The sequence below is a fragment of the Prionailurus bengalensis genome, chromosome B2, assembly GCF_016509475.1.
Source record: "Prionailurus bengalensis isolate Pbe53 chromosome B2, Fcat_Pben_1.1_paternal_pri, whole genome shotgun sequence".
Lineage (NCBI taxonomy): Eukaryota > Metazoa > Chordata > Mammalia > Carnivora > Felidae > Prionailurus > Prionailurus bengalensis.
In genome coordinates, this window is record NC_057349.1 from 117,724,726 (window position 1) to 117,868,904 (window position 144,179).

The following is a 144,179-nucleotide window of genomic DNA, read 5'->3' on the forward strand; positions in this document are numbered from 1 at the left end:
AGCAGGGGAGGAGCAGAGAGAGAGGGAGACCCAGAATCTGAAGCAGATTCCAGGCTCTCAGTTGTCAGCCCAGGACCCGATTCGGGGCTCAAACTCACAAGCTGTGAGGTCTTGACCTGAGCCAAAGTTGGAAGCTTAACCAACTGAGCCACCCAGGCACCCTGGTGTTAGTCTTTTTTTTGGGATGAGGAGCTATAGTTTTTTTGTTTTGTTTTGTTTTTTACCAGATTCTCAAATGACCTGTGTCTAATAAATAACAACAAAGAAAATAAAATGGCTATGGACCAGAGATTTAGAGTCTTATTTTTCCCCACCAAGATGTTGCTTACAAACCGCAGAAAAAAATGTTTTGGGTTCATAATGAGCTGTTTTTTGGCTACCACGAATAAGCTGAGCAGTAGCTTTGGAAAATTAGTGTGAAAACATAAAAATGTAATTGCTAAACAACCTGTGCATTAAGCATCAGTTTCAATTAATTTTAGCTAAGAATTGGGCTATTAATTTTGATATCTTACAATCACATTTATAATTAAAGTTAATAGCTTTAAAACTCACTTCAGAGGCTCTGCAAACCATAGTGTGTTCTTGTTTATTCAAGGATTTCTCTTTTTTTTTTTTTTAAATATGAAACACCATATTGTCTTGATGGACTTCCAGAATATTGGAAATGTACACATTTTTTTTTCTTTAACGATAGCATAAAAAGTGAGATTCTATTGTTAAAAGAAACAAAGGAAAATTATTTAACCCAATATTCCATTGTATAGTAAGTTTCATATAGAACTCAATATTCTAATTGGTTTTTGACTGCTTTGGACCTACAGTAAGAAGCTAAATAGCTTTCTTGAAAAGTAGCAGTAACAAATATCATTAAAATTTTATAAAATTATCAGAGGCTTTATCTATAATGTATAAAAGAAAATGTTGACTGTGTTTTGGTAAGCACATAGCTGGCGAATCTAGAAAATCCAGACCATATTGGGTGGCCTTGGTTCAAAATTACTAGGAACAAAACGTGACTCTTCTAGAATGGAGTCAAATCAGTAATTTTAAGAAACTTCTAGAAAACGACTTAACTTTGTGGAGATGATGATAGAATTTAATTACTTCTGTGATTATTTTCATTGATTTTTTAATGTACTTTTGGGTTTTTGGCATAATTTTATATTGGATCTGGTATAGAATGCAATTTCAGGGATGCATTATCTTAGAATCGTTTTCAAACAGCCTTTTAACTTACAAAAGATTTCATTTCACTGAAAGCTCAGACCTTCTCCCTGAGGTCCCTCAGGTCAGCCCCAAATCTCCACAACTCAGGATCTTAAGTGAACTACCCATATTGTAAGTCATCGCCAAGAGAACGGAGAGGATGTTTTCCAGTCACACGGGACTTTTGTCTGAAACTACTGGTCAGCATAAAAATAACACACGGATGTATGGGTGAAGAAATGATTAAATAATAAAAGGCATGCCTGTAATTCTGTAGCAAAGCTAAATGTATCGTACAGCCCCAGTTCTCCAGGATTGCCCAGATTCTTACACTGCTCCCATCTTCTCTCCTTGGGGTTAGACTATGAGTGCTTAGTCCCAAGGGCAAAGGATAGGGTGCACGGTGTGAGCTGGGTGGGCTAGAGGCTACAAATACTGACAAGTGGCTGTGAACAAGAAATGACAGAACAGAGGTGCCACTGGAGGAGAAATCACTGACACAGAGACAAGGGCACCTTTTTTACCCCAATAAGTCCCCTGAAAGAGGTTCCTGCTAGACCCCCCCCCCCCCACCAAGGTAGCAGGCAACCCTCAGCATGGAAAATATTTCTGGGTTTTGTTTCTTACTAACAATTTATTTTACATTGTTAGTACAGTACAGAGTAACAAATGTTCACTGTACAAACCTTGGTAATACACAGGAAACAAGATTCCCCCCCCCCCCCCAACCACTCCAACCAGTAAGGACAATGGCTAACATTTGGTTATTTTCTTCCCAGCACCTTTCCTACACATATATCTCTATCCACCTGTCTCTTTGCACACCGCCCAAACCCTGGAACCTAATTATTTTTTTGTTATTTTTTACGTTTATTTACCTATTTATTTTTGAGAGAGAAAGAGAGAGAGAGAAAAAGCAAGTGTGAGCAGGGGAGGGGCAGAGAGAAAGGGAGAGAGAGAATCCCAAGCCTGTGCTGTCAGCACAGAGCCCAATGCGGGGCTTGAACCCATGAACCATGAGATCATGCCCTGAGTCGAGATCAAGAGTCAGATGCTTAACCAGTTGAGCCACCCAGGCACCCCTGGAATCTAATTTGTAATCTAACTTTATTCTCTTAATGTTTTATGCTTAAACATTTTTTCCAGAGACACTGGCTTCTAACTTCCCCTGGGCCTGATGGGCAATCTGTTCCTCCTGATGTCATCCCTTCCCCATTATACATATTCTTCAAAGAATGAATGAAGGAAGGAGGGAAGGAAGGAAGGAAGGAAGGGAAGAAAGAAAGATTTACTTTGGCCTGGGACATTTTCCTCTGCTATTTCAGGACACTGCCCCTCACTGTGCCTAACTCACCCCTTCTATCTCCCCTATCAAAATTTCAACACAACTTGTTTATACTTGAAGCACAGAATTGTATAAAAATGGAGGAAGAAAGGATGTTTCATTGATCTAAATCTGGGATGTGAATAGTTTTCCATACAATTAATCAATTTGCCCTAAACGTCTTAAGGTGGGGCAATGATCGAGTGGCCCAATAGTTATTAAGTACTTAATAAAAAAATGCTGAATTGAATTGGATTTTGTTGTGTGTGTGTGGGGGGGGGGGGTGGGATTTGAAAGAAGCCTGAAGAGAACAGGGAGGCAATTAGCTGCCTGCATGGAGGTGGAGGCAGCGTGCCAGAGGGCTCCCCTCAAGGGAGAGAAGTGTTAGGAGAAGGGGCCTAGGCATGAAAAAGGAAGTATCAAAACCTTGTAATCTCTTTTTGTGTTCAACCAAGCAGATGCTTCCATCCAGCGAGGCATTTCCTGTCAGAGAGCTGTGGAAACAACTCCTCAGCTTCTCCTGTCCAGGAAGGTGTTCCTCATGCTGAGCTGAATGGTTTGGATAAAACAGGAAGAGTTGGGTGAGTCCAGATAGAACTGTATTGTGTTGGCAAATAAGAATTCCTTAGGCTAGGGCAGCCTTAGGCAAAACTATGGATGAGATTGGTCTGGGGGAGGTGGGGATAGAGAGAGCATCCACATCTCCTGAAGCCCCCTCAGAGACAGGGGCATTCAGAATGCTTGCGAGTCCTTCGTGCCTGGCACGCGGCAGGCCCGTGGCACATGTTTACTGAAGGGGGAAACATAGAAACGGACCTTCGAAGCCCCTCCTCACAGTGAGGAAGTGAAAATATGTCAGCTGTCCCCAAGTGGTACAAAAGAAGTCAGGCTGCCTGGTTTCATATATGAACATAGGGAGCTCAAGAAGGAAAACCAGGAAAACAGGTTCTCCTGTTTGGAACTAGAAAACTCTCAACGTCTATCAAGGGTCAAGGATTTTGTCCTACTCCCAGTTGAATGTTAGGACATCCAGATAAAGCAGTTTCTATTCGTGCCACGAGAGGGGTTATAGATAAGTCTAGAGAGGTCAGAAACAAACCAGGCTGTTAAGACAAGCTGAATAGTTTGCATTTATCTTGTTGTGATGGGCAGCCCCTGAAGTTTTTAGGCAAGAAAATTCCTTCATTAAAAATTAATATGGTGGTTTTATGAAAGAAAGAGGGGGTCAATTCAAGTCAAGGAGCTATTTTTTTTTAAGGAGCTATGTTAATGAATAAAGATATTAAGGCTTGATGAGTAAAAAGCCCATTAAAATGATTTCGGCTGACGGTTTTACTTATCATATCTTAAAACTCAAGGGTGACTCACAATTTAAATGGTTTTGAATTGAAACCTCTTCACTTTATGACTTTTCTTACTATAAATAAAACTTCACCTCTGCCACTAGGAACCACCAGTTCTCATATTTAGGATTGCAAATTACCTCCAATCAAAAGGGCTCTCAACACCAGTGCTAATGCCAACTCAAGAAAAGGACAATCTAGCTACAGTTAGAGTGACAGTCGTTGCAGACTGAAATTTTGGGGGCATCTGGCTGGCTCCGTCAGTTAAGTACCCAACTTTGGCTCAGGTCATGATCTCGAGGTCCTTGAGTTCGGGCCCCGCATGGGGCTCTGTGCTGACAGCTCAGAGCCTGAAGCCTGTTTCTAATTCTGTCTCCCTCTCTCTCTGCCCCTCCCTGCTCACACTCTGTCTCTCTGTCTCTCAAAAATAAATAAATGTTAAAAAAATTTTTTTTGAAGACTATGAAATTTTCTCTTTTTCAGAACTTATCATTCTGGTGTGTCTGAGGTCTTCATGCTTACTGAGCTAGAAATTAAACATTTTGAGGAGTTGATCTTTATTTTGAATGAAATTCACGGTTTCTGTAAGCAGTAGAGAAAGCATATGCTACTCTAGGGAGACTCACCTGGAACAGACGTGTCTTTGTTCTGAAAGTCGTAGAGCCTTTTTTTTTTTTTTTTTTAAATTAAGGAGCCTCAGCAAAAAGGATTATTATGATAAAGCTTAACTATTTTTAGTTTATAATTGTTTAAAAACTATAATGTTAGAGGAAGTCAAAACATCTTTCATTTTTCCCGTGTTTCTTTTCTGTTTGCTTTTTTTGAGGTATAACTGAATAATATAACATTGTATTAGTTTCAGGTGGACAACATAATGATTCAAATTGGTATCTCAGAATGATCACCACCGTAAATCTAAACACTCACCACCACACATAGTTACGAGCTTTTCTTCTTGTGGTGAGAATTTTTAGGTTCTACTTTTAGTAACTTTCAAATATGTGATACGGTATTATTAACTACAGTCCCATGACTTATTTTCTCCATAACTGGGAGTTTGTACCTTTTGACCCCCTGTACCCATTTGTCCCAAACCCCATCCCCTGCTTCCACAACCACCAGTCTGTTCTCTGTATCCATGAGGTTGTTTTTTTGTTTTTCCTAGCTTCCACATGTAAGTGTGATCATGTGTGTTCCCATCTCCTAGCGTTTCTGTGGGCAAAAAGCCAAGAGGAAAGTGTTGGAGTACATACTTCTTGACTCTCTCCCGACTCCCTTTGGGATCTCTGTGTTAAAGAGATCTCTGGATCTCTGGTCTACATCCCTTTATCTTTGAAATGTTTGACTCCTTCTCAGTTAAAAAGGCCAGTGCTGTGCTCTAGCTCAGCTACCTGACACAGAGGGCCCAGTGATGAAGAGAGAGGGAGCAGAATGACTCAGCCTATAGCAGTGTTTCCAATTCACCTTTCATTAGACAGCTCTTCATTTGGGAATTTGCTTAATGTATTTGCATAGCCATTGTAAAGCTGATACTGGGCTCCCTGCTTGGCTACCAGTTTTTTCTGTGTAGGTGCAATTGCTCAAACTGAGCAGAGCAGAGAACAAGGACCCTCTAGAACCTAAGCACCTGCACGTATGTTTTTGTTTTATTTATTTGGGTTATTAATTTTGGCATTTTAAAAGTTTGAAATGGGTGTCCAGAAATATATATATATATATATATATATATATATATATTTATTTATTTATTTTTAGTAGGCTCCACACCCAACATGGGACTTGAACTCATGACCCTGAGATCAAGAGTCACATGCTCCACTGATTGAGCCAGTCAAGAGCCCCTCAAGTCACAATTTCTATCATTGTGCTTGTTATAGGAGATAAGGGTACAACTTTAAATGGTGTGATTTGCAGCTGAAGCTTGAGTCCTACAGAGCCCTGGACACTCAGTCCCAGACTCCTCTCCTCTCTCATCTGTCACCATTCACCCTCTCCCTCATCTGCCTGGCCATCCTGGCCTCTGGTTGGTCCCCAAACACACCCAAAATATTCCATCTCAGAATTTTCCTGCATTTGCTGCCCCCTCAACCGGGTCTGCCTCTGCTGCACATATTGTCAAGGCTCTGCCTTATCCCCTTTATATATTCCCCTCAAGTATCTGCTCCCAGAGAGGACTTCACTGACACCTCTACATAAAGCCACGGTCCTCCGCTGGATCACTCCCAGCCTCCTCCCCTGTTTTATGTTCTTTACAGCACTTACCATTTCCTGTTGCTATTCTTTGTCTACAGTGACTTTCTGCCCCCTGTGGGATCCAAATCATTAATGGTGCAGACGGTTGGCCCAGAACAAAGCCTGGCTCCTAGTAGTAGGAAGTCAGGAGAAATATATTGAATAAAAGAACAAACAGTTGCTATCACAAATTTATGGTTTCTGACCTTCCCATAGATGGTATCAGAGGCCTTCTTGGTTTTCTTCTTTTTTTTCCCTAAGGGTACAATTCATCAGAATGTGCTCGACTGTCAATCCTTTGCCCTTTCTGGATCTAGTAGGTTCCTTTGACTGTGATACTGTAGGGAAGAAATAAGAGGACAACCAGATACCTACTGGTTTTCGGTAATTAATTCATATTTCATATGTTCTCAAACCTGAGTGGCTCCTCTCAATGTTGCTTAGCTTCTGAGAGAGAGAGAGAAAGAGAGAGAGTGCTAGAGGAGAGGGGCAGAGAGAGAATCCCGAGCAGGCTCCACACTGACTGGGCAGAACCTGACATGGAGCCCGATCTCATGAACTGTGAGATCATGACCTGAGCTGAAATCAAAAGTCTGTGGCTTACCCACCTGAGCCACCCAGGAGCCCCTCAATGTTCTTAATTTTGCAAGGGATTCAGAAACAATTTCATCAAAATATTCCTTTTGCTGAGGAAAGTGGGTTTTTACCTTTATATCTACTGTGCCACGAACTGGGGCATGAGTCAAATCATTAGGTGGGAAGTCAGAATTTCTTTGCTATATTGTATTTTGTCTTTAAAGTCCCTGCGATTTTTCACATTTTCCTACAGGCCATCTTTCTTTACATTTCAATAAAGCATCTTTCCTCAATCATCCAGTAACATCGCAGATCCAGTAGGCTGGCCTTCATTAATCTCTTGATTTGCAAAAGTCCCTGGCAAAGCACCTGTATCCTCACTGTAACCATTTACAAGAGACTATTTTTACATAGGAGGGTACTGAGCAACAAGACAGGAGACCTGTCCTTGTCCTAGACCTAATAATATTTGTTGGGTCAGTTTCTGGGCAAGTTAAACTCTTTGAGCTCCAACATTCCAAGTGTATCTTTTCTTTCAAGGCTAAAAAAGTAATTTCAAATCTTCTATTGGGTAACTGGTCAATCTGTGAAGGAAAATCTACTAGTACACTCTACACTTTATAAAACCTTGTAAAAGAGGTTCATGGGTATATTTGGGTAAACATTGTGAAAGCTTTGTTCTCAGATCTTTTGGTTGGTCCATGGCAACCTTTGTTTAAATAATTAATGAAGAAGCCCACAGGAAAACAAAAGAGCTGATTTGACATGCATTTGAGAAATGAGGATTTATTTTGTCAATAGGAAAAGAATGCTGAATTAAGCAGAAGTCCATTTAATAAGGTTAATTTCTCTAATAGCAATAATGTATCACTTTCTATTTTTAAAATCATTTAAGAGTTGTTCAGTGGGGGCCTTGCTTAAGATTCTCTCTCTCTGTCTCTCTTCATCTGCCCTTCTCCCCTACTAGTGCTCACACATGCTCTCTCTCTCTCAAAAAATTGCACATCTCCAGTAAAGATTTGAAAAATTCTGTATTTTAGCTGACAAATTATAAGGTCAAATCTGGTATTTAAATCTAAATTTGCTGTGTGTATATGCCAAGTTTGAAGAAAAGTCTGAAAATATGAACGTGAACTTCCTAAGTCTGTAATTTATCAGTAAGATCCATCTGTTTCTAGGTCCATGGTTACAGAGAAAAGTCTTCAAGATTGTTATTGTTAGTTTTTAAATGTTACTATAAAAATTAATACAATGTCATTATTAAAAAAATAAAGGAATGAAATTGTATAAAATAAAAATGTGTATCCCTTCTTGTCTTACACACACGCGCGCGGACACACACACACACACACACACACACTCACTTTCACAAAGATGGGATCACACTATACAAGATGGTCTACACCTTCTTTTTTCACTTAACAGTATCTCTTTGAAATCTACCCATATCACTGGATATGGATCTTTTCTGTTTAGCCCTGCATGGTATTCCGTTGCGTGAACATATCATAATTTGACTGCTCCTACTGATGAGCCCAGAGGTGCTTTCCAGTTTTTATTGAAAAGCAGCTAACAGTTCTTGAGAGCTCAGATTCTGGCATCAGCTTGCATGGCTCATAAGCCCAGTGGCTCTGCTTACTAACTTGTGTAAATCACTTCACTTCCCTCAGAATGCTTAGAATTATGCCTACTTCATAGTGAGTACTATATGAAGGTTCGCTATGGTATTGTTGCTATGGATAATAATGCAAACCATTGCTTTTATATATACCTGATTTTTTTTAATGTTTATATTTTTTGAGAGAGAGAGAGACAGAATGAGAGAGGGAGACACAGAATCTGAAGTAGGCTCCAGTCTCTGAACTGTCAGCATAGAGCCTGACGTGGGGCTCGAATTCACAAGCCGGGAGATCATGACCTGAGTTGAAGTCAGACACAACTGATGAGCCACCCAAGTGCGCCAATATATACCTGAATTTTAACTCTTTAATGGATCAGATATTTTTGAGGACACAGAATTATACCATGGTGGAAACCGCCGATGAACCCTTAGTCTTCATTTCTTATTTAGCAGGAGAAGAATGAATAGAAAAGTATGCATTGCTCTGCTCATTGAATACCAGTGCTAGAGAGTGTAAATAAAAATATGTGTTTTCTGAATTTTTCCAATTCATCATCACTTCCAATGTCCTAAATCAGCCCATCATCTTCCCTCACCTGGGCTATTACAAAAATCTTCTAACGTTTTTGCCTGTCTGCTTCTGAGTTTCTCACCTCTTACATGTAACCTCTGACACTTCTGTCAAAGGAATATTCTAACGTTCCCTAATTTTTCCAGGATAAAATCTGAACTCCTTAACCTGGAATGCAAGGCCCTCTGTGAGGTGGTCCCTATCTCTCTCTCCAAATTCCTTTCTATAGCTCTGGCTTATTTCCACACTCCTGCCATATTGGCTTTACCTACACTCCTCTGAATGTACCACACTGTTTTCTCCTCTGGAAATTGCACACACAGAAATTCTGTTTCTTTGAATTCTGTTTCCCCTGTCCACACTTTGAAGCTTCTTCCTCTTTTAAGACCAAGATCTGGCCTCCCCATGTCTTTGAAATCTCCTTTGAGCTATAGCTCTCCAAAGGATTTCTGACAACCCTACTTTATATCATTTTGTACCCCTATTAGGGCACTTTTCATATGGCAATTGTATTCTTATGAAAGTTCAAAAACACACCAGACCACAATAAATATGAGGGAAAGGGCTCTGACTCATTCATTTTTATATGGCTTTAAATGAATATAATGTCCAATACATTATGTGAATGCTTTCTGAATTAATGAATGAACAATCTAAAACTGAATTTCTATTCACATTTTATTATAAGCCTGTTTCCTTAGGTGTGGACATGTGGTAAAGCTGGGGAAATGCATTTATTTCCAGGGATATGCTAAAATCTTTCAAACAATCACTTTAAAGCTGACTTAAAGGCAGCCCAACACGAATCATGTTTTATGTGAGTGAATATTGAATAGACTCTGAAGTAGGAATAAAATGACCCAAGTTCTAGTCATGCCCTTACCACTCTCTAGTTATATGATCCTGAGACAGGCACTTAACTTGTGTTCATAAAGTAAAAAATGAGGGAGCCAAAAGGAATGTTATGTCAAGTATTTCAAAGCCTTTTTTTCCAATAAGTTAAAGAAATGAAGATCATGCCTAAAAGAAGATTTGGCCTGCTCAAGTTCATTATAGCTCATTCCCTTATAGAAGAAACACCTTATAGGTGTTTTCAGACCAGCAGTGGCACAATGAGCAGTGATTCCAAGTGTCAAAACTCATTAAATGACTATTGTAACAGAACAGATTATCAGATTTGACATTTCTTTTGAAAAATGAATGTGTCAACATTTTCTCATGTTTTAAAATAAGTGTGTGAAAGGGTATTCCCAGGGATCCTAAATAGCACAATTTAAACTGCATTCCAGGGGCGCCTGGGTGGTTCAGTCAGTTGAGCGACCGACTTTAGCTCAGGTCATGATCTCACGGTTTGTGAGTTCGAGCCTCATGTCAGACTCTGTGCTGACAGCCCAGAGTCTGGAGCCTGCTTTGGATTCTGTGTCTCCCTCTCTCTCTGCCCCTCCCCCACTCATGCTCTGTCTCTCTCTGTCTCAGAAATAAACATTTAAAAAAGATCTTAAACTGCATTCCATTTTTTTTAAACCAACATTGTGGCTTAATTAGAGACTATACATAAGTGTAAATGGTTACTGTTTACAATGTCAGCTGTACACGTGTATGGATTTTTGTTGGTAGTAGAATTAAGGCATCCAGATATTTATAAACATTTTTACAATTCAAAATAACCAGTCATCTTGCTTTACTTAATAAGAACAGTCTCACACAATTGTCAAGAAAGAACATATCCTTCTTTCCTCTAGGTCATAATTATGGGTGGAGACACAGAATACCAAAAGAAGATTTGTTAGGTATTAAAATCGCACTTTATTAACTAATTTAATGTGGTTGTACTGTGATTTGATTGAGCAGAAATTAAAGATTAAATTGTTTTACAATAAATTTTCACCATGTCCAAGAGTGTGATACTGAGAGGGCCCCCCTGTTTGGTAAAGGATGTAACACTCACAAGGTGATTGAGAGACTTGTTGAACATTTGCTACCTGCCAGGCTAAGTGCTTTACAAATACTATTTTATTATCATTGAATTCTTAAAATGGCATTATAAGGACATACTATAATGATTGACACTTCATGAATGAGGACAATGAAGCTCAGAGTGGTCAGTACAAGTTGAGATTTTAACCTAGTTGCTTGATTCCAAAGCTATGATGTCTGTGTAATACCACACTCCCGTCACCAAATAAAACACAGCTTAAAAGGAAGCATTTGGGCTGTGCCTTAGGAAGGGACTGAAATGAGGGGTGATATAAGCAAAGCACCAGGATAGTTACAAGATAATGTGAACTGTGTCCTAGTGCAGCACTTCTCAAATTTTCATAAGCCGATGGATCATTTAAGGATGTTAATTGCAGAGTATGGTTCAGTAGGTTTGGACTGGAGCCCAAGATCCTGCTATTCTAAAATTTTTTTTTTCAACGTTTATTTATTTTGGGACAGAGAGAGACAGAGCATGAACGGGGGAGGGGCAGAGAGAGAGGGAGACACAGAATCGGAAACAGGCTCCAGGCTCTGAGCCATCAGCCCAGAGCCTGACGCGGGGCTCGAACTCACGGACCGCGAGATCGTGACCTGGCTGAAGTCGGACGCTTAACCGACTGCGCCACCCAAGCGCCCCAAGATCCTGCTATTCTAACAACCTCCAGTGATGCCAATGTTTCCCATCCTCAGACCACACTTTGAGTAGCCAGGCACTGAGGCCCAAATGGTTCAGTACCATGGACAGTGGAACAGGTAGGTTACCATTACCATCTTTTCCACTATTTCAGCAAAATCTACCATCTTCTGTGAGAAGATTCTTGTAACAAAACACACAGTCAGAAACTTTTTTGAGAAAGTACCTCCTGGATTGCTAGCAGTCATAAAGTGATCCTTCCCCACATTTGGTACAAATCTGTACAAAGGAAAGAATTGGGACTTTAGAAGAAAGACATTTTGAATCTATATGCTGTTAGTGTTCCTCAGGGAAAAATAATCTAATCAGATTATCATCGGATAAGGGGCTTAATACAGAATTTATAAAATATTTAAGTAATAGTATCTGCTGTAAAGTTATGAAACCTCTATTTGAGAGGAGTTAGTACTCTCACTTGCATGTTTAATGAAATTAGCAGCATCTTTCTCCTGCTAAATATGCTGAACTATCAGCCAATTGCCCATAATGAGAAAGAAAAATTAAAAAAATGTGCTAGAGTGGTATTCAAAACCATGGTGAAATAAAAATGACCTTAAAGATTTATTTGTAAATGTATTTCTGCTACCTTTTTCTTTCCCCTGTATTCCTTCTGCCTAATTCCAAATTTTAAAGATAAAATCAGATAGCTCATTTTCTTTAATTGACTTTGTCCTTTTTTTACCCCTTACTTTGAAACAACAACTATGGCTTCCAGCAGAGATACCTTGGGGGCCTTGAGACTATCAATCTATTTCACAGCTGGAGTGAAATAATTCAGATGAGAATCTAGCAAACAATTGCATTTGTTTTCCATTGAAGATTAAAAAAAGGTTTTTTTTTGATTGAGGACCTCTTCTCAAGTCTGGAGATGCTATGGGCTGCATTTACGGAAAAAGAAAATGGGTATATCACACAAACTTTCCAACACTCCATTTCTTAGCCTTGTTACATGATCTACTTAAAATACTTGCTCTTTTTATTCCAGTGTATATTTTCAAAATGAATTTACTAAAAATTTGTTGCCATCCATTGGGCTTCCATTTATAGTATACCAGCAATGAAAATGTAGATCTTCATATTTCAAAAATTTTCTCAAGTTAATTCTTGATTCCAAAGGAAGAGTCTTCTTTTTTATTATGTTAAATAACATTAAAACAAGTTTGGTGTGTGTGTGTGTGTGTGTGTGTGTGTGTGTGTGTGTGTTTAAACATGTATTGAGAATCTATGTCACAGCTTTGAAGAGTCTTATATGTGTTGTTTCATTCAATTTGCACAAAAACTTTGTTCCTACTTAAGGAATGGGAGAAATGAGGTTCAAAGTTCCTCTGTTAGTAGTGTTTGTAGGTAGTTGAACTTGAATTACAAAGATGAGTGCTCTCTTCCCACTGCACACTCTTTCTTATAAGATGGGCTTATTCTAGTGGAAATTTACAAATCTCATAAGGACAGGGCAAAAATATTATGTGTGAAGTGCAATGCAGCCTGATGGTGAGAAGTCCCATCCATTACTTCAAAGGCAGATATGGAGCTAAATTCAAAATCCATTATCAGCATGTTATACTTACTGGACTTTTTTTTTTTCCCCCAGATGGAGAGACACTGGCCATTAGCAAAGATTAAATAATTTACCTGAGCTTGCCCTGAGCACTCAATGCCAGGAAAGGATTTATAACTATTATCTTGTGAGTTGCTTAGTCTACTGAATTGTAGACAACTCTTTATAAAACATTTAATCTGAGTCTTATCTGAGACAGATAATAATTATTTTTAAAAGAAATGTAAATAATTCTTTTTTGGTGGTCTCATGTAGTCCATCTCTGCTTCTTCTTCTTTTTTGGCTGAATCACTGAAATCTAACTTCAGGAATGAGGGATCATCAATACCTGTGGCCATAAGAATGGGATTATTTTTTCTTTCATAGCCCTTATCACTTCCTCTTTGAGGAAGGAAGGCTCAGGTACCCAATGTGTAAAATGGTTAGATGACCATTTTAAATGTCTCACCACTCGTATTACACACAATGTCATGTTTGATGGTTCTATGGACACTATGAACCTGATATTCATTCTCCAGAAAGCTAGTGAACATGACCAAGAGATGTCTACTCTCAAGAGCTCTGTAGTAAAATGTGGTTTCATAAATATATAGACTACAACTAGAAGAAAGTCCCAGTGAAATCACACTCCTTTGGCGGGTGCCTTGAAAAATGTGTAAGAAAACCAAGAGAATTAAGCAAGGGGCTGTGGGCTAAAGACTACTGGTTGCAGGTGGTGTAAAAATGAAACTACAAGTGGTTTATTGGTGTGGCTTATTTCTTCACCTCTCTGCCTACTCCTTCAGTTTTTGTTTTTGTTTTTGTTTTTTTTAACATGTTGGTTGTGAAATTTTTACTAAAAGTGCCAAATCTCCAAACTCTTTAAGACAGGAAGATTGAACCACAAATCTCCAGTTTCTATAGTCTCTCTCCTCATTGCTATGTCTGAATTCCGAAATGTGGAGTTGTTACATGGAATCCCTCTCCACACTCCCCCTTTCCTCCCATGTCAAATACACAAATATACTTCCTGGGAACCCCATACTTGCTTTCTAGTCCGTCCCCTAAAACATATTCAGGATGCACACAGGCGTACCTCACTCCCAGTGCTGCAGCTGATGTGCTCAGCACATGCCAGTGTCATGGCTGGAATATCTAGTAACCCAGAGTTTTACACGAACCTCTATTTACTGAATTGACCTGCATATAATAAAATCACCACTCTGCCACTGCCAGATTGGAGGTAATTACCATATCGTTTTACTCTATGAATAGGGCAATCTCCACTCACTGGACGTTTGGGAGCAAGGAGGAGTAACCTGTACCCCTCACTGACTTTGATGTTTGCAGTTCAACGTCAGCACCTTTCATCAAAGCTTTCAGCCATCTGGTTCGCCCTTATCAAGTCTTCCTGCCCATGACCCTCACCCCCTAGCCATCTCTCAGAGCCCCTTCGGAGGCCGACCTGCGACTGACCTGTTAGACGCCCTAGGGCGGTGTAGACAGAGGGGGCTTCCGCAGTGTCAGGTGGGAGTAGTTTGGCTCCGCTCGCGCAGCGCCCGAGCAGCCCGCCAGGGGGACCCCGACCCGCCCAGGCGGCGTCTGATAGGAAAGAGTCTGAGGGGCGTGGGGCCGTAGCGCCTGCTCCAGGAAAACCGGGAATCCGCAAGGGCCCCCCTATTGCTCCAGAGGACTGGCGGGGCGCCGACCTCAGCTCTGGGACCCGGGGCTCCACCACAGCAAGAGGCGCGCCCCACGGGTGGGTGTGTCCGTTTCCACCTTCTGGCCTTCCAGCCCAGAGAAGAGCTCCTGAAAGCGGGTATTTTGTTCCCACAGATAGATTTTGTCTGTGGTAATCCCGGCTCCAGAAGTGCAACTTTGCGGCCGGGTCACCCGTTGGGGGACTGGGGACCTGGGAGGGGGAAGAGCGGATCTTGTCTGCATCATCAAGGAGGAGGCGGGCTGCGAAAGCGGGGGCAGCAGAGCGGGGGGAGTTCCCACGGGTGGTGGGCGGCGGCGAGCTTGGCTCGGACCCGGGTCCGGATCGTGCTGTGACGCGCCTGGAAGCCAGCCCCGCCCCCCGCCCCAGCCCCCAGCTCCCAGCCCCCAGCCCCCAGCCCCCACCCCCCAGCCCCCAGCCCGCCTCTTCCGCGCTTGGAGCGTGAGGTTTGGTGGGGATCTGTCTGAAGCCTACCAGAAAACTTTTCCCCTCCCAGCCCCCGGGTCCCTTTTGTCTTTCTTGGAGGCGGCGACGACGCCTGAGCCGCGAGTCGCGCGCCGCACCCGGTGACCTCCGAGGGCTGGAGCGCTCAGGCTCCTGCGCTCGATGGCGGCGGCCGGCGGCCCCGCGACCCGCGGCGGGCACAAGCAGCGGCACGTCCCCCGCCCCGAGGCCGCCGCCGCCCCCCCGGCTCGGGGGTAGGGGAGCCCCCCACCCTCCCCCGCCCGCCCCCTCGCCTGACTCAGCCGCGCTCGGTGGCCGCGCCGCGTCCGCTGCCCGAGCCCCGCCGGGATGGGGAGGGAGCCCGAGGCTGACCGCGGCTGCCGAGATTCCCGCTGACGCCCCCGAGCCCGCCGCCGCCTCCTTCGCTGGTTCCGGAGGCGCCCGACGTCCCAACTGCTCCTGCACTGCAAGTCCCGAGAGGCGACTGGACCCCTGAGGCCCCGCGCTTAGGACAGGTGAGGGGGAAGGGAAGGGTGCTGCCGGGCGGCGGGGAGGTGGGTGGGCAGCCACAGCAGCCTTAGCGGGGCGCTTCTTCGCCCCACGCCCCCTGCTTCAGCCACCAGAGTTAGGGTAAACACCGTCTCCCGAAGTTTGGGAAAGGAACCAAGTCCGCCATCAGTTTCGGACTCCCCGGCGCCCAGAGCGCAAGAGAAGCTTTGCGGGGCAGCAGCCTCCGGTAGCCCAGAGCCTTGGAGCGCCTGGCTAGGTTTCTCCGAGCTACACCCTCCTTTGTCTCCGTTCCAGAGAGTCAGCATTCTCTGTGAAGACGTCCACAGCGGCAATTTATAGTAGTCCTTGGCAGGAGCAAAGTGTAGTCAAGGTTTCCTAAAGCAGTATGTGGTAGTATCTACCTGGGCGAAATGGGGAGGCGAAGCAATTATTTGCCAAATTCAATATTACTTTTCTCCCCATGCAGTCATTTGGTCTGCCCTCGGGAAAAAGACCTTGGGGTTTGCAAGATTTGCTTCAGTAATCATTCTTTTGCTGTAATTAATTGTCCAAGCCAGCCTTTCACTTTGTGTAGGTGCAAGCTCTCTGTGTCTATGTACTGTCCTTAGATTTTGATTCAGAAGTGTATGTGTGTGATAATTGTAAAAAAAAAAAAAAAAAGGATTCATTATTCAGTACCAGGCACTGGTAATGCCAGGAAGTCACATGCTTCACATGTATGTAATTTACTAATTGGAGTCATCCCAGTCCACCTTAGCCTGGTGTATTTCAGAACTAAATGTTGCACTAAAGTGTCTCTTCACCTTGTTCTTTCTTCTGAAGACCTTCAGAAGTACTCGTGGACAACTGTATATAGAGAATACATGTAAGGAATCGACAACTATTCTTATTTGTCAGTAAGAATATTCAACTCTTCTGGATTTGCAGTGAAACCAACTTCTGAGGTACACTTTCTGAGGGGCTTTATACGTAAATATTCCCAGCTCCTGTGAAAGCTACTCACTATGATGGTTTGTCATGACTTGCATTATAGAAATACTTACTATCAAATGACCTTCAGTTTGTTACTTGGCTACTGACTCTAGAATATATTACCATTGTGTGAAAAGTAGGCTCAGTTTTGAAACTTTTTAAACCTTTGTTTTTCTGCTGTTTATATAGAAGCAACTGCTTGTAGTTTCCTGCTTTTCAAACAGCATAAGTGAAGAAGAGGAGTCCTTCTAAACAAAATAATATTTAAGTGGAAACTATAGGGAAGTGTTTTAGCAATTTAATATTATGAGATTTTTTTTTTTTTTACTCTTACAAATGTATAGTGAAGTGTTAGGAATGATTTTCTCTAACCAAGTCCTAGTAGAGAGCTCATAATTACAGGATGATTTAGCTGTAATTTGTAACCCTGGTTATAATTAGCTTTGTATCCTAGGCTGGGAAAGCCTTCAGTGAAGGAGCGAGTTGTTGCCTGGGAAGTCTCTGTGTGTGATTTCCAGGCGGTTGGCACAGAAAGTCTTTACCTGTTGCTCCTGAGTCTGGTCCAGGTAAAGGTATGAGGCATCCCAAGGGCACCCATAATCAGAAGGGATTTTTCAGGAAAGATCACTGTTTGGAAGGATGACTACACTTGTTATTTTAACTTGGAGGAATTTTTAGTGAAGCTTTTGAGTGCTCCAAGGGCTAGATTGCTACAGTCAGACTTGGGTGGTTTCAGCAATAGCTTATTGGCAGAAGAAGAGAACTACTCCTACATGGGGGGGAGTGAGGCTGAACTGATTGTTTAAATCCATTCATTCCCGTAAAGATTCTCAGCATAAGGGAAACAAAAATACATATTTAGTTTAGGAAAATAGATAAGAACAAAGATAAAAGCAGATGTCACCTTTTACATTTCTTGAGCAAAATTAGTAGAAGATAAATTAATAAGTCCTCCTAATAATGCACTTTAGTTACTAAACACAATGTAGAGTCTAAAAGGGAAGTCAGCTTTAAAATAAATTTTGTTGACTGTTAACTCTCCCGTAACAGGAGACAGCACGGAAAGTCTTCCTCAAGCAAAACACATTTGGGAAAAAAAACCAAACATGTAGACACCAAAAAACAATTCTGCAGTGAGATGGACCCCTCATTTTATTAAGGAGTATATGATGTGTAGTTTTGTCAAGTATATCCATTCCATTTCAGGACTTAAGACAGGTTTTGTCTGCTAAGGTCTGTTATGTGCGCAAACACTCAGAGAACATGGAGGGACAGCTGTTGTGTCCTACTAGCCGATGGACTCCTCTGGGAGCCAAAGACGGGTGAGGAGAGGGCTGGAGAGCGTGTCACAGATCCCTGAGCACCTGGGATGGTCCTTGAGCACCGGGGGTCTGGTGCACACTGGGAGCAGTGCGGTGGGTTGCAAAGAACCCTGGATGGGGAGTTGGAAGACCCAAGTTGTCGTCCTGACCAGGCTGCTGAATACGTGGCCATGGATATGTTCCTTGGCCTTTCTGGGTTTCTGTGTGTGCCCTCGTCCCCACATTCCCTTATCCGCAGATCAAGGGCTTTGGACCATGATCTTCTGTCCTCTTTTTAAAATGCTGTATGATGGGTTCCGGTGGAATTGAGAGGGAGAAATCAGAATGTAGTGTGCGAAGGGTGCAGTGAGTAGAGTTTGGGTCAGGGGAGGACAAGCTGGAGACCACGCTGGGCACAGGGAAGGGGTAATAATGATGCTAATACAAGGTAAAGGGGCACCTGGCATCTGGCCCATCATTGATTATCTTTGTTATTTATAATATGTAATAAAATAATAAATACCAACTTTTGCTTAGTTGGCTTAGTTGCTTAGATGGCTTTTCATGAGTTTTTGCAAATAATGGCAATTGATTTTTCACAACATCCCCAGGAGGTAATTAGAGCGTAAAGGTGCCGAGGCCAGGACTAATACTGCAAAGCATGCTTGCACCAGTGCACCTCATTGCTTTTCTGCAGAATTGTAGAGATGGGAGAAGTTAGAACGTGCTTTGGAAACCCTGTGTTAATGGGACAGAGTGATAAGGTTGGTGTCAGATTTTAGTGGAGGTGCAAATTTCTGAATAAAAATTTAGGTTGCCTTCTGGAAGATAAGTCTGCGATTATGGGATCTCGAGACCTCCTGAAATGTCTTGAATCTTATTGTTGATGTTTAGTCTGATTATTTCTGTATGCTTCCTCCCCACCTAACCTTCCCCAGCAGGAATTCTGGGGATTTGATAACAGGGTCATCGATAAGACTCTTCCAAGAGCTTTGAGTGCAGATGGGAAAAGGAAATTCTCATAGAAAGGTGGGGATTTGGGGACCATTGCACTGCTAATAGGATATGTTCTAGTAGCAAGTTGTGCTCTGGAAACTTTGTCACTGGGGGTAAAATTACATAGGAGTCATAAGAATGTGAGCAAGGTGTGAAGATGTGAAGATGTGTGTCTATACGTTCCCTCCTGCTGCACACTCATCTCTGCCCTAAGCATTAAGTGCATCGCCAAGGGTGAGCAAGCTCCCCCCAGCCCCGCCCCATTCTGTGTTCCTGGTGAAGGGAGTTCGTCAGGATTCATCTGATTATTTGTGTGAGGAGCCTATATTTCACTAGCTTAAGCAAAAAAGGATTTATTGGCTCATGTGACTGGAAAGTCCAAAGATGGACCTTGCTTCACTCATGGTGAGAACCCAAAGACTCACGCGGCTTTGTCAGGGTCCTTTCTCTCTCCCCCCATTTCTCAGCTCCACTTGTCTCCGGATCAGCTCCATTCCAAGGCCCCTTTCTATGTACTAGAAAGCTGACTGTCAGTAGTTCCCAGCCTATATTCTTGGGCGTTTGAGACATAGAAAAGAGAGGTCTTATTTCTTAGAGGTCCCATTCATCGAAATTTCCTGGAAGAGCTCTGATTGGCCCTGCTTTGGTGGTCACTGAATCAGTCCACATCCACCAGAGAGTGCAATATGTTAGGTCATGTGCCCCATGCTGTGTATGTGGTGCTGGTGGTGGGGTGGAAGCTGATAAGGGCACCATGATGGACAGTTCCCCCATGATCACATACAGTTGTGCCTCTCTAAAGCTGATGCTGCTGCTAATCAAAAACAACATTATTGAGGAGAATTGCCCTCTCCTTTTGTGGGACAGACCCCCTAAACAGTGATGTGAAGATTACACATGGAGGCAACTCAGAGGTCCAAGACCATGCAAATTCCAGAAATGGGGCCTTCCTCCCAGCCAAGACAAAATCCAGTGATGAGCTAACACTCTCCATGTCTAGACTTTGCTGAAAGGTTGTGGTTGCCAGATGAGGAGCCTACCATTTATCCATTTCTATATACTTTTAGTTAATATCCTTTTGCTTTATTTCCAGCCTGGTGATTTCATTATCAGAGGTCCCAGTCATCTAGAGATCATGGGATTGGAGACCCCCTACTTTGGTCACTATAAATCTAGGAAAAGTTTGAACAGGACAGTGAAGTGATGAACACAGAACTGTTGTTCATGGAAATTCACTGAGGTTGTGGGAGATGGGCCAAGGGGAGGCAGCAGGCATAGAATAGAGTTATCACTTAGGAGGCATAAAATTATATATTGGCATGTGTTAGTGACATTATGAGAGTATGGTAAGGGTGTATGTCAGGATAAAGGAGCATCTGTGTGGACAGAGCATTTGTGGGATGAAATGGATCAAGAGGGACCAGACCAGGATGATCAGCTGGGCCAGCAGGTGAAAAGGCTGTGTATTGTGGGTAGGTTCATGGCAACTGGACGATGTAGAAAAGAGGCCAGTGGTCACTGTGAGTCCGGCGGTCAAAATCTTTACATGTGTAGCACTGACATTTATTGAGGACCTACCTGTATGCCAGATCCTGTGTTATATGCCTTAAAATCATTATATGATTTAAATCTCATAAAATCCCTCCATGGTGAGAAAACTGAAAGTTAGGGACGTAATAACTTGCTCAAGGTTATGTGGTCATTAAGTGGTAGCACTGGATTTTCAAACCTTGGCTGTCCAAAACAAATATCCGTGCTTTAATAAACCGTGTGATGCTACCTCTCAAGCCCATGGTCAGAATCCTGTAGATGAGGTTAAATTGAAGGTCGAGTCTTCTAAGAGGCAACCACAGTGACAGAAGTTCCAGAGGGGATGGAATAGAGGTTATCCAGGCGAAGGTGGAGAACATCCATGCTTAGCAGCAAAATGGACAGGAATCCCAAAGCAAGAGTAGGACATACATGGGTTCTTGGTTTGGGAATTGGGATGTAGCAAGGGAAGTGGATGGGAGTGGTATCAGGAAGTTGAACAGGTGGGCAGATCAATACAACAACCGGGGTTTGAATGTTGATCTGAGAACAGGAGCTCTGCCATCTGTTCTGCTTTAAATACCCTTCCTGATGTAAGGCCGTAAGAACATATATTGGGTGGGTCCTCAGAGGGAAACAGGATTCTATTAGTTGTCAGGGACCATTAGGAAAAAAAAAAAGAGCTAACATTTGTAGAGTATTTGACATGTGTCTTAGATACATAATCTTCATTATAGTCCTTGGCAGGTAAATATTATGGCTTTTTATTTTTTTTTCTTTTGAGCCAGGAGCTAGAGCCTTAGAAAGGTTAAATGATCTGCCTGAGCTCCTGGAGCCACACTGGGGATGAGGTTGCTGTCATGGAAACCCAGTTCTGTCTGAATCTAGACCTGATTCTGGATCTTTAGGGAGTCATCCCCGCCCTGGCAGGCAAGGTCAATGTCAAGTCTGGGTGATAGAAATGGGGAAGTCAGCAAGGCATGTGGTTGTGAAAGGAGATCAGGAGTGAACTTTGAGTCATCAGAATGTGAACGGGGTACAGGTCATCTGAAGGGAGTTGTCCAGCAGGATTATATCCGGCTTTAGCAGAGAATTTAATAATCCAGTAGGTTTGTCCCCTTGGTGCAGGATCTCTATCCTTATGCAGGACAGATACGTCAGCAAGTCAGATGTTTGGAAGGCTTAATTTTAGTCACTGATTTCTGTTGAAGGGAAGGAACCTTTGCCAGCTGCCATGGCCTGAATTTACCTTTATATGTACAGGTACTTTGCCCTGAAATATGATACACACACACACACACACACACACACACACACACACACGCAGAGATGGGGGGGGGGCAGGAGAGAAAGCACTAGCACATACTGAATATAGTAAGTATGTGGAGCACCCACCAGCTATAAAGGTCTCTACTAGAAGATACTCTAAATGGAACTGCTTACTAATAGAATATGAGTGACATCATGTCATTTCCCAACAAATCCAAGATCAAACTTTTAACTGCTTAGACACGTGACTGTAGATCTTAAGTGCAGTGGACTTTGTGTGTGTATCTATCTATCTATCTATCTATCTATCTGTCTATCTATGATAACTGGAAAGGGAATGTGAAGGTATATAAAAACATATGTTTTAGGCCCATATGTGAGAACTGCAGAGCTAAAACAACCATGCATAAAACTTTTAAAGCAACACAATAGAATAATATGATTTTAGAGTTAGAAGGATTTTTTCAGAGAGCAATCAAGACCACAGTGTTAGCTAGTATTTTGACATACAAACTTAATAGTAGCAGTTAAACACGAATGTTATGGAGACTAAAGGGAATGGAACCATCTAAAACCTAGAAGGCCAATCCAGGGAGGCATCTTGGAAGAAGTGAGTTCTGATGACTATGTATGAACAGAGAGATGAGAGGAGAGTGTTGCAGGTAAGATTAAGAATTTATCAGCGCTCTCCAGCCAGAGGCCACCAGGAATTACCTGTGGTTGAACAGGTTGGGTTTGCAGCTCGTTTCAGCAAGGGAGAAGGTATACCGTAGGGAGATACGGGGCGTCTCAGTAAGAGGGTGTTAGAAATTAATTATAAGATTTTAAGGTTTGAGCTTGTGTTATGTGATTTGGGAGAAGGTTTAAAGAAGCAGGGCTTTGCTCTGGATTGAAGCAGGGATAATCCTATGACTTTGTATCTTAATAAATCTTATCTAGAAGGAGACAAGACGAGAGAGGCTAATACTATTATTGGCAAGGAAGTAGCAGTTACTCATTAGCCAGATTAGAGGGATATTGGTCATTTTGGACAATATCCATATTTTTGTTTGTGTTCAGATATGATTACAGAATGGCCTTGTTCCTGTCCTGCACCGTCATGGTCACAGACTGGCCTGTCTGGTGTTGACGTTCTGTGAAATTGTTTCCATCGACAGGAGCACATCGGGGCCTGGTTGTGAGCGCCAGGCCAGCTCCTGGATGTCGGGGGTGGCTCCGCTCTTTCATAAACTGGAAATTGTATCCCAATGTGTTTCTGATTCCATACACCAACCAAGATTTCCCTTACAAGAGGGTCCTGTTAGGGAATGTTTCTCTTGGGGGTTATTGAGTGGATTTTCTTCCTATATTGTAATGGTTTGTTTACAACATTGATTAAATGCCACTGTTTACTAGGAGCTCAGCTAGATTCTGTGGGTGTCAGGATGACAAGGGTCTCAAGAATTTCATAATCTAGTGGAGCCAGAAGTAAATGAGTGATTACAGGACATTGAAATAAAGCTGGCGGAGATACCAGAGTCAGTAAAGAATATTAGAGGCTCCTGCGATGAAGGGAATGCTGAGAAGGAGCAGGCTGTTTTGCAAATAGTAAGCTAATTACAGAGGTGCCGATAGGTTGGCAGCTGCTAAGGAATATTTTCCTTTTTGAGAATCAGCATCTTTGGGCTGAAGTGCAGGGTGAATCCAAGGAATCTCAGTGTTGTCTCTCTGAGATTTAGGCACAGTAGAGGCACAAATTTGGGCTCACTTGGCAAGCCACATATCGGATCCGCTGTGTGAACACACCTGTGCCAGTATTTGTAATACGGTCGAGTTACTTAGCATTTCTTAAGAGATGTTATTATTTCTAATCATAAAAGCAACAGATGCTCCCAATGAAAACTTTGGAAAATGCATTAAGTATAAAAAATCAGGGAGAAAATTTGCCTATGACTCCAAAGCACCCATCATATTTTGGCATTTTCTTCTTCATTTTTAACGAATTGTTTCCATAGTTAATAACATGTTACAACCTGCTCTCTTTGCTTAACCTTATGTCCAAGACATTTGCCGACTTCTAGGCAAGCTTAATTCATGTCTGCATAATATTTGATTGTGTGGACACACCACAATTTATTAACTGCTCTTAAAATTGGACCTTTAGGTGATTTCCAAATATCTGGCATTATAAATGGCATTTTGATGAAATCTTTGTTCACATTTCAGATTACTTCTCTAAGCGAGATCTGTGGAAGAGATTAATTCCTGGGTCAAAAGGTACGAATGTCTTAAGACTCCTGATACTAAATGCAAAACTGATTTTCAGAATAGGTGAGCTTGTGACTGACAGTGGATGGAAATACCACCTGTTCATGCCTGTACTAGGGTTCTATGTATTTATTTTTTAAATAAGAAAAGCTACCATTTCGAAATGAGTAATAGTGTTTTTTTAACTGCAGACTTTGTTTCTTTGTTTTCAAAACCACTCTTGGATCATGTAACCTGTTAAACTATCACGATCAACCATTCAAGTTTTAAAACTTTATTTACCCGTGTTCCTGATTATACAGATTGAGGCACAAGACAGAGAGAAGATTAGCCAGTGAATAATTTTTTAAAATCAGTAATATGCACACCCTACGAGGGTGCTTTTCAGACCACACTGTTGAGAACCTGCAATGCCAGAGCCCCACTTTGCAGAGTGAACCTGGTTGTCCTCTGCCTCCATAGTTCTGTGGCCAGGTCCTGATAGCCAGGGGGTGTTGTAACTATTATGTTCCCGGTCCCTACACTGTTCAGAGGGAGTGTAAGCCAAGTGAGGGCAAGCTTGTGCCTATTTTGTTTATGGCCGTGTTCCCAGCAGGTGACCCTGGACCGGGTTGAGCCAGTACGCAGTATGTGAAGTCCCAGCTAGAATATGAAAACGCTTGAGATGTCCCCCCTGGAGAACATCTGCTCTGTTAAACACCGATTCCTCTCGAATAAGCCAAAGATCTTGAATTCGGAACCTTCTGACTTTGCTCCCTTTTCAAAAACAAAACAAAACAAAAACAAAAACCCAGCCCAATCATTGTATCTAGTTCTCACAGTTGTGAACACTGACTCGTTCCATAAGAAGGAGGAACTTGCATCCTCGTTAGACCTCGGTACGGGGTTTTGTTCAAAAACATTGCCTGAGACTGCAAGAGAACTGTTAAGCTTACTAGAGTAGTCAATTTGAGGTGGGTGTTGAGTATCATTTTCAACCTTTCCACAACTGCTATTTTTCTATGAAAATAATACACAATTAAAATAAAAATAATTTTGGTTTTCTTCTAAAAGTCGAAGGAGAACATTATAGCATTATAACTCCATTTTTTTTTGATGGATCTCAGTCAGTTATTTTGAACATAATTATTTTCATTCATTTACTCACCAAACCATGATTTAGTGAGCTTCATTCAGGAGTTGCTGCTAAATTATACTTATGACCCATTTTGCCAAATGTGAGGCGCATCGTATACAACGATAATGTAAAAAACCACATGGGAAATCATGACCCATACTTTTATTGTTTGGTTCCTGATAAGACATGGATGGATAGGATAGTCAACTCAAGCTCTGTAATAATTAATTAATAATTAATAATTAATTCCATAAATACTTGCTGGCAGCTGGGGATAGGGGAGGGATCAAAACCAAGGTTGTGGTGAGGGTACATTCTAGATGGGGGGAGACAAACAAGGCAGGTTCAGATGTGGGAAGTGCTATGGAGTCTGATGTAACAGAGCGCCTGGGTTTTGCAGATCAGATGATCAGGAAAGACACCTCTGTGTTTGAGGCTTTTGGGCTGACACCCGCAAGATAATAAGAGCCAGCCTTGCATACTGGGGGGAGGGAAGGCTTTATCCTCAGGGTACTTGGAAGCTATTAGAAGGTTTTTCTTTTGGAGCATGATGTTTGAGATCGTTTATTAAAAGTAAGGGGTTGGGAGCAAAAACAATATCCATGTTAGAAACCCAAGATGTACCATACATCATTGCATGGCTGAAGACATTCTGTATATAGTATATCCACCTTCAAAGAGTGTTTAATATAAATAAAATATTAAGTACTAATATAAATATAGCTCTCTCAGTAGAACATAAACACCTTAGTCAGTCCAGTGCATTTTTTTTGTTATGTGAAACTTGTATTTTTTAACTGTGTGTGGCATAGTGACTTATATATTGTGTGCATTCAGGAAATGTTGGCTGAGTTAATTATATTCGCTCTTCTCTGATGTCAGGGAGAAATATCACTGTGAGATATAAAATCACATTGAAGACACAGACTTTTCAGGAAAAGACTAAATCATTCCTTTGGAAATATTTAAAGTGCACAGGGCGCCTGGGTGGCTCAGTCGGATAAGCATCCTCTGTCTCCTCTGTCTGTTCCTCCCCTGCTCATGCTCTCTCTCTCAAAATAAATAGACTTAAAAAGAAAAGAAAATATGTAAAGTGTTAATTTTACTCTGAATATTGATAATATTTAAAAATGATATTCAGTGCTAAAATGCAATATTGAAAATAAAAATATAATACACAGATATAATTATCTTCTTTACATGCTTTCCCCCCTGTGGTGTATATGCAGAAATTTCTGCAAGGTCCACACGGTGGTCTTATCACACCTTACTTGACACGTGGCAATTCCTTATTTATTTTGTGAGTCTTCCAATTCTCAAACTAATTTCTGTCCAGAAGTAACTCAGTCCAATGCCTGCATAGTTGAATAGAAGACAATAATAGCATGTAATTAGTGATGTTTGTTAGTGAGTGTTTAGCTCAGTGTCTTTGGGGAGATCTAGTTCAAAATATACTTACTGAGTCATCTGACGTTTTTTGAGAGCAGGCTAAGTGCCAGTCACCATGGAGCACACGGGCTCTTCTGGAGGAGTTCACAGTCTAGAGGGCGCCAGTAAGGCTGAGTACTAGAGGGCGCGGAACAGCTTTGGAAGATGATATACGGGTCTCCCTGAGTCCAACTTTGCAGGAAAGGGGTGATCATGAGTGAGACTGTGCACTAATTCACAGATGCCTTAAATTCAGAATTTGGTTAAGTGATTTTTAAAAGACAAATTACAAAAAGATGACAAAGATAGCACATGCCATCCATCTCTGGGTAACAAGGCCACCTGCAGGCTAACTCACTTCCACTGGTACTACCCTGGGGATTGCTGTTCTCCTGCCACAGCTGTCAGAAGTTCATTGCTAATTTGGCAGGAGACCTGCTGACTGGCAGCCCCTGGGTCTCACCCCCACCTGCCACCCCATGAACCACGCTTGCTCTTCTTCAGTGGGGGGTGGGTAACAATTTGGGGGGAGTACCTATTGGCTCTCCTGCCTTGGGGTCCAGCAACCTAAGCTCTTTCTCATCACACTGCTCCTTTCTGACCTTTACAGACCCCTGTAGCTGTAGATGGGAGACCTTCAGTCCCGCTGTCCTCTTGATTTCTTGTAGAGCACCGCTCATTCATTCAGTACCTATTTTATTCATTCATTCAGTACCTATTTTCTGAGTGCGTACAATGTACTGTTTTAGGCCCTGGATATCTAACAGGAAACAAAGCTCCTCTCCTTAGGACTCCTACGTTCCAGTTGGAGGAGGCAGACAATAACCTATAATTTATTGTGACAGAGAATAAGAAAAATTAAGCAGGGCCCACAGACAGAGAACAGTTGGGATGGGGACTCGTGTAGCATCGTCACAGAGAAGTCCTCTGGCATTTGAAGCAGACACCTGAATGAAGGGAGGAAAGTAGTCGTTTGAATGTCTGGGGGAGGAGAGCGCCAGGCAGGGGAACAGGAAGCACCAGGCGATGCAGAGGCAGCCTCCCAAGTGGGAGGGGCTTTGGAGTATTTGAATAGCAAGGAGGCCAGCTCCAGGAGAACAAAGCAGAGGATACTGGAGGGCCCTGGGACCACGAGGGAACTTCGGATTTCAATCTGAGAGACTTGGGAAGCATCTGCCAGTCCTAACCTGCAGCGGGGGTTTTGCTGGGCCCAGCCCTCACCATCATTACTAGTCCCCAAAGGAAATATGCAGTGAGTGGAGGCCTAGGTGTCTGCGTTCACCATCTGGAGACCCTGCCTGATGGGTCTGAATTGTAATTCAAGGTCCTCAGAAATCATGGGATCAAAAGAAAGTGAGATTGATAAAGACCTTGAAGCAAGAATAACCAGAGGATTCTAAAGCCCATAGGAGATGTTTTATTTTGGATGTGTACAGAATTTTATTGTGGATTGAAAACACTGTGTATTCACAGATTGAGAGTGTGAGAGCTGTGAGGAGTTTTTTTCATACAACAGTGAGAAATCTGAGGTCTGGAAAAGCAGTTCACTTTTTTATAAGTCTGCCTACTAAGCACAGGTGCAGAGACCAGATTAAAATCCAGATCTGTCTCCTCCTAATCTTGGCCCCTGGGTGACACATGCATGTTAAGGAGCAGAAAATCTGTGAAATTTGGACTGAAATTAGCCATATAATATTTACTAGGGCTGTCAGGGTCGGAGAGTTGGGGCATACCCAGAAAACTTTCTTAAATATCAGCATTGTTTGGTCAACAGATACTCACAGAGCACCTACTATGTTCTAGCCACTGACTATGTCTTGTGTGGGAGAAAATCTGGACAGGGAGCTTATCGTCATCTGGTAGTGGGGCACAAAAAATTACATCCTAAATAATGATGTGCCGGTAAGTGTGAGTAGTGTCACGAAAACATACAGGGAGCTAGGAGGAGAGGGTCATGAGTCAGTGGATTTCCTGGGAAACATTCACCTTGTAAGATGGGACTAGAGACAAGAGGAACTTGTCCAGAGAAGCCTTGCCAGAGAGAGAAACAGTGCATAAAGGTGGAGGAGAGAAAGAATTTGATGTTTTTAAGGAACAGAAAGAAAGCCCTGTTACTGGACCACAGCAGGGGAGAGAAGGTGGAAGGAGAGGTTATAAGCTGGGCAAAAGCCATCATGAAGTGCTGTATGGAAAATGATAAGGGCTGGATACTTGGCTTCCAAAGAGCAGGCTTTGAAAGAAAGAGGAAATGCGTGAACTGCTTTACATTTAGACACCATTTGGGCTGTTTTGTGGTGAAGGGTTGGAGGAGGCAAGAATGTATGGAGGAAGAAACAACAGCCTTAGACTGGGTGGCAGAAGTGATGTTGGAGATTTCTGGACAGAGTGAGGACAGGTTCTGAAGATAGCATCAGCCAACACTGGTAACTGACAGGACGTGGGAAGTTGTGGTCCAGGAAATGTCAGGATTTTAGCATGACTGAGTAGATGGATGGTGGTATCGTTTCATAGGTGAGGAAGACTTTTCCTAACTTTGGTTCATGAGTTCACTTTTGGACTCATTACGGTTGAGACACCCATGAGGCATCCCAGGGAAAAGAGCAAGTGGACGTTTGGACTGATGGGTCTGGAGCTCACATGTGAAATTTAGAATGGAAGCATACATTTGAGAGTTAATGAGCATGTCATTGGTAATAAGTCATGGAGTGAATAGAGTCTGAGCTTCAAAGAAGGTGACTTAGGATCATGCTTTGGGGATTTCTACGTTTAGAGGTGGTTAGAGAACATACCAAGAAGTAGTGGCCCTAGAGGTAGAAGGAAAGCCAGGGCTGGGATATCAGTGATGAAAGGTACATGATATTAGCAGTAAAGCTTTGCTTGCAAATGTCCCTTAGTGAACACTTTCTGAAGATCTGGGTTCAATTTCTTTCTCCAATTTAATCTCCCAGCTGTAGCATAGCCTTCAAACTTTTGGGTGAAATGGGATTAGAAATTACTGAGCGTTTTCCTTTTGAATTTCATGTCATAGTTGTTGGTATTGAATTAGAACAGAATAGATGCACGAGTTAATTTCTTCACAATAAAATAAGGATTGAGTAGCACATCTGAAGGTCAGTTTCATTATTGTGCTGACTACCAATCTATTCTCTTATCAACTCCACTGCTGCCTTCTATTTGACTAGGTCTTTATTCTTTTTAAAGTATTTGCATATACTTCTAAATTAATAAAGCATATATTTTAAAGCCTGTCATATATTAATTTTGCAATAGATGTTTTTGAAACCACAAATAGGAGCTTAAGCTATTTTATGTTCCAGGACACTATAAAAAATTATGTAATTCAAGATAGTTGCTTGAACATCTAGCTGAAGACTCAGGATTATGCTGGCTCTTATTACTAATGCATTTTTAGCTCATTAAAATGGAAGAGAAAAGACACCTTTTATTAGAGGTTACTTTTAGCCTCTCCATTTGGGAGCTTAGTTTAGTCCATTCAGTATCTGGTGGTGGATCCTGAGGGAGCATCACGTCCTTGTTCGTATTTTCCTAAAGGAAAAAACAGTGGAGAGTCACCAGCAGTCTGTGACACTAATGTGCAAAAATCAAAAATCATCTTTGTCAAATTAGAGGTTGATTACGTTTCCTTTACATTTTCTCAAGTCTTCTAATGCAGTCTTCTCATTTTTTATATTTGTCGTTATATTAAAATATTTAAGATTCAGGAATAGTCTTATGTATGAGACAAAGTTATCAGAGCACTTACTAATGCTTATTATGTCTCCAGTACTTAGGTTATGACTGAAAAGTATGAAACAACTCTCTGGACTTTGAGTCCTTTGGAAGCTAGCACCGTGCTGCTCAGCATCTCTGGTGACAGCGAGAGCCTTTAGTATCTCCTTTGGTACTTTTCCACTTCTTATTTGAATCCTTAGAAGGGGGATGTTGGCAATGGTTTTATCCATTCCGGCCTAAGTATCCATCGGTTATGTAAGACCTTCATCAATGGCGCAGTGCCAGGTACCCCTTGCTGTGTTTGCTGATCCATCCATCTTCTTTCTTGCCCCTAACAAAAAAAAAGGAAAAGAAAAGAATGGAAGAAAAAAATCTGCCTTTTAGTGAACGATCTCTGAAGATAACCCTTGAGGAGAGGAGCTGAGCTGGCTCCCGTTTTCGGAGAGGACTTTTATGAGTATTGGTGGAAGTCGACCTGCCCTTGGACCAGTGTGGCTGATCACTAAGGTTGCGTGAAGAACCGCTCTCTGCCCTGGGTTACTGTGCTGGCAGCTCCACTAACTTTTCCCCAAGTACAGTGCTCTCAGGATGTTAGCCGTCTTCCTGTGGTAACTGCTGTCCATTGAGTGGCAGTCACAAAGCTGCCAAACAAACATCATCATGCGATATTACACCTAGATAACAGGAGGTAGCCTTTTCCTTCTGTTGAGGTGCGCACCTGAAAGGCAGCTTGTGGAAAGAGTCAGAGTGTCTTTGTAAAATTTAAGTAGGGGCCAGGAGGGTTTATTTGGTTTTTATTCTTTAGTTTTCTATGGTTTACCTGATAGGATTTGGGGAATTGCTAACTAAAGGTTATCGTTTGAAAGGCTGGCTAACTGACCTGCCTGGAGTTTCTCTGGGTGGGATTCCATCTCTGATCTGTGCTGTCTCTGAACATTCATTCTGGAAACCACTGCCGTCTGGCTCCCTGGCCCAAGTGACTCTCCTTCAGAGATATTTTTAAAATATATAGCCAGCTTTTGATTATCTGAGCTATTTATGATATAAGTGAGATTTGGGGGGGTGGGGAAGAATCCCATTGCTAGGGATAACTTGAAAATCACTGGAAAATTTCAGCTTTACAACCTAAAAGCTATGTGATCTTGGTTAAATCGCTCAACCTTGCCGAGCCCCACATTGCTTATCTGTAGCATGTGACGTGATCTCCTTAGAAGGGTTATTCGGGTTGTAAAAGGTCATGTAAGTTAAAGATCCTGCAGAGTGTGTGACTCTAAGTGGACACTGCCCAGTGCGGTCTTTTCTCTCCTTTGACTTCCACCAGGATGACCTTGCTTTGTACACCTGCTCTGGGTGAGGCAACTGTTAGCTCCTCCTGAATGTGATATTTTTGTAGGGACTGGGGGAGCGAGGAGGGAAGCACTCTTCATTCTTCTAATCCACCTCGAATGCACCTCTTCTGTGGACTCTTTCTGTGCCTCTCTCGGGAGAGTTGGATGCATTTTCCAGAACTTGCAAGGTGCTTTGCACATGCCAGCAGCTCGGGCCAGTGCCCTGAGAATGACTTGTCCCCCTTCTGTCTCTCCAAACCGCAGGGTGTAAGTAGTAAAAATGGACCTAATGTCTCTTTCAGGACAACAGAAAGAATCAAGTGGAGAATGGAAGGGGAATTTTTTTTTTTTTTTCTATTAGTGGTGTTACCACTAGTGATGTCACCAAAAAACAGAGCCTACTTCAGTTGTATTGTTGGAGAGCTGTGCGCTTGCCTTTGGGAGACCAGTGGATTGAAGAAAGGCTGTCTCTGCGCAAGAAGTACCCCCATCCCTGTGCCCAGGCAACGTCCCCCACCACTTGCCTGGGGCAGGGGCAAGGAGTATGCACCAAGCAGGAATGTTTCTGCTATTCAGGTTGCTGAGTTTGCGCTATCATATTTCTACTGTTAAGCTCTTCGTCTGTGGCCAGGCTCCTCAAGGAACTTGACCTCAGACAGGAAGCAGACCCTCTCACCTGATGAATTGTGCGCACCCCATAAGGCCAGGTGTGATGTCCTATTGTGTTTATGACTCCTCTCAGGAGATTGTGGAATTGTCAAATTAAGTTGAATTAGGACAGTAGTTCTGGGAGGGGGGGTGGTTTATTAGGTGCCTGTAGTATAGCTGCTCTTTGATCGGAGGGTCTTATCAAGCCGAAGGTATTAACTAATTCAGAGGAAGAGCCACTGTATACTTAGACATTTTCTTCTTTATGATTGCTAAGAAGTCAGCAGTGCCATGCTGAGGAGAGTGAGACACTGAGGCGGTGAGTCTGGGCATGCTGGCATTCTAAAACATAGCCAGATGGGAATATTGCATGACAATAGATAATCCAGTCTTTTCTTGGCCTTATTCATTTTGATGTTTTGAAACATCCATGAAGCCATCTTAATAAAATTGACAGCTGAACACTTGAACGCCTGGCAGTGGCTAATAATCTGGTCCCCATAGCCATCAGAGCTCATCAGAACTAGACAATGTTTTCCGCGTCTCTCTGAGGATACTGATCGATAAATTCTGAGCTGTCATGCTCGAAACCCACTAAGCGTCCTCAGTTTTATTTTTTAGCGTTTTAGTAAATCACATTTGGTTGGGATAGAGATAAAAATGAATATCAAAAAGTGCTGAGTAATGTCTTTATTATGAGTACAAATGATTATTTTTCCCTTTTTAAATTTTTCTGAATAGTTCTGATAAATAGTAAAACTTTGCAAGAGCCAACGGACGCAAAGTAGTTCGATTTAAATAATCGAAAAAAAGAAGAAATCACTTCTTAAGTACTTTCTGAACATTATTAATTTTTTTTAATCAGTGCTTTATATAAAATAACTTTACCCTTTATGAATGTATTTCTTTTTGTTTATTAACATTTGCCATGTTACTAAAGATTTTGTTAACATACTTTTCAAAAAGCTGCACCATATTGTTACCTATGTTTTTATAGTTTTTAATTAATAAAAAAGGAAATAATAACTCTTGTGACATTTAGGGTTTTCCTTTGCAATTTTCTTGATTTAGGAAAGAAAAGCATGTCTCCCAGATGTATCTTCGGGTATTTTGGCATTTCCTATCAAGCTTAACACTTGAAGTGATGATCAAATCACACTGAAGTGAACTTGCCAGGGTGGGGGTGGGGCAGATAACTCTCCCCTGAAGTTTTCTGACGGAGTCTTTTTTTTTTTTTTTCCTCTTGTTAGAAGCTTTAGTGTATCAGACAGTTCAGGATTATTTTTGCTTTTTCTCACATATCACAAATGCTTGTGTTTGGAGTACATTTACTTATTGTCTTTTTGCAAAGGGATTTTCTATCGCAGCATCTCACCCACCGATGGAAACATGAGAAAACCATTCTGTCATTTTTAATACAATCTTTTGGATATAAATATAGAAGAAGGCAGTCAGAAAAAAAGCAGTCTTTTTTTTTATGGTTTTTAAAAATGTATTTATTTATTTTTGACAAAGGAAGAGCACAAATGGGAAAGAGAGAGGGAAATACAGAATCCGAAGCAGGTTCTAGGCTCTGGGCTGTCAGCACAGAGCCTGATGCGGGGCTCAAACCCACAAAGCGCAAGATCATGACCTGAGCCCAAGTTGGATGCTTAACCAACTGAGCCACCCAGGTGCCCCGCAAAAAGCAATCTTTATCTAGAAAAGGGGTTTTGCATTGTTAACATGGTGTTCCATGCATGTGCTTTGGGGGCATTGTAAGTTACAGAGATCAAAATAATAGAACTTTAATTTCTTGGCTCCTGGAGCCACCCCAAGGACAGAGGAGGGCCAGGGCTCCCTGCTGGGACGCTTTGTCCTGGAGGTGAGTTGAGAAACACACCCATTCCCCCCAAGACCCAGGGAGGACTCAGCAGCTTTTTATGGCCATTTTTATAATCTGTTTATTCTTCCAGTAATCTAACAGAGTTTGTTTACATTCTAAACAGAGTTTATTATTGGGGATTTGGCAGACCATTTCTTCTGTTAACCTTATTACATAAAACAGTTGTGTTATTTTGTCAAATCAAAGCTCCTCCAATAAATAATTGTAATGCAAAATAAAGCTAGGTCTCTACCCTGGCTAAACACTCACCATAAAAGTAAGTTTATGATCATTTTGTAGAGGAGGCTGTTTAATAAGATTGCTTCCGATTCTTCCAGTTCCTTCAGCTCCACCAAAACCCTCCGAAGAAAACGCCCGTAATTAGAAGCTCATTGTCAAAAAAAAAAAAAAAAAAAAAAAAAAGAAGAGAAAAAAAAGTTAATTTCTTTGTACTTCTTTAATTTTAAAGTTATATTATGTTCCCCTTGGAGTAAAAGAAGGCTTACAGCCTTGCAACCAGTGATCATGCATGCCCCTTTCTTTTTTGAAAACCTTTTCTAGGAGTCTAAGCATCAACCAACTCATAGCTATGTAATCTCCCATTATTATAAATAACTTTCAAGAAGGATTTTCAGGCATATTTTTAGGGGCTACCTTTGGCCCTTTGGCCATGCTTTGAAATGCAAAATGCTCGGTTGAGAGAATTATCCTTTAGTTGAGGAAGAAACTCCCCCTTTTTTCTGAAATCTTACTGATATCCTGGAGAAAAGTTGTGTATTTGTGAGGCGTTAGGTCTTAAACTTGTTATCCAGTTATCCTGTGTTCTTTATTTCACTTACATGTATGTGTCTGCGTTTACACAACTGACATGCAGTCGTTGGGTGAGGGGGGTGGGGAAGATCTGAAGTACTAAAAGAGCTTTGTGGTTTCCATTCTGTTGGCTCATCTCAACCCCATCCAGGAAAGGGAAATGGTCTCTAACAAAGTAAAAACAGAGCCCCATTAGGGACCAGTCCTGTGCACTCAAGCTGAGATGGACAGGGGAGAGATGTCCGTGTGGCCCGCATGTGGATGGTATGAAATCTCTGAGGAAAAGACTAGCCGCTCAGTTTGCTTGCAACAGAGCTAAGAGCTGTCCTGGACCGAGCTCCTGTATGTCAGAGAGGCTAGAATTGCCCTAATGGTGCCCCTTGCACAGTTTCCTTTTAGAGTTACTAAAGGAGACAGTGTTATTGTCAGCCATAAAGATTGGCCCTGGGGAATCGATGGGCTTTTCAGACCAGTAGAGAGAATGTGGGGAGGTGATTACAGAAGGCTTCTAAACTCTTCACCTTGTGTGCCCCCCTCTCCCCCCCCCCCCCCCCCCCCCCCCCCCCCGCCACCTGGCCCACAGATGCAGCACTGCCCAATCTCTGTCCCTGCCGAGCACCAGCTTTCTGGTACAGAAAGGAAACCTTGGGTCTTTAAAAGCTACTCTAGGTGATGAGCACTGAAATATTTTTTTCAACAACAATAACCGCCCCCCCCCAAAAGAAAGAAAGAAAGAAAGAAAGAAAGAAAGAAAGAAAGAAAGAAAGAAAGAAAGAGACTGGTAAAAATGTAATCTCAACAGATAATGACCTTAGAATGTTCTCCAATAAAACAGGTTCGCTTTGCATTACAATACCGTTATTTTAGAACTGTGTCCGAAGGCAGTATTCCTTTTCTTCACCTGCAGCATTGGAAAGCCAGGTCCTTTTATGGATAACCCTGCAGTAGCCCAGGCACTCCCTCTTGGAGAACCTATTTCTAAACCTGATCCCTTTGACTGTGATGAGGCAGTCATACAACACAGCTCATTCGTCAGTAATCCTTTAATGCTATTAAAGTGAGTAGGTGGAAGAGGGCCCTTCTTTAATTATCCACTCTAAGAGGATTTGGCCCCTAGGATGCTCTGGAACGCTATCATTTTGTGGCAGTACGCCTTTCTTATACAGAGGTGTTAGGTAAAAGATGCTGGAATGCTTAAAAAGAAAGAATGAGGGATCACCTGTCTGTGACTGTCTCCTAATCCTCTTGTGTTTATAATAAAAGTAATATAGCCATACTAAAGGCCTTTGGGATAACTCCTATAATTCCTTAGTAGCAGAATGAATGTTATTGTTTGGATAGGGTTTTTAAAAGGATGGGAAACCTGTATCTTTTAAGTTTGAGTGCAATCATGTAGACTTGACCACATGGCTTCCCAAAGTTTGTTTGCAGTTGGTTGAGTTAAGGAGACTCAAATCTGTAGAGGGAATTCTAGGTGAAAAATCATGACACAGTTTCCTTACCCATAAGTATCTTCCCCTGAAATTGTCATACATGAGCAACTGGACCTAAGGTTTACACCGACGAGGCTGGTGTAGAGCCCTGTCCCACTTCTGGTGTTGTTGTTTTTTTTCTCTCTGGGAGGTCCTTTTTTATGTCCTTTTGTGATGGTAGGAAAGGACGCAAAAATGGGAGGCGATCCAATATGTTAGAGCATTGAAAATTTGTAGTTAGTTTCTGCTTCCCAGGCAAAAGTTTTCATAATCGATAGTATGGGAGTGGAAGAGAGAAAGGCAAGTTCCACTCAGGAAGGAGGAGAGTACAGTTTTAAAATTCAGTAACTATTATACTCTCCACTAGTGGAGATCCCTGGGGAATATGTCCACTTCAGCAATCTACATATCGGGAGGGAAGTGAAGGAGTTGAAGTTTTAGGTGAGCATTAAGTCTTGATGAAGAAGTTGGAAAATAGGGTTTTCAAATGTGTAAGAATCAGATATCTCCCTCTTTAGGGAAAAACCAATTAAAAAGGAAATGTGCTTAAACTACAACATTAGGAAATTATTTATCTGTAGATGCTTCCAAAGAAAGTTGATAAGCCCCAGAAAGAATTATCAAGAAAGGTATTGTATCTGTCCGTGGAGAAAATGGGACCTGTCCCCTGGGTGAGACGCCTCATTGCTTAGGTTTCTGTTGATGTGATATGTGTATTCTTGCTTAGTGTGTTTTCATTCGTGTATAGTATTTTATAATAAAAATTCACATATCTTTATCTTTTCTATTTCTGATTAAGATGATTGATTCTTTTACTGAGTGGCATAATTAGGTAATCAAATCATGCTTTCTCAATCTTGTCATCAGAAAGGATGACTATTAATTTTTATATCTGTAAGTAGATACTGGATTTTTAAAATAATCATAATACTTAAAAATACACGCATCATTCAGTTATAAACACTAAAATTACCAAGACTGAAAAAAGAAAGCATTTGAATGTCCTTACTGAAAAATATTTATTGCAGTTTATATGAATGACATCAATTGCTGCAGGTACGGGTGCCTTTATAAAACCATTTAACTCGTGACACTCAGTGTATCACTAAATAGCAATCATTTTTTTTAAAAGATTTTATTTTTAAGTAATCTCTACACCCAATGTGGGGCTCAAACCTACAACCGCAAGATCAAGAGTCACATGCTCTACACCCTGAGCCAACCAGGCACCCCTACATGGCAATAATTTTAACACTAATCATTATGTTTAAGGAGAAGACAAGCAGAACTTTCATATAAAAGTAAAATAGATACAATATGAAAATACTAGTATATTCCAGTTCCAATCATTGCCTCTCAACAAATTATAACTTTAGAATAAATTTTAGATTGAAACTATAGATGGTTGGATTTGGGTAGTCCTCTGATTTTACAGATGAGGAAACAAAGATTTAGAATTGGGACTCAATCATGCAGCAAGGCTTGGAGAAGCAGGAACCAGATTGGGGCGGGGGGCAGCTCCTTTTTCTGAGCTCAGGGCTTGTTCCCACTGTTGTGCCCTGTCCAGAATGCCAAGTGTGGATTTTGAGAAGGGCAGTCAAGATACACACTGGGAATAATGACGAGGAGGATAGCTATTTCGGTGTCTGTACCTTTAGGGGAAGACACAGGAATGAGCCTGCAGAAGAGAACTAAGACCAGGAACTGTAGGACACCAAGCCAACTCCCTTGCCTAGGACTCTTGTGAAAGGTAGGCTTTTCCAATGTAAAGGACTGTGTGACATAGGTACTACTTTAGAACTTGAATTTCATCTTTCTGCAAAGGATATGCTTAACATTTGTTAGTGTGTACTCTGTGTACTTTGCTAGGTACTTTGTTCATGCCTTCTCATTTGATTCTCACTGCGCCCTGTAAGGCAACAATTCTCCATCTAAGAAGATTCTAGAAAAAATGAAGGAACTTACCCTTGGTTGCTTTCCAGGTAAGGGGTTTGTCCCTAGAACTTTTGCTCTTTGACACTATGTTACCTCTCTCAGCCCACAACTCTATCATTATATAAGAAAAAAAAAATTTAGGGGCGCTTGAGTGGCTCAGTTGGTTGAGCGTCTGACTCTTGATTTTGGCTCAAGTCATGATCCCAGGGTCGTGGGATCTAGCCCTGCATCCAGCTCTGCACTGAGCATGGAGCCTGTTTGGAATTCTATCTCTCTGTGTCTCTCCCTTCCTCCCTCTCCCCCCTCCCTCACTCACACTCTCTCTCTCAAATAAAAAATAAATTGAGGGAAAAAGTTGTTATAAACTTGAAAGTAATATACAGTGTTAATATGGATCCCAGGGCTCTCCAACCAAAGATTTTTTAACATGATAGGGGAAAACAATGCTATAGTTCTTTAGAGTTGTAAGAAACCATTAATTTTACACATAGAAGCTCAACAAGCCAGATTTTAGTACCATCAGTTGATTCTGATGATTTACTGATTTTCAGATATCAAAAATTTAAAAATTTATTTAAAAAATTTTTTTTAATGTTTACTTATTTTTGAGAGATGGAGAGACAGAGCACAAGGGCGGAGGGACAGAAAGAGAGAGAGAGAGACAGAATCTGAAGCAGGCTCCAGGCTCCGAGTTGTAGCACAGAGCCTGACACAGGGCTCAAACCCACAAACCACGAGATCATGACCTGAGCTGAAGTCGGACGCTTAACTAACTGAGCCACCCAGGCGCCCCCAAAATTTAAAAATTTCTGAGTAAAATTTCCAGGTCAGTTGTATTAAGTAAGGGACAAAAGTTCAATATTCCATTGGCTGGTTTCATTCCATGGGCTTCCATTGTTATAAGGAAGCCACAGGTTCTCCACTCAGTTCTTTGTTAATACCCATAACTTAAGAAGGGTAAAAACTGGTTTATAAAAATGGTTCATATTGACACTTAAGAGTTACTAATAAATAGTATTCTGCTTTCCAGTGCATTAAGCATTTGTCAAGATTGCCAAAAAAAAAAAAAAAAAAAAAAAAAAAGAATGGCCAAAAATAAGTGTTTTGGTTTCTTGGATGTTCTAGTCAACCAAGAATTGCTCTAAATGCTTTATCAATTTTCAAAAAGTAGAACAAATGAAATGTGCAACAAGCCCCCAAACTACTTTTGACTATAAATCTTTCTTTGATGAAAGAAATCTCATGTCTTGGCACACCTGCGTGGTTCAGTCAGTTGAGCATCTGACTTTGGCTCAGGTCATGATCTCATGGCTGGTGAGTTCGAGCCCCACATCTGGCTCTCTCGCTCTCAAAAATAAATAAACATTAAAAAAGTGTTTTTTTAAATCTCATGTCTTGATTGACACGATTATAAATCATACAGTTTTATTTATTTTATCTCAGTTGTTTAGGTCCCGGAGGTTTTATTTTAACTGTCAGTCTTTAATTTTTTTAACTTTATTTTTTCACTTGAGAGAGAGAGAGAGAGAGAGAGAGAGAGAGAGAGAATGTGTGCATGCACATGCCACACAGGAGAGGGGCAGAGAGAGACAGAAAGAATCTCAGGCTGTCTCCGTGTTCAGCAAGGAGCACATGCGGGGATCGATCCTATGACCCTGGGATCATGACCTGAACTAAAATCAAGAGTGGGACCCTCAACTGACTGAGCCACCCAGGAGTCTGTCAGTCATCTAATTTTAACCAAGAAGCATTCTAAAGTTCTTAACGGTAGCTGGAGAGCAAATTTGAATATGTCACGTTTTGGAAATGACCAGCACCATGTACCGTATCATGCAAAGATAGCACACATTATGTAGGGTGCTGTCATGCAGAGGCTAGGGGAGCGTGAGAGAGATATTCAGAACAGCTCTGCCACTTTGTGGTCTGAAGAGTGTCATTTAATCTCAATAAACTGTTCCTGACTTTGCAAAGCAAGATTAGTACTAACTGCTTCATAAGATTGCTACAAGGTTTCAGTAATGAAGTATACGAGAAAGCTTGACAAGAATTAGTATTCTTTATACACTTAAAAGGACAAACTACCTTTCTCATGAATATCTCTTCTCCATAGCGGGAGGGGGATGCATTGCATATGGTAGGTGCTTAATAAATGCTGATAATGGACTAGGACTGTGAAAAGAAAAGACTGCCCAGTAAGAAGCAGATGTCCACTAACACCAGATATTGCATCATTGCTGGTAAATTCCTTCTTCTGGATCAGCTCCCACGTTTGTGGGGTTGTTCTGATCCTCCAAGGCAACCTTGAGTGTTTGGTTTCCTCTGCCCTGATCTTTGTGGGCTCTCCTTCATTACAGCAGGATTCCTCAACCTCCACACTAGTGATAATTAGGACCAGATAATACTTCGCTGTGGGAGACCATCCTATGTGTTTTAAGATGTTTAGCCGCATCTGTAGCCTCTACTTACTAGATGTCAGTAATGTCCCACTCCAAGTTATAACAATAAAAATGTCTCCAGAGGTGCATCGTGTCTCAGTCAGTTGAGCATCTGTCTCTTGATTCCCACTCAGGTCATGATCCCAGGATCATGGGATTGAGTCCAGTGTTGGGTTCCATGCTGAGTGTGGAGCCTGCTTGGGACTTTTTGTCTCTCTCTCCCTGCCCCTCTCCTCTGCTTGCACTCTTTCTCTGTATATAAAACAAAACAAAAAAATGTCTCCAGACATTTCCTCTTGTCCTCTGGGCACGGGTTGCCCCTGGTTGACACTACTGTCGACAGCAGACCTACAGCATTCCATGCTTTGCAATGTGGTAATTGGTTTGTCTGTGCACCTGCCCCCCAGACTGCCAGCTCCAACGGGAAGTGCCATGTCTTTCTCTGAGCCGTGGTTCCCATGCTGGTCGAACAGCAATAAATACAGAAGGGGGGAAAAGAAAAGATGCCTAAAGAAGGAAACAGAGTAATTGGGTTGGCCCCTTCCGTATAGAGGATTTTTGTTTCCTTTTAGACCAAAAGGGCAAGGACTCCCCATCACCTCAGGCCTCTTTTCCTGAAGCCATTAATGTCACCGCCTTCTTTTCAGATCTTCTTCCCCCTTCATGCCTTGATTATTGACAGAATTATGCAGTGTGTCCACTCAAAGTAGATGTTAATCTGGGATTGAATACTTGAGACTTCAGGCTTCCAAGTCCAGGCAGGGATTAAAGGCACCTCTGTCTCTCTCTTAAACTCCTTCTACACCTGGGCTCCAACCATCTGTTCCCTGAAGACCCCCAATATGTGTCTCTAGCTGAGAACCTCCCTATTAATTCCAGAATCATGTTTTCTAACCCCTGGAGATCCCTTCTTGTGTATTTGACAGACTTCAAAACCAGAAACCTGGTGTGAATCATAAGACAGAACTCCACATCTTGCTTCCTTGCTCCTTCTCAACTCCCTTCTGCATTTTTTATCCCAGGGAACAAAGCCATCCCAGCCCTGGTGCAGGGATCTGGAGTCAGAATCTTCCTTTGCTGCTTGATGACTCAGTGACCTTCTGCAGATTATTTCTACTCTTGTTGCCTCATTTTCCTCATCTGTCAAGTGGATATTGATCTCCCAGGGCTGTTGTGAGGATTACAGGAGACAATGTATGCAAATTACTTAAATAATGTGTATAAATCACCTAGGGAAAAAAAAATACCTGTTCTGCTTAATAAATGGCAGATGCTGTTATTGTCTAAAAACATGTTTTAACCAGCTACCTGAAAGCCGTCTCTTACTCTTTTCCTCACCATTTCCCTCTTAGTATCCAAAAAGTCCCTACCTGTTGTTAGTCCTGCCTCCCATTTAAATTCAGGTGGTCCGTTCTTGCCCACTTCTGGTGCAGTGGCTTCACTGATCCTTGGTCCTGTTAACCGGTCTTTCTGTCTCTAGTTTCACCTTCGGCCTGTCTATTGTCTTGTTCCTGGACAGAGAGATTCCTTAGTGTCTGCCATTGCCCTCATAATGAAGGTTAGCCTTGAACATGATGTAGATGGCCCTTTGTGACCTGCCTCCTGCTTCCCGAAGTTCAGTCTTACCATGGATAGTGTCCTGACATGCTTTAGTAACTCTGATCCCATCATGCCAGCCCACTTCCGTGCATTTGTGCTGGCTGTTCCCCCTTCCTTGTTTTCTTCTCTCTTCTCTGTTGAACTAACATCTCTTTAAGACAAAGCACCATCATCTCTTCATCTCAGAAGCAATGCTTGATCACCCTCCACTGAGATGACTTTCCGCCATGTGCTTACTAGCACGCCAACGTTCTGTGCTGGTGTATCTTCTAGCACTTACCATGCGTAACTTACGTTTCTTCATTGTGCCCCTCACGAAATTGTGAAATTTTGATATCATGTTCATTTTGGTTTCCTGTTCATTTTGTTTTTCTGTGATGGGTAGCCCACTTCTTGACACATAGTAGGCGTTTAATGACAATTCATAGTCAAATGAAGCTAGGATTCCATAAGATCGAATCAGGCAATATAGACTTACAAACGTGTAGGAACGATCGAATCAGAATAAGTTGATGGAATTAACCAGCAACAATTAGAAATGAAGAAACCAGGCAGGTATCTTTATTGGGTAGAAGCAGGAGATCATAGATACAGAATCTAAAACAGAATCTTAAAGCTGAGATCAAGTTAGAAGTGCTAGCTGAGTAAGATAAGCTTACTAGTACCAGGTAGTAGAGGGAGAAATACCAAGGGTTCTGGGTATTAAGGTATGCCGCCTTCTTTTATTGCCCCAACTTCAAGGAACTAGATGTCATGAGGGAGAAACAACAGAAGAAAAAAATAAATCAATTCTTATAAGAGAGTGCTATTTAAAAAGGTACGTACCTAGTGTTATCGCAATAGAGACTAAATAATTTTTCAACAGCTGGAGTCATGACATTGCCTGGGGACCAGAAATGACCAGCTAAGATATCAGAGGCAGATGTGTGGTAGGCAGATATCTTACATCAGTTTCAAGCCTCCAGTGTCAATAACAGCTTCATGTAAAGAGCCTGATCAAGGATCATATTGAATCCGCCAGGCTGCCCCCAGATCACACGGTCTCAGCCGCAAAAGGTGCCAGTATTTTGTCATTTTCTGCCTAAGCATTTTTAAGCTGGTGTGCTGCTAAAAGCAACAGTCTCAAGAGCCCTTGTTTTTCAGCAAGATTGTTTCCCAGGCCCATAATGTAAAGCAGGGAAACATGACACCCAGGTTTCTCAGCACGAAGATGACCAAAATCACCTAATAACATCACTAACCATTTTAACCCATGATTTCGTAAAGAACTGTGTTGATCTGATTGGACAAGGAACATGTTTGTACATTGCCCAAATATGTGCCTTCATAAATTAGATTTGAAAAATCTCTATCCGTGTTTTATCTTTTGAAATCTCACCTCACCTTCTGAGAAAGGATTTTGCTTCCATTTTTGATCTGAGTATCACACACTGCTCTTCAATTAGAATAATGAACGCGTTTCCGTTCCCATTATTTGTACAGCGCTTTGTTGTTGAGGTGAAACAGCAATGAATCACATCCCTGGTTGTATTTAATGATTCAATAAACTGTACTTGTGAGTCAGTTGTTCGGGTTTGAAGTCAATATTTGTCCGTTTCTCAAAACTTTATACCAACCCCGGAAGATTTGGCTCTTGACTCTTCTGTGTTGAAGGGAGCCAACCTCCTTCGGCTAAACCCAGCCTAGAATCTGTAAGATCCGAGACCACCTGAAGGGAAATACTGAGCTGATATGCAAGATGGAACCTTTATCGGGGCTTGAGATGATTTTTTGCCATTTCACAACTATCGTATTGAAATTCCCTTCCGTTCCTGCAGAAGGGAATAGTTTCTTCTGCCAGCGGGTTCCTGCCAGGAACTGGAACGAATCCCTGTAAATACTCAGAGTGCAGGGGTGGAGAGCTTTCTTCTCCCCCTACGCTGCTTCTGCTTCTGGCAAAGGTTTGGGTGTTGGCACGGGCGCGCCGCCTCTGCACAGTCTGCTCCAGGAGGTGGGGGATTCCTCTTCCAATTACCAGTTTCTTTACATGTGGGAGGACATTTTTTGGCACAGATTATCCTCATTTCTTCATGTCTGGCTGACAGTGCCCTTGCTAATTTATTTTTTGGCATCCTTTATGCATTTGTTAAGATGTCAAAAGGTATGTGCAAAGTATTGGAGTGAAGGCTGAATTTACATTCTGGAGCTTCCTGTGGATATGAGATATTAGAAATTCTCTCTTTGGAATAGAGGTTACAGGACTGGCCAAATAGAGGATAGTGAGCATGAATTGCTGGCCTTCTTGCAAAAGTCAGAGGACCCTTTCGTGAACATTGAATCACACAACCCTAAACTTGTAAGCAGGTAAGGATTCAGAAATTAGTGTGATCTGTTCCCAGATGAGGAAATTGAGGCAAGGAATACGTAAGTGATTTGCCCAAGCTCACCCAGCTGGCCCGTGCTAGATCCTATACTAGCCTTCTGGTCTCCTCTCTTTGTTCTGAATCATTTTCACTACATTGCAATGTTTTACAAGTAGTAGGCACTCAGTAGATTGTATTAGATATATCTAGTTATTTATCTGCGTAGTTCTTTCTGCATATAGGGTGGAACAAAGTAAGAACCTCTCCTGGTTTCTCCTCCAAACAGTTCTGACTAGCTATGTAGCTATTCTGGATGGATTGGCTATAATTCCTGCAGCTAGATTGAGTTGCCTGGAAAAGGGGTCATTTCAGTAGTTTTCCCCTTTCCCAAGTGGTTGGAACCTTAGTTGAAATGCCAGCCAGCTGAAACATGTCAAAATCAATCTGTAATTTTGGAGACTTGGAAAAGCGGTTCCAATTGCCTGCCCTGGACAGTCTGTTCTATTATACTATCTGAAACATTAATAGCAGATTTGTGAAGGCATACTCAGGAAGAACGGATCTCCCAAATTGTTTCTTCACAGGGAATGATTATATAAACAACTAATCTGAGTAAAAGTAGCTCAGACAGAATATTTCAGCTTCTGGTTGAGAATCTATTAGTTCAATTAAGTGATTTAAAAAAAAAATTTTAACATTTATTTATTGTTGAGATACAGAGAGAGACAAAGCATGAGCAGGGAGGGGCAGGGAGAGAGGGAGACAGAATCAGAAGGAGGCTCCACGCTCCGGGCTGTCAGCACAGAGCCCGTTGCAGGGCTCGAACTGACTGAGAGATCATGACCTGAGCCAAAGTCAGACACTTAACCGACTGAGCCACCCAGGCACCCCTCAATTAAGTGATTTTTAAAAAGCTGTTTATTAAACCTGATATTAGGAAGTGACTTTTTTTGTTTTTTTTTTACATAAAAGGTTAATGAACTACATTTCTATTCATAATTATTGCTTCTAAGTTCTTGGTCAGAAGGAGAAGATTTTGCTGGTAATGATGATAGAACAGGCTTGCCACAAGAACGTAACTCAAGCTGGATCAAAGTTTGAATTTAAAGCAAATGCTGCATGTAATGGCAATTAAAATATAGAGGACATAATGGTGTGATTATTTAAGACAATGACCATTTATTATTTATTTATTTGTTTATTTATTTATTTATTTTTCTGAGAGAGAGAGAGCAGGAGGTAGGGGCAGAGGGAAAGGGAGAGGGAGAGAGAGAATCTGAAGCTGGCTCCACGCCTTAAGCTGGCTCGATCCCATGACCATGAGATTATGACCTGAGCCTAAATCCAGAGTTGGACATTCAAGCGACTGAGCCATCCTGGTGCCCCAAGCATAATCATTTTTTGATGGCTTTTCTAAAAAGGGCAGGGATATCAAGCTTGAAGTGTTTCCCTTATGTTAAGGGCTAGCACTTAGCACTGTAACATCTACATCTTCCTCCCTGGAGTAAATATTTAAATAGTGAGAAGGGACATTTGATGTCAGAATTATTTTCAACGAAAAGTATCAGACATTCTTTAGTCTGAACTTGTGTGCAAAATCGTGATTTTTTTTTTTCTGGCTTAAAAATACCAACTGCAGCTTAAAAAAATTTCTCCACTTTCATACTTTTTATGTATTAATTTAGTCGTTTCTACATTTACGGACACGGGTCCAGCAGTGTCTTCCACATGGTGGGTGCCTTGCAGATAATAGCGGTGGTGATACAGGAGATCAGAAAATTCAAGAAGAATCTTTTGCACCACTTTTTAATTTATGTATTTTTGTTTTCTTATATTTTTTTTAGAATTTTGAGAAATTCTTCAGACTTAGTTTGGATTTTGGATTTTGACCAGTTTTTTTTAAACTAAAATATTCCAAATTGGTGAGATAAAAGTTGTAAGGAATCAGATTCCTCAGGAGGAAATGAGGGAATTGGTTTTTGTGATTGTCGTGGTCGTTGGTTTTATGAAAATAATATTTCTAAAAAACAAATCAGATAAATTAGAAAAACTTAAAGAAGTAAATAAAAGTTAACAGTAAACTCTCTCTAGAGAAATTAGCTATCCATATTTTGGGCATAGCCTTCCTGATTTTAAAAAATTTATAAAAATATATGCACATTCAATATGTGTATACACGTGCACATTAATGCATCGAACAAAAATAGAATCATCATATAACGACTTCTAAATTTGTCAATGTTTTATGTTTAATAGTGAAATACTTCAAATATATAAAAATATACAGAGTAGGAGACACTTTATGTACCCTTCTTCAACTTAATTTATTTTAACAGTTTGCCATTAAAAAAAAAATACTTTTTAAGGAATGCAATGCTTTGGGTACCATTGACAGCTGTCTCCTACCAGATCCTGTGCTCCGCCCTCCCTCCTTGGAAGTAACTGGTACCTCATACAGCTTCCACCTCCCTTTTTTTTTGTACTTCTGTTGTATATGTTTGTACCTGATCTATTTAGAGCATTGTCTTGTGTCTTTTAAAATTTACATAAATGTTTTCCTATCCCATATACCCAACTTTATGAAGGAATAAATGCTTAGAAAGGGAATCATTTCTTTGTGTATTAATAACCTTTTTTAATTTTTTGTAAATTGCCTGTTTATGTCCTATTTTCCCCCCAGTGGGGTGTTATTGTTGTTTTAGCCATTGATTTCTAAGAACTTTTTACATAGTAGGGAGGGTATTCCTTTGCCTGTCATATATGTTGCAACTTTTCTTTGTTTGCAGTTTCTTTTCTAAATTTAACTACAGTGATTTTGCCTTACAATAATTTTAAATTTTATATATTCATAGTTTCTCTTCAAAAAAAACCAAAAACCTTAATGGTTTTTGGCTTTCTTACTATGACTAAATTACTCAAAAGAAGGAATTTGTGAAGCTTTGATCAGAAAAAAAATCTAACTTGCCATAAGTAATTCATATAATAAATAAATGGAACATTATGTAAAAATAACATTTCTCAGAATATATAGGGGGCAAAGTTATATGTATACACTTAAAATAATAAAAATGATGAAACTTTAAAGTGTAACACAAGCAGTTTTCAAGGAATGAAAATTCAGGCACTCTGCATCCGGTAGAGATACTACAATACTGTTCATGGAAAATGGGACACAGTTCAGTAAAAAATGGAAAAAAAAAAAACAAACGTTGAGACTAAATCTAAATGAAAGAAATAGAAAACCCACAGTCAGCCGTTTTGTGTACATATTACTTGGTGATTTATTATTAATTGGATAAGATCTACAAAGGAACTTTTTATTACACTTAGGAGCGTTACTTGGGCATCTGTTCAACTTTCAATAAACTTAATTTTTGCGTTTGTTATTCAGTAAACATGTTTCATTACCTGCTGTGTTCCAGAAAATAATTTGTAACTGATTTTGGCTTATTGATCCCGATGAAATTGCCTGCACCTGACCTGTTTCTTCCTGACGGCCTCAGCAGTGTCGTCTGTTTCAACCTCATACCAGCGCGGCTCATCCAGCTCTTCTCCGGTCTCCTTTCCACTTGACCCCCAGCTGCTAGACGGATCCAAGGCTCATTTAGCCACCTCAGGATTCCATAATTCCTTTTTCTCTTCCAGAAGTTGACTACATTCATTAAGCCTCTCTTTCTATAGTTCCAGCATTTCCCCCTTTCCCTTTGGTTCTTGTCCTCTAACGTATCCCATAACCAAGATTTTTCAAAATGGATATATTTTACTGTGAGATGCACTGCAGGAGCCAAAGAGAAGTCTATGCTGTGTGCAGCTTAAACAACTCACAACAACCTCAAGGAATTTCTATAAATCCTAGGTTTACAATTTATTTCATTTTATAGAGATTTGTTACACAAAGTGTATTAAAAAATACATAAAAACAGAGAGAGGCAAACCACGAGAGGCTCTTAAATACAAAGAACAGGCTGTGGGTCGCTGGAGGGGAGGTGGGTGGAGGGATGGGCTAAATGGGTGATGGGTATTAAGGAGGGCACTTGGGATGAGCACTGGGTGTCATATGTAAGAGATGAGTCTCTGGGTTCTACTCCTGAAACCAAGACTACACTGCATGTTAACTAACTTGAATTTAAAAACATAAATTTAAAAATTCACATTAATGCACAAGATTAAAAAAAATACACGTGTTAGATAAAGTGAAATACCCCTTTCTTCTTTTAGAAATTTATTTGCATAATACCTTTTTAAGTTATTATGTAACTACATTGCATATTTAACTTACCTATTTGTATACAAGAGCGTTTCTTCACCTCTTTTCTCTGTCCTCCCGCGCACTTCTACCGTAGGTTTTACATCTTAGTCCTGTTTCCCACTCTCCATCCTTCGAATCTGCAGGGGCTTCATTTTGTATCCTTTCGGTCATGGGCAGCACAACTTCTGCTTCTCTATCTAGGTGCAGCCACACCAGGTACAAACCACCTGGAAAAAGCACAGTCATGGAAAGTTCTGTCTTGGGCTCCTCACATTAATGGTCCCATCGCTTCTGAGGGGTATCTGACATACAACCGCCTTAGTGATCACTAATTACTAACTTGAACGCTGTTGATAAATGTGACAAAAATTCACCGGAATGTTACAATTAATAACGGCAGCTCACAGATTTCCTTTCCAGTTGTTGGGATAGAACGGATGACCAAGGAAGACACCAGTTTCATACCAAGTAAATTCTAGATACTGTAAATTCTAGATACAAGTAAATTCTAGATGACGAACTCTTCCTTATTATTGTGATTACTTAATAACTTGTGTCCAGAAATAGTTCCCTCTTTTTAACATCAAGGGAATTTGTTTTCCTGCTAATTTACATTGGTGATCATTTAGATAGTTATTGGAAAAGTACAGTATTTTGAATGAGGAATACATAACCTTTGATAGCTTGTATTTTTAAGTGAAAAGACATGGAGTGTTCATTTTACTGCTTTTTAAAAAAATATTTTTTAATGTTTTTATTTATTTTTGAGACAGAGAGATAGACCATGAGTGGGTTAGGGGCGGAGAGAGAGGGAGACACAGAATCCGAAGCAGGCTCCAGGCTCTGAGCTGTCAGCACAGAGCCTGACGCGGGGCTCGAACTCACGGAATGTGAGATCATGACCTGAGCTGAAGTCGGACGCTCAACTGACTCAGTCACCCAGGCGCCCCCATTTTACTGCTTTTGCATGAAATCCTTATTTCCGAAACTTTTCAGGGCTGCTCTCAGTGCTGAAACGCACTACTGCAGCTGTTTTCGGATTTCTTCTTACAGTTCACTTGCCATTAGTTGACTTTGTGTCATGGCAGGAGAGTCATTCTAACTAAGAGTAAGAAATTACATGAATTCATGTCCGTGTGCCCAGCCCCTCACCTCTGACAACTGGGTTGCTCAGGGCCAGTGGAGAAAATGCCACAGCTTTGCTAGTTGGTGCCATTACGCCGTTGTGGTTTCCACCCTGGGTGCACTTTCCAGGCTACGCCACTGCCCTCCGGCGCACCTCGGGTCCTCTCCCTGTGCCTGCTCTCACCGCCCACGGCAGGCCTCCTCACTCACTTCTCCCTAGTGCAGATGACAGACCTGTGACGGTGAGCCCCTCAGTGGACTGTCATCTGTCCACATCTTGTATGGACCCTTGTGAAATTACCAGCGTCTCACTGGTGTTGGCTCGCCAAGTCAGCAGCCACGTCTACTTCGAGCTAATCCGTGCTTGTCTTCATCCTTTTATCATTCTCTGACTTCTGGGAAGAGATGATCCTCTTCTCCAAGGTCAATTCATCCACCTCAGAAACCCATAAATTGCTTCCCTCTTGGGCTCTGCCGCCCTCAGTTATCTTGTCTTGTCAAATCTTTTCATTTCTTACCTTGCACCTTGGCTCCTTTTTATTAGCAAATAACGTAGCCTGTCTTTTGTATCCTTGTATTTGATTTTTAAGACCATATACAACACACCACACATAGAAAGGAGAAATACAAAATATATGAGCAGTTTAAAGAATACTCGTATAACAAATGCAATCTTAAAACAAGACCTTTCCAATATGTCTGAAGCTCTTGTGTGTTCTCCTCCTTCTTCCCCCGAGCAATATCTTGAATTTTGTATTTTATTTCTTGCTTTATAGTTTTGTCCCATGCATGTATCTCTCCTAAAGGTCTTTTGTTTAGCCTCACATGTTTTTAACTGTAAATAGAATAAAAATGTATATAGTCTTCTGAAACCAGCTTTTTCACCCTCTGTTACGTTTGTGAGATTAATCTATGTTAACAGGTAGTTTTCTCTCATCTGATTCCCATTTGCCTGGTGCACCCTTGTGGACTCTGCACCTGATGCATAATGTCCTCAATTCCAAACAAAATAACCTTACTTCTCAGTTTTTATTCCCTGAAAATTGCTTACTCTGTTTCACTGGGTCAGCCTCGTTGCCAGAAACAACATTCTTCTGTCTTGAACAGAAAACCAGATCCCTCTCCTTAATTGTGCATCCATCTCAAACTTCTTCTCTGCCTCTCTCCTTTCCTTCAAGACTAAAAATCTTAGAGTGAGTGGTTCATACTGTCTTTATGTCTTAGCCTCCCATTCAGGCTTCATTTGACCTCTTGATGGTTTACCTCTCTGTGTTTAAAAAAAAATGTTTTTTATGTTTTATTTGTTTTTGAGAGAGAGAGAAACAGAGTGTAAGCAGGGGAGGGGCAAAGACAGAGGGAGACACAGAATCTGAAGCAGGCTGCAGGCTCTGAGCTCTCAGCACAGAACCTGATGTGGGGCTCGAACCCACAAACTGTGAGATCATGACCTGAGCCGAAGTCGGATGCTTAACTGAGCCACCCAGGCGCCCCTCTCTGTGATTTTTAAACGCTCTCCTTTGGTTTTCTTGATAAAGCTCATGGTAGGTTCTTTTTTTGCCTCTGCTAAATGTTAGTGTGAGCCTCAAAGAGTTATAATCTGGTTTTCTTGGTTTTGAGCACACTGTACCTGGTTTTAATGTAGTGTTCCGTTCATTTCATATGGATAGGGTGAAGCCTCCCTCACAAAGTGTAAAAGGCTTCTGGAATTATAACTGTGCTCTGGAAGCTTTGTGGGACCATATTAGGCCTGTGTAACTGAGGGGATGAAAGAAGATGGAGAAACTTGACCTTGCATCTGAAGATGCTTAAACATATTTTAAGTACCTTCTGAATAACAGTGATGAGAAGCAAAATTAATTGGAAAAAATCTAAAAATGTTTCATTTTATTCAGGGATTCAGTTCGCTTTGGAATAAGGCTCAGGCATCAAGATTGTGAAATATCAGACATACTGGGTGGCAGGATGAATACTTCTTATTTGGGCAAGACTCTTACCACAGAATTGTTGATATTTAGGAGCTATATTTCGTCTGCTTTTGCAAAGTTCAGCAAAGAGAATTAAAATAATGCGCTAGGTACGTTCAAAACCCAAATCTCTGTTGCCACAATTTTCTCTGTTCAAATATTATCTCGGTAATTTACCATTAATTACCCACGTCCCTTTACACCTCTGTACATGAAGATATTCATTTGACCAATATCATAAATGCCTACTATGTTGAAAACACTGATCGATGCTGCAAGAAACCCAGAGATGAATGGGGGATATAGCCCTCAAGTTGCATCCAATCTCAAGGAGATAAAGCCAAAGTAGACAAATAAGTTATGCTGCAAATCAGATTACAAATTGCCTTTAAGAAACAGAAAAGGTAGAAAGGTTCCTATGAATAGGGAGCTTGACTCTCCCAAACTTTGAAACATTCTTTTTTGAAGCAGGTTGAAGAGACTGTATATCAAACATGAAATCTCTATCCTCTGTCCTTCTAATTTTTATATAAACACTGTATGGATGCATTATTTACATACCACCTGTATCCTAACATTTGTGCTAAATGTAGTTCATTTATCCTACTTGCATTGGGTACTTAATGGACATACAAAGATTGGTCAGACGTGGTTGAGACGTTCAGAGCAGTGAGGAGGAAGATATGGACACCACATTCCCAGTGTGGTACAAAAGTGCCCCATTTTGCACTGTACTGTAGTGACCCGAAGGAGGGAGGTATGAACTCTGAATGTTCAGCTAAAGCAGATCGCACAGGTTTCAGGACCCAGTGGGGCTCTTGAAGGATGAATCAAAAGTTAACCAGAGGGACACAAAAGGAGCACATTCCAGGTTTCTACCCAGAGGGGGCGCCTTTCAAAGGTTTTTCTTTATACCTGAGGCTAGAGAAAGTCTATGACAGACCTCTTCCCACACCCTGTGATTAGTTCTGTCACTGCTTCTGTCTCCACTCTGCATCCCTGGAGGCTTCTATTTCTTAACCTGTTTTCCATGATTCCTGACTCTGAGCTTTGAATGTCTGCAGAACCCAGATTGGATTTAGCAGACACTGTGGCTTCAACAGGGCTGGGGAATCAGACACAGACGGAAAGAAAGGAGCATGTGAAAAATCAGGGATGCAAACATGGTGTGAGACAGGGGCACCTGGGTGGCTTAATTGGTTAAGCGTCTGACTTCGGCTCAGGTCATGATCTCGCGGTTCGTGAGTTCGAGCCCTGCGTTGGCCTCTGTGATGACAGCTCAGAGCCTGGAGCCTGCTTCGGATTCTGTGTCTCCCTCTCTCTCTGTCCCTTCTTCACTCATGCTCTGTCTCTCTCTCTCTCAAAAACAAATTAACAATAAAAAAAATTTTTTTAAATGGCATGAGGCATGTGGGGGGCGTGAGAAAATATGCGTGGCTTGAGTACAGGTCGGGCGCTTTATGGAGAAGTGGGAAATAGAGTTGACCAGAAAAGCAGTGTCCAGACCACGAAAGAACATGTGTGCTTTGTTGAGGGGGTTTGGATGTTATGTGGGAATGGGAAAAACCTGAAAGGCTTTCAAGTGACACAGTACTCGAAAAGACAGGCATTGTATGCGTAGTGTTTCCTAATTTTATTGTTTCTCCTTTGAGGCTGTTGATGAGGTACACTGCTCCCATCCCCCTTCAAAGAACCTGCCCGTCTTGTCGTTCGTTGGCCAATAGCCTGCAGGTGCCACATCTTCTGATCTGCCTCCCCTCCCTGGCTGCTCCCCAGTGATGACTGAGCAGGGCAGGTTACTGGTGCCAGGCCAGGTCTGCCCAACACAGGACTCTTCTAGTAGGCAGCCTTTGCTTGAGGTTGTGCTGGCAGAGACTGTCTTAGAGCCAGCCACATTAAATCCTCCTTCTTTCCCCCTTTCCTTTCACGGGTGCCAAGGGTTTATGGTGGCCTGAGGCTTCTTCTGCCTGTTCTGAACCCTCCCCATTCCCTCTGTCACGGGGGTTTCCCCCAGTAATCTCTTAACATTTCTAATTATGTCTTGACATCTGCTTCCCATAGAACGGGAACTGACACCTGATGCTTCAAAGTCTATTTTTAAATTTTAGTGTATGTCTTCACGTGGTTATTTATATGTTTTATCTTCTGAGCTAGCATGCTTTCCATTATATGAAATAAACTGCTGTAGGAAGTGAGAAGTAATCTCTAAATTATCTCAGGAGAGATTGGACTCCCGGGAGAGCCAGGCTTCTCTGCACAAGTTTATCATTACCGCTACCGGGGATCTGACGGGCTTCTGGATGACCCGTGCTGAACTGCCAGCCTTGCTTCGTTGTACTTAGTAAGTAGTTCCCACATCCCATCATGGCAGAATTGGCTCAGGTTCAAAGAGCTCATGGACAGGAAATGCTTCAGACACGATTTTTTTCCTGCCTGTCATTCTTATAAGTATTTTGATATGTCATGACTGGCAGGTGGTTAGATAAAAGAGGAAGATAATTCAGCATCTTAAAAGCCTGTGACCTAGCATGTGGGGGGGGGGGCATGGAGGGGCGGGGCGGCAGGGACAGGATTAATTATAGCAAACTACCGTGTAATTTTTTTGAGGCAGTTTTGACTCTGGAATATCATGCCTTATGTATTGAAAGATACTTCTTCACTCTCACGTTTTAGTACAAATTCACTAAGTGAATCATCTTCTTTAAGCTATAATCTTCGAACATCAGACAAGTATGTAAGCTAATTTTTAGTTTTGAGAAGGTCTATCATATTTATTGCAGTTCATGTAATAAGGCTAACAGCAAAATTCTATACTACATTTATTGAAAATAAAGTGCTAGGTCAGCTGTGATGTTTTTTGAAACTAAAATGAATCTTTTTGAGTTAAGTTGTGGAACTGAGCTTTATCTCATCTCCCGGCCTGACTTGCAAGTGTTCCTGTGATCATAGCTCCTTTGTAAATTCTCTGTGAATGAGAATTCTCTGGGTGGGCCAGGACTTAGGGAGGGACTGATGATCAACCTCGTCGTGTTGGTTGCACTGCTTTGTTCTCAATGTACGCATTAAAAGCTCTTCAGTAAGAGACAGCTAAAACGCCAACAAAAATTCAGATGGATTAGAAATCTGTGGAGTGATAAGATGTTCAATGCCTTTAACATTAACTTTTCCATTAAAAAAAAACCACACATTTTTTTTAAGTCCAAGTGCTCTAATTATAACTGTGGACATTTTCTAGTAAATTTTCATTTGAAGAGAATACGTAATACGTTGTTTAAATGTGAAAAGAACCATGTAACGAAAAATCTCTTATTTCTGTGATACTGCCTATTAGTGCTAGGAGTCTATTTGTTGAAAAGATTTCATGTGATATCATAACTTTGCGGTATTTAGAACCCATGCACGAATGAGACCTTGCCCCTGTTCGGTGTGACAGATCTCTTGTTTAAACAAAGACAAATGATCATCAGCGAATATGACAAGAATGATTACTTTAAAAGCCCAAGTGAAATGTTAGTGAAGTTATGTCTTAATTCTGATAAGATTGAATTTGGGGGCTGTGTGACCTTCTTATTTAATTAATAATGAGTTATCAGTGTGTTGTTGGAGCTGTAGGGAAACCACAGTGGAGTACAGAGTGGCTACTACATTTGTGTCAAATGGAAGTTTGGGAAAATCAATATGGCACCTCACATTGGCATTCGAGATTTGTTTCAAACCAGTAATTGATTGGGTTTGATGGGAATGAGTGGATGGGGTGCTAAGGCAAATCAACGCCAGATTTCAAAGTGTTTATTTTTCTTAAACCTCATGCTTACGGAGATTTTGCAAATATAGTACAAAGAACTTTTTTCCCTAAACCACTTGAAAATAACTTCTTGGCACACAAGTACCTTAGTAGGCATTTCTTACAAAGACATTCTCTACAGAGCTACAATATAACCATCAGATCCAAAACATTAATATTTATATATTACTACCATCTGATCCTCAGACCCCACTCAAGTTTTGCCAGTTGGCCCAGTAATGTCTTTTATAATGAGAGGATCCGGTCCAGAATCACGTGTTGGACTCAGTGGTCACATCTCTTTCTCTCCTTCAATCTGGAATGTTTCTTTGGTCTGTGCTAGGCTTCATGATCTTGAAAGGCCAGTTACTGAGGGATGTCTTTCAGTAAAAGTTTGTCTGATGATGCTTCCTTGTTCTTAGATTCAGGTTTGGCAGGAGTATCAAGAAGTAGTTGTTGAGGAGGAAAAATAACTTTGTATCCTCTTCGGTTCAATGTATGGAGACCTGCAAATTAAACTGACAAAGATGGGTTAGTAAGAGGAAAGAAAAATAGATTTAGTTACAGATGTACAGGAGTTCGCAATATGACTGCAAGAAGTAGTAAAGATTTGAGACTTCTATCCCATTTTAATAAGGAATAGGGAGGGCCAGATAGGTACTTCTAAGAGAACTAATTGCTTTTTAGAAGGGAAGTGCAGAGACAGAACACATAGGGAAAAAACAAATGACTCTGGACTAATAAATGGGCCCTTAGGAGAATAGATGGGAGATATGATGGTTAAGCGACAGTATCTGTTCGGGTGTGGTACCAACTTCTCTGTCTGAAAGAGAATATTGGAGTTGTTTCCAGAGATGGGATTTATGACAATGGGATTTTTTTTTTTTTTAAGTTCTTTTGGGCCTCTGCTTTTAGGCAGATTAGGGATTTCAGGAATTCAAAATGCCTGTATCTTAAAATAATTTTTATGCCACTGTGGCTTCCTCCGGATCCTTTCATGGTTCTCTATTCTTATTGTGTCATTCAAGTGCATGAGTTCAGTTCATCTCATGATAATGATGTTCACTTTGATCTGGTGTCTGCCACCCTTCAATCAAAGTTTCACAGTGTTTTCCATTTATAATTAATGAGTATTTTGTGAGGGGGTACTTTGAATTTATGTGAATATCTTGTTCCTTTTTAAACTTCCAGTTTATGCATTTGTTAGTTTATAGTATCACAGTCTCATGGTTTCATAGGTCATAATCTGTTACTACCATTATTTATTTTGATGTTCAGTTGTTCCGGGTTTGGCAAGAGGGAGCTCATTCAACCTGGCTTCTATGTCCTTTCAACATATAGCCATCATTGTGAGCATTTCCTTACTTTTGGGGGGCATATGTTACACACTTTCTCTACTCTAGTTCTGAAATTAGCCATTTCTCCCAGGAGCTCTTGTTCCTTTTAGTGGAGAATGGTATTTAGAAACGAAAATCTGGGTGATAGGTGTGTACATTGCTGTCAGGGTGTTGCTACTGCTCACAGACCCTCTCAGTAGATAATAGTCATCACTGCTGTCCCCACCCCACCCTAGGGGGGCTCTCTCCTCACTGTGCTCTGATTCCCTGTGCTGGGCTACAGTGCAATAGCACTGCTCCTTTGTGCTACTCTGGTCTCAGCACCCACATCAGGACACCTTGCCCACTCCCACAGGGAGTCCTATCTCCCCTTGCTCAGGCTATGACACCCTGCACTAAGCCACAGCCCCATGTGAAAATGCTCCTTGTTCTGTTTGGGCTCTGAAAATCTGTGCCTGGGTATCCCCCACCCCCTCCCTGTGGGGATATCTTCTTTGCTCAGATTTTGATGCCCAGGTTAGCCAAACATCCTCCTCATTCTAGCTAGGCTCTGACACCCCATTCTTGGTTACACCATGGCTTCCCTACTCCCATGTGGATTTCTGCCTTACTTAATCTCACCAAATGGCTTTAGGAGTGAATTGTTCATGAAGCAGAATGAGGCTCAATACCATTTTTAAACGTTGATGTAGAAGTAACCTAATAATTTGCTAAACTCAGAAGATGTATGGTCATATTTTTTAAACCAAGATTCTGGAACATACCATCAAAGAGAAATGATTTCTTAAGTATCCTCATGTCGGGGTGCCTGAATGGCTCAGTTGGTTAAGCGTCCAACTCTTGGTTTCGGCTCAGGTCATGATCTTGCAGTTCGTGAGTTCGAGCCCCCATCGAACTCACGTCAGGGCTCTGCACTGACGGTGGGCAGCCTGCTTGGGATTCTGTCTCCCTCTCTCTCTGCCCCTCCCCAGCTTACTCTCTGTCTCTCTCAAAATAAATAAATAAACATTTTTAAAAAATTAAAAGAAAAGTATCTTCATGTCAATTTATTTTTTTAAGATTTGTTTTTTGATACAAAGATACATATTTTAATACAGAAGAGCTTTGATGTTTAATTTATTCTGCATTCAATAAGAAACGAACACATATTTATAGCATATCATCTCCAAAATAGACATGTGCATTAACTACTTAGGAGTAAGTTGTCTTCAGAGGATTTTTGTGTCCAAAGAAATCCATGATGAAAACTTCAGAATCGACAAACAGCAGTTCCTCATTTACATTCCATCAGATCTGTGATCTTTGAAGTTAGACAAAAGGCCCAAGGGAGTGCCCATTCTGCACATAGGATGTGTATCTGTGACCCCAAATTTATATTTGCAGCCCAGATCTTGGCTGCCTTCAAACCTCTCTACTTTAGATTGTTCTTTTGTCTCAACTCAATTATGTGAAAGCTTTGTCGTCGACATGCCTGTGGGATACCACAATGGAGATGTCAAGTGAGCATTCCTTGGATTTTGTGTTTATTTTATGCCTCACGGGCATCTCAGACTCAGCATGTCCGTACCTGAACTCTTGATTACCAATACCACCCTTCCCAGAACAAATCTTCTTCCCAGTATACCCTGTCCCATGGCACAACCATGACCCCAGCCAAAGATCTGGAAATGTTCTTGGATCATCTCCTGTATCCCTGTGTAGACTAGGTCGGTGCATCCTGTGGTCGGTTCTGTTCTTTTCAGTATTTCCTGACTCAACTGTAGTTGGCGTGGGAATGGGATAAAGCTGGGAATGAGATGTCAGACTTCATTTAACCTTGACCTTGAAGTGAGGACAGCTCCCTCTCAAAACCTTTGGCCCTGCCTACACACAAACACATCCTGCCTGGCACCATCAAATGCCCGAGGCCTCCCTTTGTCAATATAGTTCCCAAAGGCAAATTACAAGGGGTTCTGTGGCCCAACTGATGACAGTCACAAGGTTTCTGCCAGACTTTCCAGTTTAAAGCATAGGATATTGCTCTGAGACACTGGCTGTGAAGGACCCCAAAGGAGGACCTAGTTGGAAAAAAGAGTAAAAAGATAGAAATGGATACATAGAGGGCTAAAGTTCTTCATTCTAGATGAAAATGAGACAAAGTTGAAAATGAAGAGCCTAGTACAATCCTCCTGGAAAGGTGGGTGCCTCTGGAGTAAGAAACACCTGTGGGCTGGGGAAGAGAAAACTTCCATTGGCTGTACATGGAGCCCAGTGAGTGAGAGGCCTGCATTCATCTTTCGAAAAGAGGAGGAAAGAAAAAAACAAAACAGAACAAAACTCTCTTCCTTCATCTACTTCCCATCCTCATTCATTAGCCTTACAGCTTTCAGAGTGATATCTGCATACCAGATCATGTCACTGACCTGCTTAAACACACATAACACTTAACAAACCCCGTGATTCTTATGTACACGTGATCAGCCCCTTTCCCTCTCTCTACTTTTATCTTTCTTTGTTCACCCCCTCTACTCTCTATGCCCTGAGCACCTGGCCTTCTTTCTGTTCTTGGAACATATCAGATTTTTTTTGCTACCTGAGAGCTTTGGAACATCCTCTGCCTAGAATATCATTAACTTCCCTATTCCAAATAGAACCTTTGAATCTTTACACCAGAGCCACCTGCTTACTGATGAGTGTGGTTTGGGGACTAGTTTCTGTTCTTCAGTATTATTTATTTTGTACTCGGAGGAGAATCTCAGTGGCAATTAGTATGAAACAGTTGTTAACCTTAATGTACTATTAAGAAAACAACAAGAAAAAGTCCGCATCCAACTGCTTCCAAAATAAAAGTCTTAATAAAAATCAGTGTAATTGTGGCATTGAAAATGTACAAAGGAGAATAAGCCACAATGTCTATAAAATATTCAGCATAGAAAACGCTTTGAAATCCTGGGGAGGGTGGGGAAGGAAATTCAAAGTATTATTGTTACCGGATTATCTCTAGTTCAGTTTTCACATGACTCACTTCAGGAAAGAAGATGAATTTTTATTAATGGTGTTTGTAAGTACTATAATAATTTCTCCCATGTCCATGGGACAGTCCAGTGTACAACGGGGTGGGCACGCATTGTCTCTCTTGAATTTCCAGCCTCATGAAATCAGAGAAGGGACCTGTGTAGCATCACTCGACCAAGTCCAATGCCCTGGGCTCCACCTTCATTCAGTAAATAATTGAGGAGCACACTCTGCATCAAGCCCTAGGCGAGAAATCTGTGAACAAAATGTGCTCATGATCTACTAGAGGAGAAACATAATAAACAATTAAGCCAACAAATACATTGATGTGCCTGGAGGGATATTTTTCCTTGCTCATACACACTGTATTTCTGGAGCCAGGGACATACTGAACTTCCAAACCAACCTTTAGATATGAAATACAGAGGAAAGGAAGAGTCAGAGACTCTTTTGATATATTAACTCCTAGGAGATACTTATAAAGATTTATCATTTTGTAGATGATGTATCCAGGAGAGCTGAGAGCTCATCCCCACCACCCCATCCAGAGTAGAATTCAATGGCATGCAAGGGCTTGAAAATCTAGCCTCTGAGGAAGCAGGAGGAAAGAGAAGAGAGAGGGGGTTAGAGACTGTGGAAGGTGGAGAGAACAAAGGTTTGGCCCAAACAGAAGGGTTTTCTTCTGCTCGGTGCCTGATGAGGTGCCAAGTCAGGGAGATGAGCAAAAGAGTAAGGAAACCTCCTTCACCTCCAAATCCCCATGCACGCTGTAGGGACTAACAGATAAAACTGGAACACGGAGAGATGAACCATTTAGTATGTTCTCAATTCTGTGTGCCTGGCTTGCCGACAGCAAGCTTCATTATTAATGAATTACATCGTTCCTTGAAGAAAGCAGCTGTTTATAATTTCAAGAGAACAATATGTCAGAAAAAAAGAGAACCAAAGACTCCATAACATGATAGAGGCCTAAGTTTTGATAGAACATGGGGACTCCCTTGAGCCTCACTGTCCTAGTTTACTAAGATTTTTTTTTTAATCTTTATTTTTGAGAGAGAGAGAGACAGAGCGTGAGCAGGGACGGGCAGAGAGAGAGAGAGAGACACACACACACACACACAGAATCCGAAGCAGGCTCCAGGCTCCGAGCTGTCAGCACAGAGCCCGATGCAGGGCTCGAACTCACAAGCCATGAGCTCATGACCTGAGCTGAAGTTGGACGCCTAACGGGATGAGCCACCCAGGCACCTGATAGTTTTCTAAATTAATGAGAGATCTGCCCACCCCTCTCTGCTCTAGAGATCTTCCTTCTACCTTAGTGCCTTCCCTCCTTCCCACAAGATGGTTCTTGGAGGGTGTCTGAGGTTGTGCTTTTATCTAAAAGAAAACTGCAATCTGATATGTAAATGAGTTGCTGTGCTAGGTATGTGTAAGGAATTATTACAGTATTTGTAAGCATCATTAGAGAAAAACCATCATCTTTAGTGAAACAAGTCATTTGGATATTAGACCAGAGATAGCAATATTTGATAGCAATAATACTCTGAATTCCCATCTCTTCCAAGGTTTCAAAGTGCTTCATATACTGAATGTTTTATACACATCCCTGCTTTTTCTTTTCCTTTTTGCATTTTAAATGTCATAATTACACTGATTTTTATTAAGACTTTTTTGGGGGGAGCAGGGTTTTTTTCTGTTTTTGTTTTTGTTTTGTTTTGGTTATTATTGCTGTTTTTTTTTTAATAGTAAATAAGTTTGACAATTTTTCCATACTAACTGTTGCTGGTATTCTTTCCAGGTCAAAAAATAAATAATGCTGTAGGAAAACAGAAATCAGTTCCAAAACCACGTCTATCATTTAGTCTTTGACTCGAGTGTAAAGATTCAGGGGGCCTATTTCATAAGGAAAAACAACATTATTATGATTCACAGTCATTAAACCTCATGCTTGTTTTATCAGTGAATTCAATTTTCAACTTTTGGGGCACTTGGATGGGCTCACTTGGTTGAGTGTCTGACTCTCGGTTCCAGTTCAGGTCATGAACTCACAGTCATGGGATCGAGTCCTGGATTGGGTTTCACACTGAGCGTGGAGCCTACTTGATTCTCTCTCTCCCTGTCTCTCTCTGCCCCTCTCTGCCCCGTGCATGTGTGCGTGTGCGTGTGTTCTTTCTCTCTCTCTCTCAAAACAAATAAACTTAAAAAAATAAAAATAAATTTTCAACTTTTGATTATACGATTGCTCTGTGTGTGTGTGTGTGTGTGTGTGTGTATGTACATAAAATCGATTAACAGGAAGTCTGTAGGAATATGAGACCAATAACATACTCAAAACTAAACTTTTCCCGCAAACAGCTTCTTTTCATTTGTTCCTTGTTTGTCTAAATGGTGTCTTCATCCATCCAGTTGCTCAAGCCAGCAAGTGGACGTTATCTTGACATCTTCCTTTCCCTTACCTCCCACATCTGCTTTAACACCAAGATCTCTTTATTCCTCTTTCTCAGTTCTGTCCATGGCCACCACCCTGCTTCAAGCTACCATCATCTGTTACCTGGATTGCTGTAGGGCTTCTTAACTGGTCTTCCTAGATCCCATTTTTGCCTCCTTTCCCTCTGGCAGCAGGAATCTTATAATCATGCAAATCTGATCCTGTTCTATCTCTGCTTAAAGCCCACTTATGTGTCTCCCAAGGTAGTTATGGCCCTTAATATGATCTATGAAATCTCATGTGATCTTGCCCCTACTACCTTTTCCCTCATCCCCTTGCCCAAGTCACATTGCTTTCTGCTCATTTCTTTGAGATGCGGTACTCTACCATTTCAGAGTCCTGGCACACGCTGTTCTTTCCTCCTTTCTCTACCCTATCTTAGAGTCACGTCCTCAGACTCCTTAAGACTAAGGTAGATCACCTTGATATTCACTTCCATGCCATCCTACATTTTCCCTTTTTAACACATGTAACACTTGTAATTATTTGTTCAGTGTCTGTCTTCCCCACTCAACAGTTAGATCCAAGGAGGGAGGATCAAGTCTGAATTTCATCATTTTATCCCTGACTCCTAGCAGAATGCTTGGCACATAATGAATGGTCAGTAAATATTTGTTGGGTGAATGAAAATGAATAAATGAAATGAGTGAGTGAATGAATAACAGACTGATGTGAATATCACTCAGAAACTTACTTTGGTGTTGAATTATTATGACAATTCAAGTTAGAAAAAAAAACAGTGGGGTGCCTGGTGGTTCAGTGGGCTTAGCGTCCAACTCTTGGTTTCGTCTCAGGTCATGATCGTCTCAGGTCATCATCTCGTGTCGAGCTCTGCACTGTGCAGAGCCTGCTTGGGATTCTCCGTCTCTCATTCTGTCTCAGACCCTCCCTGTGCGTGTGTTTTCTTTCACTCACTCAAAATAAATAAACTTAAAAAAAAAAAAGAGATTCTCAATAGTCTTGTGTCTCAGATTCAAATTGACTTGGTAGTGTGTGGGAATACAGAGCATCAGGTGAAGAAACTTAAATATGTTGGTAAGCCCTGAACAAGTGGAAAGCCCTCTTTATGAGAATGTATATAGAATGTAACATCTAGAAAATACCTTCTTGTACTTATACTACAACATATCTAAACAACTTTCTAACCTATAAAGGCTGATCCAACATAATAACTTTATGTTCTCTAGAAATTTGTAGACTTCATAAGAACACAGCAAAACTAGGAAGTAAGCACACTTCCAAAAGTCAAAAAAACAAGGTAAATAGATGTCCTAAAGCCCAAAGCATATGTATACCCAAAGTCTTCACTCCAACTTTGTTTGCCTTCAATTTGCACATAAGATCAGTCAACTTATTTATTTGGCTCTCTCATTTCTTTTTTTTTTAATTTTTTTAATTTTTTTTTAATTTTTTATTTTTTTTTTTAATGTTTATTTATGTTTGAGACAGAGAGAGACAGAGCATGAATGGGGGAGGGTCAGAGAGAGGGAGACACAGAATCTGAAACAGGCTCCAGGCTCTGAGCTGTCAGCACAGAGCCTGACGCGGGGCTCGAACTCACGGACCGCGAGATCATGACCTGAGCCGAAGTCGGCCGCTTAACCGACTGAGCCACCCAGGCACCCCTGGCTCTCTCATTTCTAAGGACAAAGCCCCACATAAGAACTGGAGAGTGAAAAGCAATTGTAGTAACCAGATTCCCAATGGCAATGTCAGCCAACAGCACATTCATCATTCATCTCCCCCTCCCCCAGACTTCTGGGCAACTTTACTCACATGACAACACTAACCACATTCACCTAGTGACACAGTTATCTTTTAAAAAGTCTCTTTCCAGGGGTGCCTGGGTGGCTCAGTCGGTTGAGCGTCCGACTTCGGCTCAGGTCATGATCTCACAGTTCACAAGTTCAAGCCCCGCGTCAGGCTCTGTGCTGACAGCTCACGGCCTGGAGCCTGCTTCAGATTCTATGTCTCCCTCTCTCTCTGCCCCTTCCCTGCTCATGCTATCTCTCTCTGTCTCTCAAAAACGAATAAATGTGAAAAAAATTTTTAAAAAAGTCTCTTCCCATTTTTGATCATAAACGTCTTAAGGCAAGACCTTGACTTTTCACAAAGCTTTCAGAATATCATACAAAACCATGTCATCGTTAATATATTCAAAACACGGGGCGCCTGGGTGGCGCAGTCGGTTAAGCGTCCGACTTCAGCCAGGTCACGATCTCGCGGTCCGTGAGTTCAAGCCCCACGTCGGGCTCTGGGCTGATGGCTCAGAGCCTGGAGCCTGTTTCCGATTCTGTGTCTCCCTCTCTCTCTGCCCCTCCCCCGTTCATGCTCTGTCTCTCTCTGTCCCAAAAATAAATAAACGTTGAAAAAAAAATTAAAAAAATATATTCAAAACACAGCAAAACAACTCAGACATCAAGAGAAAATTAAATTATGTTTAATATTGTTTGAGGAACCTGGAATGAAGTGTTATATTTTAGAAATACTTTTATCCCTGGGGCGCCTGGGTGGCGCAGTCGGTTAAGCGTCCGACTTCAGCCAGGTCACGATCTTGTGGTCCGGGAGTTCGAGCCCCGCGTCAGGCTCTGGGCTGATGGCTCAGAGCCTGGAGCCTGTTTCCGATTCTGTGTCTCCCTCTCTCTCTGCCCCTCCCCCGTTCATGCTCTGTCTCTCTCTGTCCCAAAAATAAAATAAACGTTGAAAAAAAAAATTAAAAAAAAAAAAAGAAATACTTTTATCCCTAATAATGAAAGTTAAAAAAGGTGAATACAAAGTTCTGTTTTTGTAGAACTTGTGAATACAAAGCTCAGAGAGTGTCCCAAGGCTGACGTTTTAGTGTTGATTTGTTCTGATTTTACAAGCCCTTTAAACCCAACCTAGCTCACGGCAACCTATTGAGGATGGGAGGGTAAATATTCTCGCTTTACAAATAAAAACCTGAAGCCTTACCTTAAATTATTATCTCAAGATTACAGCTTATTAAGGACCAGAACTTTTAGTCTTTTCAAGATACATTTAGCCATAAAAGCAATGTAGCAGGGTGACAAAATCACAGGTTTTAGTGTCAGAAAGATCTAGGTTTGGGTCCTTCCTCTGGTCACATACCAGCTGAGTCACAGTGGGCAATATGCTTAATCTCTGTAGATGGGGGCAATCTTTGGACAATTATTAGTCATGTGATACTATCACATAAGTTTGGTGGAAAGTGAACTGGAACCACAAGACTGAATCTTTGAGAAATCAGCTAATGAATTTCCTTCAGCTCCGGAAGCTAGAGGGTCAAGCATTAAATGAAAAAATATTTACTTGGTGACAATACCCTTCTGCATTTAAGTCAATTTTTAGCCTGTCTCCCAATTTGTTTTGTTTTTTTTTTCAATGTTTATTTACTTTTGAGAGACAGAGATAAAGAGTGAGCGGGGGAGGGACAGAGAGAGAGGGAGACAGAATCCCAAGCAGGTTCTGCTCTGTCGGCACAGAGCCTGATGTGGGGCTGGAACTTGCAAACCCTGGGATCATGAACTGAACCGAAACCAAGACTCTGATGCTCAACCAACTGAACCACACAGGCGCCCCTGGCTCTCTCAGTTTCTTTATAAAATGTTGGAATAATAGCAATACCCAGCTGTATCAGTCAGAGTAGGTTATGTGCAGTAACAACCAACAACCACATTTCAATGATTTAAAATAACGAAGATGTATTTCTTATTCATGCCCACTGTGGGTTGCCTGGCAGCTTCCACATCATCCTTACGTGGGAACCTGAGATGATCAACTTTTACCGTCTGGAATGTTGTCAGTCATCACGGGGAGGAGAAGGGATCATAGCAAATTATGCACTGGCTCTTAAAGGTTTTTGCCAGCAAGGAACCCATGTCTCTTCACGCATACTTCAGTGACTAAGGCAAGCCACTTCTCTTGCCTAGATTCACAGGGTTGAGAAAATGCAATCCAATAATGGGTTTATGGGCCTGGGAAGAGAATTGGAATATTGGTGAACAGTCCAAATGACCACCACCCGGCCCTATTAGGATTGTCAGGAGGATTAAGTTAGTGAATGTAAGCCTAAGCACTGTGCTTGGGACCTTACAAGAACTAAGTAAATGTTAGGGATTGTTCTGACTTACATTGGTTACAAACTTTATTAACAGTGATTACTTGAAGCTTATTTCAGCTCATTGCATGTCGTGTCCCTTAAGAAAATGGAACTTCTGAAAGAAAGCCTGTGTCTAGGGAAAACGTAGGGCTGCATAACTTCATAACCTTGCATGACGGAAATACCTCGGTATAATACACAGACATAGCATAATGACTCAAATGACTTGGGTGTGACAGTGGTTTGTTATTCTTTTCTATCCAGATGGGAAACTTGTGGTTTATAAACTGCTAAGGACAAAGAGGATTGGAATTATACATTTCATGTTACAAAGCCAAGTACATTATTTTTGAGAGGGCAGCCCTGTTTCTGCACATTCCCTTGTGCTGTGTTAAGCAGCAAACACAGCCAATCTGCTTCTAGGTTGATAGTGAGCAGGTCAGGTCATAGAGCCGTTCAGACAAAAATAAGCCCTCAGTTTTTAGAGTCCTCGTTCTTCTCCTTTAGTCTTGGGTCCCTAACGCCCCAGCAGCATCTGGAACTTGGTTGGTTGTCACCAACTGAATGAAGAACAGAATGAATATGCAACAAAGATATTGTCCCCGTTTAAGAGAATCTCAGGCATAGAGAGAGCACAAGGGGGCATTTTCTCAGTGCACAGGATGCTGAACTTCTACGCTAATCGTCTTTCCCTTCCCCCTCATTTGTTCCATCCTTTGTGACCAGGCCATAACCACTGGGAGAGGAGCAAAGAGGAGTCCCCTGATCCTACAACACCACTGGACACTGTTGCCTTGAGCCTTACTTCTCTAGTAATAGCATTCCCTTACCCACCTCCTTCCACTGCTGAAAAAGAATCCTGTTTTAGAAGAAACACAGTGGTCCCTTCCCCAGTGTTTTATCTGAGTAGAGGCTGGATCTCTTAAGGAAATTCTTCCATCTCTGTGGCTCAAACTTCAGCAGGCATCAGAATCACCTGGAGAGCTTGTTCAGACAGATTGCTGGGCCCATCCCCAAGATTGCTGATGCAGTAGGTGGCAGTGGGCCCATGAACTTGCATTTCCAACCAACTCACAAGTTATAGCAATGTTGCTGTAGTTTGAACGGCGTTACTCTGAGCCCTGCCTGGGCTCCTTCCTCCGGATGCCTCCAGACTTCCTGGTGCTAGTTTCTTTTTAGGTACTGGTTTTGCTTAATTTTCTCATGTTGCTTTTGAACTGCTGGAATGATCCTAATTATTCCTCTTCGGATATTCTAAGAGAACTCGTGTTCTCTTTTATGTGTCTGTCCAAATATTGTTTTGATTGTTACAGATTATGAATTCCTAAGGATTGGAACCATTTCGTCCCAGAAGACCTTATAGAGAGAGGGGAGGCTGAGGGAGTTGCCTGCCCACGCTACACTTAGGAAGGCTGTATTTGGTCAGAATAGTAAAGGGATGGCTTCCTTGTAGCCAAAGACATTGGATCCCTTCATCAACTATTTAAAAAATTTGAGTGTTTTCATTATTCTCCTGGTATCAAGCTAGTTAGCCAGTTGGCCTTTTTTTTGAAATCATTGAAAAAAGTTACATCAGCTATATGGGTGGAATGTAAAATTAATGTGTCTGCAATTTTGCACAAGGAGTTTATCATTTGGTTGGCCGAGTCAAGTTGCAAATTCATAGCCGTAGCTCTTGAATCGATCTTGGTGTAACGACAAAGTAATTTGACTTTGACTTTTGAGAATAAAGACACACATGAGCCTGAAGGAATGAAAGTCTGGATTTTAAGTGATCTTCTATTTGGGATATTTGTTATTAGATGAGCAAACTAGGAATTGTATTTAGTTAGATGGTTAGAGTGAGCTCTTTTCCAAATGGCTTATCTGGGTATTTTCTCTGTGTGTCTCTAGTTACACAGAGGCATTTGTGTGGCTCGATGGGCAGTCGGCTGTAGACACCCGTGTATCTGCTTTGCAGCTGTGAATGTGTGTGTGTGTGCGTGTGTGTGTGAAATAGGTTTTGCAATAGAATGCTTATCACTTTGAGTTTTTTATATTCAGTTAACATATTTCTTGACCAGTTCTTCTTGTCATTAAATGTTTTTCTACATTTTTGAGAGGACTGCTAGTTATTTCTTTATTTGAGAGTACCATAATTAGTTGGTTGAATCCTGGTGGTAGTATAATTGCCAAATTACCCTCTAAAAAGAGAGAAAACGCTTTTATGTAAACATTGCTAACCAATAAAAAAAAACTTTGCTGATATTTCCTTAGTTTATACATATGATACTTTAGAGGAAAAATGAAATCTTTAACCTGATGGGATTTAAAATATTCTCAATCAGTTTAGGGTGATGGGCTCGTTTTTAAATAACCTTCTCTTAGTTTTGGTCACATCTGTAGCAGGGAAGAGATAAAATACCAATAAGTATGCCTCACAGTAATAAGATACATAAGAAACTAAATAGAAGAATGTTGCTTTTTGGAATTTTTGATTCTTCTGTTATCTATGCATTGAGTGTAGTTTTGGTACTTTTTTTGGGTTTTTTTTTCATGTTTTGTGTTTTTTTGAGGAACTCGATTATTTCTCACATACAACTCTGATGGTTTTTACAGAAATGAGTTCTTATAAAGGTTAGAAATGGAACTCATTTTTCATTACCAACAAACGCAAGTTATTGAGGGCATGGCATTGTGCTGTGCAGTTCAGAGATGTGTATGATTTCTTTCTCTAAATGACATTTTTTTTCTTTAATGACATACTTTGTTGTTTCTTTGAGTAACCTATTTTTCCCCACTGCATTCCAAATTCATGAGCGTAAATTCTTCCTTCTTCCCCTCATCTCCTTGTTTTCTCTCAGCATTTCCAATCATGCCTCATCCTTCCCCTCATCCTAGTTCTGTTAAATGTGCAGTATGATTGAAGGAGAAATCACATGTTCTCGGAGCTAAACAGATCTGGATTTGAAGCCTTGCTCTCCTACTTCCTGGCTGTGTGACATTAAGCAGATTACTTACCCTCTCTGAGCTTCAGTGAAATGGTACAGTTTTTTCTCCTTCACAGATTTTTCCGAAGATTAAATATGATCATGCATATTAAGTTCCTAACAAAATATCACAGCTCAACAAGCACTAGTTTCTTTCTCATTTCTAATTTTTCAGTCTTCCTTCAGTTTTCATACTTTCCCCCAAAGTCTCCAGATAAATAATTTGTACTTCTTCACTGTTTTCTTGGAAAAGATTCAAAGTTTTTTCTTTGTTTCTGGAATTCATCATTTTATTCATTTTTTTTAAAAAAAATTTAGATGTTTTTATTTTAGAGAGAGAGAGACAGAGCAAATGGGAGAGAGGCAGACACAGAATCTGAAGCAGCCTCCGGGCTCTGAGCTGTCAGCACAGAGCCCGACGCAGGGCTTGAACTCACCGCAAGATCATGACCTGAGCCGAAGTTGGGTGCTCAACTGACTGAGCCAGCCAGGCGCCCCGAGGAATTCATCATTTTTAAAAAAGTCACCATTTAACTCATATTTACTTTGATCTCAGTAAGGCTATAGAGCTTAGGTCAGTCAACGTTACTCCTTTTAAATCTAAACGAATCCTAAAATGACCTTTGAAGTTGTGCATAATCCTCAACTATTTTCTGAGGGCAGGCAGGGCTGGGTTGGGGAGCAATGGACGGTGACTGGCGTCTCCATCAAGTAAGACTCGGGGATTTTACCACTGAATTCTGTCTTGTGCTTGGAGATTGCCGATAGGAAATTACGCTTCTTAGTTCTAAACCCCCAGCCCGCCTAAATTCCTGCACGTCCATTCATGTGATACTAACGGCTCTCTCCTCCATTCTCTCTCCTGGGAATCCCTCTCTGTCTCTCTGCTTTTCTTCCTCCCTTCTTTGAAGACAGTGTGAAGGTCACCTTGTTTATGAAACCTCTCCTGCTCATTCCCTCCCCGTATCCCCACCCTGTACGGTCACCGTCTCCTTTTGGCCTTCTCTGTACCCCATGAATGCTTCCGTGACGTGCCTAGAATGTGTCTTACCACCTGCTTGTCCACCTGCTTCTAGGCTGTCAGCCTGATAAAACGCGCAGGCGATGTCAGATTCACTTCGGAGCTCTGGCACATAGTCGGTGTTCAACAGATACGTACTGAGTGCCGAAATAAATGTTAGACATCACAGGCATGGATCCCTCAGATAAAAGAGCACAGAAGGTTGAAATTATTGTAAGTGGTGATCTGAATTAAAAGCAGCCCAAGCAGTGCTAAATAGAGATGAGTGAGATTCTCTGCTTTCCAAAGGGAACTAGAAATCTGAATAAATTACCAACATCGTTCTGGAAGGATTAGGAATGTTATTTGATGTATTTAATTACTTGACTTCATTATCTTATATGGATTTAGGAAGAAGGAAGACTTCTCTTCATCATTCAAAAAGTAATAAAAAAAATAACGCAGACGCCCTATAAATAAATGGTTTAAAACAAAGGATTTTGAAGCCTGAACCAGCTCAGCAGTTTCTTCAATCCTCTACACAATTTTCCTTCTGAGGATCCGCCAGTTTGGAAGGAATGAAGAGGCTACAGGAGTTGTATAGTCAGAACTCGAGTTGGCAGACCTGTAGAACCGTTATTTCTACGTAACGTGTGTATCTTCTTGGACTCTGAGCTCATCGGTAGGAGGGGATGTTGATGATTACTTTTCAGAGTTGTGAGGATTCAATGAGCCAGCATATGAATAAACCAACACATTTTTGATTCATCTCCAAAAGGCTACAGGTAAAATCCGTGGGGTAGCATGGAACCACAGCAAATCTAAAAAATACTTAGAATATTAAAGCAGTTATTGTGTTTGTGGGTTGGATATCATTGAGGATCAAAAATGTAAACAAATGCTAAGTATGTGTTTAGAAAGCACACACATCAGAAACTCATCGCTGTAACCCTATTAGTATTTGACTTTGGTGAAAAAACATCAGGGCTGAAGGCATGTTTTAAAACTCAGATTTCAGTCATGTGAATTTATAGGACAGCTCAACCTTGGCATGAACTCATCTTAAATAAGCCCCAGGGATGTTAATGCCTGAAGAAAAGGTCCACATAAATATGCCTGCTTTATGTTCAGATGAAGCAGGGAAAAGGCGTGCACGGGGTAACCCTTGAGTGCAAGAAACCATCTCCTTCCCACGACCCCGCCCCACTCCTCACTACTGCCTCAAGGCCCGGCTGGAACAGGGACAAGGAGGACGATACTGGGTCTGTGTAGACACAGGGCTGTGCCGCACGTAAAGCGATGAAACAGGGCCAGTGGAGGAGGCCGCACAGAGATCTAATTTCAGGGCCTGAAAATTAAATAAATTTCAGTCTTGCTCCATCATCTCTGTGAGGAGACGGATGTAAATCAGGTTAAGTGGAAGAACCCTTTCCGGAGCCCCAGCCCCGGTTCCCTTCGTAAGGAAGGCCGAAGAACTCTGTCCAGCCTCTGTGGCTGCATGCATTATGAGAATAATAATTCTGAAGTCGCAGGCTAATCTCAGACAGAAGCCCACTTCCACAAGTGAATCAAAGTCATTGGGTTAGAATAACTGAAGATCGTCAGTGAGGACTGAGCTTTGGGGAAAGAATAATGCCATAGCCCCTCTGACCAGCAGGGAGCCATGTAAGTCAGGATGACCCAGGCACAGGCGAGCCAGTCACCCCGATAAAGGATTTGATTGACAATGCAGCGCGTTGTTCTTGAGCATATCCTAGACTATAAGTTTCTTAAAGACAGATGCAAGTCCTTAATTCATCTTTGCACCCCATAAATGTAGATGTTGCGCTTTGTTTTCTCGGCATGTAGCACGAGCAAATCTTTTATTCCTGAATTTCTGATTCCGTCTCGTTAGTGATTTTAGCCATTTTCTGTTTTCTCTAGTTCTGCGTTTTTGCCTAAAGGCAAAATTACACCTTCTTTAAATGTTTATTTTTGAGAGAGAGAGAGAGAACATGAGTCGGGGAGGGGCAGAGACAAAGGGGGACGGGGGATTCTGAAGCGGGCTCTGCGCTGACAGCAGCGAGCCTGACACAGGTTCAGACTCATGAACCGTGAGATCATGACTTGAGCCGAAATCGGATGCTCAACGGACTGAGCCACCCAGATGCCCCTACACCTGTTTTTAAATGAGCAAGCCGCCACATTACCCAAATGTGTACTAGGTTGCTCTGCCTTCTATTCTTATTTTTTAAGCTGTAGCGTCCTTTTGTTGTTGTTGTTCTGTAATTAGAGTTCCAAAATGGAGATGAAATAAAAGCAATACATGCTTCTTGCAAAAGAGTGAATAATTTGGTTATACATAAAGTGAGCGTTCCCACTTGTTACGCATAAGAACTGTGAACAGTCCTGTTGCCTTCCGCGTCCCTTCAGTGCATATCCAAACACATGTTCTGTACGTTTGACATAAACTCGATCTTAGTCTCTATTTTCTTTCTAAAAATCTCAAAAATCTGATGTAGATATTTTTCCTTATTGGCACATACTCATTATTCTAAATACCTGTGTACTATTCTGTCATACAGATGCAGCCTAGCTGACTTAGCCAATCTTCTCCTGATGAACTTTTAAGGTTTTTCCAGGTTGTTGCCATGACTATCGTTCTGGATGCACACGTCGTGGATACTTGTACAAGTCTTTCCGAAGGATCCAGTCACAGAAGTGAAAAGGGGCAGGGAGGCGAGGGCAAGGGGAATGGACACTTAAACGTTCGAAAGTCACTCCCAAACTAAGCACAGAAAAGGACCCATTTGTCTTCTCAGCGACAGCTCGTTAGGGTTTATTTTCTTACACCTCACCAGTGATGGGCATAATCAATCCCTCTGTTTATTTTTTGTCAATTAGTAAATGAAGTTCTGTCTTTACTTTTGAAATTGCTTTAGTCTGCATTTCTCTCTTTGCCGTAGAGCTGCTCTTTTCCTTTGTTAACGGGCATTTGTACTTTTTCTTCTGTGACTTGACTATGAATGCCTTTTGTCCATTTTTTTTCCTAGATTGCCATCTCTCGCAGGAAATCACCAGTGAAGCAAACCATTATAACAGATATTTGAAGCTAAAAATATCTCAGGGATGATCCCCAAATACCCTACCCTTCTAAAAAGCGGTGGTGTGCATGTATGGTGCTTTTAGAAACATGGTTTCATCTTTTGTTGTTGTTAGGTTAAGCCTCCTCTGAAATCATTTTTACTGCTCAGCACTCTTTGCAGTTTCTTTTTTTCTATTCCTGAAATCGTATGCAGTTTATCCTTCTCCTCAAGTCTCCCTCTCAGCTAATATATTTAGTCAGGATTTGTAGATGATTCAATAATCCCAGCAATCCTAGAAAGACAATTCCTGACCTTATAATAATTATTTTTTAACAGGAGAGATGGACAGAAGTAAGGATTTTTAAGAAAATATATGGAACTGACTCATGGTTTCAGATAGTTAACACTGCATTAATAATCCAGAATTTTCTGCCCCAGGACATGTTTCTCCTCTTCCTGCACTGCATCCACCTTTCCTTCTTCCTTCTTTTCTACCCTTTCCCCTTCCCCTCCTCTTTCCTTTGACTTCCTCCATGCCCCTATCCAGCAGCAGTTCTGACACAATTAATTTTGTCACTGGAATGCTAGGTAGAAACTCTAAACAAAACCATCACTGACTGGTACTTCTTCAGCGGTGAGCAGTAGGCGTTCCCATTAAATCCAGGGGCCAGGCAAGGATGGCCACACCTCTCTGTTGTTTACTTGTTTGCCTTTGCTCTAGAGACAGTACAGACAGTAGTAGACGGTACAGTTATAAAAGAGCAATTTTAGGGGCATCTGGGTGGCTCAGTTGGTTGAGCATCTGACTCTTGATTTTGGCTCAGGTCATGATCTCAGGGTCATGGGATTGAGCCGCATATTGGGCTCCTTGATGAACATGGAACCTGCTTAAGATTCCCTCTCTCTTTCCCTCTGCCCTTCCCTTCCACATGCACATGTGCTCGCTCTCTCTCTCTCCCCCTCAAATAAAAAACAGATAACCAAAGAAAATAGCAATCATAGGTTTAAAATTGGGAAAGAGGAGGGGCGCCTGGGTGGCTCAGTTGGTTAAGCGTCCGACTTCAGCTCAGGTCATGATCTCACACTCCATGAGTTCGAGCCCTGCGTCAGGCTCTGTGCTGACACCTCGGAGCCTGGAGCCTGCTTCAGATTCTGTGTCTCCCTCTCACTCTGCCTCTCCCCTGCTCATGCTCTGTCTCTCTCTCTCTCTCTCAAAAATAAATAAAAACATTACAAAAAATAAAAATAAATAAAATTGGGAAAAAGGAGGCAAAAATATTTTATCTGGATGATGTAATTGTCCTTCTAAGGCACCTAAGAGAATGAACTAAAATATATATATATATATATATATATATTTTAATCAGTGAACAAGTTCAGCAGGGCAGCTTAGTAAATTAATGCACAAAAATTAGTAGACTTCCTACATCCAAACGGCAACCACTTGAAGATAGAAATAATAGTGACAGAAAACATACCGATACACGACAGACCCAGTGACAAAATACCCAAGACACAAAAAGTAACAAGAAATGAGAAAGATGTATGTTTTTTAAAAAAAACTATGACATAAAAGAAAACACTTAAATAAAATGCTGCTGTGGTATAATAGTGTCAGTTCTCCCTGTATTTATTTAGAGATCTAGCATGCTCTCAATAAAAGTGCCAGATGTTTAAAAATCAAATTCTGAAGTTCATAGGAACGTACAATGTGTAAGAATAGACAAGAAACTTGAATGAGAATAAGATAATCTTATCAGGTATCCAAATATGTATTACAACGTGAATAGTAATCAAATCAATTTGGATAAGGCAGATTAATAGAGTAATGAAACAGGATGGTCAGTCTCAATATTGATCCAAATGCATATGGGATTTGGTTTTTGTACAGCTATAAGAAATTAGTGTGCAATGAAAGTAGCATTTCAAAGCAAGGGAGGGAAGATTTATTACCTGTAAACAAGTTAGATCCCTACCTGTATTCTTACACACACACACCACACACACAAATCCAGATTCGGGAGGAAATTAAAATGTAAGAGAATTAGAACATAAAAGAAGAAAACATGGGAGATTTTTTGTAATGTTTATTTATTTATTGTGAGAAAGAGAGAAAGCACACATGAGCACAAGTTGGGGGGGCGGCGGACAGAGAGCTAGGGAGAGAGAGAATCTCAAGGAGGTTCCACGCTGTCAGTGCAGAGCCCGGTGTGGGGCTTGAACTCACAGACCTCAAGATTAGGACCCGAGCTGAGATCAAGAGTCAGCTGCCTAACCGACTGAGCCACCCAGGTGCCCCTAAAACATGGGAGAATTTTTAACATGATCTTCCACTGAAGATCTTTCTAATGATTCTATGAAGCCATCAATCAACATGCTGATAAGGCTGACAACATACAATTGAGTATTCTGTTTGATAAAAGATACAATAAAAAAAGTAAAAATATAAGCTAAATGTGTTATGTGTTAGTGATATGCCAGGCATATCACTACCAGAGAGCTGATTTCTTCAATATATAAAGAGTTTATATAAATCAATTCTAGGAAACCAAATGAGAAAACATTCTTCCTACGTCTCCAACAGTCTGCTGACCTCTGGGAAGGGGAAACTAGGGAAGCCAGAGACTTCCTCTTCATTTTGTACTGCTGGGTTTTTACCTTAAGTACAAGTAACTACCAAATGGAGAGGTGGGGGAAGAGGACAGACTAACAAATGCTTTCTTTAAATTGGAAGTCTAATACATTCTTTTTGTGACTGGTGAGGAGTTTGGTCTTGCCCTGCCTCATGAGGCTGCCTTTCACACCTGTTCCTACCTTGCCTAAAGGGCAGTCCTCCTCAGGTTTCACTTACGGGCAAAAAGAAATTCTCTAGTGGAAATGATGTGGTTTGAATTATTTCCTAATATTTTTCTAGGGTTTTAAAAATACTTTGTGGCAGCCTTGAGCTACCATGTGATGACACAGCTCTGTTTCGCTCTGGTGAGAAATGGTTGCTAATATGCAGTAGAGAAGAAAGTAAGAAGTTTGGCATCCTTAACAGTTTTGGCCCAGCTGTGTTACATACAAAACTGGTGGACTTACATGAGCTATTGTTAGAAAGCCAAACAAGTAGAATTGAAACTTACTACCATGCTCCAGCTTTCCTTCCTACAGGAATGTCAACGGTGTGTTTGGGACTTTCCAGGCATTTAAAATCGCTGGAAAGGTTATTAATACTTGCTGGAGTCTCACTTTCCAATGTCTCCAAACACATGGCCACCGTACCTCTCAGTGAAGTTACCGTGTATGTTCTGCAGAAGAGAAATCTGTATACACAGTCCAACTTAAATGTTGGTTTCAAATGTTTTTCGCTCTTGATCCACAAATATCTCAACTAATTTCCTGCATTTTAGTAAATCTGTGACTCATTTAACAATAGCTCCTGGACATCAGTTTCAAGTCGACTTCCCGCTTGGCACTGCAGTGAACAGGGAGTGTGACAGTCATTGGAAGAGCTTGTCCAGGTTTGAAGAATTAGGGTACAAGGCAGGAAGCATATTTCTACTTTGGGGGAAATGGGCTTCTAGTTTCTTCTCTTCCTGTGGAAAATATCTCCCACTGGGTCTCAGCAGGGTTTTTTTCTAAAAGCTCATTATGGATCTGTTATTTGGCCTCCTGAAGACTTTTGTGTTCTGTGAGCTTCATGGCTTTTAGTCCTCGCAGAGAAGTTGTTCCATGTCATTATTACATGCTTCATAAGAGATCTGGACCCATAGTTTACAGTTTGTCAGGCTGGCGGGTTCTGAAGGCATCAGTAACAAAGAACACGTATACATTTCCAAGCGCATTCTCTGTCCCTAGCATTTTCTGCCTGTGTAGGAGGTACTTGACCATAAAATGGTATTTTGTATTGAATGACTTGGGTATCATTCTGCTAATTATAAAAAAATTCTGTATTTCCCTTTAGTTCTAGCATTCATGATGATGTAGAACCATACTGAATGTTAAGAAACCCTTCTCTCCAAGGCAGACCAGCAAAGGTCTTCATAGTGTACAAGATCATAGCTTATACCTCTTGCCACAAAATTAATATTTTGCAGTTTTCACTTTATATCCCCCTAATGGCAAATTCTCTAGTCCCTTTGTCCCCAAGCCCCAAATTGCTCTTCATTTTCAGGCCGTTTTATGCCCAAGGGTCCCAATGGAAACAGAATGGTGGTTGCAGAATTGATCCGATACTCATGCATTTGGTTCAACAGCATCATAGATAAGTAAAACCATCAGATGAACTGGTTTGGGCTTTCCTACTTTATTTTTTATTATTGCTGGGGTTTTTTGTGTGTGAGTGTTTTTTTTTTTTTTTTTTTTGGTCACAAGACAGGTCTCCAAATCTGAAGAAATAGAATGAAAAAGAAAGGCATGCTTTATATTCTTCTATAACCCCCACCTGCCTCTCTCTCCTAGAAATGCAGCTCTTCTTTACAATGCCAAATTATTAATGCTTCTGCCACTAAAATACAGTCTGCATTCAGATAGGTTTAGACTCCACGTCCCAGTACAAACTTGCGGCCATAATTTTCTCTCCGTGTACAGTAAGCCATCATTAATTATTTAACTTAATGTATTAAAGTATATTTTGGTTTGCCTAGTGGAGCGATGAAAGAGGTAATAGTACTGAGAATAAAGAGTTAATAACAATAGCTGTTGTTTATTCAGAATTTACTATAATCAACGCTACAGGAAATATTTTATAGATATTGCTTCATTTTATTCTTAAAATGACCTTATAGTAGACACAGCTAATGTCACTAACATGGACCTTCGTTCCCAGACACTGAGCTGTGCACCACACTCATTATTGTCTTTGTTCTGCAACAACCAGTATTATCCTCATTTTACAGGTGAGGAAACTGAGGCTCCAGGACGTTGAGTCAGTTGCTCACTTGTAGGCATTAAGTGGTGTGGAGGAATTCAAGCCCTTCCCATCAGGTCTTCTGCCTCCAGTGCACCATATGCTATGTATTAAAGAAGGTTTTTGCCATCTTACAGATAGTGGAACTGAGATAAGAAGAATTTAAAACAACTCGGGGCACTTGGGTGGCTTAGCCGGTTAAGCGTCCAACTTCATCTCAAGTCTTGATCTCGTGGTCCGTGAGTTCGAGCCCCATGTCAGGTGGGCTCTGTGCTGGGAGCTTGGAGCCTGGAGCCTGCTGCGGATTCTGTGTCTCCTTCTCTCTCTCTTTGTCCTCTCCTGCTCGCACTCTGTCTCTCTCTCTCTCTCTCTCTCTCAAAAATAAATAAACATAAAAGAAAAAATTTTTTAAAAAGAAGAATTTAAAACAACTTGTCTAAGGTTGCATGGCTATCAGGTTTCTGTGATTCCAGTGTCCATGTGCAAAACCATTGTGCTACACATTAAAAAATGATTTCTACTCTATTCTTATTTTTTAAACTTTAATATAATTGAACTATTAGTCACCCACAGGCATTGTCTCTTCCAACTCTGGTAAAGATATAGATTAAAAATCCTACTCTGAAAGTTTAAAATGTCTCTATTGGGAAGAAAGTCCTAAAACCGTTCTAGCTGAACAGAAAATATTTCCATCTGTCACATTTGTGGATGCCACGTGGGGTTTTTATGTAATGTTTTTGTTTGGTCCTGAAGGCACAGGTTAATTTTTGCTTTCTTTTGGCAGATAGCCTCAGATTCTGGTGAATTTTTAAACCTTGAGCTAAGAATAAAAATTCAAATATATAAGTAAGACAGTAGCAAATATATATGGGATGATAAGCACACTTTGGCTGATAGGATGAAGAAAAACCATAGTGCACAGACTTTGTGAGGAACAAAAATGAATTAGAATCCGTGTGCATGGCAAACCTACCGATACACTAAGCCTCCATTCTGTTGCTTCTTGGGACCCTCCCCTGATTCCTCCAGCGAGTGGGAAAGAGCATTCCTCAGTATAACACCATCGTAACAATTAGTTCATTTCATTTTAGTTTTTTAAGCTTATTTATTTATTTTGAGAGAGAGAGGGAGGGAGAGAGAGAGAATAAAAGGGGAGGGGCAAAGAGAGGGAGACAGAGAATCCCAAGCAGGCTCCACACGGTCAGTGCCGAGCCCAGTGCAGGGCTCAAACTCAAGAACCGTGAGATTATGACTTGAGCCAAAATCAAGAGTTGAACACTTAACCGACTGAGCCACCCAGGTGCCCCAGTTCAGTTCCTTTAAAATTATTATTATTATTTTTTAATGTTTATTTATTTTTGAGACAGAGACAGAGCATGAACGGGGGGCGGGGGGGGGCGGGTCAGAGAGAGAGGGAGACACAGAATCTGAAACAGGCTCCAGGTGCTGAGCTGTCAGCACAGAGCCCGATGCGGGGCTCAAACTCACAGACTGCGAGATTATGACCTGAGCTGAAGTCAGACACTTAACCGACTGAGCCACCCAGGCGCCCCTAAAATTATTTTTTTAATGTTTTATTTATTATTGAGAGACAGTGTGAGTGGGGGAGCGGCAGAGAGAGAGACATTAAGAATCCAAAGCAGGCCCCAGGGTCTGAGCTGTCAGCACACATCCTGACACAAGGCTTGAACTCACAAGCCCTGAGATCATGACCTGAGCCAAAGTTGGACGCTCAACCGACTGAGCCACCCAGGTGCCCCACATTTCCTTTTAAATACATATTTGACGGCTCTCCAATTTGACTCCATACTCATTGAAATCAGGGACCAAATGTTACTGACTTGGTGTTCCTGGTCTCTGGCACATTTCAGTAATATGCAGACATTAATCAAGTGAGTTAATAGTCAACAGAGAAACTTGCTGAGCGTTTATCACATTCCCGACACTCTGTGAGGCACTGGGATAGCATGACATCAAAAGAAAGCGGAATATTTAACCAAGAATGGACATTGGACTGGGAGTCGGAGACCTTGAATTCCAATCCTATTCTTTTTTGCTAATTCATTGTTAGACTTTAGACAGCGTTCCTGAAAGGATGTCTGATTCAAAGACCTCTAAGGGGCACCTGGCTGGCTTAGTCAGTAAAGCATTCGACTCTTGAGTCTCAGGGTTGTGAGTTCAAGCCTGGGTGTGGAGACTACTTAAACTAAATTAAAAATTAAAAAAAAAAAAGCCAAAACATCTAAAGTCTTTCCAACTCTGCAAGAATACTTACTTATCATTGTCTCAGATGTATGTGTGTGTATGCGTCGGGAGCCATATCTTAGGTGTGGGAGGCTCACAGTGAGGTCGGAATAGTCGGTCCGTGTGGTCAGAAGAGGACATAAGAGTACAGGAAAATGCTTCCGTGAGGGTGTGAATCCTAAATGTGGATGAATGCCGTGGAGAGCGAATTCTACAATGTTCATAAGCTTGCGAAAGGACACAGGACCACAACAACAAGGCTTTTAAAGTGATTATCAGAGCAAGAATAGGAGAGCTTAAGCCTGACGATGAGACATGATGGTGTGGTGTTGATAGATGATGTGCAAAGTGGGAATCTGCTCAGTGAAGGAGAAAGAGCTTTTGGTTGAGGGGGTAGAATAAACATGGTCCAAAGGAAAGGTGAGCCCCAGGCAGGCAAGTAGTAGAGAACAGAGTGCATGAGTGAGTGCCAGAGTCTACACCTGCAGTGAGAAAGGTAGCCACTGAGATTGAATTCCTACTGTTTGATTTCTGAGACCCACAATGATTGGGTAAGACGGTGAAGGCCCGGAGACAGCCTAGCAGGAACCTGGTTTGCACAGTGAGGAAGAAGGTGCAGTTGTGTAAGTTACAGGCTCATAATAGCTATTGCTAGCAACATTGTGGCTGATTTTCTGGACGCTGGGAATGGAAAACAGGCTGATTAATATGGAGCTAAAAGTTAACTTCAACTATTTCTTTTAATGTTTGGTTGTCCACAGATGATTATATCTGTCTTTCAGTTTGACTTCTGACAAAATCATGATGTCTTTTTGGAGAATACGGAAAGTGAGTGTGGCTGACCCTCTAGTTCGGTTTATTTGTAACTAGTCAAAAGGCCTTCTCAAAAAGATAGTTGCTGATTATTATATTCTTCAGGCCTGAACATATAGCAGGTATCAGTGTTTACTAATTACTGAGTATCTACACAGACTGACAGTGCCCCTCCTGGGAGGAGGACACTATTGGAATACCACAGGGCTTTCTTCAAGTTCCAAAAGTTAGGTAAAGCTGTGAATCCAGAGAGACTGGGAGGCACAAACTCTGTGCCCAAGTGATCAGAATGAAATACAGTGTCGTAGTGAAATTTTTCACTTGGATCTTTGAGGAAGTAAGTCCCCGCCCTGGCCTGGGATGGTAGAGAACACACTCACAGTGGTCAAAGTGTGGGGTGGAGGGATGTGTGTGGCTTTTCAAAATAGAAAATAGATTTCAGCTGCTTTCGCCCACACTGAACACTGTAGACCAAGTTGACATCGCAGTTTGGGGGTATGGAGGCCTGTGCGTTTTTTCCCTCTAGGTTTACAGATCCAAAGGCTTCTTTTTGCAAAATTGCCATTGGCATCGTTATGCTGTTACCAGTATCCATCCCTCAGTACTGCTTCTGCCTGGAGACTAATTTTCCTAAGATTGTAACAACAGTGTTTGTGTCTTACTCCAGTCCTGTTGCCTATGAATGTAATATTGAAGCACTTGGGAATGACGTTTGCTACCTTCCAAGACCTGGCCTTCCCCTTCCTCGCGAGCCTTACCTGGTTTCCTCCTTCAGTGGTGAGCTGTGTGCTTGGGACAAGCCTGGGCTTTGTTCTCCAGCCTTGTTTTCTCTTGATCTTGCTTGAAATGCTGTTCGTGTGACTTTTCACTGTAAAGAAAGTTAGCACGCTGTCACCTGCAAGAAGCTGCAGTAATGGTCCTCCGTGATAGAAATGTTCATTCTAGGGGTGTTAATTCTGTTTTATGGGGATAGACTAGCTCCTTCACTGGGATTTAAGCTCTTTGAAGCAGTGGCTATGTATAAGCACCTCTGCTTTCCTGTCGGGTCACTTTGGGGCTCAGTTATCACAGAAGCTCGCTAACGGAGTGCATTGGCACCCAACCTGAACTTCGGATCCTTGAGAGTCATGGCGCCCTTGTCTGTGCCTGGCCAGGGCAGCCTGGCTGAAGAAGCTGTGGGATCCTTTGCTTTCCCCCCACCCTGTTCTTTATTTCTAAACTCCTCCCGGACCCTTTTCTCCTTCCATTTGCTGTAAGTTTTCACATGTAAACTGCGCTTGCTTTTTCTTCCTGTCTAGTCTGACCTGCTTGCTCTCTCACAAAGCCCACTCACTGTCGCTCTTTTCTCCCTTCCTGTCCTCATCGATCTTTCTCAAATATGATTTTCTCTTCCAGCCTCCTCTCCTCTGTCAGCCTCAGGAACGGAGAGTGGCACTGCTCGCAGGCGTGTTTTAACAAATGGAGGTGGACGCTGACTCTGTATGGAACGGTCATTCGCGGTGGTGGCTTTCAAACCAGATGAAAGCCTTTGCCCTTGTTTTCATTCTCTTCAGAAGGATTTCCAACTAAATCCTTATCCTGCCACCTGGAAATAACTGAGTTAGATGGCTGCTATCTAATCAAAGTATTTTATTCAAACATTTGAAGCTGTTTGGGGATTAAGAAAACACAGGTCGACACTAAGCTCCATGGTAGCCAGGGTTTGGGAGAAGTTCTGAACTGCAGTATGTATACTGTGATGAATTTCATAGACTTGCGCGATGGGTTACAGTATAGTCCGTTCTTTCAACATTGAACTATTTTAATCCTGGTTATAATTCCATTGAAGGCTGGCTTCCCTCACCAGCTTGTTCAGCTAGCTAAAAGTGTAGCTATCATCCACAACCCTGGTTATTTAAACACAATTCAGACATCATAAATAGCAATTCCAAAGGGGAGCTTGGTTTCACAAGAGGAGATTTGATGCGGTGAAGAAACTCTCTCAGAAATTTGCCAGAGACCTTGTGAGTCCTAAAATATCCTCTGTTTCCTACCAGCCAGATCTGGCAGCTTGGGAACTCTTCTTACAAATAATGACAAATATTTCACCAACTCACAACATGTTGCTTTTTGTTTCGGTATTAATTTTGTTTGTTCATATTTTTAACTAGGAAAGTTAGTAGAGTAGTGTGATGGCCAGCCAGCAAATCTCAGGAAAAGAATTACTCTCTTATTGAACATTTAAGCAAATGTTTCTTGAACACTGTCTATGTGCAAGTCATATTGAATGTTTTTGGTAATAGAATATGAATCAAACAGGATGTTTGACCACAACAAGTGAAAGAAGAGGGGCATTATAATACAGCAGTTGCTATAGAATACTTGCTAAAATGCTCTGAGAAATGGCTCGTGTGGGATATGCTGAGTCAGTCAGAGAGGGCTTCCTAAAGGAAGTGGGATGTGAACTTTGATGACTAGGCAGATTTAATACGTGAAATGTGGCATGGAGGGTAAGGGGGACTCTAGATGAATGAGACATTATTCACAAAGTCCCAGAAATAGTATACTATCAATTACAGAGAATATTGTTGGGTTTTAGCTTTATGTAAATGAAAGGGGGCAGTTAGAGATAAAGTTGAATCCCATAGGTCTGAAATCCCAGATTTAACTGGTAGGTGATGGGGAATGTTGTATCCATTATTCCACTCTTTAAACAACTTCAGAGCTGTGTTTGAGAATAATTAATCGGATAATTAACCTGTCCTCAGCATATAAGTTTGACTGTGGAGGAAGAGAAATTGGGAGTTTGGAAGGCCAGTGGGGAAGTTATGATAATGGTCTACTAAGAGTAACTTAGAGCTGACATGGGCTGGGAAGGGTAGGATTAAGTTGGAGGATAGAATTGAGAGACAGCAGGTTGCGAATATTTCTAGGATTTAGAACCCGATTGGAAGATGAGAGGAAGAAGAAAGGGAGGAGTTAAAGATGCTTATGAAGAGTAAAACCTGAGAAGTGACCCCATTAAGGAAGTCAGACAAGTCAAGCAACACTGGTGGAAGGGGAGTTAAGCTTTGCTAGCGATGCATGAATGTACATGAGTTCCCCAGTGGAGAGTCAGAGATGTGAAATGGGAACTCAGGCTACAGTCTGAAGTACAGGCTTGGGATTCATTAGCACAGAGGTGATGGTGGCAGATGTACGAGTGGATATGAATGCCATGGGAGGGTATAAAGAGAAGACGGCCAGAGATATGCTTCTCAGGGGAAGGTGGTCTACTTGTAGGTGAGGGAAGATGGCCAAATTGAAATAGTGAGCGAGGTCAGGGAAGAGCCAGACTTAGGATCATAAGAGACTGGATAAGAGAGAGTTGCAAGGAAGGAGGGGTCAGCAGTGTCCATGGAAACAGAGAAATAAGGAAGTTGAGAATGGAGAGGGAGAAATTAAATGCGGTAGTTAAGAGTTCATTGGTGACTTTCACAAGAGGAGATTTTAAACCGTGAGTTGCTGGAATGTATTTTCTTTGTGAGTCTAGGGATTGATGGTTTGGGGCCTGTTAAGTGTTCTGAATTTTTCCATTTGTTTAAAATAACACGGATAATGAAAGATGGTGTGTGTGTGTTTGTGTGTGTGTGTGTATGAGAGAGAGAGAGAGAGAGAGAGTACTTTGTGACCAGGGGACTGTTTTATATAATAAGTGATAAAATTATCAAACTAAAATATACTTTGAGCTCACATTTCATTAATAATAGAAACACTAATTCAGCCATAAAAGGAAATCTCCAGAATTTCACATTATCCAGTAAACAAAACTTCTCCCCAAACTATGTCAATTCAAAAGATGGCCCCTTTTCATCATGAAACAACGGCACAAATATCTAAACAATTGTTGAACTGACGAGCATGCCCCAGAACTATTGGATTATCATCTTTTTTCCTTCTTTTCAGAACAACAGACTGAGCTATGATAGCAACTGGTGGAGTGATAACTGGCCTGGCTGCCTTGAAAAGGCAAGACTCTGCCAGATCGCAGCATCACGTCAACCTCAGCCCATCACCTACTGCCCAAGAGAAGAAACCAGTCAGGCGTCGGCCACAGGCCGATGTCGTAGTCGTTCGAGGCAAAATCCGGCTGTATTCCCCATCTGGTTTTTTTCTCATTCTGGGAGTGCTTATCTCCATTGTAGGAATCGCAATGGCGGTCCTCGGCTATTGGCCCCAGAAAGAACATTTTATTGATGCTGAGACGACACTGTCGACTAATGAAACTCAGGTCATTCGGAACCAAGGCGGTGTGGTGGTTCGCTTCTTTGAGCAACATTTGCATTCTGACAAAATGAAAATGCTCGGCCCTTTCACAATGGGGATTGGCATCTTCATTTTCATTTGTGCAAATGCCATTCTTCATGAGAACCGTGACAAAGAAACCAAAATCATACACATGAGGGATATCTATTCCACAGTCATCGACATCCACACGCTAAGAATCAAGGAGCAAAAGCATATGAATGGCATCTACACCGGTTTGATGGGAGAAACAGAAGTAAAACAGAATGGGAGCTCCTGTGCCTCGAGGCTGGCAGCAAATACCATTGCCCCTTTCTCAGGTCTTAGGAGCAGTTTTCGCATGGACAGCTCTGTCGAGGAGGATGAGCTGGCGCTAAACGAAAATAAGAGTTTGGGGCATCTTATGCCACCTTTGCTTGCTGACAGCTCTCTGTCTGTCTTTGGCCTCTATCCACCTCCTTCCAAAACCACTGATGATAAGACCAGCGGCCCTAAGAAATGTGAAACCAAATCAATTGTGTCCTCGTCCATCAGCGCTTTTACATTGCCTGTGATCAAACTGAATAACTGTGTTATTGATGAGCCCAGTATAGATAACATCACCGAGGATGCTGAGAACCTCAAAAGTAGGTCAAGGAATTTGTCGATGGATTCCCTTGTGGTCCCTTTGCCCAACGCCAACGAGTCCTTCCAGCCAGTCAGCATGGTGCTCCCCAGGAATCATTCCATCGGGGAGTCTCTGTCGAGCCAGTACAAGTCCTCTGTGGCCCTTGGGCCTGGGGCTGGACAGCTCTTATCTCCTGGGGCTGCTAGAAGACAATTTGGGTCCAACACGTCTTTACATTTGCTCTCGTCACATTCAAAATCCTTAGACTTAGACCGGGGTCCCTCCACCCTAACTGTCCAGGCAGAACAACGAAAACACCCAAGTTGGCCTCGGTTGGATCGGAGCAACAGCAAAGGATATATGAAACTAGAGAATAAAGAGGACCCGATGGAGAGGCTGCTTGTACCCCAAGCTGCAATCAAAAAAGACTTTACCAATAAGGAGAAGCTTCTTATGATTTCAAGGTCTCACAATAATTTGAGTTTTGAACACGATGAGTTTTTGAGTAACAACCTAAAGCGGGGAACTTCTGAAACGAGATTTTAATGTTCAGAAATATATCATTTTACAAGGCTACATATTTTAAAAAACAATTTTCACCAGTGTTTCCTTGTTAAAGTATTGGTTAAAAGCCCTTTTAACCAAATGATGTGTAGTGTTAGACCTGGCTGTTTATACTGGAGATGGTTATATGTTTGGGTTACATATGATTGCAGCACTTTATATTATCACAAATGATTTTACATTTTCCATTCCTTTGAAAAGATTATCTCTTTTATTAATATGAATACAGAACACTTCCAGCTGAATTAAAGCTCGCATTCCTTACTTTCAAGTTCTTTCATTGATGGTCATATACATAGAATGAAGTGTCCAGTTTGGAAGAGGTAAGGTACCAAAGTGTGGACTAGAAGTACCAAATTTAGGGCCAAGATTCAATATATACTTCTAAATGAGCATGAGTGCAAATGTTAGATGTGATTTTCTAAATAATTGCTTTTTTACAAAATTGGTTAAATTATCTAATAGGAAAAAGATCTGGTTTCTGGGCGAGCTAAATAATGTGAATTCGTGAAATTGGTTTAGTTCTACTTGAGCTAATTGATAGGAATTAAGTTGGTTGTGATCAGTACCCTGAGCTCTAGGTAGGTAGTATTTTTTTTCAGCATTAGTTCTATTTTAGTGATGTTTTATCAAGAAACCATGTATTCAAGCACCATGGCTGAGAATGCCAGGGATTTGTAGGGGTAAATATCAAAATGCTAATAGCTATAACTTTAGATATTCAGAATCAAAATTTCTTTGCAACTAACTTGAAAAAGGAATGAACCAATTAGTTCGTAGACATGCTTTCTTGAAATAATTCTATACATGAAGAAAATGTTGACTAATCAACAAAAATACACTATGGGTTAGTTAATGCTAACTAGTCTCAGTACCTTTCCTAGCCATCTCTTTTATTATCCAACATCCACTCATCCCCAAATCCTCACTTCCCCTCAATATTTTTTAGATCCTGTTATCTGGAAAATAATCAGCTAACCCTGACATTTCTTTTTTATCTTTGCCTCTCACTCGCTTGGTGATTCAAGAAAATTTAGTCCTTGAAAAATTGCTTTGAAATTTACCTTGTGCAGGAAAGCCTTATGATGACCCCAAAGATTTTCTTATGATGTAAGGCCTTTTGGGGATTTTGGTTCTCAGTTATTGAAGATAATAAATACTAAAATGGATGTTTCCATTAGAAAATGTTTATGTTTTTCCATTAAGGTAACATGTGACTTTAAGAATTGTTTAATGGAATACTCAGGAAATTTTACAGGTTTTTCCCAATGCCTAAATGTTTCTGAGCATCAGTATTGCAGCTGTTGTGGAAGCGGAGAAAGAGTATACATTTCTGTTCGTAGCTCCCCGCGATTCCAGCTTGTGTTGGCGTCACGGGCTTCCCTGATTTGAGTCCATGTTACTTGTTAGAACACCAAGCCTGTGTATTGTAATAGAGTGGGCTCAATATTTTACTATCAAGCATTTAATAAATTTCTGTTCTTAATAGAAATTTGTGTTCTTCCTACATTTGCTATTGCTTTTTAAGTAAAATGTACAATTCTGTTTAAAATACTGTGTTTTGAACTTTCAAAATATCTTCCACTGAAGGCACCTGATACTTTAGTATATGTATCGGGTTCTGTGGCTTTCTTATTTTGCTTCCATTAGATTAAAGCGCTAGTCTATCCATCTATTGAATTAGGCCATTTTCATATTTATTCTCTTCATGTGATGATTGATGTTTTGAGTCAACTTGACTATACTGAGGGATGCCCAGATTTCTAGGTGTGTTTGTGAGGGTATTTTCAGAAATTCTCATTTTAATCGGTCAACTGAGGAAAGACCACCAGTGCAGGTGGACATTACCTACTCTGTTGAGGAATTGAATAAAACAAAAAGAGAAAGAGCAAATCTGTTCTCTGGGCTTGAGCTGGGACATCTGTCTTCTCCTGACCTCAGACATTGGCACTCCTGCTCCTTGGACCTTGGGACTTAGACGGAGGTTTATACCGTTATCTCCTCTGGTTCTTAGGCCTTCAGTTTGGACTGGAACTACACCATCAGATCTCCTGGGCCTCTGTAGTTTGAAGATGGCAGATTGTGGGGTTTCTTGCCCTCCACAGTTATGTGAGCTTATGCTTCATAATAAACCTCACTATATATATCTCTATCATCTATCTATCTATCTATCTATCAATCATCTATCTCCTATGGGTTCAGTTTGTCTGGAGAACCCTGACTAATATACTTGGGATCATTTTCACTTAAAATTTCAGGAAAATAACCAGAAATATAGCACCTAGCATATGTCAGTGATGCTTCCAGGTTTGAAAACAGTGGCTCTAAACACCCCTAAGGTGACAAATGACTAGAGCCATGTAATTTGCTCAGTTCCCCCCTGAAAGAGCTGTAGCAATTAGAAGAAGATTAAACGGCATGGGTCTTGGAGAATCCAAATAAAGGAATTGGGGCTCAAAGCAATGATTCCTGCTCAAACCTTCTCTCCATCAAACACCCTGAGTAGTTTATTTCCCAAACAAATCAACTTTATTAAATGATTAACTTTACCTTAAATTAATCAGACACATGTTGCTACTTAAAGCCTCGGATGAATATGAGACAGTGGATGTGACCATATTGACTTGATACAATTCTACCCAAAAGTACTTGGAATTTTAGTTAGAGTGCATTTTATACATTTCCTTTAGGCTTTTATAAATATTGAAAATTACTTAGGAACTCCCATTTCTTCCTCTGGGAAACTTCCGGTATCTGGCTCTGGGCTAACTGCCTCTAGCCCAAAGAGTTTCTAAGACCTGTGGCCTATCTGAGATGTATTAGTTTGCTCAGGCTGCCATCACAGAGTACCACAAATTGGATGACTTAAACAATAGAAATTTATTTTCTATGGGAGGCTAGATCTGGAGGCTACAAGTCCAAGATCAAGCAAGGTGTTTGGTTTCTCTTGAGGCCTATCTCCTTGGTTTATAGGAGGCCATCTTTTCACTATGGCCTCCCATGACCTTTCCTTTGCATGCACATCTCTGTGTCTCTTTTCTTATAAGCATCAGTCATATTGGAATAAGGCTTTATCCTATGGGCCTTATTTTCGCTTCAATGACCTTTTTGAAGGTTCTACCTACCTCCAAATATGATTCCATTCTGAAGTACAAGGGGTTAGGATTTCAACGTATGAATTTGGAGGGGAACACAAATGCCAAGGGGTGTCCCTTTGAGAAGTAGGGGAGCTTAGTGAATATTCTTACCCTAGAGTAGGTTAGGAAAACACAGTATGCCCCCAATGGCTTTACCACCCCAGCTGTGTAGTGTTGAGTAAATCAATCTCTCAATTTCGCTGAATTCAATTTTAATTAATTTCTTATTTCAAGCCTTATTCCCAAACTACGAAGTGACATGAGTAAGAACATAAGCAATAAAGCTCTAACTCTAAAGGCTCAGGGTTCTTGATGCCCTGGGATGGAGACCCACTGCCTGTTACTGTCTCTGCAGCAGTTTGCTTCTTAAATAATGAGGGGCAGGCACCGCAGTAGAGCAGAGTGGTTAGATTCTTGGATGTTGGACCCAGAGTACCAGGATTTGCACCTGCTTGCCACTTTCTGGCTTCTGTCAGTGCTGAGGCAAGACCACTGGTGAGTACCAACTGAGTGCCAGCCCCACTCTCTGACTAGTATAGATTAAATTGATTGATGTTCATAGAGGTTCCAGGATGGTATGTCGGTGGGCACATAGTGAGCATGTACCATTACTATTACTGTCTGAAAGTGTTACCTAAGAGCTTTCCCATCTTCTTCACCCCATACACATCCCATGCCCAAGTATATTCCTGGTGACAGGATGAATAAGGCCCTTCTAAAAATGTTGATGTCCCATTCCCCAGAACCTGTGAGTATTACCTTATATGACAAAATGGATTTGTAACTCTAACTACATTAAGGATCTTGAGATGGGGGAGATTATCCTGGATCATTCAGCTGGGTCCAATGTGATCACAAGAATCCTCATGAGAAGGAGGCAGAGAAAGATTTGACCACAGAGAAAATGATGTGACCAAACCAGAAAGAAAATAGAGGATGCTAAGACCCTGTCTTTGAAGATGGAAGGAGGTGCCACAAGCCAAGAAGTGGAAGGGACAAAACTCTAGATACTGGAAAAAGCAGAGAAATGGATTCTCCCCTTAGGCCCTCTGGAGGAACCAGTCCTGCTGACACATTTACTTTAGCCCAGTGAAACCGATTTTGGACTTCTGGCCTCCAGAGCTGTCAGTGAATATATATGCGTTACTTTAATCCACTAGGTTTGTATATTTTGTTACAGCAGCCATAGGAAATTAATACATTCTCCAAAACCAAAGGAGTTTTTCAAAGTGAACCAGTTGTCAGCAGACTAATAAGCAGGATGAAAGCATGCAAAGCAGGTGATAGCAGGTGACCCAAACCAGGATGTATGATCAACTTTAAATTTACTTTAACTGACAATGTAAGTATAACAATTTAGACAAAAGAGATAGAGCTTCTTTGAAGCAGGAAATATTGACTTTGATAGATAATTTAAAAAAATAGGTGGCCAGCAGACACATGAAAAGATGCTCAACATCACTAATCATCAGGGAAATGCAAATCAAAACCACAATGAAATATCACATTACATCTGTCAGATTGGCTAGTATCAAAAAGACAAGGAATAACAAATGCTGGTGAGGAAGTGGAGAAAAGAGAACCCTCACGCACTGTTCATGGGAATATAAATTTGTGCAACCACCATAGAAAACAATATGGATTCCTCAAAAGGCTGAAAATGGAAGTTCCATACAATCTCGTAATTCCACTTCTGGGTCTTTACCTGGGGAAAATGAAAACACTAATTCAAAAAGATATATGCACCCCTATGTTTACTGCAACATTATTCACAATAGCCAAGATACAGAAGCAACTTAAGTGTCCATCAGTAGATGAATGGATAAAGAAGATGTGGCTATAGACACAATGGAATATGGTTCAGCCATAAAAGAGAATGAAATCTTGCCATTTGCGACATCATGGATGGACCTAGAGGGTATTATGCTAGGCGAAATAAGTTGGACAGAAAAAGACAAATACCGTATGATTTCACTTATATGTGGAATCTAAAAAACAACACCAATGAACAAACACGCAAGGAAACAAAACCAGAAACAGATCATAAATAATGGGAACAAACTGCTGGTTGCTGGGGGGGGGGGGGGGGGATTAAGAGGTACAAACTTCCAGAAAAAAATTATATATATATATATATTCCCATATTTGGATAAAAGCATATCTTAAGCTCTTGGCTTAAGAGCAGCAATCAATTGGAAAAGTTTTCAGGGTCAGATGAGTGTTTCTGTTTATATAATTTTAGAAGAAACAGTGGTAATATCAGGAAAAAGGAAGCATTGTTTTAGCACAGCTTTGTATCAAAATGGATCTTGTACTAGCAATTAACAATCTCCTAAAGATAATTTTTTTTTTAATTTTTTTTTTCAACGTTTATTTATTTTTGGGACAGAGAGAGACAGAGCATGAACGGGGGAGGGGCAGAGAGAGAGGGAGACACAGGATCGGAAACAGGCTCCAGGCTCCGAGCCATCAGCCCAGAGCCTGACGCGGGGCTCGAACTCATGGACGGCGAGATCGTGACCTGGCTGAAGTCGGACGCTTAACCGACTGCGCCACCCAGGCGCCCCTAAAGATAAATTTTTAATTACATGTCTTAGCAGTTCAAATTTAACCCTTTTTAATTTATGGAAACATGCCATGAATGACTAAAAAAAGTAAAATAAATTTTAAAAAGATCCATCTGTTTACCAAAACTTTACCTATAGTAATGATATACATGCATCCAACTGCTATGGTATTTAGATTGTTCAAAGATCTTAATCACCATTTTCTGAGTTAGAGTGGCCATACATGGATTATTTTCACTTACTGCCAAAGAATTGCCCTTTTACCCTTCCCCTATGCTGTATCTAATCCCATGTTAGACCTAATATCAATAATAATAATCGCCTTGATATTGGATCAGATCCCCATTTAATGATCTAAGTCTTTTGTGATCTGAATTCAAACTGAAGTAATTCAGTTGGTTTCTTTCTATATTTCTTTCTATATGCAGTTTCTTTCAGGATGATGGCACAAAAGGGGAAAAAGGCCAACTTCACTGAAGTGCCTTTTACTCATTGATGCCATCTCGAGATAGAATTTAAAAAGCTGGTCTGTCCAAGAACAGCGTTCATAAAAGTGACAGAATTAGATCACTCAGCCATTAAATGTTGGCAAGTCAATTCCTATTCTTAAAACTGATAAACCGGTAAATTGGTAAACTGATTTCCATGTATATTTTTCCTTTTGTTGACTGTAAGGAAAGAGAAAATAAGTAATAAAAAGGATACGAGATACTCTAGACATGTCTTGTCATTCTCAGGCATCAAGTCAGTTTTCACCATAATCTTAAATTTTGAGTATTTGTATTGCTTCCCTTTACAACTGGCTGGTTCAATAGTTACTTTATTATAGAAATGATTGAGAAATCTACTTTTATTTTTGCTCCTCCCTTTTAATTCACCACTGACTCCTTTGAGACTTCTAATACTTTTCTAGTTCTTTATCATCACCAAATAGTAAAAATTGTGTCTCCAGGAGTATGTGTTCACACATAGTATAGAGCACACATACTATAAATTAAATTTAGAGATTTTGTTTGCGTTGCAATTACTTATAATCTAGACAATAAGGCCACGATATTTGTGGTACAAAAGACTGAATACTTGCTAATGGAAACATAAAAGCCTGGAATTTAGGAGCATTAAGAACATTGGAGCTGACACCCAGGAGGACATACAAGTTAGTGGCAGAACCAGGATCTGAATCTGGGACTATTGATTCCCAGTGTCTACATCAGTTAAAAAATCAAGCCAGGTTTTTGTTTTTGTTTTTTTTCAAGTTTTTAAGAAAACATGTTCAAAATCTGGTGAATAGATTGTGACTTTATTAGGACTGGTAAAGGGAAAAGCATCTAAAATTTGAGGCAGAAAATATAGTATTGAAACTTTCATCACATCTTAGAAGGATGTGCAGGGGGTACAGGGGGTGATATGCTTGGGGCAGACATTAGACAAGGCACAGAGTTTGGAATGGGAATTTTTAGCATTGATTTTACACATTGATTTCCTGTGTTTTAATATATTAATTATGTAACTCTGCCATGAAAACTATGCCATTATGCCTGTCTGAGCCATTATATTGTCTTTGAACAAGATTTATGAAACTAAAATGAGTCATTTGCATCCATATTCAATAAACCACATGTACAAGAAGCAAGGCAGGAAGACAAGGAGGAGGGAAGGAAGGAGTGGGGGAGATTCGAGGGATAAAGAGGAGAGAATACCATATGTTTTTAATGCTTATTGAAAACCCATGCACAGCAAAAGGCATTTCATTGACACTTTATTTTGGAATAAAACCAAGCTTATAATTTTTAATCATTGAAGCAGTGAGAAAATATCCTTACTTGACTTAAACATACATTTTAATAGATATTATCAGTGTTTATTTTCCAGCTCATTTTTGTCAGTCACCATAAGGGTTTGTGAATTAATCTCTAATTTGAAGTCATCAAATATTGAGCCATCAACAGCTCAAAGCTGTTCATAGATTATTATTTTAAAACGTGAAGTCACTTTCTTTCTACACTCAGATGACTTCCGTGTTCATTTGGTAAACTTTCTCTAAAGGGCTTCCAATTCCAAATGGGGTTTATCATTTACAATGTTAATAGGCTGCAAAGTCAAACGAACTTCCCAGTTAATTGAAGAGTTAAGGAAATATCTTGCTAAGGCTCTTGCATTTTGTGTTTGTTATTATAGTCTATTGCTGTCTCAGGACCTTAAGAGGGTCAAATAAAATATAGATGAGCAAGAATCAAAGGGCATTTAGAACCTGGATCATATCTAGTATAAGTGATAATTAATATCCCTTACAGTACAGCATGCTCATTACCAACTCACGGGGAAAAAAATTCTCTGATGAACCAACCTAAATGAAATACACTCTGGTGTGTAAACTCCACATTGTGTTTTATGTGTATTTTACCAAAAATATCTAGTCCTAAAAGTGCAGCTGGCTCTCAAATATTTAAATGTTTAGTATTTCATCTGTGGGTCCTTCGAGTTCTTCTCTTTCAGATTCTTTTTTCACTTGTATATGCCATTATTTACTTTGTTAACACAATTTTATGGCTATGTTCTCTGCTTGCTAGGCTAAAGGAGACCTAAAATTGAGTATTGACCATCTGCAACGTGGTGGTAACGCTGCCACAGGCTCGCAATGGAAGAAAAGGGAGAATATCTGAGAAGGTGCGATGTGGGTATTTCTAAGTATATACTTTTTATGTGTTATTTCTGTTGACTGCTCCCACAGTCAACCAAGGGTTGACTTTTGTGCAGAATGGAGATTATTGTCAATTTTGGTGTTTTACACAATATGAATAATTTGGGCACCAAAAAGTCCAGGAAATCCAAGAATTGATTTAAACATGTTTGTTGTAGACTCTCTGCTCGATATTTCTATTCTTCCAGATTTAAAATTTACTTATCAAGATGCCTCAGAGTCTTGCACAATGTTGGAACATATTGAACTCCTAATGGATATTCACAGAATTTACTTTTTAGTTCATGATGAAAAATATAGGCGGTATTTCATTGTCTACACTTATGGGTCCGTTTGCAAAAATCTCTGTGGTAAGAAGGGGAAAACATATGTGGCTGGTTATAAAAGTTGACGGCATAGACTGGTCTATAAACCAATTGCAGGAAGGTAAAGGTGGAATTAATCCAGTGGTACTCTTGACCCTAGAATGAATAAGAAAGTAATTTCAAAAGCTGTATATATCTTTTTAAAAGCAAAGAACACAGAAAAGCTACTTCTGAACTGCAAAAGGAATTTGGGACTTACGGAGTTGGTCAGTGACCTTTTTGAAACATTAACTTTGTATCATCTTTCTGTCCCTTATATTTGCTTTTAATCTTTAAGGCCCATCGCCTATCTGAAATTTATTTCATCAATGAAACAGTTAGCCATGTGTACATAATCTTACAATTTCATGAATCTGTGAGTCGAAATGATTACCTTCAGTTAGCATTTCTTTAGAGTTGCAAGGTACATTTCATTACCAAGGTCTTGTGACTGGTATAGCACATCTTCCCATGCTCACGTCTCCCAGGAATCCCAACATTACCTGAGCATGCAAATTACCTTCATTTCCTAGATGGAAACCTGAAATAGAAACTTGCTCTTAATGACATTTTATACCTGTGCGCTAACAGCAGATAACCAACAGAGTAGGAAAATAGAAATTTAAGATGCAAATATCCACTCTTCCAAGTTAAGTGAGAAAATAAAATCCTGCCATTATTTATTTTATTAACGAAGGTAAAGAAATAGATTCTTTAAAAGATTGTTAAGCATCTCGTGCATGCCCATGTGACTTCTGTCTGTGGCGCTGGGAACCCTCTGTGACACCTGCACCATCCTTGACACACTGAAAACACATCAAAAAGGAAGTAATGCTCTCCAAAGTGAAACAACTTGAACTAGATCTTGAAGGGTTGGTGTGAATCAGGGAAATATTTCAGGAACAGTCTCTTAGAGAGAAATTGCAGCTCAGGTTAAGATGTAGAATCAGGCAGGGGCTCCTGGGCGGCTCAGTCGGTTAAGGTCAGGTCATGATCTCACGGTTTGTGGGCTCAAGACCCACAGCAGGCTCTGTGTGGACAGCTAGGAGCCTGGAGCCTGCTTTGGATTCTGTGTCTGCCTCTCTCTCTGCCCCTCCTCCGCTAGCACTCTCTCTCTCAAGAATGAACATTAAAAAAATGAATAAAAAATTAAAAAGACCTAGAATCACGGAGAAGTAAAGCCTGCTGTACACAAGCCCTTCCTAGAGTACTGAGTTTGAATTGGAGACGAACGGGAGATAAATGGAAAGGAACATGCGGTTCAGATTAGCAGGAACTTTTTAAAAAGGCAGGCCAAGGAGCTAGGTCTTAGGGCATTGGTGAGGACCCTAAGCATAAGAGAAATACACTGAGGAAGGTTTATGGTCACCTTCTTCCACACTCTGTCCCTCCCGCAGCTCCCCAAGGGATAGCTTGAACCTTCACCTGTGTCATGCCTCTTGAAAATGGATGCTGGCTCTTCCTAGACTCTGTCTTTCCCATCTTCCTCTCTTGCTCTCCCTGCCATTAACTGTCCCCTGTCTATTTAACCTCTCAACCATGTCTCGGTTTTTCCTTTTGATTTGACACCCCAAGCTGTTGCTTCACTTTGCTTTCAGGACTTTCTTCAGTGATATTATTTCATGATTATTAGTGGTAGTGGAAATAATGTGTGGTCACTATTTAAAAACCAAACACATGGGGGCGCCTGGGTGGCACAGTCGGTTAAGCGTCCGACTTCAGCCAGGTCACGATCTCGCGGTCTGTGAGTTCGAGCCCCGCGTCGGGCTCTGGGCTGATGGCTCAGAGCCTGGAGCCTGTTTCCGATTCTGTGTTTCCCTCTCTCTCTGCCCCTCCCCCGTTCATGCTCTGTCTCTCTCTGTCCCAAAAATAAATAAATGTTGAAAAAAAAATTTTAAAAAAAAAAATAAATAAATAAATAAAAACCAAACACATGTCAACAAAATGGAACTGCATAATTTAGAAAATGAAAGGTCCCCCATGATCCCACCCATAGATGGCCAATGTAACACTCACTTTTCGAAAGCTCATTGTGTACCAGGCATTGTCTAAGTGCCATGAAAACAAAACCCAATAAGACATTGTTTGTCCTTTGAGGAGTTGGTAAAGTTCAAACAGCTAAATCCCCCTTCACAATGTGGGCATAGCCACTGTGCTATCACTGTTAGCTTGCACCTTGTTCTGGGCACTAACCATCTACTCTGGCCAGTCACTGTCCTGCCTCCCTGGACTGCCCTAGCCCTGCGCATCCTTGCTGACAGTATGAGGGAAGGGATGAGGAAGGAGAATGCTTGCACTAAGAATGAAGAGGTTGAATGAGGCCAGGAAGAGTAAAGCAAACAGTTTTAAAAGACAGTTTCTCAGATGATACAGAAACTCAAAAATTATTAAGTCATTTCACCTATCTTTTTTTTTATTTTTTTATTAGAGAGAGTGAAATCATGAGCAGGGGAGAAGTGCAGAGGGAGGGAGGGGAGGAAAGAGGGAGAGAGAAAGAGAGAGAGAATCTCAAGCAGACTCCATGCCCAGCGTAAAGCCCGACATGTGGCTGACCCCACAACTCTGGGATCATGACTCAAGCTGAAATCAATAGTCAGATGCTCAACTGACTGAGCCACCCAGGCTCCCCCATTTCACCTATCATTGAATGGATTTGCATATATTCTAAGCTTCTTGCTTTCTCAGTGACAGATCTTCCAAGAACTAAAACTTTTTTTATTATTAAAAAAAGAAGAAGAAAGTCCCCTAGGCTAAAATGAAGTCTTCTCGAACCTTGAGAAACAGATTGGCAGCTACACTTAAAAAAGCACCCAGGCAGGAGGTGTACTGGACCCAGCCCACAGGAGACCCTAGGAAATCTTTAATATACACCTATTAGCAATTCAGCCTTCATACTGCCCTCTGCCTATCTCTACACATGGCTTTTTGGGAGCAACTTCCTCCCTCCCCTGAGCTCCCAACAAGAAAGATCTCAAATGATCATTCATGCTTGTTAATCAAGTAATTGATTACACTTTGATTTTTGCCTTTTATCTCTAACTGTGGAGTGAGTATCTTTGTTCCCCAATCATCCCAGTCTTTGCAAATAGGTGGGGCAGGGAGGAAGTATACCTCTCGGGCTCTACTCTGCGTCTGGAAACTCCTTTCTCCAGAAGAGAAAACCAGAGCTGGCTTGGCTGCCAGAGAGATATTACAGGAACTGCTGGGAATGGAAGAGCCTAAGACCCATATCACGTGCTAGAACCTCTACACCTAAAACCTCTACATTCCCTCTGTAACGGCCCCTTCCTCCAACTTCCCAGTCACCTACTCCAAGTCTCCCGAGCACATGCTTTATGGTTTTCATTACTAGTACAAATCGACTAAGTCAATGGGGGCACAAATAACCATTAAGTTCTTTTGATGGATTATAATACTCACCAATAGTTACAGATCGGTGCAGCTAGTCTCTTGCTGCTAGGCTATAATGAAGGCAAGTCTCGTAACAATAGAGACTTTTATTAGCAAGTGGGAGTAAAATAGTTTGTTCGGCAAGCTGGATAAAGTCCTAATTCTCCAAAAATGTATATGCTTCTATTACACTGAAGAGGAAGAAAAAAAATTTTTCCTTGACCTTCTTAGAGTTTCTGGTGGAGTCTAAAATGAAACTGACAAAGAAAGAGTGACAGGAGAAAGAATACAAATTTTATTAAAATCTTACATGTACATGGGAGCCTTCACAAGAGAAGGGCTGAAGAAGTGAGCAAAGCAGGAAATTTTATACCTTTTAGCCGAAGAAACAATAAATTTGTGAAGAATTGACGAGACAAGGGGTTTTGGGCTACAGGTAGTAAATGGAGAAGTAACAAGATTTGTTTATATAGCTTTCCTGGCCCTAAATCCCCTTCTCTGGTGATAAGAATGTCTTCCTCCTGATACAGGGAGATTTATCTCCTGCTTTCAGGAAAGAAAAGCAAATGTGGAGGGGAGATCATCGTGGCTTTCCTGCTTCTGCTGTTTTCTCAGACTCGCTCAGCCTAAAATATTCAATATGCCAAGGTGCCATATTTTGGAGTAATATGTCCTGAACCCCATCAACACCCTGCATGACAGTTTTACTCAGAACACACATGATAACAATCTAAAGTAGGGGTTCTCAAACTTTTGGGGGCTCAGGAACTCTTCACACTCTTAAAATTTATTGAAGACTCCAAAGAGATTTTGTTTTTGTATTTTCTATCTATAGGTATTTATTGGAAAATAAAACTGAGAACTTTAAAAAATTAAAACACATTCCATTAGCTTTCAGAGCAATGATATTTTCACATATTATGCGGTTCTGGAAAACTCCACTGTACACACTTAAGGGAACCAGAGTGAGAAAAGCCACCTTTCTAACCTTATTCTTAGAAAAATGATTTGAGAGGGGCGCCTGGGTGGCTCAGTCGGTTGAGTGTCCGACTTCAGCTCAGGTCATGATCTCACGGTTTGTGAGTTCAAGCCCTGCGTTGGGCTCTGTGCTGACAGCTCAGGGCCTGGAGCCTGCTTTGGATTCTGTGTCTCCCTCTCTCTCTGCTCCTCCCCTACTCGCACTCTGTCTCTCTCTGAAAAATAAAGGTTAGAAAAAAAGAAAAGATTTGAGCTTGAAACCTGTTCAGGTCTTGGGGGCTCCTGGAGGTCCTGACAACATACTTTCAGAATCGCTGATCTGGAGTCAGGATTCAGTTATGATAAAAGGTTGCATCTAGAACCCTCTGAACCAACGTCTGGATGTAGAATGATTTGGGAATAAAATCTCAGGCCCCATCCTTGAGGGTGAAAGATGAATAAGGAAATAAAAGGGATCCCAGCACTTTTAAATTAAATCTGTTCATACACGTGTAGAGATAACGCCAAACCACTGAACACAATCCTCTTGTCTTAAACACTATGGATGTCACAAGTGACAGCCCATCTCTCACCCATTTTGCTTTTAGAAAGCCACTGATATTAACAATGGAAAGGGTCCTGGGTGGCTCAGTCAGTTAAGCAGCTGATTTCAGCTCAGGTCTTGATCTGGCGGTTTGTGGGTTCGAGCCCTGCATCAGGCTCTATGCTGATGGCTCGGAGCCTGGAGCCTGCTTCCGGTTCTGTGTCTCCCTCTCTCTCTGCCCCTCCCCCGCCCATGCTCTGTCTCTCTCTCTCTCTCTCCCTGTTAACAATAAATTTAAAAAAATTTTTTAATTTTTAAAAAAAATAAATAAGCAAACAATGGAAGATCCTTTCTAATATCATTATACTAATTAGCAAAATCTCTGTTGTTGCTGAGAGTTTAAAAAAGCAAAAAGGTGAAGGTCGCACTTCTACTGCCTATCACTTCCCACTGAATTATTTTGGAGCAGATCCCAGACATACCATTTCATCTGTAAATGTTTCAGCACTTACCCCTAAAAGAGTCTTTTTTAATCTTAATTTAATTTCAATGCCATCATCACAGCAAAAAAAAAAAAAAATTAACATGAATTTCTCTTTTTTTTTTAAATGTTTATTTATTTTTGAGAGAGAGAGAATGTGCACATGAGCAGGAAGGGGGCAGAGAGACAGGGAGACAGAGTATTGGAAGCAGGCTCCACACTGACAGCACAGAGCCTAGCATGGGAATCGAACCCACGAACCGTGAGATCATGACCTGGGCCGAAGTTGGACCCAGGCACCGCTAACATTAATTTCTTAACGTTATCAAATACTCAGTTGGTGTTAAAACTTTCCTAGTCATTTCATTTTTTTCATATTAGGATCCAAATAAGGTCCACACATTACAATTGGTTAATATCTCTTAAGTCACTTTTAATCTTTAAATTCCTCTCCCTCCCTGCCCCCCGATCCTTGTGATTTCTTTATTGAAAAAAACCAGACCATTTGTCTCTATTATTCTCCATATTCTGGATTTAGCGAATTGCATCCCTCTGGTGTTATTTGACAAGGTTTTCTGCCTCATATGTCCTGTGTATGGATCATTTGATTAGTGAGGTTTTTTGGCAAGAACATTTGATAGATGGTATTGTGTACTTCTCATTGGATCCTTTTAGGAGGCACATGAGCTCTGTAGCCCTTTTTTGTGATAAGCGGGCTGTTAAGTTTGCATTGAGAAATAATACTTATTGAATTAAACCTCTGAGATTGCTGGAATTTTCTGCTATAGAAGTCATGTTACTCATCATTATTAATACATCTATAATAAAACCACTTTGTCCAGGAGGAAATATTATAAATTAGTTACAGGCATGAAGACAATCATTTTTGACATGATCAATTTTCAATAATATTTTTATAATGTAACCCCTTTACCTGAAAATAAAAACCCACAATTACTTCTACTATTATTTTTGTCTCTGATACTAAAATTTCTGAGAGAACTATGTGACTGGAACAGGCTCTGTTGAACAGCCGGATCACCAACCAACCATGCGAGGTAACAAAAATCTGTTTCCTGTCTCTACATTCCATTAAGAACTCTTTTGTTTAAACAGTAACAATTACTCCCTGTTCAATAATAGACTGTCTTGATAACATCATCAGGTATTGATGGTTTGACAAAGCTCTCTTAAGCAAAGCAAACTTTGTAAAAGCCACAATCAAAACCTCAAAGATTATGATCATCTAGAGTCCCCAGATTCTCAAAAGAGGAAGATTCACAGCAAAAGGAAAAAAAATGGAAAAAAAAAATTGCTGAAGAGCGTTCCTTCACAAGGTGGACCTTCCTCGTTAAACCTTCATTCCTGCACCATCGAAAAGTCATTCAACAACCCTACAGCTGAGCTAGTAAAAAGTTGCTCAGTAAATGAAAATGTAACTATTTACTAGGAGACTTCCTTCTGCACAGAGAACAAAACTGGATAATAGTTCTTAAATGGTCTAGAAAAGAGGATTTGGGCTCATGTGCCTTTATAAAAGTGTTTGCTGCTCTTTGGTTTCATGATTAATTTGGCCAGAAATGGTGTGATGGCAACCTCTGCTGTTAGCTCTGCTGGTATTAATCATCTCCAAGGTGATTCAGTTTCTATGGCAACTATAATATTTATTTTTACGCCACAGCCCTGGCTGGTCTCTAATGGTTGGGAGGGCTGAATAATCCTGAAATGTTAAGTTTCAGTCATAAATTTCTCATTGCTGACGTTAGGAAACTGGTTCCCTACTTCCAGGCGTTAATATGAATCCGTATTCAGACAGTTGAATTAGAAAGGTGTTCGGAGCCAATCCTGTCCTTTGGTTCCAGGTTACCAGGCTTTAAGGTCCAAATGGCTTTTGCTGACTAAAGGAGCTCCTGGTATTTGCATCCAAATTTTCATAATAATTTTAAACATATCTAATGTACTACTACCATATTTATGTGGAAATAGACTGAGGCGGTCTAGCTATAATTCCTCCAAGGAAAAAGAAAATAAATATTAAATATGACTTCATGTATTCTCCAAACCAGAGATATCACTCAAGACCAAGTGACAATGAATTAAAGTTTCCGAATTTCTCCAAAATTAACAATATTCAAGGGTGAATTGTAAATGAGAAGTCTCCAACCTTTCCTGTCCTCATCAGAAGTAATAAGTATTGTACCAGGTATAAGATTTTCCTACAAAGTCTCCTGAACGATAAAAATGAGCAGGCTGTCTTACACCTTAGTAGATTTAAGTGTGGAAGAAAGCCTTTCCTGAAATATGGCCTGAGGCAAAACTACAGGTTCTCCGCCCTTTGGATTAATAGTGTTTGTATCCCTGTCACGTTTCTTCAAGTTCTTTCCATCCTGCATGTCTTCTAAAATATCCAACTGACCTATTAGGTTAATAAATTTATGCTAGCTCTCCCAGACTTAAAAAAAAAAAAATGCCATGTAGGCATCTTCCATCATCACGATGCACACAATTGGCCGCATCTTTTTCCATTGCCAAGGGTTAGAATGGTACCACAGAATACAACATTGTCCTCTTAAACACCCGCTTTTAGCATCCCTGGGACAGGAGCAGGGAAAGCCGAGAGCAGGGATAGAGCCGAGAAAGTGTGAGGACAGAGAGCGAAGTCACCATTTGCAACTTGGCCGTTTAGAAGGGCCACACAGCTGTGGGCACTGGGGACTCCTACCCTGTTCTCTGATGACAGCTGCCCCACAAAGTTTGCAAGTGTTGACATCTGATGCCTGCTGGTTGCAGAGACAAACTTTAGGGAAGCCGGGCACCCAGAAGGGGAACGTCACCCTCCATGTGCTCAGGATACACTGCAAGAGGAGGGAAGGAGAAACCTTATTTCTAGTCAAAGGGCCGGTTTAAACAAAGAACAATCTCAGGATGCACCTATCCAAACTTTTGAACCTTTTCTACTTTATTCCTTAATTCAGAGACAGTGAGTATCTCCAGATGTGACAATAACTAATCACCCAGACTGAATCCCCATCCTGACTCTTCCTCCAAAATTTGAAAGTCAGCAATTAAGTCTTCTATGTATTTCTTTCAATTCTTCCAATATAAAGTGGTTGAGGGGCAAGGACATAAAAACACTACCAGCATTGGGACACAGTAATTAGGTATGCTTCTCTGTCACATTTTTGTGCTCGTAATGAGGAAAATCCCCATCGAATCTCAGACTGATTTCAAAGTCCACTGTCATCATGATAAAAGGAATCATTTCAACTAGACATCAGTGTAATTAGCTCAGTTCTCTTAAGGGGAGCACTTTATCTTTGAGGTGGCTATTCAGAGAGTGGACACTCCCCCAGGGGAAGACATTAAAATAAATAATGTCTAAATTATTCATAATTGATAATAAATTTATTTATAATAGTGTATTTTATTTAAAATAAAATTTATTTAAGCTTGTTCATTTATAATAAATTGATGTGATTCTTTAAGACCAAATTATTTTCTGAAAGCAAGCTATAGAGTCTGGGTTCCTGATGGTGACTGCTCTCCACTGAGTGAATGGAAATCTGGGTTTCCTGACAGCTCTCTCTCTTTCTCTCTTTCTTGGTGGAGAGCGAGTCATTTCCTGCGGTTCCTTTATTTCCAAGTTCCATTTCCTTTATCCCCCTTCAAGCATTTTTCTCATTGTGTAACAGCTATTTAGTTCTCTGTCCCCACAACAGGGGCACGAAGACACTTCTTGGTTGTTGGTGTGGAGCGCTTACAAGGTACAGGATGCAACAGTCTTGGAATGAAAGCCTCACCCTCTCCACTGACTTGCCCCTGCACAGGAAGAAGAGGTGTTAAGTGACCCAGTTAGAGTCAGGTTCTCCCCCGGAATGAATATAAGTGCACCAGCCTGAAGCAGCGAGGCCCTGAAGTAAGTACAAGAAAAGCTCTCAATCACAGCATCTTAGGTTTGCAGGTGGCTTACAGGATGACCTTGAGCAGAAAGAAAGAAAAGGTGGCTCTGTTCTCCAGTAGCTCTGTCTGTGGCCAGGCCTCAGGCCAAGTGCCGGCTCTCTTGAGGGCATGTCCTACTGTAGGGACATGATATACTTTGAGGACAAAGATAGCTCAATTTTACGTTCTGAAAGACATTTTCTGTGTGACCTCAGGAACTTGAATTTGGGAGGGAGGGGCGCAAATAGGATACCGGGTAATACAGTGTCCTGGTAACTGTAAAGGTCACATTGTCATTGCCTGAGGTCCTGCCTCCAGAGGCATCATGTTTTTGAGACCAAATGAGAAGGGAGAGCAAAAACAAAGTCGTTAAAAGGCATCATGGGGCACCTGGGTGGCTCAGTCGGTTGGGTGTCCCACTTCGGCTCAGGTCATGATCTTGTGGTTCACGAGTTCGAGCCCCGTGTCAGGCTCTGTGCTGATGGCTCGGAGCCTGGAGCCTGCTTCCGATTCTGTGTCTCCCTCTCTCTCTGACCCTGCCCCCATTCATGCTCTGTCTCTCTCTGTCTCAAAAATAAATAAAACATTAAAATTTTTTTTAAATAAAAAAAAAGAATTTCTCAGGACATTCATCAAACACTCAGATGTTATCATCCCAGTAAATATGTAATGGCCTCAAGGACCATGTAGTTTAATGAACATACTAGGTGTTTTTGCTACAGGGTTAGAATAATATTTTGAGAGAAACTGCGGCAGACACATTCTCTATTGGAGGTGAATTTGCCCCCAGAGACAATGCCTGCAGGTGTTTTTAATTGTCACAGTTTGGTGGTGGTCGTGGGGGGGGGGGTGCTCCCGGCATCTAATGGGCAGAGGTCAAAGATGCCACTGGATGTGCTACAATGCACAGGACTGCCCCCAACCCCCCCACCCCAATGAGAGAGAATCTCCTGATTCCAAATGACAATGGTGTTAAGGTTGACAAAACCTTCCCTATAGTCATAACTGACCTCTTCAGATGTGGGTCCAAAAGTAAGAACATTCTGCCTTTAGGTTTATTTTTGAGAGAGAGGCGGGGGAAGGATGAGATGGAGGGGGACAGAGGATCCCAAGCAGGCTCCACACTGTCAGTGCAGAGGCTCATGTGGGGCTCAAACCCACGAACTGTGAGATGGTGACCTGAGCCAAAGTCGGACACTCAACAGACTGAGCCGTCCAGGCGCCCTTCTGCCTTTAGATTGCAGTCAAGCCTGTGCATGGCCCCTGCTCGCCACTCACCCCAACCCGCAGCCACTCTGTCTCAAGAGTTTACTATGGAGCATTTTGACAACCTGGGTACAAAGATGCAGGATGGAAAATGCTGGCTCACAGCTGACCCTTTGGAGGCAATTTGTTCACAGGCTTGAAGGCCGACTGGCTGCCACGTGGCCACTCCTGAGTCACCACTGCATTTGGCAGACACACTGGTGCTGGAGAGATTTCTCTGTGGATTTCAATTCCACTTGCAGTTCAGAAACAGTGGAGTTGGAATCAAAGTAGATGATAGAAAAGCACGGTTAAACTAGAAAGCTGTGGAGGCTCTGCTGACCAATTATGTATGTCTCATTCCAACTCAACAATTCAACAAATGGTTCTGTGCCAGGCAAAGTGTAAGACACAGGGAAGGAGTCAAAATTGGATGAAACATTCTCTTCCTCAAGGAGCCACAGCCTCAGCTGTCTCCACCTTCCTTCTCTCTGCTGTGTACGTACTTCCTCCTCGCCCGCCTACAAGCCCTTCCTTATGAGCGACTTCTATTTATTGGCTGCTTAGGACCTGCAAAGCTAAAAGGCCCCAAAGAGACCAATCTAGAAGTCCCAGAAGAGGCAACACAACAATATCCCTCTGTATAGGAAGATTCTGTTAATTTATCACTTACAAGGTAACAGCCTTCAACGGGGCTATTAGGTACTGCATTTCTGTATACAAGAACGGTGTCAGTTAATGCCTGTAATTTGTAGAAAGCATCTCTCCACAGATGAGGTTACTCTGCTCGTTCAGATGTAATAACCATAGGACTGGAGTTTGCCTAGAGAAAAAATGCAAAAGACGTTGGAGTAACATACTGGAGTCAGAGTAGCCAGGTGGCCTCTGAAGAGCCAAGAAGCCAGGTCATGGTCAGAGTACACAGAAACTCACTGGGGTGTTCACCCGAGAAACAAAAATTACTCAATGAACCCCATCCACTCTCCTTTTACTCCTATCAGTTAATCTCCTTTGCAAACTTAAAAGCAACTTCATGTTTCTGTACTCTAAGTACAGGATGGAAGTCATCTTTCCAGAAGAGCCGAAACTTCCATCAACTGATGAATGGATTAAGATGTGGTGTATACACACACACACACACACACACACACCATGGAATACTACTCAGTAATGAAAAAGAATGAAATCTTGCCATTTGCCAACACAGTGGATGGAATTGGAGGGTATTATGCTGAGCGAAATGAATCAGTCACAGAAAAACAGGTATCATATGTAGACTTTGAGAAACTCAACAGATAAACATAGGGGAAGGGAAGGAAAAATAAGATAAAAACAGAGAAGGAAGCAAACCATAAGAGACTCTTAAATACAGAGAACAAACTGAGGGTTGCTGGAGGGGAGGTGGGTGGGGGGTGGGTTAAATGGGTGATGGGTATCAAGGAGGGCACTTTTTGGGATGAGCACCTTGTGTCATATGCAAGAGATGAATTACTGGGTTCTACTCTGAAGCCAAGACTACACTGTTTGTTAACTAACATGAATATAAATTTTTTAAAATGCAGATTCTAACAGTAAAAAAAATAAAATAAAAAGAGGTAAGAATAAAGGAAAAAAAGAAGTTCCCTTCCCAGGGCAAGAGAGGTGGTCTGGAACTGGCACCCAGGAAGCTTAAACAGTGGGCAATATTCTTTTTCTTAAGCTGGGTGTGGGTATATGATGCATTATCATGATCAACTTTTAAAGAAATGTTATTTGCATTCCTTGGGATATCTAAAATATTTCAGTATAACGAAAAACAAAAGTTCCCAAAGTAATTCTTATGATCAACCACACGTGCATTTAGTTTTGTTTCCCAGGCTTTCATTGTTCTTCGTGCTTCCTCCAAACTCCTGTCCTTCCTATTACCTCCTATTCCCCTTTTCCCGAACTCCTCTCTCCCACTTTCTTGATCCCGTATCTCCACCTGCTACTTCCTCCCACGGCCTCCCCTTCCCTTCTGGCTCTGTGTCCCATTTCTGCAGAACCTCCCACTCTTCCCTCCCACAGCCCGGGCATCTGTGAGGAGGGTGGGGTGCTGGTGTGAGCAGGCAGTCAGGTTAATTCTAGACCAAAGCTTCGCTTTAAGATTGTCCACGTGGTCCCTAAATCCTCAGTGTTTTCATGGTCATACTTCTTTCAAAGTGTTCCTTCCCTAATTTTCTGCACCAAGGATCTGAGACTATTTCCAAAGATGCACAGAATATAGAAAAATTGAATAAATAGGGCAAGAGAATCAGAACAAACATCCCACCCCTTTGTTGGGCTGTGTTTGTATTAAATTGTTCTACTACCTTATGCTGCAGCTATGCTTCCTACAATCCCATCCTTGAGTGGTTCCTGGTTGGAATTGGCTGGAAGAGAACCTTGGGCAAGATCTGGAAGGCAGAATGAGGCAGCAACTCCCTCTCCACAGATCGTGGGGCCAGATGTGCCAGCAGGGGCCAGTTTTCAGCCATTCCTCCCGACTTCTCACCCTGCTGACCCTGCAGTCCCAAGCCGTAAACCCAGACACAGAGCTATGGACCCATACACTTCTCCGGTAGGCTTCTCCACCAGCTCCCCCTTGGTGACCCCTTCTGTGCCTGCATGAGTTTTCCTTCTCAAAGGGCCTGGTCAGGCACCCCATGGATCTTCCACCTCCCCTGTGAGGCCATCAGTTCCTCAGGGCATTCCCCCACCCACCCCAAACTGTGAAGGGTCTAATTCCTGTAATAAAGCTATTGGCGCATAATTCTTGGAGGCTCCTGAACTGATACAGTGAGAACAGTGTTCAAAACCAAAGTATGCAAATCAGACGTTCTCTTTGGTACTGTGAGTATCACCGAGGTAATCTAGCCCACCAACCTCATTTACAGATGCGGAAACTAAAGCCCAGAGACATTAAGTCAAGATCACCATCGAAGCCACACAGCTGCACTGGCAGACATGGGAATAGGTCCCAGCTTATTTACTTGGTCGATTTTTTATTTAACAATGACTAGAGCCGTATTTTAAATTATTGACTTTAAATCAGTTTGCTTTAGGAAAAAAAAAAAAAGGAAGGAAGGATGGGGGCACCTGGGTGGCTCAGTAGGTTAAGCATCCAGCTCTTGATTTCGGCTCATGTCACAATCATGCAGTTTGTGAGATCGGGCCCTGTGTGGGGCTCTACACTGACAGCACAGAGCCTGCTTGGGATTCTCTCTCTCCCTCTCTCTCTGCCCCTCCCCCGCTCACTCTCTCACTCTCTCTCTGTTTCTCAAATAAACTTTTTTAAAAAAGGATGTGTCAAAGCAGTGATTAGTACTTTGACACTACTTGGAGCATTATTTTAATAAAATAGAGAACAATTATGATTATTTAGTTTAATATCTCACGGAAAGCTAGATGGCATATCACATAGGTACTGAATTTCACTTTCCTTAAAAAAAAATCAATAGAAAAGTGTTCTCGAATAAAAAATGTATGAGTGTATGACAACCTCAAAGTTGATCCGGAATCTAAAGTTACTATGGCAACATTACTTAGCAAAATTATGTGTATTAATTTTGTGGTTCACTGCGGACATTAGCATCTTTGGCATTTAAAAATAAACATTCATCTCAAGATGTTCCTATTTAGATGTTTAACAAGTGGTCCATGGAGTATATTCTAGCCGTCATTAAGACAGACACACAGACTCTGGAATTTCCTCACTTCCAGATTAGAAATGTTCCCCCTTAAAATCAAATTTGCATTTATAAAAAGTATAAATAGAATGTGTGTTGATCGAAACAGCAGTGGCGGCATAGAATTATTTTCTGGGGATGAAAGGAAAGCCTGAGATTGTGCAGCTCCCTGGGCAGGGCCCCTGGGGAAGGGCGCAGCTCTCTACGCTTCCCACCTGCTGTCTCGTGGGGCTGGCCATCCAGCAGCTCGGGGTAGGAGAGGGTGCTCTGGACACCAGCGCCTCTGCGACAATGGCTGACTGGGTAACCCTGAGAACATCACGTCGCCACTGCCCCACCTGCGAGAAAAGAGAGTAAATCTGGATAAAATCTGAAGCGTTTTTAGCAACCAACTGAAGCACTTGGTAAATCCCATTTTTTATAGTGCAAGATATATAATAATGGTATAAATACAATTTAATTAGGGATAGTGCACTGGTATAGATAGACTCTACTTTTTCTTAAATCACAGAATTGTAATTCTGACAGATTTCGAGATACTGTGGCAATCTTTATGAAAAATTAACTTTTGGGAGGCATCCACGATGCAGGCAGAGTAGCCTTCGGCATGAGACAAACTTAGCTCCGTCTCAGATAATAAAGATTTCTTTCGGTTCAAGAACCCAGAGTTCCCTCTAAGGCACTTCTGGAGCATGCTGGTGCAGATGCTGTGGGTTATCCCCACATCTGTTCACAACCCCCGCCTTCCTTCTTTTCCTCCACTACGAGAATCCAGAAAGCTACCACACTCACCTTCCCAGGCTTTTTTTTTTAATGTTTACTATTTATCCCTTTGGGGGGAGGGGGCAGAAAGAGGGAGAGACACAAAACCCGAAGCAGGCTCCAGGCTCTGAGCTGTCAACGCATAGCCTGTCACGTGGCTTGAACTCACTAACTGTGAGATCATGACCTGAGCTGAAGTTGGTTGCTTAATCGACTGAGCCCCCCAGGAGCCCCCTGCACCCCCAGGCTTTTTGGTATCTGGGCTGACAACATGACCCAGTCTGGCCAGTGATATTGAGGCAGGAGTCCCTGAGAAGAGCACTGGGAACACATTATAGAAAAGGCACAAAGGCTGGAACCTCGTCTGTCCTTTGGCTCACTTCCTTCCCCTTGCAACATGGACTTAACACTGAGAGGTGCAGTGGCCCTCTTGCCACCATGAGGCCAAGGCCACCTGCTAAGGAAGGGGAAGTAGCAGGTAGGAATCTGGGCCTCAATGGCATCTCTCTGAGCTATTGGCCAGCTTAACAAGCACCAGACTCCTCGTGGGGGAGGACAGATTCCTGATTGGTGTAAGCTTTGGGTGTCCTATTGCTTGTAGCCAAATAGTCTAACTCATACACACGAAGTCTGTGAACAGTGTTAAAACAGGGCTCTTACTTGCACGGTTTAAAGTGGAAAAGGGGACAAGTAAGTTTAGATCACAATGCCTCAGCGCCATTATTCAAGCAGCAGATTTTATATACCTAGAGTGAGAGCAAGAACAGTCACAAACAGAACTGCAGAGTGAATGCGGCTGCTTTGTAGCAAAAGCAAGGAAAAGCCACAAAGCCACGGAGGGTGGTGGGGCAAAACAAGGACATGGCTCCTCCTGGGAGTGGTGGGCACGTCCTTCCCTCCTCTTCCTTCCCTTCCTTGCACACAGCAGGGAAAAACAGCAGAACAATTGGAGGAACATGTGTTTTTAAAGTTGTTGGTTAAAGGGCTTCTGGGTGGCTCAACTGATTAAGTGTCTGACTTCAGTTCAGGTCATGATCTCACAGTTTGTGAGTTTGAGCCCCGCGTCAGGCTCTGTGCTGACAGCTCAGAGCCTGGAGCCTTCTTCAGATTCTGTGTCTCCCTCTCTCTCTGCCCCTCTCCTGCTCATTTTCTCTCTCTCTCTCTCTCTCTCTCTCTCTCTCAAAATAAACGTTAAAAGAAATAAAAAATAATAAATAAAATAAAATTTTTGGTTAAAAGCAAGTACAAGTTTTGAAATGTTTGATAATAATTACTCCCCTCTATTCATCACTTCTTGTTAGTGTGTGGGACAATTCTTAACTCTGCACATGCTCAACAGCACACATGACTTCCAGTCTTTGTGACTTTTGCCAGTCAGACAGGAGATTGGATTTATAGCACTTTGGATTTTTACTGACTACAGTATGCTGAATAATGGCACCCCAAAGATGTCTACACCCTACTTCTCAGAACCTATGAATATGTTACCTTACTTGGTAAAGGAAACTTTGCAGATGTGATTAAATATCTTGGATGAAGGGTCTTGGGATGGATTACTTCCTAGGTAGGTTATCTGCATGAGCCCAATGTAATAAGGGTCTTTATAATAAAGAGACAAGAGGGTCAAAGTCAGGAAAAAAGCCACATGACAACAGAGGTAAGGAAAGAGATTGGAAGATGCCTATGCTTCTGGCTTTAAAGAGGAAGAATGGGGTCATGAGCCAAGGAGTACAGACATCCTCAAGAAGCTAGAAAAGGCATGCAAATGTATTCTGTCCCCTGGAGCCCCCAGAAGAAATAGAAATATGACAGCACCTTGATTTTAAGACCTCTTACCTTCAGAACTATAAGATGATAAATTTGCGTTGTTTGAAGCCACTGAGTTTGTGGGAATTTCTTACAGTAACAGTAGGAAACAAAGACACAAAACTTTTTCCCTTCTCAAAACTTAATCTGAATGATGCCAAGCTGGCAATTCCAAGCAATGTCCGGGGTTGAACTTAGAGAGCTTTATTTTTTTTATTTTTTAGATTAGGAAATATTTAATGTAAAGCTTTTTGGAGTTTTGTTTTCTAGCTTTACTGAGACATTATTCACATATAACATAAGTAAGTTTAGGGCATACATTGTGATGAATAAATACAAGTATACACTGCAATATGATTACCACAATAAAGTTAGTTAATACCTCTATCCCCTCACATAATTACGATTTGTGGTGTGTGTGTGTGTGTGTGTGTGTGTGTGGTGATAACATTTGTGATCTACTCTCTTAACCTTCAAGTACAGAATGCCACATTGATTGTAATTACCACGCTGTGCATTAGACACCCAGATTTTATTTATCTTATAGCTGGGAGTTTGCACCTTTTGACCAACATCTGCATGTTTCCCCACCCCCACCCCCAACCCCCAGCCTCCACAATTCTATTGTCTATTTCTAGGAGTTCAGCTTTTTTTAGATTCAACATATAAGTGAGAACATACAGTATTTATCTTTTTCTGTCTGACTTATTTCACTTAGCATAACACCCTCATTGTCCATCCTTGTTGTTGCCAAAGGCAGGATCCCTTCTTTTTCATGGCTGAATAATACTCCATTGTATATGTACACACCACCTTTTCTTTATCCATTCATCCATCAATGGACACTTTGGAGGTTTCAAGTAAGACCCAGGCAGGTTTGTTTCGGAGGACTTCTTGTCCCTGTACCTGACTCTCCTCCACAGATGCCCCAGGCCACCCTGCCCTGTCTCTCTCACTCTCCTTGTCCTGGGCCTCTCCTGCTCCGCTCTTGACACATGTTCTCTGTCCTATTTCCTCAGGAACATGGGCTGCTTCTCGTGCACCTTAGTTCATAAATGAACTTGTCAATATAAAGTAAGGTTTAGGAGGCCCGGCCTTGGAGTAGGGCTGTAGGATTTGGCTACTTACTGTTCATGTGGTCTTATACAAACTCAGCTGAGCAGAGTAATAACTTTCTGCATTTACAGAATCGGAGTAAGAGCAAATGTCCCCTTGGGACAGGGTCGGGATCTGAATATTTGTGGAGTGGTCAGCATGGACACACAGTAACAATGACAAACTTTAATAATGAATGCTGATGACTTGACATTATTTTATTCAAGTCATTTGGAGTTTAGGGAGCTTTTTCAAAATACCACCTGAACACAAATCATTTCATCTCTTATTACAGAATGTCCCTCAAACGACAGATTATTTTGTGTGGTACTGGGGAATACGAAGACCTTCCCTGGTCCATCATACCAGTCAGTCAATCTATAACCATTCGTTAGGCATTTCAATGTGCTTGGTGATGTGGTAAACCCTAGGGCAGGATGTGTGTGCGTGTGTGTGTGTGTGTGTGTGTGTATGTGTGTTGAGGGCACACAGATGAAAAGGACAGTTTCTTTCCCCTGGGAGTTTGCTATGTCACAGGCTGTCTGGGCTTCGCTGTCCTGGGCATCCTACTACCTGCACAGATCACCTGATGCACCGGGTGGGATTGAGCCCATGCCAGGGTGGTGGGGATGGGGTATATCGGTAGCTTGGGCTGCAGAGAGGCTGTCGGAGAAGTAACCTGCTGCATTCGGAGATTAGGGGATGGGAATGGAACTGGCTTCATTTTGTGCAAGTCAACAGCATCATCTATCTGCTGGGGGCCATAAAAGGACACCTCAGATGCTCCTGAGTAGACACTTCCTAGAAAAAGAGATGGTTTTCTGAAGTCCATAGCATAATTACTTATGTTCTTAGCCTGTGACAATCTCTTTCTTTCCACTATTAAGGTGATTTTCCAATACTAAATGTTCTAAGTTTTAGTTCAAGCAATTTAATTGGCCATAGGGGGTAGATTGGAGGTGGAAAGAGGGACTGTGAATCAAAAGTAAGACCATTTCCACCAACATCAAACAAAAGTGACAAACAGGTCATTAAGGCTAGCATGTTTCTAATTAAAACTCTAATTGCGTCAACCTTTTCTGACCCAAATAGCAAGCCACAAGTCTTACTGCTTAATGAAAGCAGAATTCTTACCAATCGATGCTCCAGACTAATGCTCATTCATTTATATAAAGGTCAATTGCCACATAATATCCACCGCTGATTGCCACCCACAGAAAAAGTGGTGGGAGGGAAAAAAATTCATGGGACGTTGTTCCTCTTGCCTACTTCCCCACCTTTTAAAAATACCTGTGTCTGTGTGGTGACTACACCAGGAGGGCCTTGATTGCAGCCCATTTTTATATAACAGGTTAGAAGCGACTGTGCTTTCTAGCTGTTATAATAGAATATTGGCTTGTACCTACAGGACCGCAAGTTCTTTTGTTTATCATCGTTATCACAGTTAGTCATACAGAGGAGAGTACGTAAGTGCATCCAGCTCGGTTTCTTAAAATGCCTCCATTGCTTATTTGAAAAGCATTGTCAGACACGAATCATGTTCCCACCTGTCAAATTGCAATCCTATTTTCAAACATTTATGGAGCAAGATAACATACCATAACCAAACCCTAAAAAGATCTGATCTTAAAAGAGCTGGCAGCCCCATTGTGAAGCAAAACGCTCCCCTCCAGATGCTTGCTTAATCTTCATGCTGGAAAATTCTAGCAAATGAACTGACCGTGAATGGAAGAGCAACATCCCACAATTCAGCAGAGGATGGGCAAATCTAGAGCAAAATGTAGGGAGCTACCTTTTTTTTTAATCAGAGGAAAACAAAGTTGTTAGTGAGTCTAATTTGTAATAAGGGGGCATACTTGTGTTTTTGAAGCCATTTCCAAACATCAAGACAATGTACTTGAGAGTGCTGTTCTGAAAAGCAGGAGGGAAGCATGCTTCTCACTGAGTTTATTTGTCCCAACAAACAAAAGATGAGGTAACATTCTAGAATGGAGTGAGATAATTCAGTTTCTCTAAGACATTCACAGTCCCTGATGAATCAGTCGCATGGAGCCATGCCATCCTGTACAGCTGACGGATTGCACATCACACTTTTTACCTTGTTCTTAGGGACTCTGGTTTCCTTTCCTCTCTAGGGTGCATTGTCAAGGCTATCCGGCTCTTACTCTGGATACCTGCACACTCTTGTCCCCTCTCCTACCTGTACATGGTTTCACAATGTGGAACGCCTTAGACGTTTCTTCACCTGAAACTTACCCTTTCTATTTTTTTCAACCCCTCCTCTTATTCTGCTAACCTCAGTGAATCAATTTTGCCTGAAGTGTTAATGGCCTGCAATGGTTTCACTGGGTTGTTATACTTCGCCTTCCAACCTCTGCAACACCGGATACTCAACTTGCAGTTAGTTAGGAGCTTTCTCAAAATAACATCTTAGTTTCATCATATCTTAATGAAATGGGGGTACAGATTGTGCTACCAGTAAGCACTTTTCCTCAGAGCCCCGCAGCAATCTCAGATGGGGTGCTGGCATCACTACAAATACCCCCACATGACGTATCCTGAGCAAGTTGGTCATGCCAATCATGGCTAACGTCTTTTAGCTGCAGGTGGACTTGAGGAGCACTAAGCTGTGGCCTGACTGGAGATTTCAAATCCCTGCGGAGACGTGGCCTCTGGTGGTGCCATGTTGTATACGTACAAATGAGTTCATTTTTCTTTCGTGTCCCTTTACATATTGGAAAGAATTTTTAAACTGGTATTGGTGCTCTTTGTAAAAGGCCAAAATGATCTTTCAAAAATGCAAATCTGCTCACGTCTCTGTGTATCTTTAAATTTTTCAATATCTTTATGCGCTCTTTTAACAGAAACCAAAATCTTTTTTTTCAACATTTATTTATTTTTGGGACAGAGAGAGACAGAGCATGAAAGGGGGAGGGGCAGAGAGAGAGGGAGACACAGAATCGGAAACAGGCTCCAGGCTCTGAGCCATCAGCCCAGAGCCTGACGCGGGGCTCGAACTCCCAGACCGCGAGATCGTGACCTGGCTGAAGTCGGACGCTTAACCGACTGCGCCACCCAGGCGCCCCAGAAACCAAAATCTTTAATGTGGCCTAGGGGGCCCTGCCTGATCTGTCCTGTCTGCCTCTCCCAACTCCCTTGCCCTCTGCTTCTTCCCCCTGCTGGGAATGATTAAAGAAGGCAATTTAGGTGATGTTAACACTTCATATTAATGGGTGGTCTCTGTTCCCAATGGTCCAGAGAACTGCAAAATGGGGTGGAAGGCAGGAAGTTTTTATAGGATAAAGAGTAAGGAACAAGGGATAGAAAAAATAGAAAATGAATAAGAAACCAGGAAATAAGTATAGAGCCCAGAGTTGGCTTGGTATTTGGGCATCGGCTGACCAGATACACTGCATTTCTCATCAAGCAGATAGATGCAAAAGGACAAGCAGGGACACAAGAGTTATCTAAGTTTCAGCTTGCTGACGTGGCACCCTTGGCAGGAACGGTTCCATCTGGGGCCTAGAAATTTATTTCATCACGCCCTCATTCTCGTCTCCCCCGACACCTTGCTCTCTACTCCTGTTAAAGAAAACAGTGATCTGAGACTTGTTAAAATGGTAGGGAAGGCGTTGTTCAGGACTATTGCAATAGGAGAGAAAGAGCTGGCCCCACTCCCAATACAACAAGGACAGTGGGAGTTTATAGGCAGTGAGCAGCATGAAGAGGTCAGTGATGGAAAATTTCTAAGAGGAGACGTCAAGGCGGAGTGGTTCTGCTAAACTGACTTCACAGGATTCTTGCTGAAGGTAGACCAGGGTGATCAGATATCAAAAGTGAGAGGTTCTTTCTCAGCTGACTTAGCAGAATTTTTGTTAAAACCGGGTTAGGCAGGCCAATGATGGGGATAGAGGGCAGGGGGCAAGGTCAAGAAGAGGGCTCAGAGGAGCCTGACCAAAGTTTGGTCAAGGAGAGTCTTTGTCACTCCCGGCCTCCCAACCAGCTTCCTTTCAGGCTCTTCTGCTCCTTGCTCTTGCTCCTCAGAGGGAACATTCATCGCTGCCTCCCCTCCCCCAGCCCTATTCATTACTGAGATCTCAGCTCACAGGTCTCCTCCCTTTGGAAGCCTTCCTTGATTTTGCACTCCACACTAGGTTTCCCTACTTGAAGTTCACCCAGAGACCTTGTGATGGTCTATCAGCAGAGCATAGGAGGAAGGCTCTTGTTATGAACTCAACCTGTTGTCACAAAGGCATCAGCCACTGCTGGAGGCTGTGCCAACAGAGCATGAATACAGGCAATACATTGCAATACATTGCAACTTTCCTGGGCGCTTACTTAGATATTTGCTTAAAAGCCTCCATTAAGTTAATGAAAATTATTTGTTGTACTATTTTGTAGTTTATTTATTTATTTTAACTTTTTTTTTTAACGTTTATTTATTTTTGAGACAGAGAGAGACAGAGCATGAACAGGGGAGGGTCAGAGAGAGGGAGACACAGAACCTGAAACAGGCTCCAGGCTCTGAGCTGTCAGCACAGAGCCCGACACAGGGCTCGAACTCACGGACCGTGAGATCATGACCTGAGCCGAAGTCGGACGCTAAACCGACTGAGCCACCCAGGTGCCCCTATTTTATAGTTTAAAGACAAGGGAGTAACAAATGATGTAGAGGACTCAGTTTTTTGTTTTTTGTTTTTTAAAGACTCAAAACCAAGTATATGTGTTGCTTTGAACTCCTAGTTCTTTTAAGTTTATCTATTTTGTGCGTGTGAGAGAGATCATGTGTGAATGACTGTGGGGGAGGGGAACAGAGAGAAGGAGGGAAAGAATCCCAAGCAGGCTCCATACTGTCAGTGCAGAGCCCTACGTGGGGCTTGATCCCACAAACTGTGAGATCATGACCTGAGCCAAAACTAAGAGTCAGATGTTTAACGAAATGAGCCACCCAGGCACCCCTGAACTCCTAGTTCTTTATCCAGCTCCCCAATCATGCCAGTGTCTGCAGTGATGTAAAGGGTATGCTTAGATGGTTTGCCTCATTTGTTATAGAATGCGGTTTGTGTTTTTAGTAACAAATAATAAAATTAATGTTAAGGGACAATGAAATGTTTCCTGGAATGTTTGTGGTGTTTTCAACAGCATTTAATGACATACTGGGGTGTGACCATGCTTTTCTGGATTATATCCTTCTAAGTCATCTGACAAGAAAAGGCTTGTGGCTTTTTTTGTTTTTCTTAACAGAGGTGATTGAGTTCAATTTTCAACTTTATCTTTTGATGTTGGCTCAATTTCTAAGCCTTCTCTTCTAATAATTATAACTGAAAACTTTAGAAGAGTCCTGTTTGGGTGATTCTAAGCTCATAAATACTTAACCATACATGATTTTTTACTAAGTTGAAATGGATGTTTGACATTATTAATTTGTGCTTTTGTTATACAACCCCCATTTAAGATCACTGAATCAGAAACATTGAAATGTTTTCTCTTGTGTAGATTCAAGAAGTTACTTGAATCATGTGACATATGTCCTATCCAAGCTCTGAGATGACACATTGGCAATTATGGTAGAACAACTTAAAATTCTGAAATAGGTATTTGTCTGATTTTCTGAACTATCAATCAGAGTATCTTGTATATTTCTTTCAGTGTGAAAACAATCTGATTCTGAACTCACAGTGATGTCTAGAGATGCCCAGAGTCAACTTCTCAGTACTTTGCCACCCACAGTGCATTAATATGCATTGTCTCCCTTTGGCCACTGTTCCATTTATTCTTTAAGCCCATTAGCCGTGTCATAAAAAATGTGGAGAAGATTGTTACTACTGATTGTCATTGTGGAGAACTCATGATCTTAAATGTGCCATGAAGTAAAAATCATACCATTTAATGGACCAGCCAGTTGTGAATATTGCAACCAACAGTTGACAATCCTGTTCTCAAGGAGCTCATTACAATCATAAAAATAGCTATTTTATGCACTGTCTTACTATTGTGCACTTATCAGGATATACATACTGTACTTAGTTTTTATATACATTTCCAGGATAATCAATGGACTTGTAATTATCAACTGATGAAGATATTCTGTTGGGGCCATTACAGTTTTAAATAGCATAGTCAATACTATAACTATAGTATAATACTATAATATTTTGATTTCTTTATTGGTCATGATAATTCATTTCTTTGAAATCCCAAAAATACTAAAATGAGGTATTGGGGTTTTTCCCCCCAAAGGGAACACAGATTAAAGAAATTGAGACAGATTGTTTTGGAAGAAAAAAATAACTATAATATAAAGCAGAAGAAGATAAATGCCATGAAAGATGCATGAACAGTTCTCTAGCTCAAGAAGGGGAAGCAAATGGTTAGAAAAAAATCTTAATGAAAAAGGACAGAATTGAGAGAGGCTTTGCATGACTGGCACTTTTTGGTTTTTTTTTTTGACAAAAAATGGCATATGGGGCACCTGTGTAGCTCAGTCGGTTAAGCATCTGACTTCAGCTCAGGTCATGATCTCACAGTTTGTGGGTTCAAGCCCCACATTGGGCACCGTGCTGACAGCTCAGAGCCTGGAGCCTGCTTCTAATTGTGTCTCCTTCTCTCTCTGCCCCTCCCCCACTAGCGCTCGGTCTCTCTCTCTCAAAAATAAATAAATATTAAAAAAAATTTTTTTAAATGGCATAAACATGTTCATATGTCAATTGTTGTGGAAGAAATAGCACAGAAGGAGCGGGGGTTCAACAAAGAGGAAGAAGATAGAGTCTAGTTGACAGTTGCAGGAAAGGTGAAGGAGGAGAAATGAGAAGGCCGGAAGAAGGGGCATAGTGCTCTAAAGGGCCTTTCAATAGCCACAGAGGAGCTTGGGTTTAGCCTGATCCGCACTGAGGCGGTGGTGGGGGGAATGGGGGGGACATTAAAGCTTCTGAGCAGAGCTGTGACATAATCAGCACAGTGCTTAAAGACAATGAATCTCGCAAGGATATTTCGAAAGCAGAGGTTCAGGAGGGGACTGATTTGGAGGAAACCAGTAGAAGGCTATTAGACAGCCCAGGTGAGAGCTAATGAGGGCTGAAGCCAGGGTGGTGGCAGTGCTAATGAGGAGCTGGTAAAGAAGGAGCCCACACATGGCTGAGGACCCTCATCTCTGCACGTCATCAGCCCTACAATTACCGGGCAAACGACACAAACTGTTCTCACAAGCTGTGAAAACACTTCATGATTTTATGTTTAATTCAGCAGATCACTCCCCGCTTTTGGTCCAGGGCAAAGCTCTTCCTTGTTGGTTACTTGTAATGGAAATGAAATTTTTCCAAGAGTCATTCAAAAAGAAGAATTCAGATGAGAAAAAGTACAAAGAAGTGTTGAGTTTACTTCTCCAAGGATGAAGAGAATGAGCCACGTGTGAAGTTCGAGGTTACCTGGAGACTGTGGACACAAAGGCCTTTGATACGGTTCATGTGGGTGATGGTGTGTGCCATATATAACTGAGAGTTGTGCTATATTTAACTTTCTGAAAAATATATACTTAAGACGAGACAATCCTTACAAGATTAGTCCTTTGTCAAAATGGCCCAATTGATTCTGAGTTATCAAAATGCACAAAATTGCATTTTTTAGGATGCACATGCAGGAAAATTGAAGTTTCTGACCATGCCTGTAACTTTCCATGCAGGAAATTCCAGGACCTGCAACATGATTAATTCATATTACAATTATATTTTTAATGAAATTACTTTTACTTTCTATTATAATTCCTAAAAATATATTAAACACGTCATGCTTTATAGACTCAGTTTTATCAACATGGGTAACTGCTGCTTTGGAGAAGGTTGAGTTTGACCACTGCCATTAACTTTTTGCTTCAGCAAAATCTCTCATGGGTAATGGCAGCAAGGTTTTACAGCCACTTTTTAATTTTCTAGTTCTCCTACCAGGGACTCAAGCTGTGTAGCTTGTGTCTAAATTTCCTTGCCAAGTTTCTGTGTTTCTTTACATGTAACACCCTTGAAGCCAGAAAAGAAAAAAAATGTGCGTCCTGAAGCTGGGGTGGATGTGGCAAATTGAGAGGCACGGCCCATTTCTTTAGCTACTGAGTAACTCTTCTTCTCCCCTTTAACTTCCATTGCCTGTATATTTAAGTTGTGAGCAGCTACTCATTCTCCAAGAATGTCAGAAAGCAGAACAGACCTGAACACAGTTTGATATTGTAGTCGGATGAAATTTGCATCACAAATCTCTGAAACCCACTAATTGATTGAACATTGAGAGTCACAAAGGGTCAGTCAATAATCTGTATGAGATTTGTACAAGCTAATTTTAGGAGGGATTGTCCTTTTTTTTTTTTTTTTTTTTTGGTCTGGTTATTTCCAAGTGACTATAGTTTTGAGTGCTACAATGAATCTGCTCCCTTGTTCTTTGCCGTTACCCTATAGCCATGTAAAAAAAAAAAAAAAAAAAAAAAAAAAAACCCCAAAAAAAACAAAATCTCCACATGCACACATGCACAGATTTGTATTTCTTTCATAAATCTCAAGTACAGTAGATCCCAAATGGAAGCTCTCATTCCCTTCCCATACCCTCTAAGACCTGTTTGCTTCCTTGTATTTCATGTCTCAGTACCACCACTATGCCTCTTCCACACAGAAGCTTAGAAATTATCTGAGAGCACTCCCTATCCTTAATCCTTACCCTCAGCATCCAAATTCCTAGCAATTTTACTTTCTAGATACTTCTGGAATGCATTACTCTTTGTTAATTTCCATTATCACCCTCATAGTTCTGGCCCATCTTTACTCTTGACCTTTAACAACTATCTCCAGCCTTCTCTTTTGCAACCTGAAATTCAACTAAAACAAAACCCTGAACTCCCTACTAAAATCCATTCAATTATTTGCAGATTAAGGGCTCTATGCTGCAGCGGAGCATGTGAGTCTGTCTATGACTCATCTTGGTCTTCTTCCTTAGTCTTTGTTTTGTTCTTTAAGCTCAAAGATTACGATCAAATATGACTGCACATTATGGTGGGTGAATTACAAATATATCCCCCCAAGATTCCCATTACTTAGTTATTCAATCATACACTATTCTACATACTATATGAAGGGGTTCTGTACATATAATTAAGGTTCCTAATCAGCTGACCTTAAGATAAAAAGAGGGTCCTGGATTATCCAGGTGAGCCCAGTATAATCACATGAGCCCTGTTAAGCACAAAACTTTCTCCAGTTGGAGGCAGGGAAGATGAAGCAGAAGACTGGAAGCATGAGAAGGAGTCAACATAAGGTTGCTGGCTTTGAAGATGCAAGGGCCATGAACATAGGCTGACAACAATCCCCAGTCGATAGCCAACAAAGAAACAGGGACCTTAGACAGAACTGAATTCTGCCAACAACCTGAATGAGCCTGGAAGCAAGTTTTCTTCCATAGCCTCCAGATAACATCTCAGGCTGGCTATACCTTGGTTTCAGCCTTATAAAAAATCAGCCAAGCCCACCAGACTTCTGACCTACAGAACTGTGAGATAGTAAACTTGTATTTTTTAAATGTTTATTTATTTTAGAGAGAGAGAGAGACAGAGTGCAAATGGGGGAGGAGAGAGAGAGAGGGAGACACAGCATCTGAAGCAGGCTCCAGGCTCTGAGCTGTCAGCACAGAGCCCAACACAGGACTCGAACTCATGAACCATGAGATCATGACCTCAGCCGAAGTCAGAGGCTCAACTGACTGAGCCACCCAGGTGCCCCCAAACTTTTATTGTTTAAAAATGTTATGTATGTTCATACCATCTTTTCAATTCTATTCAATTTGCTGTTTGAGTTCAACATAGGTGTTTTGAGTGCCTATTGCCAAGTGTTATGCTAGATGCTGATGGTTTTATTTATGTGTGTATGCTAAGTTTGTGTTTATTTATGTATCTCTGCATATATATATATATATATGCACACACACATATACATCTGGTGATTATATAGATATATTTGACTTTGCACAATTATGAGAACTGACTAAACAGTCAAAGTAAAACTGCTTTTCTTGTATCTGTGCTAAAATCTGAAGTCCAGTAGAGCAGATAGTTGGGAAGGGGAAAGAATATAAAGCGAGGGGTAGAGAGAAGGCAAACTGGAACCCAGAAGCACAAACTGAAATTCATGATAAACTGCAAACTGTATTTCTTGCTCACCACCCTCAAGCCTCCAAATTAATGAGAAAGTGTTCTTTTATGACACAGATAAATACACACCTGGCCTAGGAGTCAGAGAAGGTAAACAAGAATAGAGCACAAGCTGGAACAGGTACATGACCATTGTCACCTCATGCCAACCAGGTGAACCAGTAGATAAGCACCAATGTGTATAATATACAATTGCTCCTGGTGCCTCTGCACCTACTTTCTGAGAATTGGAGGAATATGGTGGCCTCCTCTGCCTTCTAATCTTGCACAAAATTGACTTTGGGACTCATGCAAGGAAAGGAATTCTAGAAGGTATAGTCTCAATTTAGCTAAGTCGGCACAACGTAAATCTACATTCTACCCATTGTCAGTTTGCCATCTATAACTACGTCCTTTAACCATACTTAATGTACAAATACAGACAAGACCAAGCTTCTCTTCAGCAAAATGCAACAGTCCCCTCATATAACTGAAAACATGATAACCTTCTTCTGCAAAGAAACCGAATCTATTTACCCATCTTTAAGTAATGTTCATTCCTGTTCTAGGTGAGTCACACTCTCCCCTGGATATCCTGTAACTTAAATATTGACATATAAAGTTAGCTCCTACTAACTATCTTATGTTATATACTAGAAACATGGGACAGGGAATAATAAATATTATATATTTATATCAAAATGAAATGTTTAAACTATTACATTCTTTGTTTCTATGACCAGTCATGTAGTCATAGTTGATGACTAGAACTACCATTTCCCTCTCCACAATTCCTTTTGCCTCAGAAAGCACTTCAGATAGCTATGGTTCCTTGCCTAGTGGGATAACCAAGCCATTCCTGAATAGTCTAGTCTTTGGCAGTCCTTCCAGGATTGAGTTGATATAGTTTTCCACTGAACTAGTCACAGAAGATAGGAATACTAAGAGGTGCCTTGTGGGATCTCTTCCATCCCAGACATACTCCTCCTTTCTCCCATGGTGAAGAAACAGCCTAATTTCCCCTTATTCATTAGGATCAAGTATCCCAGCCAATACCGTAACCCCATTCTTTGCCTGGTGATTTTCTGACACAAGGTACATCAAGAGGTAGATAGCAATCTCGACTTTCAGTTTTGTGGAACCACCGCTGGGTCTTCTGGGGGAAGCATTCCTTACTTGGAAACCAGAATGTCTAAGATGACCAAAGTCCTAAGACATGAGTACAGGAAGCAAAACTTCCACTAGTTGATCTCTAGTGAGAGGAGCTATCCCACTTCTGGCCCTTTGATTCCTAGACCTGTGGGTCCTAGCTGTGAGGGAAATGGCTATAGAAAAAAATGAGGATATTGCCCCAGCCTTGGCATTGGCATCCATAACTGAGTCTCCAACAAGCCATTCCATCATTCTTTCAGGCCAGCTACTTAAGGGTGATAAGGAATGTAATCAGACCAGCAAATTCCATGAGCCTGAGCTCATTGCTGTGCTTCATTAGCTGTTATCACTGGGAACAGGGTAATTAATGACTCCAAATCTAATCATATAGGTGAATCAATTCCAGATAATGTACAGCCAATTCAGAGAACCTACCCTTAAGGTTCTGTTCTGGGAAACCCTTCCAGTACCAAAATGTGTATTAGTTAAGTTTCTGTCAGAGAAGCAGCACCGTTAGGATTTATTTAAAAATTTTGACCTTACATATTTGTGGGAAATTGTTAAACAGTCTAGGTAGGTAAGGTTGTTGTCTTTACAACTGGTGCTAGAGTTTGAGACCACTGGGAAAGGAAAATGAATGTGAAGACAAGAAGTAGAAAGAAATCCTGGACCCCATAATATGGACTAGAAACTGTTGATCTCTCACTGGCTCTAAGCTTCTGACTTTGCTGAGTGTTCTAGAGGAGGTAAACATGCACCTGGCCCAGAAGTCAGGGAAGTTGAAGGAAGATCTGGCAGGACCTGGAGGGGCTGCATGGCCAATGCCGCCTGTGCCACACCCACAAGCAGAGCCAGCAGGTAAGTGATAATATGAGGGAGTTTGGTTCTCTGTATCACCGAATGTAAGAGAATATGGCGGCTGCCTCATTTCTGCTACCAGATGTCATGCAAACCATCTTTTGTGGTCCATGGAACATGGGACTATTCAGAGAAGGGCATTCTGGAAAATATAGTTTCACCTTAGCTCAGTCGGAATAATACAAATCTCTTAGAATATGTAATTTTTATACCTAACATTGTGAACTAAAACTAGTCCCACTAATGAGACAGCAGCCTTTCTGATTAGTTTGAGATAGCCGTGGTGTGCTGGTTTCAATCTTTTGTCATAAGTGTTTTAAACACTTTTCCCGTCCTACAGATATTCTGTGAAGTATACTGAGTGATTATTTTTAGAACTGTTGTTGCTAACAGTCAAAACCCATATGAAATAAGCAATGTTTACTGCTCATGGTATATTTTGTTGAGCTGACAGAGTAGGCTAAGTTCTGAGCAGAACATGGAGACACAATTGGACGGTGGCCAGCTGGCTTTCCATCTAAATATAGTTCAATGCAGGTAAGGTCTGTTTCTTGTGAAAAGTTTTTATATCTAGCCCTCTAAACAGATTTTTTTTTCTTTCATTCTATTCTCAAAGGGAAAATTATTCTGAACTCATATTTCCAAATTAACTCTTCCTTTTTGAAGAGTTAGCATCGGCAAAAAGAATAAAAGTGATAAATATTTGGGGATAGTGTAAATCCCTTGTTAAAGATATTGCTAGAGGTTAGGGATCTAGTGGGACCAGGAAGAAACACCCCTCTTCCAATCAAATAGAGAATAGGCTCACACGGTGTCTGCTTCATTAATTACTGTTCACCCCTAGGCTTCTGTAAACTGTGGTAGTCATGTAGTTTAGACTAATGGGATTTTCTTCCCCCTAAGTCTCGGGGCCTGGCTATGAGGACAGCTGAACTTGAAGGGTAGACACCAAGTACACGTGCTCATTCTAACCTGTGGCAAGCATGTGCCCAGTCACTGACAGGACAGGGAGAGAGTAAACAATAATAGGCCTATACATGTGGGGGAATAGATGTACTTATGGTACCAGAATAGCAGGACGGTAAGAGGAGGGCTAGAATAAATGAGTAGGCACCTTGTCTGATTTCATGGAGACGCCTGAGAGCAAAAGGGCCTGCCACGCCTGAGTCGTGTGCCCCACCCACCCAAAACCTAAGTCATTCTGTTTCCTATGGGGAGGAGGAATAAGAGGCCAAATGAGGTCTTCCCACAGTACTCACCCCTTGTGGGTAAAGGGGTGGAAGTCCCTGGTTACGCAAATATAAAGGGGAAGAGATAAGGACTGCTCCCCAACAGACACAGATTCGCAAAACTCTGCAGTCTCACACTGTTTTCATGTAAATATCCTAGTTGATCATTTTAATCATTTCGTGGAGAAAGTTGCTTTTCATCGAATCAAATACATTTGGTAAATGAGGATTTACCAAAAACAGAAAAACAAACAAACAAAAACAACAAAAACAGGAACAAATTTTGAGGAGGTTAAATGGATAACTCAAGGTCATTGTTAAAACCAGGACATAAAACTAGATCTTCTGACTGCAGTTCACTCTCTGCACCGCAACGTGTGGTTTTTAGTGTTAAGGAATCTGCGAGGTCATCCTGCCCAACCTCCAGAAAGCAAACCTCAGGCAATGGGGTATCTTCTAGAGTTTTATTAGGGGAGTACAATCCCAGGGAAGCAAGTGTGAGGGAAGAGGGAAGTTAGGCAGAAAAGGAGTAAGAGCCAATGAGTGTGACTGAATCAGCCACCACTTTGACATTTACTGAGCACATCTTCTTTGCCAGGCACTGTCCTAAGGATTTTATGTGTAATAACTGCCTTAACCCTTGTAGCAATTGTCATGATACATGTACTATTATTATCTTTCTGCCATACATTGATGCATTCTTCCCCCACTCCCACCAATGCTGCCAAATTCGTATGCTAAAAACTCATCCCCAGTGTCCTGGTATTTGGAGGTGGGGACCTTTGGGAGGTGATTCGGTCATGAGTGGGATGTGTGCCCTTGTAAAACAGAGGCCAAGAGCACTCCCTCACTCCTTCCACCACAGGAAGACACGGCGAGAAGATGGCTGTCTGTGAACCAGGAAGCAGGCCCTTGCCAAACACAGAATCTGTTGTCACCTTGATCCTGAACTCTCCAGCCTCCAGAGCTATGAGAAATAAAAATGTTTGTTGTTTCAGCCACTCAATCTATGGTATTCTGTTGTATAACCTGAATGGACTAAGATGCTTGTTTTATACAAATAAGGCAATTCAAGCATGAAGAGGTTAAGTAACTTGTTCATGATCACTCAGCTAGTAAATGCCATGCTAGGATTTAAAGCCTGCAGTCTGGCTGTAGATGCTGCACGCTCAACCCCCCTGCTTACTGCCTCTATAGTAACGGAGCTTTCACGCAGGTAGTTAATAGAAGAGGAAGAATTTGGCCCATCCCCCCAAGACAAGACTGCAGCATCGATCAGTGCGTGTATAAGTTGTATGCCACTCGGTCTTGAATGAAAACTACGTGAAGGTGGAAACTGATTTTTTTATTCTGTATCAAATCTACCTAATCACTAGCAGAAGCAAGAACTTTCTATTATATCAAAGATTAGGTCTTCTAAATTTCATTTTGGCAGGGATTGGGGAGCAGAGAGCAAAGGCCGCTTTCCTACTGAGGATAAATTCTTTTATCAGGGGCGTTTTGATCAAAATTCTTATTGAATCATGAGTTTCAATTTTCAGCCATCAGTCCACTGTTATTTTATGCAACACAATCCTAGAATAAAAAGTAAATAAGACTGAATCAAGGTTATGGAGCCCTCTTAGGGATGAGAAGGATAACAGTGCCACATGAAAGCCCCAGATCACCCGGTGTGAACTTATGGAAGCATTTTCATTGGCATTAACTGCTGTGAAGTCAGTGTCTCAGAAAGGTCTAAGCATAAAAGGTAGTTGGGAACCAAGCCAGTAGTCTCCCAGGACCAGATAGCACTCAGAGCGGATGGCATTTGTTGTGTGAGTATAAGAAACGCTCCTGCAATTTCTTGCTTACAGGGGGCTTCTTCAGAGATTTACTAAACCTTTGAAGAATTCACCCGTGCATTAAGAGTGGTTACAGGAACACGTACAGATGTTACAAGATAAAAATTCTCTGAGAACTGCTGGCGTTTAGAGGAATCAGTCTTCTTCAGCCATTCATTTACCTTCCATAGGTGACAGACTGGGATAGAGCAGGCTATCCCCCGCTTTTTAAAGTGCAGTGATTTGTGGAGAAGAGCTTTATGGAAAATCACTTTGTAAAAACAATTCTATTTGCATATCTAAAGCTGTAGCTAAGTCAATGCTGTAATTTCCTTGGTTCTGGTTTTTAACACTCCCTCCTTCAAAAGCAGGGACTTGATTTTGATTTACTTTATTCCTAAAGACAACAGAATGGCCATTAGAGATACACAGTATATATTAAATGAATGAATGTGATTCTGAAACAGAATTGTTTTCACGTGATGTGTATATGTAATAATATGATGGTGGTGATAGGTACTCCGCTCTGCCCACTGAAGAGGAGATCTGACCAAGGGACGCTACCATGACAACCTATTCCCAAGTGAGGAGGACCGCCTCCATCTGTCTTAAAGGAGGCACCTATACTAAAGATCATGGCAGTCATTTGTTTCTGATTTATACCGACCAAGCAATATTTTGAATATTGCTTTTCTTCCTAGGTAACTTTTCAACTTAGTGAGAGAGTGCACTAAATTTTTGATTTAAGCATTCGCGTCTTCCTTGTCACTTTTATTTCTGGTATATTTATAAATTACAACTTCTCAAATGAATCCGTCTCCTGTAAATTTGATTAGTATGAATCTGTCTGTGAAAATCTTACCAATTTTTGACATTCTGACAAAAATGACTTCCTAGCCTTGCAAAGTTGGACAAAGAACACAGTGTTTGGAGGGAGACAGATCTGAGTTTTAATTTTTAACTTTAATGACTTAATGTGTGAGCTTAAGCAATGACAATTTTTCTGAGCTTCGGTTTCATGATTTCCTATTTATGAAAATGTGGACAGTAAATAGGAATAAAATGAAATATAGGCAAAGTGCCCATAGATGGCTCGTAATACATGCAATAAGTGTTATTTTTCTTCCCTTTTTCTTCACACAGCAGAAAGACCAGCCCGACTAGTACTTGCTGACCCAAAAATGATGCTGCCTAACAATATGCTTCCAGAAAAGGCTGCAAATATTCCAGATGACATTGCTACTCTACTTTTCCCAAATTGGGATGCCCTAGATGTCAGAACAGAGCTTGCATTACTTCAGGTGTCAGCCCCTGCTTGATCTCATTCACTCCCCTTGACCTACAGTCAGCCCTGTCTAGCTTCTGTCTACCAGTCCTATTCTTACCAGCAGGTAAGATCTAGAAATAATCTCTTTGTCCTAAGCCTCTTGTGGACCTTCGGGTCCTGCATGCCTGTGTTAGTCAGGGATCTCCAGAAAAACAGAATCAATAGAGATTTATTACAAGCAAATTAGCTCACACAATCATGAGATTGACAAATCCCACAACCTGCTGTCTACGAGCTGGAAACCCAGGAAAGTCAGTTTAAAAGCTTATGAGCTGTAGAACCAATGATATGGATTCCAACCTGAATCTGAAAGTCTGAGAACCAGTCGCACCAAGGGCAGAAGATTGATGTACCAGCTGAACTAGTCAGGTAGAGAGTGATTTCAACCTCCCTTAGCTTTTTTGTTCTATAGGATTGGATGGTGCCCACTCACACAAGGGAGCACTCAGCCCATTGATTCAGATGCTAATCTCTTCAGAGACTCCCTCACAGACACTTTCAAAAATAATGTTTAGAGATCTGGGCATCCTATGGCCCAGTGAAATTAACACATAAAATTAACCATCACAATGCCTATCAAGCTACACATCAAGTTACCATTCTATTGAAGGCTTGTCCTTGGGTGGAACCTACTACTTTGCCCCAACCCCAGCCCCATTCATTTCCTAGTTTTTAACCTTTCTCCGCCTGAGGCCCTAGACCGCCTTAAAGCTGGTGCTATGGGAGTTCTATCACATGACTATGTAAACAAATATATTTCACCCTACTTTTTGACATATCTAGTGGGCAAAATATGTCTTGTTTTTATGATACAACTTTGCTTGTTCAGATTTATCTGAGTAGTAGAGAAGTTTGTTTATAAAGAGATACGAATATGGAAATTAGCACTGAAAACTCTAAATAATAATCCTGAAATTTGTCAAGTGACAAAAATAGAAATGATTTAGGAAATTAGAGTGTTTAAATTAAGTCTGGATACAAATAAAATCATCCTTCTCTCTCTGTCTCTCTCTCTCTCAAAAAAAAATAAGCTTTAAAAAATAAATAAATAAAATGAAAATGTCTATTCAATTTTTTGGGCCTGTCTTTTGTCAGAAATAGGTATTACAGGGGCGCCAGGGTGGCTCAGTCAGTTAAGCATCCGACTTCAGCTCAGGTCATGAGATCACAGCTGGTGAGTTCAAGCCCTGTGTCGGGCTCTGTGCTGACAGCCTGGAGCCTGCTTCTGATTCTGTGTCTCTCTCTCTGTCCCTAACCCACCTGCATCCTGTCTCTGTATCTGTCAAAAATAAATAAACATCAAAAAAAACTTAGAAATAGGTATTACAAATATTTCCTCCCAATCTGTGGATTGCCTTTTTACTTTCTTAATGTTGCTTTATTTATTTATTTTTTAACTTTTTAATTTATTTTTGAGAGACAGAGCATGAATGGGGCAGGAGCAGAGAAAGAGGCTCCAGGCTCTGAGCTGTTGGCACAGAGCCAGACACGGGGCTCGAATCCAGGAACCGTGAGATCATGAGCTGAGCCGAAGCCAGACGCTTAACCTATGGAGCCACCTAGGTACCATTTCATGTTGCTTTAAAAAGGCAAATACGTTGTACACATATGTATATAGTTGGCTCTTTTTTTAGCCAGTTTGATCATTTCTGACTCTAATTAGAGTGTTTAGACAAATTATATTTAGCAAAGTTATTGATATGTTTGGGTTCAAATCCACCAACTTGCTATTTGTTTTCTATTTTTCTTTTCTGTTCTCTGTTGTTTTTCTTTTCTTATCTTCTTTTTATTTGAATATTTTTATGATTCTTTATCTCTTATATTAGATATTAGCTACTATTTGCTTTGTATTTTTAGTGTTTGAAGGGTCAACATATACGTCTTTAACATACCACAATCTGCTTTCAGTATCATATCATTTCACATAGAGTGGTCCTCTATCCTTTGTGCTATTGCTGACACACATTTTACATCTAAATATGTTATAAAAATCCACAATAAGTTGTCATTTTGATTTTCAATTCCTAATTATATTTCTTTTTTTTCAATTTTTTTCAAGTTTATTTATTTTAAGAGAGAGGGAGCATGCGCACGAGCAGGGGAGAGGCAGAGAGAGAAAGGGAGACAGAGAATCCCACGCAGGTTCCACACTGTCAGCGTGGAGCCCAAGGCAGGGCTCGATCTCACGAATGATGAGATCATGGCCTGAGCTGAAATCAAGAGTTGGATGCTTAACTAACTGAGCCACCCAGGTGCCCCTAATTACCTTTCAAAGTAATTTTTAAATGAGAAAAGTCCTGGGTAGTATATTTACTCACATATTCACTATTTATGGCACTCTTCATTTCTTTGTGTAGATCTAAGTTTCTGTCTGGATCTTTTTTTTTTTTTTTTTTTTTTTTTTTTCACCTCAAGAACTTCCTTTACTGTTTATTGTAGTGAAGTTATGCTATCAGTGAATTTTATCAGCTTCTGTTTATCTTTTTTTTTTTTTCAACGTTTTTATTTATTTCTGGGACAGAGAGAGACAGAGCATGAACGGGGGAGGGGCAGAGAGAGAGGGAGACACAGAATCGGAAACAGGCTCCAGGCTCTGAGCCATCAGCCCAGAGCCTGACGCGGGGCTCGAATTCACGGACCATGAGATCGTGACCTGGCTGAAGTCGGACGCTTAACCGACTGCGCCACCCAGGCGCCCCATCTTCTGTTTATCTTAAAAACTTTCAAATGAGGCTATGTTTTTTGCAGGATATTTGCACTGGCTACAGAAGTTTAAGTCAACAGTCTTTACTTCTTTCAGCACTTTAAAGATATTAGCCCATCATCTCCTAACTTGCACGGAGCCTGATTAATCTGAAACCATTCTTTCTTGTTCCTATATACGTAACATGCCTTTTTCCTTCTGACTCTTCAGGATTTTCTCTTTATTATTGGGGTAGGGGAGAGATTGTTTTAAATTCAGAGTATTAGATTTTTTTGTACTGTGGGTTTATGCTTTTTGTCAAATTTGAAAACATTTTACCCATTATTTTTAAAATATATTTTCTGTTCCCTCTTCTCTGTCTCTCTCTCTCTCTCTTACTTCTGGGATTCCAGTTACACATATGTCGGACCGCTTGATATTATCCCTCGTGTCACTGAGACTCAGTTAATTTTTTTTTCTTTTTTCTCCCAGTGATTTATTTTGGAAAGATTCTATTACTATGCCTTCAAAATTTGTTGTTGTTGTTATTTGCGATATATACTCATCTGTTAATCCCCACCCAATGCAATGTTAATTTCGGATACTATGCGTTTCTTTTCTTGAAAGCCATTTTGGTTCTTTTCCTTTTTCATTGTAGGAAAATATACACAATATAAAATTTAGCCTTTTAGCTATTTTTAAGAGTACAGTTCAGTACCATTAAGTACATTTGTATCATGTTATTGGTTCTTTCTTATATCTTGCAGTTCTCTCTTCATTATGTTTTTATCTCCTTTAAATCTTTGAGCATAGTTATACTTGTTTTAATATTCTTCATTGCTAAGCCCACCATCTCTGGCATTGATTCTTCTGACTTATTTTTCTATTGGCAAAGGTCACATTTTCTGGCTTCTTGATGTGTTTAATAATTTTTTTTGATACTCAAAATTGTAAACATTATGTTACCGAGTACTTGGATTATGGTCTTTTTTACAAAGTATTAGCTTTGTTTTTGCAGGTGGTGAAGTGACTTCGGGATCAGTTTGATCTCTTTAAGGCCTGGGTTCGGTCTATGGTATCATTTCCTCCAAGGACAGTTAACTTCTGTTACTAACATGACCAGAGCTTAAGCATTTCTCCACCCTGTGTGAGCCCTGGGAATGTTCACCATACAACTTCCTGATCATTCTTTGCCTAGTCTAGTGGAGTCTTACTCCTATGCATCTAGGGCCAATTCCTCAGGAAAAACTCAAGTGGATCTCCATTTAGAGTTCTGAGCTCATTATCTATGTTGCTTTCTCCTTTTCGGTGCTCTGTTTTCCACCATCAACAGATCCTGCAACCTCCTTGAACTCTCATTTCTCTCTCCTTAACTCATCGGGACCGCTGGGCTATGTTCTCTACTTTTATAATCTTACAGTTGCTTCTAGGGAGAAAACAGCCCAATCACAGGGTTCACCTCATTTCCTTCTCTCAGGGATCACAGTACCATGATGCCAACATAATCAATGCTCGAAAACAGTTGTCGCATATATATATGTCAATCTAAGTTTTCACGGCAGGAGGTTAAGTGCTGTCTTTGTTACTCAGTCTTGGCCAGGAGTAGAATTCAAAATGTTGATTTTCATATCTTTCCTTACTCTTAAGCATGTTTTAGTGCTAAATAACCAGTAAAGACAGTAAAAATGTGTAAAGACTTGAGATCAACTATTTTAAATTACCAGATATAAGGGCACCTGGGTGGCTCAGGTGGTTGAGTATCCAACTCTTGATTTTGGCTCAGGTCATGATCCCAGGCTCATGGGATTGAGCCCTAGGTTTGTCTCCAAGCTAAGCATGGACCCTGCTTAAGATTCTCTCTCTCTCTCTCTCTCTCTCTCTCTCTCTCTTTCTTTCTTTCTCTCTCTCTCTCTGCTCCTCTCCTCTCCTCACACTCTCTTCCTCTGTCCCTAAAATATAAACAGACAGAAACAGACAGACATAAATTCTTCAAAACAAGACTAGTTTTTGTTTAAGCAAAATGAACTGAAAGCCATTGGTGTTGAGAGTATCTTTTTGTCTCCTTTCTGTATATTCTTCAGAAACCTAAGTAGGTTGCAAGAAACCTAAATAGGTTTCTAAGCTTTAACCTTGTGGCAATTTTTCCTGGGGTCATCACTTTTGTTTCGTTAAGGAGCTCAATGGCCCAAAAAAGGGCAATTGTTCCACATCCACGTTTTACTTCTGGTCATGCCAACTTCCCTGAAAACTTGCAGCTCGTCCCACTGTTTTTATTTGGCTACACAAGGCTTTCATTTCCTAAGTTTTTAAAAAAATTTTTTTTTTCAACGTTTATTTATTTTTGGGACAGAGAGAGACAGAGCATGAACAGGGGAGGGGCAGAGAGAGAGGGAGACACAGAATCGGAAACAGGCTCCAGGCTCTGAGCCATCAGCCCAGAGCCCGACGCGGGGCTCGAACTCCCGGACCGCGAGATCGTGACCTGGCTGAAGTCGGACGCTTAACCGACTGCGCCACCCAGGCGCCCCTCATTTCCTAAGTTTTAAACACCTGACATCTTCCTCAGTTTCCATTGTGTTACAAGTCTTCTCTACCTCCTAATTGATAGGCATCTTACGGTACTTCTGTTTTCAAGCCTGAAGGCAGTGAATATGACAACTAAAATTAAAAAGATGTAGGCACTGTCACCATCCACAGGGGGAATTTAAAACTTTCTAGACAATTCATTTGATAGCTAGGCTCTCTGAAACATGGCTGCCAATTCCATTTCAGCCGTTAGTTTGTTCCGAATTAGAGTATTTGGTTTATATAATTGAAAGAAGAGCATAGCATTTTATTTCTCTTCAGCTCTATTCTTCATGGTTCTACTTTTTTACTTAAAATTTCGATGCTAAAAATAAATTCCAGGCCTCCTGGGGAATAGCACTAACATTGTTGAGCACCTTTCCTTTATTCAACACCTTTCTCGCTATTTAGGCTCTTTTGCCCCACACAGGTGTGCATGATAGATTAACTTAATAGACATTTTAGCCCATAGTTTTCATTACCAGCACATGCCAAGTAAAGAACACGGGTTCATTCATCAACTGAGTCACTCATTTATTCACTCAGCATGTTTGTATTGAGTCCATTACTATGATATGCAGCAGCGAATTAAATATAGTCTCTGCCCTCATGAATCTTACAATACCTAGTCAGTTAACGTATCAACAAAAAATGAATAATTACAAAATGTGACTGACAGATGAGGGAAACAAAAGACCTTGAAACGGAGAGGAACAGGGGCCAGGAGGCAGATTCTCTGGTAGAGTTGTCAGTACAGACTCAGGAGGTGATGTGCAAGCTGGGACAGAAATAATTAGAAGAAGCCAGCCATGCAGATACGGGACAAGGACTTTCCAGACAAAGGGAACTACATATTTAAGGGCCAGAAACACTTGGCATTTCAAGCAACTGAAAGCAGGCATGTGAATTGACTACAGTGAACCAGTGGAAAAGCAATGCAAAAATAAGCAGGTACCAGATTATTTAGGGCTTTTTCATCAAGGTAAGATGACTGGATTTACCATCAGTGCAATAGAAAACCCCAGAAAGAGTTAAGGCAAGAAGAAACATAATTTCTATTTTTAAAAGACACAATCGATTAAGTGCCTGACTTCAGCTCAGGTCATGATCTTATGGTTCACGAGTTTGAGGCCCACTTTGGGCTCTGCGCTGACAGCTCAGAGCCTGCAGCCTGCTTCGGAATCTGTGTCTCCTTCTCTCTCCACCCGTCTCCCACTTGTGGGAGATTTTTTTTTAAAAAGACACAACCTTGGGGCACCTGGGTGGCGCAGTCGGTTAAGCGTCCGACTTCAGCCAGGTCACGATATCGCGGTCCGTGAGTTCGAGCCCCACGTCAGGCTCTGGGCTGATGGCTCAGAGCCTGGAGCCTGTTTCCGATTCTGTGTCTCCCTCTCTCTCTGCCCCTCCCCCGTTCATGCTCTGTCTCTCTCTGTCCCGGAAATAAATAAACGTTGAAAAAAAAAATTTAAAAAGATACAACCTAGAATATGGAGACTGGATTGGAAGAAGAGGAAATTTAAACAGTAAAACAGGAAGGCAGTTATCATAGTAGCCCATGTGAGAGGGGATAGTACAGATAAATAAGCAGAACTAAAGTATATTTTAGTCATAGAAGCACCTGGGCATGCTCATGTATCAGTTGTATGTGTAAATATGTATGTTGCCATTTGCAGAGTTGAGGAGGGGAGGGGTGAGGGCATAGGGGAAGGAGAGGAAGACAAGAGAAAAATCAGGAATCACTTTCATGGTTTTAGATTGAGCAAGTAGGTGGGAAGAGGTAACATCTACTGAAATAGCAAAAGAATGGGAAGGAAATGTAAATGGTCCATATTCTGAGTTTTTAAACTAGTTCAAAGCACGATCAACTTTAGCAACTGAAACATGAAAGCATCAGTGTTTCCCCACTTTATTCATAATCAAATTATCATTGAGTAGAGAGTTATCTCAAAGAGAAAACCAACAAATGCAATAAATGTGATTAAGACTTCAGTTAGAATTAATCTTCATGGACTGCAGTTATAGCTATTTTTCACATATATATGACCTCCGCCCAAGTAGTCCTTAATCTTCCAAAGTGTTTCCAACACAGGTTAAAAATAACTCTCAACACATCGGAAAGGTCTAAGGCATTTGTTGTTGTCCTTGGTGCTTAAGTCCTTTATATTTTCCTTTGTTTATAAAATTTGGTATTGGGAAAAGGGTCCTCAATAACAAAGGTTTAAGTCTTGAGATGGGTTACCTGAGAAAGTTTGGAAATAGCCTCCTTAAGGAGGTTTCATGTGTAAGATAATTGGGTGCATTCCACTGGTGGTAGAGAGACACTTCCCCTCCCAAATATATGATATACACTGTCATTTTTATATGATAATGATACATACTAACCATTACCTGACTCGTGGAGATCTTAACATAAGTTATGTACACATTTAGCTAAATATTCATTAACTGAATGTATTTATTTATCTCTTGCTGTCACTGACTCATCTCCCCATTTCCTAGACCCTAGTGTGTGGCAGGGCCGACTCCACACGTTTCAGGTCTCAACCAATTCAAGATCACTTTTTCTAAGACTCTTCCTTTGGTACTCTCCCTTCTCAACATCTGGCTGGACCAGATGTTTCTATCCTGTGCTTCAGTAATATCCAGTTTACATTCCTCTCTGAGTACTTACAGATCATATTGTAATTGTTGGTTAACTAGATTATATTTTTTTGAGGGCAGGGACTACTTTTATATGTTAAGTGCCTGGCGCTTGATTGGCACAAAGTAAATGCACATGGTATGCATCAATGAATGAATCACCTAATAGCACAGAGTTTTGTCCTTGCACTATAATTTTACTTATGGTTTACAGAGATGATATAAGAGCATACAGGCAATGGCATCTTGATCATTCTCAGATTGAATAAAAAATGTCCTTCCTATTATAGAGTAGAGCAATATGGTACAAGTGGGTGATGGTGGGTAGGGAGAGGTGGAGGTGGGGAACAACACTCATAAAAAGTTTTAGCAGGTGGATTAAGTCCATAATTAAAAGACTTTCATCTCTGAAAATATATGCACATTGGTTCTTTACCAAAACATTTGTCTGGTATTTTGTTGACAAGAATTCAAATAGAATTTTGTCATCTCAACGTTCATTTAGCTATTCAGGTTTGCAAAATCAGTTCTGACAGATTTACAAATCACTAGGGGTTATGTTAATCTGATAAGGAAGTGTGCTCTTAGAATTTGGATTCTGTGGGGCTTTCTTAATTCTTAAATTGGTAATTAAAACAAATCTACTTTTCTTTTTTCATATTAACATCCTTATAGGAACTGTAGGCAAAGTATATCATAAAGCAAAATCCAGCCAAATAAGAATCTGAGTCAGGTTAATAGAATAACTACCCCCCACCCACCCATTCTGTTTATGATAATGGCTTTAAATAAAATTTAGTCAAACTGACAAATGTAATTTCTTTTTTTGGTTTGAATTTATTTTCTCAAATTACTAATAAGTCTGAGCATTTCTACAATTGCTCTGTAACCGCTTGGTTCGCCTTTTTGTCGTTTGCCTATTGTATGACTTGGCAGAAGCTCATTTTTCTAGTTAGGCTCTTGACTTAATTTTGTGGATTTGTAGAAGTTTCTTTATGGTCTAGACCAGCAGTTATCAAACGTTTTCAATAAAGGGCCAGATAGTACATATTTTAGGGTTTGCAGGCCACCTAAGGTCCCTATTGCTGTGTGGTGAGAAAGCAGCCAGAGACAGCATGTAATTTTCTTTGTCATTGAAATATAAAATATTGCTGAGTCACACAACTGATGTCTGACTTGGATTCTGTGACATTTGACATAGTGTTTGCCATAGGCATTTGGTTCATAATCCTTACTAAATTGGAGAAATTTTCTTCTATTTCTAGTTTGATAAGATGTAATCATAATTAGACATTAGACTTTATCAAATAATTTTTCCACTTTTAGTAAGAAACCATGTTATATCTCCTCCAATTGACTAAAGTGAAGAATTACATTGATGTTTTTTCTTATATTCAATCATTCTTGCATTTATGTGCTAAAGCCCATTGCTTGTGCTATGGTATTTTTGTAATATCGTTGTGTTATAACTATTTGTTTCAGTTAGTTGATAGTTTACTTGGAATTTTTTCATTGTGTTCATTAGCAAAATGAGCCCATAGTTTCTTTTCTTGTGTTGCCCTTCTGTGATTTTGAAATCAAGTTATACCATCATCAAGAGGTAAGCCAGGAAGTGCCCTTTCTCTATTTTCTACAAACATTTGTAAAAGTTTATTTATTCCTTGAATTTGGTAGAATCTCAAAATAGCTTGTAGCTTTTTAAGATGGTATCTTTTAAGGGCACCTGGGTGGCTCAGTTGGTTAGGCCTCTGACTTCAGCTCAGGTGATGATCTCACAGTTCCTGAGTTCAAGCCCTGCGTCTGGCTCTGTGCTGACAGCTCAGAGCCTGGAGCCTGCTTCAGATTCTGGTCTCTGTCTCTCTCTGCCTCTCCCTTGCTTGTGTTCTGCCTCTCTCTCAAAAATAAATAAACACTTTAAAAAATGTAAAAAAAAAAAAAAGATGGCATTTTAAAAATTAAAACAGCCGTTTTGAAACCCCTTAAAAGCATACATTTAAACAAAAATCAAAATGGCTGCACTAATGTTTCAACAAAGCTCAACTTCTTTTCAAGTTTTTATTTAAATTTCTAGTTAGGGGCGCCTGGGTGGCGCAGTCGGTTAAGCGTCCGACTTCAGCCAGGTCACGATCTCACTGTCCGTGAGTTCGAGCCCCGCGTCGGGCTCTGGGCTGATGGCTCAGAGCCTGGAGCCTGTTTCCGATTCTGTGTCTCCCTCTCTCTGCCCCTCCCCCGTTCGTGCTCTGTCTCTCTCTGTCCCAAAAATAAATAAATGTTGAAAAAAAAAAAAATTTCTAGTTAGTTAGCATATATGATAAAATTGGTTTCAGGTATTGAATGATGGAAGATCAATTTTAAAGGGATCTTTTTCCTCTCTTCTGCACCCCCCCTTACCCCCCACCTTCTTAGCGTTTTGTTTCAGGAACTGGGTCCCACACCAAAGACAGGTGGAAGAAGGCTGGTAACTGTATACAACTCCTGTCAAAACCAGCTAGATACTGTATCTCCCTGTAGCCACCACAGCACCCCCCTTCCTCTCAGAGGCCAAGCAGGTTTTGAAGGCCACAGTATGCTGGAGCCTTCTTTGTCTGACAAAGCAATAAGGCCATCATCCTTCCTCTTTATCCCATACTCTCTCTTCCCTATACGGTTTGGCTCCAAAGCACAAAGGTCGTTTTTTGATGACAGTTTCTATTTTTTCAGCACTCGTTTATCTGTTCAAATTTTCTATTTCTTTTTTGTGCTAATTTCTGGCATTTCGTTTTTCTTCATAAATATGTATGTTTCGTAATAATTTTCAGTTTTATTGCATTCAGTTATTTGCTTTAAAAAGTTATTTTAAAACTCTTTATCTGTAATTGTTTCAACTTATTTTGTAATTTATCTAATTTAACCTTGGTTTGTTCCCTTAAGAAGTCTGTCCTGGGACGTCCAGGTGGCTCATCTGGTTAAGACTTAGGCTTGGGCTCAGGTCATGGTCTCGCAGTTCGTGAGTTCAAGCCCTGCGTCAGGCTCTGGGCTGACAGCTTGCTCAGAGCCTGGGGGCTGCTCTGGATTCTGTCTCCCTTTCTCTCTGCCCCTCCCCCACTCACACTCTGTCTCTGTCTCTCTCAAAAATAAACACAAATTTTTTTTAAAAAGTCTGTCCTAAGCTCTATGTACTTAATCAATCTTTTCAAAGAACTATTTTCATTATTCTCTTCAATTTTTTATTTCACATATACCTGTCCTTCTCTTTATTTCTTTTTTCTTGTTTCTTTGATTTTGCTCAACTCTTTTTTTCTGGTTGCATTAACTGAATTCTTAGTGCTTTTTTTTTCTTTTTTCTTTTTCTTTCTCTCTCTCTCTCTCTCTCTCTCTCTTTTTTTTTTAGAGAGTAAACGTAAGCAGGGGCAGAGAGAGAGAGAGAGATTCTCTATGTGTGCTCAAAAAAAGTGTATTAATTTATTTGTTGGATGTAATACTTAATATGTTTCTAGAGTCCTACTATCTAGTGTCCTATTATATAGCTAGTTTTTTAGCTTATTAGTAATTGGATTATTTATACATTCAGATCTTTGTATCACTTTGATGAAGGTGGGAGACATGTAAAAAATTTCCAACTAAAATCGGTAGTTACTTTACTTCTCCCTGCTATTCTGTCAATTATTAGTTCTCTGGGTGACTGGTTCTACTGTTACGTACATATCTACTTATGGTAATAGTATATGCTTATTCTATTGTTTTTATTCTTTTTCATTCTTAGCAGTATATGGCTGTATGTTGTTCCTCACAATACTTTTTGTCTTCAATACTGTTATGTCAGACGGCAACATGTCTACTCCAATTTCCTTTTGCTGGTATCTTATTTCTTAGTATTCACATTTCAAATTGTTTTCACATATACTTAATCATGTTCCTTGAATACAACATGTTACTAGATCTTGTTTTTTTAAAAAATATTTCATTAGTGAATCTTCTCAAATAATTAAGAAAGAAATATCAATTTTATATTGTATTATATTGTCCATATAATACTAGAGAATGGAATACTTTTCAACTCATTTTAAGAAGTCAGAATTATCATGATAGCTAAACCAGAGATAGATATCGGAAAGAGAAAGCTATAGACTAGCATCCCTCATGAATGTAGACACAAAAATCCTCCACAAAACATCAGCAAATCCAATCCAATGATACATTGCAAGGATAATGCTTCACAACCATTCCTATCCTGTGAATGTAGAGCTGGTTTCAAATATGAAAAATCAGCATAATTTACCACACTGGCAGGCTAAAGAAGTAATACTGTTGGGTCATCTCAATAGATACAGAAACAACCTTGGACAAAAGTCAACATCATCTTTTAGCTGAATTCTTCATATATATATATATATATATATATATATATATATATGTATGTATATATATAACAAAACACCATATATATATATACACATATATATATATATGTATATATACTTAAGGTGTTTTGTTTTGAGAGAGAGAGAGAGAGAGAAAGAGCACAAGCAGGGGAGGGGCAGAGAGAGAGGAAGACACAGAATCTGAAGCAGGCTCCAGGCTCTGAACTGTTAGCACAGAGCCTGTTGTGGGGCTCAAACCCATGAACCATGAGATCATGACCTGAGCTGAAGTCAGACTCTTAACTGACTGAGCCACCCAGGTGCCCCTAGCTGAATTCTTTTTACCATTTTCCAGATACTTCCACCGCAAGTGAAGCATCCGTTTCTCCCTACAGGTCCTATCTTTCCTTAAATTTTGGGCCAGTCAGTTGCACTGTGACCTCAGATCTCTGAGAGTTCCAAGAAAAGTCGTAAACTTGGAGTCTGTTCAAGCTTTTTGTTGGTGGTGTTGTTACTGTGATATATTATGGTAGGAGCAATGTCTCCTTCAGCTCTCTGTATCCTAAACAGGAACTAAAAGTGATTATGACTATCATTTTATTTCTAATAGGTATAATCTGTCCTTTTTGACATCTATCAGGGCTAGTTCTACTCCTGATGATTTTGATTCAAACTTTCTTAGATTAAAATAGAAGTTATAGACTTCTGTTTCCAAGAACATGGGGTTGTCACACTTTTCCCTTTCCTGCTGCTAAGCACTACTAAAATCCCTGGACATTATATTTAAAAAATAATAACAAACAATGTATTCGAACTCTAAAAGATGGAGTGAATAAGGCAGATCAGCTAGAGATCTCGAAATGCAAGGAACAACAATGTAGTGAGTTTCTCTGTTGTTTGTTTGTTTGTTTGTTTGTTTGTTTTGCCTCAAATACATCGGACTTAAGCTGAAGAAGTCAGCAATCCAGATAACATCAGGCATGGGCAAAAAAAAAAGTCCCAAGGCAAGCCTGCTCTCTCAAGCCAAATAATCAGAAAATGGGTGGCCTCGCAAGACAGAACACTTTTAGACACTAACTGTTCTTCTCCAGCCAAACACCATGGGAAAAACTGTGGCTCCCTCCCATTCATACCCACAAAGGCTGAGTTGGAAGCCTTTGATGTCCATCCTTGCCAGGCTACAAGGACCATGCTGACATAGTGTCAGAGAAATAGGGCTCATTCTAATTGGGCAGCAGTGACATCTGTCCCCATGCAGTGTCAATGGAGACCACGTGGGAAGCCTAGACTTCAACGCCCACCTGGCAGTAAAGAGGTCTCCCTCCGCCTCTCCACTGGAGTGGTGTTGGAGGAATCTAGTGGAGGGTGAGGATTTTTACCACCACTCAGCAGTCCACACACCTCTTCTTGGCTTAACACCAAAAGCATGATTCATAAAAGGGATAATTGACGAACAGGATTCCATCAAAATTAATAATTTTTGTCTGTGAAAAACCATGTGAAGAGGATAAAAAGT

General features: G+C 41.1%; 1 protein-coding gene across 3 annotated transcripts; it reads left to right on the plus strand.

Moving 5' to 3' along the window:
* Window positions 1-15,507: 15,507 nt before the first annotated feature.
* TMEM200A (transmembrane protein 200A) lies at window positions 15,508-89,391 on the plus strand. 3 transcript variants are annotated; one of them, XM_043592321.1, is made up of 3 exons: window positions 15,508-15,763; window positions 24,032-24,082; window positions 85,730-89,391. In XM_043592321.1, exon 3 carries the CDS (start codon window positions 85,746-85,748, stop codon window positions 87,219-87,221), a length of 1,476 nt encoding a protein of 491 aa, XP_043448256.1. In that variant the 5' UTR covers window positions 15,508-15,763; window positions 24,032-24,082; window positions 85,730-85,745; the 3' UTR covers window positions 87,222-89,391. The 3 variants fall into 3 exon arrangements, with proteins under 3 accessions (XP_043448256.1, XP_043448255.1, XP_043448257.1); XM_043592322.1 differs by lacking the exon at window positions 15,508-15,763 and adding an exon at window positions 16,501-16,702; XM_043592320.1 differs by lacking the exon at window positions 24,032-24,082.
* Window positions 89,392-144,179: the final 54,788 nt, after the last annotated feature.

Bases quoted from the DNA above. Each gene is read 5' to 3' on its own strand.
- TMEM200A (XM_043592321.1), top strand. From the start codon at position 85,746: ATGATAGCAACTGGTGGAGTGATAACTGGCCTGGCTGCCTTGAAAAGG.